At 38.7% G+C, this 113,488-nt stretch overlaps 4 protein-coding genes across 5 annotated transcripts; 1 reads left to right on the forward strand and 3 right to left on the reverse strand.

The window, feature by feature from the left end:
* Positions 1-5,757: 5,757 nt before the first annotated feature.
* LOC136237728 (uncharacterized) lies at positions 5,758-24,782 on the reverse strand. Its single transcript, XM_066027942.1, has 4 exons — positions 24,659-24,782; positions 7,062-7,106; positions 5,838-6,118; positions 5,758-5,787 (listed from the first exon to the last, which is right to left on the reverse strand). The coding sequence occupies exons 1-4, from the start codon at positions 24,720-24,722 to the stop codon at positions 5,758-5,760; spliced, it is 420 nt and encodes a 139-aa protein (XP_065884014.1). The 5' UTR covers positions 24,723-24,782.
* A 198-nt stretch (positions 24,783-24,980) lies between these two features.
* Positions 24,981-30,524, reverse strand: LOC136237730 (uncharacterized). Its single transcript, XM_066027943.1, has one exon. The coding sequence runs from the start codon at positions 30,522-30,524 to the stop codon at positions 24,981-24,983; it is 5,544 nt and encodes a 1,847-aa protein (XP_065884015.1).
* Positions 30,525-32,734: 2,210 nt separating this feature from the next.
* LOC136237731 (uncharacterized) lies at positions 32,735-37,571 on the forward strand. Its single transcript, XM_066027944.1, has 17 exons — positions 32,735-32,762; positions 32,836-32,879; positions 34,050-34,120; positions 34,168-34,320; positions 34,490-34,533; positions 34,585-34,675; positions 34,729-34,802; positions 34,851-34,935; positions 34,989-35,043; positions 35,093-35,178; positions 35,373-35,554; positions 35,606-35,739; positions 35,786-35,901; positions 35,957-36,099; positions 36,151-36,283; positions 37,252-37,371; positions 37,426-37,571. The coding sequence occupies exons 1-17, from the start codon at positions 32,740-32,742 to the stop codon at positions 37,513-37,515; spliced, it is 1,644 nt and encodes a 547-aa protein (XP_065884016.1). The 5' UTR covers positions 32,735-32,739; the 3' UTR covers positions 37,516-37,571.
* Positions 37,572-42,341: 4,770 nt separating this feature from the next.
* Positions 42,342-113,072, reverse strand: LOC136238761 (uncharacterized). Of its 2 annotated transcripts, XM_066029347.1 has the most exons (23): positions 112,100-113,072; positions 111,044-111,277; positions 110,906-110,994; positions 110,731-110,851; positions 110,386-110,466; positions 110,203-110,304; positions 97,209-97,256; positions 97,039-97,137; positions 96,743-96,811; positions 96,610-96,668; positions 96,494-96,553; positions 96,122-96,437; positions 76,517-76,633; positions 76,425-76,458; positions 76,234-76,373; positions 75,984-76,181; positions 75,883-75,937; positions 75,743-75,835; positions 73,394-73,977; positions 60,882-61,031; positions 47,037-47,232; positions 46,184-46,309; positions 42,342-42,605 (listed from the first exon to the last, which is right to left on the reverse strand). In XM_066029347.1, the coding sequence occupies exons 1-23, from the start codon at positions 112,964-112,966 to the stop codon at positions 42,538-42,540; spliced, it is 3,906 nt and encodes a 1,301-aa protein (XP_065885419.1). In that variant the 5' UTR covers positions 112,967-113,072; the 3' UTR covers positions 42,342-42,537. The 2 variants fall into 2 exon arrangements, with proteins under 2 accessions (XP_065885419.1, XP_065885420.1); XM_066029348.1 differs by lacking the exon at positions 75,743-75,835.
* Between the last annotated feature and the right edge of the window lie 416 nt (positions 113,073-113,488).

Here is a 113,488-nt window from a genome sequence, read left to right on the forward strand (position 1 = left end):
GCTACAAAGAAAGCACCATGTAGAGAGTTCAGCTGCAAACAAATCACCCTGTAGATAATTCAGCTACAAACAAATCGCACTGTAGAGGGATTAGCTAGAAGAAGTTACCTTGTAGAGAGTTCAGGTACAAAGAAACCATCATGTAGAGAGTTCAGCTGCAAACAAATCACCTGTAGAGGCTAGAAACAAATCACCTGTAGAGGCTAGAAACAAATCATCCTCTAGAGAGATCAGCTAGAAGAGGTCATCCTGTAGAGAGTTCAGCTACAAAGAAACCATCATGTAGAGAGTTCAGCTGTGAACAAATCACCTGTACAGAGTTCAGCTACAAAAAGATCACCCTGTAGAGAGTTCAGCTAGAAGAAGTCACCTTGTAGAGAGTTCAGCTACAAAGAAACCATCATGTAGAGAGTTCAGCTACAAAGAAACCACCATGTAGAGAGTTTAGCTGCAAACAAATCACCTGTACAGAGTTCAGCTAAAAACAAATCACCCTGTAGAGAGATCAGCTAGAAGAGGTTACCTTGTAGAGAATTCAGCTACAAAGAAACCATCATGTAGAGAGTTTAGCTGCAAACAAATTACTCTGTAGAGAGTTCAGCTAGAAAAAGTCACCTTGTAGAGAGTTCAGCTACAAAGAAACCGCCATGTAGAGAGTTCAGCCTCAAACAAATCATCGTGTAGAGAATTCAACTACAAACAAATCGCCCTGTAGAGTGATCAGCCAGAAGAAGTTACCTTGTAGAGAGTTCAGGTACAAAGAAACCATCATGTAGAGAGTTTAGCTGCAAACAAGTCGCCTGTAGAGAGTTCAGCTACAAACAAATCACCCTGTAGAGAGATCAGCTAGAAGAGGTCACCTTGTAGAAAGTTTAGCTACAAAGAAACCACCACATAAAGAGTTCAGCTGCAAACAAATCACCCTGTAGAGGGATCAGCTAGAAGAAGTCACCTTGTAGAGAGTTCAGCTGGAAAGAAACCATCATGTAGAGAGTTCAGCTACAAAGAAATCACCCTGTAGAGAGCTCAGCTAGAAGAAGTCACCTTGTAGAGAGTTCAGCTACAAAGAAATTACCCCGTAGAGAGTTCAGCTAGAAGAAGTCACCTTGTAAAGAGTTCAGCTACAAAGAAACCATCATGTAGAGAGTTCAGTTACAAAGAAATCACTCTGTAGAGAGTTCAGCTAGAAGAAGTCACCTTGTAGAGAGTTCAGCTACATACAAATCACCCTGTAGAGGGATCAGCTAGAAGAAGTCACCTTGTAGAGAGTTCAGCTACAAAGAAACCGTCATGTAGAGAGTTCAGCTACAAAGAAATTACCCCGTAGAGAGTTCAGCTAGAAGAAGTCACCTTGTAAAGATTCAGCTACAAAGAAACCATCATGTAGAGAGTTCAGCTACAAAGAAACCACCATGTAGAGAATTTAACTGCAACAAATCACCAGTGGAGAGTTCAGCTAGAAACAAATCACCCTGTAAAGAGAGATCAGCTAGAAGAGTACACTTTGTAGAAAATTCAGCTACAAAGACACCACCACATAAAGAGTTTAGCTACAAACAAATCACCCTGTAGAGGAATTGGCTAGAAGAAGTCACCTTGTAGAGAGTTCAGCTACAAAGAAACCGTCTTGTACAGAGTTCAGCTACAAAGAAATTACCCCGTAGAGAGTTCAGCTAGAAGAAGTCACCTTGTAAAGATTCAGCTACAAAGAAACCATCATGTAGAGAGTTTAGCTACAAAGAAACCACCATGTAGAGAGTTTAACTGCAACAAATCACCAGTAGAGAGTTCAGCTAGAAACAGATCACCCTGTAGAGAGATCAGCTAGAAGAGGTCACCTTGTAGAAAGTTCAGCTACAAAGAAACCATCACATAAAGAGTTTAGCTACAAACAAATCACCCTGTAGAGGAATCAGCTAGAAGAAGTCACCTTGTAGAGAGTTCAGCTACAAAGAAACCACCATGTAGAGAGTTCAGCTACAAAGAAATTACTCTGTAGAGAGTTCAGCTAGAAGAAGTCACCTTGTAGAGAGTTCAGCTACAAACAAATCACCCTGTAGAGGGATCAGCTAGAAGAAGTCACCTTGTAGAGAGTTCAGCTACAAAGAAACCATCATGTAAAGAGTTCAGCTACAAAGAAATTACCCCGTAGAGAGTTCAGCCAGAAGAAGTCACCTTGTAAAGGGTTCAGCTACAAAGAAACCATCATGTAAAGAATTCAGCTACAAAGAAACCACCATGTAGAGAGTTTAACTGTAACAAATCACCAGTAGAGAGTTCAGCTAGAAACAAATCACCCTGTAGAGAGATCAGCTAGAAGAGGTCACCTTGTAGAAAGTTCAGCTACAAAGAAACCATCATGTAGAGAGTTCAGCTGCAAACAAATCACCCTGTAGAGAGTTCAGCTAGAAGAAGTAACCTTGTAGAGAGTTCAGCTACAAAGAAACCATCATGTAGACTCTGAGAGTTAAGCTGCAAATAAATCACCTGTAGAGAGTTCAGCTAGAAACAAATCACCCTGTAGAGAGCTTTTCTTCTTCCTGTGGTAAAGAAAAAAACACATGGGTTAAAAAAGCCCCAAAGCCAGCCATAGGCTGGCTTTGCAGTATACAAATACAAAAAGAAGTGATATCTAATCAAAAACAGCCAAGCTGTAAAAAAGGTGCAGCCCCCAAAAAGGCCATGGTGAAAACAGATGTGAAATCCAAGGTGGCGGTCAAGAAATGGCTGTGATGGTAGGTTAATGGTAAAAATTTTTAATAACGACAATTCAGGTGAATTTTGTGCCGCTTGGTCTTGGCACCAAATTCACCTGAATTGTCATTATTAAAATTTTTACCATTAACCTACCATCACAGCCATTTCTTGGCCGCCACCTTGGATTTCACATCTTTTTTCACCATGGCCTTTTTGGGGGCCGCACCGTTTTCTACAGCTTGGCTGTTTTTGATTAGATACAGATATGTGTATGTGTTTAGAAATATATGATCATGTACACCACATGATGTGTCATTACTGCTTCAGTGTACTGTCAGCTGTTATTGTAGCAACATTGCTGCTGTAAACAAGCTAAATTGGTACTTCACAATCGAATTTCTAGTAAAAATTGCTACAAAATAGATGTGATCTGCTATATCGGATTGGCTACATTCATCAGCTTGAAAACATTATTCAATATCGGTTATTGGAATATCGGCAAAATCTCATATCGGTGCAACATTAGTGCTAATACTCTAATAGAGCGCACATTTTTGCTTTCACTGAAATCATCTAATAGAACACACATAGAATGTTCTGAAACAATCTAGATTTTTTATTGGTAGATCAGTTTTACTTATTTTGGTAGATCAGTTTTACTTATTAAGCTAGAAGTTTCATTTATAAGGTATAAATTAAGTGAAATGATCAGCCGAGATAGCAATGGTTCAGTGATTAAGGATGCAGGCATTAGGTATGGAGGTCCTTGGTTCAAACTCTGGTCATGATCAGTTCATTTTTTTTGACATTTTTATGCACCTTTTTTGCCCCCCCCCCCCCCCCCCCCCCCCCCAGTGACTGCTCTATTAGAGTATCTTGATCCCACGATTTTACACCTGCTTGGTTTTTGCTTTATAACTTTGTAGCTGTAAGTCTGTTGCTGTTCTAACCACCAAAAGGCACTCCTACGATGATTAGCCTATGTACAAACAAATTTTCAAGTTATTCCTCTACTCGGTTTACCTTGTAGCCGTGACAAAAGTTTCATTTTTTTAACATGAATAAACGTTCATAACTCCTTGGATATTTATCAGATTCATAGCAAACTTGGTATGCAAATGTACCTTTATACTTGTGCCAAGTATTGATACAATGGAGTTACAAGTTTGTGTTTTATAGCAATTTTTGTGAAGTGTGTGAATAGAAATCGAAGCCGTAGCCCCCTATGACGAAGAAAAAAAAACGAAGAAATTAAAGTAAAACTTTGGCCACTCATATCTCAGAAACAGCTATGGAAATTTGGTATGTGGTGTGGCCTACCTGGTGGACACCTCTGTAGTGAAACTAGTTCCAATCGGATAAGGGATCATGGAGCTACAAAGGTGTGAAAATCGCATTTTCTTTCTTCCAGTAAATATACTCGTGGTGTGGCGCGCTGGCTTCTTGGGCCGCACAACACACTACTGTACATCTTGATAATGAATGCTCCAGAAACTTATAAAAGTTGTTAGAGGTTCTATGAATGTTCTTTTAGAGTGCAAAACTGTTCTATTAGAGAGCCTTATTATAAAAACTACATTTCAATAATAAAGCAGCCATCTTTAATAACACACATCCTATGTAGCAAATAAAATACAGTCACGTAAAAGCATGCAAGCCTGAAACCTGCTTGCAAATTCCTGTACAAAATCAAGTGATGTTCATGCCAAAGCTGACAAGTTTGTGAAAAAGGGGAAAATTGCCTTCAAATTAATTAAAAGTTGTAAAATTAAAGGCGGATACAAAGAAATTGTTACAATGATACTAAAGCCAATCAATATTATGATGACAGTATAGCCATGCCATTCAACTGATTGGAATAAGCATTATTCCAGCCATTTCTAGGCTGCCACCTTAGAATTTATATGGAAAACCCACATATAAGAGTACGTATCTGGGGTTGATAAACTCATAACAGGTAGTCTTCGAGAAGATCAACCAATGAGGGTGGCAGATTTGAACTGAACCAAGTTCTCTTGATAAATTACTGTGTTTAGTAAAAAGAATATGATAGTGCAAAAGGGTGGTGACCGTCACATAGAGATATTCTAAATTTAAAATTAAAGGCTGCACTATTTTACTGAAGTATCTTTTGAAGCCTTTTTTAAAATAGTTTTCCTATCATGCTTTCTTATACAATTTTTGATAGACAAAGCCTCAAGGCTGCTTTTTATTCTTGTAAGAAAGTATGCCCTTTTCAACTTGAAACTATAAAGCTATTCCTGATAGCTTATGATACTTGCTATACGTTGCTTTTTTTTTCACTGTTAATTAAGTCTAATCCAAAACAGCCAAGCTGTAAAAAAAGAGTGCGGCCCTCAAAAAGGCTATGGTGAAAAATGATGTGAAATGCAAGGTGGCGGCCAAGAATTGGCTGTGATTGTAGGTTAATGGTAAAAAATTTAATAACGACAATTCAGGTGAATTTTGTGCCAAGACCAAGTGGCACCAAAATTTACCTGAATTGTCGTTATTAAATTTTTTACCATTAACCTACCATCACAGCCATTTCTTGGCCGCCACCTTGGATTTCACATCATTTTTCACCATAGCCTTTTTGAGGGCTGCACTCTTTTTTTACAGCTTGGCTGTTTTGGATTAGATATATATACACAAATGTTTTTCAGAAAACAATTCAGGTAACCAGACATGCACCCACAGCTGTCCTGCGAATAGTGCTTTAATATGTGGTAAACATTTTCAGTAGTCTAAGCTCCTGGTGTTTACAGACCTGTACAGATATCTGGTGTGGTTATACAGGTCACCAGAAAATTATCTACCAAAAGCAGACCCAACAAATGGAAGGTGATGTGGAAATTATTAGCCTGATAGTGCAACAAGTTCATGTTGGTGTTATCCAGCAATTTCATGCTGGAATTATCTCACAGTTTAGAATTTTGCACCCATATGGTTGACTTTGCTACAGTTACAGGTGAACAGTAGTTAATATATTTGAGAGATACAAGGGCTCATAGTACCATTTTAGCTTGATTTTTACTGATAAAAATTTATTATAGCATTTCAATCAACAAAATAGGCATGTTGAGTGGGCTTGTAAATAACTAAGTTGACTTGACCTATACACAATGCCTATATAATACCTTACCATCATACACATCATCAACTGGATATAGACCAAGTTGTTGTCTTCTTACATTAGTAAGAGCAACCTCCAGCATTCTCCATGTAGCATTAGGAATTAACTTCAACCACTTGTCTAAGACTTTACGAAAACAAATCACACTTTGTTGAGGATGGTCTTTCTCAGTCACATTGAGTACATGGTGCTCTATCCCCAATTCTATTCCAATGTTGTACCAGTCAACAGCATAAATACTGATAACATATCTGTTGAGGTCTTTCATTGTTGGAGTATCATCCTCTACAGGTCACACATGATACTGGTCAGGGGTGTCAGAGTAAAGTGAAAGTGGTAAGGCTTAGTCCTAATGCTGCCAAAGGAAGCTAATTTATGGGGTCTGTGGGCATGTTCCCCCAAGAATTTCACATTTTGAGATACTATTATCTGGAAGCAATTTTGGGCTGTAATACTGTGCACAGATAAGGTGCTTAGGCCTGCACCAATTATGCCAGCATAATTTGGGTAACTAAAGCATTGAGCATAATGCCAGCATAATATCAACAATTTTTGTCAAAGAAGCTCGAACTCCACATATTTTGCATGATGCAGAATGGGATAGTGTGCAAACACAGTAAAAATCACATTTACAAAGTACAGCTACTTGTGAAGGAAAAATCAATAGTTATACTCTAATAGAACGACCACTACATGTTGAAACATCCTAATAGAATATTCACATATGCATTAGGTACTCTAATAGAGCAATCAAGACACAATTTTACATGAGCATAATTGGAGCATAATAGGAAAAGTTTTGGAGCATTGCTCAAAAGCATAATAGACAATTTCATAAGCAAAATAGGCTCAGGCCTAAAGGTGCTACCTAGCTATCTGACTGACAAGTGTTCAGATAAAATTGGACACTGACTAAAAAGCACCTCTATAACACTGTTTAACTCCTTACTATTAGAAAGAGATAAACTGTAAGGAATTTTCCAAAAGAGACCAAAGTTATTTTTAGAGGTACTTAATACAAATGGAGTAGACATAAATTGTTCTGGGTCAAACAAAGGTGTTGTTAATCTATCAGTTATTGCCATTAAACAGTACTGCATGTTTAATTTTCGCTTTATCAAGTTTGAAAGCTTTTCTTTAATTTCAGCTAGTGGTAAGGCTCTGGTTGCACGTGCTCAGACACCCTTGATACTGGCAATGATAATAATACACAATACAGATCACTCACTATTTTTAATTTGATCAATAACCACTGCACTTTCCACTGTTGTTGCTACAGTAGACAAACTATGTCAATACACATATACATTACTATTATACTACGGCATACATACAAACAGAAATATGATCATTTTTGAACTGCCATTAAAGGACACAACAACTTTGGTCAAGAAGGATTTGTACATAGTAGACTATTCCCAAATGTAACCATCTCAGCAGAAAATAATTCAACTGCTGAATTTCTTTTTAGGCAGGTTAAGATGCCTTGGTTATTTTTCTAGCAGATTGGAGGCTACAACACTGCCAACTAATCACTACCTTATGAATGTGAAACTGAAGTTACCTCTATATCATACAGCATGATAGTAGTATATAATAGGGACCACAAAGGTTTTGGCATGGCTCATGAAAAACATCAGCCAAAAACCAGCCTCAGTTTTCCCTGACGATGATGAGGCAGTATTGGTAAGGTAAAACTAAACCCAAACAAGCCTTCAGATCGACCCGAAACACTTTCAACAAGTTGTTACAGAATTTTACAAAAAAAATTTTAAACATAACTTTCTACTGACTGACTGAGTAACTGATGCCGTCAGACAAGCGTAACTCAATAATGGCTACGCCTACAGGCTTGATTTTTTCACTGTTTGACATTGTTTCAGGCGGACATGTGCCTTTTGGCATACTGCAGTATGCACAATGCATTCTTCATGGACCTCTTTTGTGTCCGATTTATCTTGGCTGACAGTGAAAGGTGTCAATTTGGCGGTAGCATGTGATGGCTTCCCTTCATAATGGAAATAGTCCGTATTTTTCATAGTGGCTACTTTGATTGCAGAGGAGCTTTTCGAACAGTTCTTGATCCGTACTGTTGTGTAACAGGTTGAACATAGCTGACAATAAAGCATAATGGATACTTCACTATTCAGATGATAATTAGTAGCTGGGGCATGCAGTGCCATTTTTTTTTTGATGTGGTATGTGTGGATTCACCAGTCGTATTTCATTGTACAAAAAAATTAACAAACAAGTACACAAATTTCAACTGGAGTAGGGACCATAGCACATTGATAAAAAGTAGTGAAACAAACTGGAGTAGTGCACAATATCAAATCACAGTAAAACAATATGAAGTGTTATATCCCTACTGTGCTCAAGATACCATAAGGAAGAACACAGTAGGGATATAACACTTCTTATTGTTTTACTGTGATTTAATACTGTGCACTACTCCAGCTTGTTTAGGTAGTGAGGCAGACTAAATTTCGAGTTTTGGCGATTAAAAAATTTATCCAGTCACCAGCACGTGTTTTCCTGTTTTCAATACTGTATTTCATGTTAGATGGACTAATATTATTCCGCAAATGTGATTTTTGTCGTGTAATATTTCTCTAAGATGATTTTTAAAGGTGGCAATGTTGGCAGCGCACGTCACTTATGGGTGGTCCCTACTTAAACAATACTACCATACTGTTTGACAATGAAAAGTAAACCATTTAAAATAAAACTTAATTTTAAAAATGTGACCAAATTATACAAAACCGATTCAAATTGCACATCAGACAAAATCAAACTAACACCACCAGTGGATAGCTACACTATCGTACTACTAGTTTTGACCCTCAGTACTACTCAAACTACTCGAGGCTGGTTATAACACACGTCTTTTCTGGGTGGTGTGGAGTGCTCAAATGGTGGTTTCAGGCCTTGTGAAGGACCTGGCTTGGCAAGAATCACTGGTTTAGTGGTGGACAGCCTTATAATGTTGGGCAGACATTTTCTCTGTTGATTTTGCTACATATCAGCCACTAAGGAGCCAGCACAGCCCTGTAATCTAATGTCTGGACTCCAAATCATGGTCTGCCTCCATTTTGAGGTCTATCTCTTGCCCTTCCTGCCACTCCCCACCCTCCACCCCTTTGTGAGAACTCGTGATACTACCTTGCATGTCCAACTGCTCAGATTTTCTATCTTATTTGGCAGGAAACTCTACAAGCAACTACAAGTACTGGAATTGGCCTAAAATTGTGTGAATTTCATATGCGTGCTTGCTATCCTTGGCAAGTTATGCTAACTTGAATTCTTTAAAACCGTTTATCTCGAAACTTCTAACATGCGATTTGGATCATTTTTCCAGTTACAAATAGGGGATCCTTTTTGACATGCTAATAAGTAGTAAAGCAAGGGAAGTTGTATTGTACACTATATATAGCTATATGTATAGGAGAACTGTTCTGGCGGTGAGAATGTTACAGCTACAAGAATATTCCTATGTATAGCTATGGTACATAATAATGTCTCCTATTTGCAGGTCTCAGGTCCTTACTTTAGTTTAGAGCTACTATAGGTTAATACATTGCAGCAAGTGCTGTACAGAATCAAACCCTAAACTAAACTAACACTTACTGATGTTTATTGTCAATGAGTTTAAGATGAGCTAGAGCTGGAGGGAACTTGCTTAGCAGGCTTTAGCATCAGGGTTAGGGTGAGGTTCAGCTTTGGTTTCTCTTTACCTTATATAAGTACATAAATTTTTTTGGAATTTTCAACTAGAGTAGAGACCACACTGCCTCAACACATTCGCAAGCCTAGAGGCCAAATGAAGCAGCGCATGGCCACCATTTTATGCCACACTATCAAACTGACCAGTGGGATATGTCTTTTGGGGTTCTGATGAGTTTAGGCCCTCAGCGCCTAGTCTTTTCTTTTATCTTCAATCAGGCTATTTGTCTTCTACATCCAATGAAACCATATTGTGACATTAATTTTCCATATCAACACATTCTAGATATTTGCAACTTCGTGATTGGGATGTCGTTCACGATAGGTTCACAATCACACCAATTGAATAATAAAGATCTAAGTGGACTAGTAGCAATGGAGTACGGAGACCGTACACACCTCTTAACAATTTAGCTATTTGCTTAACAGTAAACAAGAAGACCTCACCCCTTATTGGTCTAGCTAGTTGCATACCCCTTGGCTGACCTGCGATACTCCAAATACAACAGTCATTCAAATACAACAGTCATGTGTAGAACAGTTACACATTACACTGTAGCTAGCTGTGCTACAACAAAAAGCTAAACAAGCTAGTATTTAAAAACATTAATTTAAAAATGAAGCAGGGATCTATGCAATAAAAAGTAGTGAAACAACAGATGAATGATGGTTAGCTCGGTGGGAAAGTCCCTACTTTGGTACATTAGCTATAACAATTATTTTGTTTAATGCCAAAGTAGTGACTTCCCACTGAGCTAACCATCATTCATCTCTTGTTTCACTACTTTTTATTGCATAGATCCCTGCTTCATTTTTAAATTAACAAATTTTTTAAAATACTAGTAGTGAGTATAATGCTTACAAGTATCTTGATCATGTATAGTACAATAACTGGGTCTCTACCCTACACAATAAATAACCAAGGGGTGTAATCACAATATTAGGTAATATTGAAAACTGAGTTAAGATATCTTGTCTTTTATAGAGGTACTTAATCAATCAAGACAAACAATAGTGCGTCATGTGGCCCAAGAAGAGTATATTGACAGGAATATAAGAAAGAAAATGTGATTTTCATGCATTCATAGCTCCATACTGCCTTTACAAAACAAAACAATTTTACTGTGGAAATGCCTGCCACCATCAGTAGTCTGTCTACATACCAAATTTGAACCTTCCAACATTGGTTTAATTCCTTTTTTTTTCCTTTTCTTCATCTTTTCGTGCACTTACAAAAGCTGCCATAAAACATGAATGGGTTACTTATCTGATTGCTTTGAAATTCGGCACACAGACGGGGGGGTATAAGGGCACATCTTAGTATCACATTTATGATAACAGTTGAGAAGCTATTAGGTTAACTATTGAACCTCATGATTAAACCTTCTATGGTTTGAGGTGAGACTGTAAAGATACAGCAGCAATTATGCAATTAAGATTTGCTAATAAAAACTATCACTTGGCACACCTACTGGATAAACTGGTCAGGAGAACAAGTTGAAAATAGTATATAAATGGTTTAATCATCTTGGAAAGGACCTTCAATGGTTTAGATTTGAGCTTTAATATGAAGTCCAACTATGTTTAGCAAGTGCGAGACCAAGATATTCTAATAGTGCAGTAACCCTAATAGAGCATTCAGCTAAGAAATAAAATACTCTATTAAAACGTCCAGCTTTATTGAAAATTACCTCGTTGAGAATTTTAGTCTGTTATGAGCCATCATGTATAGAGTTCAGCTACAACAAGTCACCCTGTAGAGAGTTCAGCTACAATTCAATCACCCTGCACAGAATTCAGCTATAAATAAGTCACCCTATGGAGAGCTCAACTACATTAGAAGTCTCCCTGTAGAGATTAGCTACAACAAGTCACCCTCAACTACAAACAATTCACCGAGTTCAGCTACAGCAAGTCATCCTGTAGAGAGTTCGGCTACAAACAAGTCACCCTGTAGAGAGTTCAGCCACAACAAGTTTCCTGTAGAGAGTTCGGCTATAAACAAGTCACCCTGTAGAGAGTTCGGCTATAAACAAGTCACCCTGTGGAGAGTTCAGTTACAAGTCACCCTGTAGAGAGTTCAGCTACAAACAAGTCATCCTGTAGAGAGTTCAGCTCCAACAAATCACCCTCTATAGAGAATCTAGCTACATTGGAAGTCACTCTGTAGAGAGTTGAGCTACAAGCAAGTTACCTTGTAGGGATGTCTGCTACAAGCCAGCCAACTTGTAGGATAAAATTCATGTTATTAATTTATAAAAAAATTACATCATTATAATACAAAACAATTCTGCTCTTGATCTATTCTTTTTTTCTGCAGTAAAGAAAAGAACACAACTAAAAGAAGTTGGCTGGCTTCAGAGTATATAATGACAAAAAGAAGTGATATCTATACCAAAACATCCAAGCTGTGAAAATAGGGTGTGGTCCCAAAAAAGCCAGGATGAAAAAATGTGATATCCAAGGTGGCAGCCAAGAAATGGCTATGATGGTAGGTTAGCTATATGTAAAAATTTTAATAAAGACAATCCAGGAGAAGTTTGTGTTGCCTTCAAAATTCACCTGAATTGTTGTTATTAAAATTTTTGCCATTAACCTATCACCACAGCCATTTCTTTGCCACCGCCTTGGATTTCACATATCTGACTTTTTTGATGATGCACCCTTTTTCACAGCTTGGATGCTTTGGTACAGATGCATATGTCTGTGGTGCCAATCTTTATATCATGTAGGAAAGTGATAATACAAAAAAATAACATATCAGTATGAATAAGAAGTATTGTAGAAGCTGATGGTATACATAATTTGCAGATAAACATTCACATAATACATTACTGTTACCTTCACTTGCTACAGTATGCTGGTGTAAAGGTCTTGCAGGCTCAGTCACATCCTCCACACACATTTCCTGCTCATCACTATCAAGTGATTCTTCAGCAGTTTCATACTGAAGACTAGTGTCATCATCTGTATATAATGGATGAGGAATGTTACACTAGAGTGTGGAAATGGCTATAATCCTATACACATGTATATATGACAACATATAGGATGAGTTTTATGGGGACTTGGTGCTTCAATAACTGCTTAGATGCCAATATTTCTATATCTGCTTGCATGAACTTTGCTAAACAGGTTCCTTGTGGGTAGGGGATCAAATAATAAAATTGAAAGTAGTGAAACAAGAAGGTCACTTGTACATTTTAAAGTAACGTTCAAAATATATACCTATAAGGACAAAATGAGTTAGCCAATACAAAATTCAGTTAACTATAAGGAAGTCACTAAAGTGCAGATCTGTCAAGTATTCCTCTGTGCTCTACTACTGGAATGGAGATGATGATGCTCATAGATAAGCTATTTAATAACAAACTAAGCTACAAATCTTATAATGAGCTTGCTCTGCAATATCTTGTGTCTGTTGTACTAGTATACTTGGTACCCAGCATAATATGCAGTTTTAAACAGAGACCATTTTATAACTGATATCTGCAGCAACATCATCCTGATACTAATTTTTAGAATCAGTGTAGCTCTATTTGTGTTCTACGTTCAGTTTTGCTGCATCCTTCTTAATTCTGATTGGTTAGTCATTTAGCTACCCTTTCCAGTAGTAGCGGGAAAGGTGTAGTCAGAAAGGCTTTGCAATGGAACCTCTCTTATCCAGACAGTCTGGTACATACTACTGTCTGTATTTCAGAAATGTCCATAACTAAGAAAAGTATGCTAATATTACGCTGAAGTAATTGTTTTAAAGCTATTGTTATTAGTTTATACTCTGTAGTTTAGTGGGTAGAGGGGAATCAATACAGAGCATTCATGGTCACTCCCCTAGGCTGTAAAAATATCACCTACCAATTAAGTAGTAGTTACTAGTAGAATAGTATATTAAAAATTATAAATTTAAAAATGAAGTAGGGTTTCAAGCTATAAAAAGTAGTGAAACAAGATATGAACAATGGTAGCTATTACAGCATAGCTCAGTGTTAAATCCCTACTTTGGCATTGAACACAAAATAATTGTTATATAGGGATTTAACACTGAGCTATGCTGTAATAGCTACCATTGTTCATATCTTGTTTCACTACTTTTTATAGCTTGAAACCCTACTTCATTTTTAAATTTATAATTTTTAATATACTAGTTTGTTTAATTTTTTTTGTTAAAGCATACAGCTAGCTATAAAATGTGACCGTTTTATTAGGGTGACTGCTGTATTAGAGTATCTCTAGTCAGCCTGTGAAGATGTGTGCTTGCCCCAAAAAGGGGTGTGGTCATCGTGGTTTCGATCGATTATTAGACTAGAGTATCTCAAATCAGCCTACCAACTTGAAGGTGTGTGGTCAAAAATACAGCTAGCATAAAAGGGGCGTGGTCATTGTGGTCTCGATCGATAGATCGATAATACGTAGAATAAAGAATGGGTGTGACCTTGTGATCTATCGTGGAGTACTGGTACTTCCTTACAGTAGTGTAGCCTAAGTGCCTTAAATAATTTCGTGGCGTCTATTATGCTGAAAGTGTTGATATGGAAAATTAACGCCTCGGTATGGTTTTGTTGGATGAAGAAGACAAGCAGCCTGATTGAAGATAAAAGAAAAGACAAGGTGCACAGGGCATACACTTGTCGGAACCCCAAAAGGCACATCCGACCGGTGAGTTTGTTGTTGTGGCGTAAAATGGTGACTGTGCGCTGCTTCGTTATTATTATTATTATTACTAGGACCACGTCACATACAACCAAGTACTTGCACCAACGTGACAGCCCCCCGGTGAGGGTATTAGGTGGTAAAGGCACGATCCCCAAATCATCTCAATATGTCACAATAGTGACAGATATTATACAATAGTGGCATCGTAACTAAAGGCCACCAGTAGCTAAGTGCCAGTACATCATTGGTGTGGTAATGGCACAGTGATGTGTACACAGTATATGTATACAAAACATACAGGAGAGAACTATACATTATTGTAGTATTGTATGCAGCAATACATTATAGACAACATCACCAGATAAAAATTATTGGCCAATATACAGCACAGTATATCAACTTCAACTCGGCTACATAGGGTTTATCAGTGGTGTAGCAATGGCACAGTGATGGGTGACACACTATAATTATACATACACAACTTGCAGGAGATAGCTACACAATACTGTAGGAGTATGCAAACCCGCAGATAAACCAGATAGAGGAAGACAGCCAAGCCAGCCAGAGCCTAGTAGGCTACTCCAGGTGAAGGCAAAAAAAGATTAAGCACGTATTGAATTGCCTGACACCAACACAAAGGAAGTTCGCCATGCCAGCTGCACAAGACAAAATTGTTTACTTGTATTTTATATGTAACTGTATTGTAAAGAGCGGTGGCCTATGTTTTAATGTTTTAATGTTTTCTTGTATTGTTTATTTACATGAATGAATCCACTGGCAGCTGGGATGGAGACTTGAGATGTTACAAACATAAAAACTTACTTATGATCTTCTTTACATGTAAAGTGGCCTCTGGCTCTCCTGCACGGGCATCGCTAATCTCCTTCGCACAATCTGTAAATAATTAAACAAGGATGTGGTTCTTGGGCGTTATATAGATCATCAGCGCGAACAGGAGCGACGATTATACGTTTGTGCCTTCATTCACAGGCGAATCTATCCCTGGTTAGTTCATGTCTTTAGACCTTGTAGTTTTCGAGAACATTATTTATTTATTAATTATTTATTTATTTATGACATAATTTTAACCGCATTTCGTATTATCTTTATTACTTGGTTGTATAATTATATTGTTTAATTAGCAGAGCCCGCCTGGGGCATAAGTGCTAATGTACATTAAAATTAAAAGTGATTGTATAATAATTGTTTGAAGCTGTCAATAGTTTGTTGGTTGATGATGTCTTGTGGTAGTCCATTCCATTCTGGTATTGTTCTTGGAAAAAATGAGTACTTATAGTTGTCTATTGATGTATGATAGTGTAGGAACTTTTGTTCATGATTAGATCTTGTAATGGTGACAGGTGATAATGTTGGTAAGTAGCTGTTAGGTATTTCAGTTAGGTTGTGGTTTGAGCTCTAGGCTTGCGACTGTGGTGAGTGAGTGAGTGAGTGAGTGAGTGAGTGAGTGAGTGAGTGAGTGAGTGAGTGAGTGAGTGAGTGAGTGAGTGAGTGAGTGAGTGAGTGAGTGAGTGAGTGAGTGAGTGAGTGAGTGAGTGAGTGAGTGAGACGAAATTTCGAGTTTTGATGATTTGTAAAGAATTCTATATCCAGCCACCAGTGTTTTCTTGTTTTTAACGCTACATTTGATGTTAGATGGACTAATATTATCCTGTAAAAGTGATTTTCGTCATGTAAGAAGTTTCTAAGCTGGTTTTTAAGGGCGGTATTTTTGGCGGCACGCGTCACTTTTGATGCAAACCTTACTTAAACAGTACTACTGTACTGTTTGATAAACAAGCCACCTAACAGGTAAACAGCAACCTTTAGGCTCCCTCCTTGTGCTATCATCTATATGGCCACTGCTTTTTACAATTACTTGAATAGGCAGCTACAATGGAGCATCACTGCTACTTGCAGAAACTCTTGAGTAATATAAAATGAGAACAGGTATAAACCATATAAGTACCCTGCACTCATATCTCAGATGAAGTACATTGCCCATGAGATATACATGTACCAGTGCTCACATTTTTTCTTTTATAGTAATACATTCAGTATCGCCTGTGCACCTTTTAAGCGTTTTGGACACTACGTACGTCACACAACATTAACATTCAATGTGATGACGTTGCAAGCACTTCAAGTCCTTTTAGTTTCACAGAAGAAGCAGGTGCATCTTACATGTTCATATTGGTGAGATTATTTACTGCTTTACAGTGGCCAGCACTGAAGGCCCAACAGCAACTTGTGTGCTGCAGCCTTTGAGTTACCTAACTAACATTTTTTGGAACATGCTGTATCAGCACGTCCTTTACTTCCCTTTTGTTGGATGGGCATAGTACCCACTACAATCATGAGCTTGTTCAAATTGCGCATGAGAAGGGTGTGATAGTACTATACTTCCCCCCTCATGCCACCCATCAAGCCCCCAAGCCCAGCCCTTTAATTGTTGCGTTTTTCTCCTCTGAAGTTGCAATGGATGATTGTTTTATCCAGGATCTGTTGTAACCAAATTTAATTTCAACAGCCTTTTCACAACAGATAAATCTGGTATCAGGGTTCTGGAAATGTGGTGGTTACCCATTTAATGCAGTAATTCTGATTCAGGGTAGTTATAACTTTCAACCTTCCATATAATCAGGACCAATAATTATCACTCATCATAACATGATAACCCAACATCAACCACACAGGTCTCATCCATGTGGGCAGGTCCTGCAGGATAAATGTTAATATTGGCTGTCACATTTGGTTCATCCCATTGTTGGGAACTGGTCTGCACGCACTTAGTCACAATTGAAATGGCTGATGACTGATAATACAGTCACAGCCCCTCCTGATTGAGATGTGCCAACTGAACAGAGGGTGTAAGATAGCTAGCTTTTGAATTCACTTATTCACATTTAAATACTTGTATAGGGTCAAGTGTTAACAGAGGTGACTCTTCACCTTGTACAGTGAAGCTCATAATAATAACCAGCCAGCTCTTGTTACAAGGAATTCAACGTCTCCACTGTTGTACTTGACACACCTAACCATGTACAGAAATCTCTTTCAAAAACCTTAGAAATCTCTTTCTAATCCCTTAGTCAGTTAATTTTGTGAACTGACTAAGGGATTATGAACTATACCTACATCTTTTATCCCTGATATATTTGCCTTTAGAGAGATACACACCCAGGATGTGGTGGAGTCTGAGGGAATAACCATCTAGACAATTTGTGTTTCATAATCTGGTTCTATATAGCAAAATGTGTTCCATGTTTGTAAGTACAGCTAAAAAGCTAACGACTTCAAAAAAAGGATTTTCCAAAGCTTCACGGCAATAAAAATTTAGCATATAGGTTTTAGAAACAGTACTATCAGTCAGACTTTCATCTAAGAAATGACTAAAGATGAACTATTACAGAACCCCCATTGTAGTTAAAACTGTTGATACACAGTAAAAACAGTTATGTCATTATAACAAATTATATGTTATTTGAAATGCAAAATACCGTTTTCGTACTGTGTTTGCTTGGTTTTGCATTTGAAATAACATAAACTTGTTACTATGACAAAATCGTTTTTACAGTGTAGAGCAACAGAATACGTATAATTATGAACTATTGCTTAACTACCTCAAGAGAGGAGGGTACATGCCCCACCCCTGGATATCTCCACTTTTTGGTTGTATATGCAACCTGCAGTGCTCATGATTAGCTAAAAATATATGCAAAAATTGAGTGGCTAACAAGAATGTTGATGAAGAGTGTGATCACGTGGGCGGTTGGATTTATATGAATTTGCTGCTGGTAAAAATTACCATAACTTTGAAATGGAATATGCTATGAGCTTGCAACAAGTATCAACTTGTTTCTGGGATAAAGATCTTCAATTTGGCACCTAGTTTGAAAAAATGTAGTGTTGTATGGATGATATATAGACAAAGATCACTATTTTTGAGCATAAAATGAACTGTAGAGGATACCAAAGGTCAAATCTGTGATGGTCCTACATCTCATGATACACTTCATGGTAGGTAGGTAGGTACTATGTGCAAAGTTTCATACTTTCTGCACAAAGTGCACAATTTGTTCATTTTTGCTAGCTAAGCTGCTCTACTACTGACCCTAAGTTTACTTTTAATCTTGTGACTGCCGCATGATTAGCAACAACCTATATATGTGACCCAGTATGAGAAAACCGGTCTTATCACCCATGTCAGCAGATTTTATTTTTCACTCAGGACACAAAGCTACATGAATAAACTATCTAATTCCACAATCAAAATCAGCTAGACTTGAGTGGTCTGATTTTGCTGGCTGCTTTTCCCAAGCCCAGTGGCGACCTGTACGTGTGGTGTGGGGCCTCAATGGAGCTCTGGTGAGCCTGGGGATGACTGTTTGTGGCTGTACAGCTTTGTGGTATTGAATAAGTACCTCTGCTGTGAATTTCCTTTCATTTTAGCCAGTTTTGAGACCTCAATGCCCCAAAACTTGGCTTAATTCATCCCTTGGCCTTCCTTTTCAATTTTTGAACACCATCTTGCCCACCTTCCAGGACCCCGCCTCCCACCCAATTTGCAGCTCACCTGATAAAGTCAACGTCGGTTTAAAAACAAACTAAAATGGCGGGAAACTTAGTTGTTGGCTACTTGCACGGTGGATGTTCTGGAAGGTAAGGAATTGGTGTAAAACGTGTGAAAGTTTGGTACACATAGCTTCAACCATTGGTGAGCTACAGCACACTAAATACTTAAAACCGGCGTTTCTCAATACTTTTAAATAGGCGATAAGCCCAGTTTTCCCAGACTTGGTCACATATTTTGTTAGACTATTTCAATGGCTATTTTTGACATGATGAAATTAGTACTCAGTGCACATGCACCAGCATTGAAATTGAGTCACTACTGCTGACCCGGATGACCCACTGATCTGGATAGTAATCAGGGTCAGATCTGGATTTGACCTGGATTAATTAAAGCCGAGGCGTGCAATAAGAGCTTGAGTAAGAGCTATGTTTCGGGTAGTCTCGAGCTAGCGAGACTACGTTTTGAGCATTCGAGTCATGTTGAGTAAATGAGCAGTTAAGTGATAACTAAGCCGGAAAGTTTATAATTTAAAATCAGCCAGTGGGTTTTGGCTCTACGTAGCTACTGTGAATTTACAGATAGCAATTGGGTGTGGCTTCGTGCATACTTAGTATTACAATTTCCCGATATATTGAAGTGGGTGTGGCTCACAAAAGTACTTATCCTGCTGCAAGACTAGACTATATACAACTCGTACAATAACTGATTAGTGGGTGTGGCTCCACGTAGGCTTGCAGATAGCAACGGACATAGTTTCGTGCTACAGACTGCACTTACTAATAAATGGACGTGGCTGAGTGTATGTTTGTAATGCGATAAGTGGGCATGGCTCACAAAAGAGCTATGCAGACTAGCCTTTATAAGTTTCCACATCGTCAAACGAACAAATTCGTTTCTCGCATGGTCCAATCCGGGTCAGACCTGGATAACCGGATTACCCGGAGAAACTGTGACCCGGTTCACACAACCCAGTTTCAATGCTGACATGCACCATAAAAATAATGATAACTAGAGTTTGCGTTAACTCGTCAGTTGAGATGAAAGACGTCTTATTTGATTAAGTCAGTATATAACATATGTACAGGGGCCTAGACACAGGGTTACCATGTGCTCATTATTGTGCTGACACAGGGTGGTCAGTACAGGAGCTCTGGCAAGACTTAATACAAATGACAAGGGGGTGGTGACACACTGGCACTCACTGTAGGTAGGTCTGCGACCGCGGTCAAAGTCTAAGTCAAAGGTCAAGGCCACCAAATTTGGGCCAATTCAATGGTCAAAGGTGAAAATCTTCAACCCACAATCGAAAAGTACTGAAATATCATAATTATTATTATTATCAATTTTATCTAAAGAAAGGGTACACAAAAGGCTTATAGCCTGTACAAGGTGGTCCCCAAAACACATACACAGTAAAAAAAAAGCAATACAGAAACATTGACTAGCTACAAGTAAACAAAAATAACAAACGAGCAAACAAAACAACTATACAAAAAGTAATAATAAGTGAGAGACATCAGTTAAACAAGTAAGGTATGTGCAGGTAATTCCGGACACTTACATCATTCTCAACAATGGTAGAATCCCTGGGCCTATAATTTGGTATGCTAATGCTGTGTCCTATGGCCTATCTACAAACCAAAATTGAAGCAAATCCGTTATTCCATTGAAAAGTTTGACACGAATTTGTAGCGTATTCACGGGTACTTTTGTTCAAAAACTTTGAAAACGTTAGGCAGCCCAAGTTCATACTTTCAATGATTTAAAGAAGATCATACCCTCGGGTAATTGCATAGCAAAAATCATAAGAATCCATGCAGCACAGGCCGAGTGGCAGTCGATTTTTCAGCAGCTGTTCTATTGAAATACAAAGAAAATATTCGCGAATTACATAGACTAAAGTTTTAAAAATACGCACTGTTGCTTCCTCCCAAAAGGTACGAACTTTCTACTTGATGTATAAGCTTCAGATGAATGGTACTTTAGTCCCTATACTTTTAAAGAGGATTGGTAACCTGTAGAAAACGCTACTTGTTTGTTATTCGAAGTGTCCGGAATTACTCGCATGTTGTATTTTTACACGATGTTACTGAGTTAAATTTCCACTCATAACTCCTCAGCAGTTGATTGTATTGAAACGAAAATTTGTACTGCAGATGCACCATAAGATAGGCTTTAAAAAGATTCCTAGAGTTTGTGCCAACTCGTTGTGAGTGCTGTAACGAAAATTTTGGTCCGGGGCAAAAATCGGTCCGGCCGGACCATTTTCAGTCGACCAAATTTAGTCCGCCCGGACCATCTTTAGCATCCGAAATTGGTCCGACCTGACCAAAATTGGTCCGGCCCAAACCTAGTTGGCCACATGCACTCCTGACCACTCGGACCAATATTGGTCGACCAAAATGGGTCCGGGTGGACCACTAACGCATGCAGCCAATGATGCATGCATAGCTATAAGTTGTTTGTGACGGAACACTGTAGCCGACTTAGCTATAGCTATTCTCATTTATCAATCTCGAATAATGACCATTGCAGGCATTATCACTGCATGGATTTGTGCTTAAAAGGTTATCCAACAAGGGCACGGATCATTGCATGCACGGGATCAGCTAGCCGCATTGGAGGTGCTTAAGATCGAGATACTCTAATAGAGCAGTCACCTATAACATTCATCACTAGGCACTGATCCAGAAATAAATGAAGGTAGGTGGCTACCCAGCCTAGCCCAGATTTTAAGTTGAGAGTCCTAAATGTCTTAATATTTATATATACATCAGGAAAAGCTGACGCTGTTATTGTTTGGCTTGTACAGTGAAGTGCATACACAGTAGCATGTGTACTGTGCTCTTATGCACATATAATGTCTGACCATGAGTTAACACTAATGGTTAGAACAATACATCTGTAACACCTGAATGTGTACATACTGCACATTCCTCTCTTGTATGTGATATGTAGGAGATGATAGCTTAGGTTTGCTCCATTAAATTATTAAATGTGAACTATCATCTCCTACTGATCACATGTTCCTATATACTGGTATAAACATTTCCTTAAAAGTTATAGCTATATAATATTCCCTGTATACTTTTCACTACTTAACCAACTTTTAAAATTTTACTAATTTTCACCTGTGCACATATACCAGTAGGAGATGCAAGCACTGATCCAGAAATAAACCAAGGTGGGTGGTTGGCCCAGATTTTAAGATGAGAGTCTTGAATGTCTTGATAGTTACATCAGGGAAGAAGGGCTGAAATATTATCATCTAGCTTGTAGCACATAGCTATAGTAGCATGCCCTTGTGAACATAATAAGGCCGGACAAAGTTGATTAATTGATTCGCATCCCTGCCCACATCCCTTTTTACCCCACCGCCTCTAATTTCATTATTGCTGTTATCAATCATGTGCACACGTATTTTGATGTTAGGAAGGCTGGTTATCATTTTACAGCACAGCAAATGTCACTTGCACCTCAGAAACGGTGGTAGCTAATAAGTAAGTAATAGTTCTTAAAAGGTTTTATAGTTAACCTTTATAACAGACTTGCCTGATTTGGAGTATTTTCTTTACTAATGAATAATGAAAAATGACCTCCCGCCTGCATGGAAATCTGAATTTTTGTGGATGAGAAACTAGTAATCAAGTTTCCTGGCCTAATGTATTTTGTAATCCCAGTATACAGGCTGATCATGAGTTAACACCAGTGGTTAAAACAAATTGTAATACACCTGCTATGTAACACCTGTGCACATACTGCACATTCCTCTCTGTCATATGTGATTATATGTAGGAGATGATAGTTTAGGTTTACTCCATTGAATAACTAATAACTAAATGTGAACTATCATCTCCTACTAATGACATGCCCCACAGGAAGAAACATCACCTTATAAAGGTTATAGCTATAATATTCTCAGTATGTTTTTACTACTTAGCCAACTTAAAATTTTGAGGCATGCAGTCACATTATTCCACAGCCTTAGGGTGAGTTGTTGCAGACATAAAAGTAAAATCGACTCAATCCTAAAGCAGACCCCATATCTTCCTTCAAGAAGTTCTCTGCCTGGTAATAGTTAATATACTGCCCATGATCATAGATAAATTCATGTATACTGCTACCATCTACTGTAAGGTTATAGCCAGCTAGCATTGGAATCTGATGCAATGTAGGGATTTAGTTCATATTGATATAACAAAAGAGTGTTCATGATCAGTAATATTCATTATTAAATAATGCATGTCTGAGTGGCTGCAAGGCCATGCATGGTGGGTGGCTAGCCACCTCATCCACCCCTCTGGATCAGTCCCTGAAATAATATGTGTATCTGTTTATGACAATGCGTGCATGCATGGGTATTCCCAGATTAATAAAAAACTGACCAAGGGTCAGAATTAACAAATTAAATTCTGAGCTATATAATTATGCAGAAGTTGAAGATAAGACATGTTTTAGTGGTAGATTTTATATATTGTCTACCATCCTCAAGTATAAGTGATCCAGCATAGGCTGGTGATTTCCATCATGTTGCTATAGTTGTTTGTCATAATCAACACAAACAGGCTGGATGAAAGATTCAACCAAACACTGCAGAGCTGATGATGCTTGTGAAGTTTATTGAATATTTTTTTTTTAAATTTAATTGGTAATTTATATCAATAATACAAGAAAAGGTTTTCACATTCAAACATGGTTGAACATATAAAAACGTACTTGGGAAGAATATTTTGTTACCTGTGTTTTTGTATGCAACATTGACCACCATGCATGAATCCAGCATTGACCATGCATTTGAGTTGATGTATGCCGGAAGAAAACCTCTACTTCCCAGCTAGCTATTGACATGGAGAAGAATAATACAGGACTTTTATCATACCACACTGCTTTAAATTAAAACAGCATTAATTTTGCGACTGTGTTCATCGCTGCATATATACACTGTTAAAATGAACAACTCTCAAGGAGTTCCCAGTGTAGGGAGGATTTAACACCCCTGGAGAGTAACCATTACTCTAAAGGAGTAACTGGGGAGTAACACATGCTCTGAAGGTGGTGTCACTTACTCTTCAGAGTAATGGGTAGCTATTCTCTTCAGAGTGTTGGTTACTCTCCATGGGGTGTTAAATCCTCCCTACACTGGGAACTCTTTAGAGTGGTGGTTACTCTTTATTTTTAACTGTGTAGATCATGGAATTTAGTTTCTAGCTAGCTACTATATGCATTTTCCGTAAATCACAGAACTCGGGAAATTAAACTACGCTACTCATTTATATAGTTTCCAGGCTATAAGTCGGCTGCAGTGATCCATCACAATATACTTAGCACGGACCGACCTGTCCACACAATGCCGGGTACACCCGCGGACCAACCAAAATTGGTCCAAGTGGTCAGGGGGTGCATGTGGCCAACAAAGTTTGGGCCGGACCAATTTTAGTCAGGCCGGACCAATTTTGGATGCCAAAACTGGTCCGGCCGGACTAAACTTGGTCAACCAAATTTGGTCCGGCCGGACCAGTTTTGGTATCCAAAATCGGTCCGGCCGGACCGATTTTACCCGGACCGATATTTCCGTGACAGTGCAGTGTTAGAGTGATTTTATCAAAGAGTGTCCGGAATTACCCAATACCCACATCTACCTTAAAATCGTATATCGTCCGGCGCTAACTCAGTCACCGGTCAAAGATTGAAAAGGCTCTTAGTCACAGGTCAAAGCGAAATTTCGGCGGGTCACTGTGGTCGCAGATCTACCTATAGTGAGTCCCTGAGTGTCACCCCCTTGAATGAGGTTATAGGATAATTTTATTAAAAAGTATCAGGCAAGAAATATACTTGTTTACCCTATAAAGCTAGCTATCTCTTCAGTATAAACTCACCATGGCCGCTTCGTGTTGGGGGGCTGCTTGTACTTTGTGGTATTCTAGTGTTTTTGTTTCCCATATACTTCGTATCATCAACAATGACGGCAATGCGGGTGTAGGGGGCGGAGTGATAGTAGGGAAGGTTCGGGAGTGCTTCTAGGAAGGATTACTTCGTCTTCTGCCGATACAGTCGGATACAGCCCAGACCGCGAGGAACACGCTACGACTCCATCTTATTGTATTGTACGCACGTGACAACAATTACATCACACATTCTAAATAGTGCCTAAGTTACTTATATTACTACTATGCATTACTGTTAGCTGTAACTATACAGTCAGTCCATGACATCTTCCGGGGGGGCACCAAGCTGTTTCACCCAATTCGCAACTCTCTCTCTGCCCCTGTGAGCGGCTGCCCTTCTCGGTCGTTTATCAGCTGTGTTCTTCACTGTGGGCTTGTTGATTGTATCCTTCTGGCAACCATTGGTAGATCCTTCAGTTTCAGTAACTGTTGGAGATGAGACTTCCAACGGTATCAACTTGGCAATGGGGCGGTTTGTTCTTCCTTGTGATGTCTTGATGTAGGCAGCACGCACCAGTCCGTCTTTCCCAATCATCAGTTTTTCAACAATCGCCAATCTCCAAGTGCTCCGTGGAGCTTCATCCCACATCAGGACAACATCTCCCTGCTTAATCTGCTGATTGTTGCTTCCTGTGGTTCTATGATACTCTCTGAGGGAGGTCAAGTATTCAAATTTCCAGCGTGACTGAAACTGGTTGAAGAGAAAGGCTTGCAGTTTTGCTCTCTGGGAAACATCAGTTATACTACCATATGTGGGATCAGTCAAGTCCTGCCCTTCCACTACTTCATGAGGAAGTGGTGTTATGCGATGACCATGTAAAAGATGGGATGGTGTGAGTGGCTCGGCATCACTGAGGTCTGAGGATACGTGTGTCAGAGGTCTGTCATTGAGTGTGGCCTCTACTTCTACTATTAGTGTCTGCAACACAACTAAGCTGATCTTTGATCTCCCCAGTACCTTCTTCAAGCACATCTTTGTTAAGCCGATAAGGCGCTCCCACCACCCACCATACCAGGGGGCACGTTTTGGGATGAACTTCCACTGTACACCTTTCCTCCCAAGTGTTTCTGTGAGACGTTCTGATTGTAGAAGCTGTTGCAGTTCATCTGCAGCTGCCAGATAGGTAGAAGCATTATCTGACACGAGAATTTGTGGGAGTGACCTGCGGCTGGCAAATCTCCTGAATGCTAGAAGGAAAGTCTCCACTGTTAAATCTGTAACAATCTCTAGGTGAATGGCACGACTCGTGGCACATGTGAACAAACAGATGTAGACTTTCTCCTCAGTGTGATTACTGCGTACATAGAGTGCCCCAGTAAAGTCGATGCCTGTGATGGTGAAGGGAACTGAAGCACAAGTGCGAATCTGTGGCAGTGGTGGAGGGTCAGGTATCTGGTATGGCTTTCCGCTATGTTTACGGCAAATAACACATCGGCGTAGTTGTGACTTTATACGTTGTCTGGCAGTTGGTATCCAAAATTTCTGTCTTATGGCTGTTAGGGTAGCATTGGTTCCAGCATGAAATAACTGTACATGTATACTATGGATGATCAGAGATGTTAGCCAATGTTTGGGTGGTAGCAGAAGCGGAAACTTTGCTGTCTCGCTTAGGGGGGCGTTGTGGATTCTTCCACCACAGCGGAGCAGGTGGTCTTTGTCAACAAATAAACGTAATTGGCGAACAAGTGGTAGTCTCTTGGCGGGATTAGTGGTAAGGTTCACGAGTTCTCTGGAGTAAACCTCTTCTTGGCACTGCTTCACCCAAATTATTGAAGCGTGGTGTTGCTCAGATGGTGTCAATGATCCAGTTTCTCGTTCCTGCTGTGGCTTCTTACAATTGGAGATGAATCTATACACGTATGCAGTAACTGCCAGAAGTCTGGACAGTGTGCTATAATTGGAGATGTCAATAATACAGTTAATATGTAAAGTACCTGCATACTGTGGAGTAGTTGAAGGACTAAAACTGGTTGCGGTAACAGCCAGTGCCTGCAATTCGATAGTCGGTGAGAAGCTCCAAGTGGGCCAACTGTTCTCGGATGGGAGCCATTGAGGTCCATGCTTCCACAACGTTGACAACTTCAGTTGAGATGAAGTGATGCCCCTAGTGAGCAAGTCCGCTGGGTTGTCCTGTGTTGGACAGTATCGCCATTGATCTGGTTTTGAGTGGTTGAGGATTTCGACAACACGATGAGTGACAAATGTATTGACATGTTTCTCTCCTTTGATCCAATGAAGAGTGATCTGGCTGTCTGACCAAAAGTGAGTAGACAGACTGAGAGGGTGTAGAGCTTGAACAATGAAGTCACATAGCCTTGCTGCTGTCAGTGCACCCATCAGTTCCAGTTTAGGTAAGGTCAGTGGTTTGAGGGGTGCGACTCTGGACTTTGCCATAACGAATGATGTGCTGTTGCCACTGCAAAGGAAGGCTACAGCTCCATAAGCAGTGAGACTGGCATCAGCAAAGACGTGTAGCCTGTCAGGTTGTTCTGAAACCCTAACTGTTGGGAAGTATCGTCTTGGAATCTGTAAACTTCTAGCCTCCTGGATATTCCCTGCAATTGTAAGCCATTTTTGCTGGTCCTCATCAGATAGTGGTTCGTCCCAGTCTATGTTTCTCTGCCATAATGACTGCATGAAGATCTTTGCTCTAACAGTTACTGGGGATAGTAGACCCAGGGGGTCGAACACCTTGGATGATTCCTTCAAGACATCTCTCTTGGTGATAAGTGAGTTGATACTGGGGATGGAACACTTGGATGTGAGTGCTAATGTATCTGTCTGGGTGTTCCACTGTAGTCCTAAAACATTGACTGGATTGTTGGTGTCCGCAACCTTGTCTCTATTTGCTTGGTCCATAAGTCGGGAGCTGTTAGAGGCCCAACTTCTAAGGTTGAGGTGAGCATCATTCATTATGGATCGAGCTTTGTTGTAAAAACTGATAGCTTCTGATTCTGTTGGGCATCCAGATACAATATTGTCTACATACAAGTCATCAAGCATGTTCTCTGCAGTTGGTGATTTGTACTGAGTTAAATGACAATGTAGGACAGCGTTTAACATGAACGGTGAACACACTGCACCAAACAAGACAACTCTAAATCTATATGTAACAAACTCACTGTCTGGATCTTGTGGATCACTTAGCCAAAGGAATCTAGTCCAGTCCCTATCATCTTTGTGAAGTTGTATGTGTAGAAAAGCTTTCTCAATATCTGTGCAAATTCCTACAGGGTGGAGTCTGAATCTTAAAATGATACAGCAGAGATCATTAAGCTTGGGTTGGCCGGTAAGTAAACAATCATTAAGACTAGGTTGGTTCCTTGTTTGGTGACAACTGCAGTCGTACACTATACGTACTGGAGTAGTGGATGAGTCCTTGCGTACAGCATGGTGTGGTATGTAATGGCATCTTGTGGTACTGGTTGGATCTGTCATTCTCTCAATGAAACCACGGCGTTCCTGATCTGTTAAGATGTCACTGTACTTGGTCAACAATGAAGGGTTCAGTGCCAGTTTGCGAGCCAGTGATCTAGTGCGGTGAGCAGAAGTTGAGAAATTCGTGGGTAAGGGAGGATGACTGTCCTTCCACGGAAAACGGGCGCAGTAAGAACCATCATTCAAGCGTTCGACACTATTGGTGATATAAGAGTCCAGAAAATTGTTTGGTGACTCATCCTTGGGTGAAATTCCTACTGACTCCACATTCCAGAACTGTTCTAAATCAGGGGTTGCAGTGGGTTGAGTTGCCACATGGAATGCATTGGTGACTAACTGTCCTGAAGCGGCTGTGTCTAGTGGACCTGAAAGTAGGTAACCAAGTTTGGATCCTACAGCTGTTGGACCATTGCCTCTGATCACATGATCCTCTACTATCTTCCAGTACTGATCTGCTCCAATTAACAGGGTAATGTAGAATTGTTCCCCTGAAGAAATTGGATGTGCCAGACGTAATCCATTGAGATAAGGAAGGTTAGCAATTGACTTCTGATTCACTGTGTGTATCGGTGCTGCAATGGTTGGCACAATCAAGACAGTTAATGGTATCAAATGTCCGGAGATACTATGCAGATTGATTGTGGCGACATCAAACTTGCCCGTGCGACTGGTACCAGTGCCAAAGGTAGAGAGAGATAGTTCCACTGTGTCATGTGGCTGCACTTGTAAGCAGTCTGCCAGTCCTTTGGCTAGGAAGGAGCGTTGCGATCCCTCATCAAAGAGAATGTTGGATTCCACACAAACACCTCCAGTTGAAATAGTGGCTACTGCAGTCTTCAGTAAACAGGTCTGGTTACTAGCCAGGTGAAGTGAAGTTGTTACTGGTTGAGAGACCACTGTACTAAAGGACCCTTCCTTGGTGACTGAGGTTGTCTTGGCAACTGGAGTTGTCTCAGTGTTTTCCTCTTTCTTGGCAGTGATCACTTCAGTGCAAAGACTGGTGTGGTGCTTACGATGGCACTTGCGGCAGCGATGTTTTGATGAGCAAGTGCTGACCTTGTGTTTCCCTAAACAGTTAAAGCATAGGTTATTCTGCTTGACAATGTCTAGTCTTCTATGATGATCAGTTGTAGTACACTGGTTGGCTGTATGAGGTCCCTTGCAGAACACACAAGCTGGTGGTCCCTTGTCCTGAGGTTTGGTGCTTCGAGGTGGCTTGGAATTCACCATAAACGCAGCTGTAAATGGGGAACTGTGAGGGTTGGCGTTACCAGTTTCTAAGATTTCTATCTCCCTGAGAATGGCTAACATGAGTTGAGAAAATTTCCACTCTGTACTTGTGGAGTTTCTTGCCAAGTTCTGCTTGATATCCTTGGGTAGTTTGCCCAGAATAATTGGCACCAACAAGTCACCATAGCTTTGTTCAGATTTCCCAAGGGACGATAGGCCACGGGAGTGGCTCTCAATTGTGTCATGAAATGTGCGCAAACTACTTAACGTGTTCGTTGGGTTTGGCACCTGTAGCAAGGCTTGCATGTGAGCAGAAACCAACTTGTGAGTTTGCCCAAAACGGTTTTGAAGTAGGGTGACTGCGTGAAGATAGTTCTGATCACAGAGAGGTATTCCGTCAATCGTTCGTGCTGCATCTCCTTGAAGTTGAGCCTTCAGATAATTAAACTTCTGGACCCCACTGAGATTGGGGTTCAAGTGAATGGCAGCCTGAAATGAATCCCAGAAAGTAAGCCAGGCTAGGGGGTTTCCAGAGAATGTCGGTAAGGTCAACTTGGGTAGCCTACTTGCAGCAAATTGTTGAGAGTGGTCACGGTGATCTACTGCAGTGATTGTGGTCCTGACACCCATCAAATCTGGATTTACTCTAGATGTTACTACCGGTACTGTTGCAGCGGTGGATGAGGTACTGCTCCCAAAGTTAAGGGTTGACAAGGGTGGTAACGGTAGTGAGCTATAAGCAGAGGTTGACAATGGTTCATGTTGAGTCATGTTTGCTGGTATCAGTAGAGGCGGTCCTGCATTATGTACATGGCTCACAAGTGGGTGGGAAACTGATGTCACTGAAATTGGATGTGGGATTGATTCAAGTGATGTAACCACGGGTGGTGTACTAGAAATGGTTGACTCAAGTGTTAATGATGTGGTTGCAACGGTATCACTAGCTGCACTAACTGCAGGTGTGTCATTGATAATGGTGTTAATTGACTGAGGTGTGTTATTTGTGTTACTCACATTCTCATGGATGGCTTCTTGGGTTACTTTGCCGCTTGATGACACTGCAGGGACAACGTGAGTCGGTCTTGATTGCATCTCCACCCGTTGATTCAGTTCATTGATTTTCTCCATAATCAGATCTTGTAGTTCCTCTGCATCTAAGATGGCTATTTCCAGTTCATCTGGGTTCTGTATAAGGTCAATGATTCGTTGATCAAGGGCAGTGATTTGCTCTTTCTATTTCTCTAGCTGAGTGATGGCAGTTCTCAAATAAGTCAGAGCTAGTTCGTCGAGGTCATTGGCCAGTGTGTCATCCACTTTGTTCAGGATTCTGGTGACGTGCGCGCGGTATGCTTTCCGCGAGGTTCGTAGACGGGCAGGTTCTTCCATCGTAGTATTCAGTCCGCTAAAAAACACAAACAGCAAACAATTGTCTTAGCTACGCGGATGCTTGCCTCTCTGGGTGCCGTTAGTAGAACATCCAATGCCACGGCACAACAGCGTTTGCGTATGGGGTTACAACTTGGAAGTGTCGTTGAGGCGGACAGTCTCTGGACTAAGTAGCGAATCGTCGTAGCACCAGCAATGGAGGATCGTCTCAGCAATGAAGCACTGTCACAGCACCAGCAATGTAGGGGGCGGAGTGATAGTAGGGAAGGTTCGGGAGTGCTTCTAGGAAGGATTACTTCGTCTTCTGCCGATACAGTCGGATACAGCCCAGACCGCGAGGAACACGCTACGACTCCATCTTATTGTATTGTACGCACGTGACAACAATTACATCACACATTCTAAATAGTGCCTAAGTTACTTATATTACTACTATGCATTACTGTTAGCTGTAACTATACAGTCAGTCCATGACAGCGGGTAGGGGAGTAGTCGTTTATATGTTTCCATAACACGGAAATAGGATATTATTGTATACTACAATACTCTAAATAATGCACTTTCTAATGATGCACATTTTCAGTCAAATTATGTTTGGGTGATTGGAGTGACATGAGTGATTGGAGTGACATGAGTGATTGGAGTGACATGAGTGATTGGAGTGACTCAGAATAATCAATCCAATTGATTAAGTGACAAGTGATCTGGGAGATCTGAGTAGCGATCAGTTCAAGCATACAGATAGTATAGTACAGTGCGTACTATCTATGGTTCAAGGATTTGAAATGATCTGAGTGATTGATGTAGTGATCTAAGTGATTGCCATGATCTGAGTGACTAGAGTGATCCAAGCGGCTTTGCAAGTACCTTGGATCACTTAGATTTCACTTCAATCACTTGGATCACCCATTCACTCAGATCACTTCAATCACTTGGATCAATTAAATTACTCCAGTCACTCAGAGTTTCGGATCACACCAATCACTTGGGATTACTTAGATCACTCAGATAACTCGGATCACTTCAATCACTCAGATATAGCTGCAGTTATGAATGCTACAAGGAATTATCCCTCAGTTTTGATAGGACAATAAAGTTAATGTAGAAGCAGCATGCACCATGTGTGTGTGTACCTGGCTGTGCGGTGTGTGTGTTTGTGCACGTGGCTGTGGTGTGTGTGTGTGTGTGTGTGGGTATGTGTGTGTGTGTGTGGGGGTGGGTGTGCGCACACATGCATGGGCGTGTGTATGTACATATGGATGGATGCATTCATAAATGCTTGTCATGAGGTCATGACCATGATTATTTAATAATTATTGCTTAATGATCACAAAGGTGGTTTGGGTTCTGGATCTATATCTTTGCATGCTACTGTTGTAAGTATAGCACTTTAAGCCTCCTACCTATCTTGTGTATGGAGCTGTATTAGCTTTCTAATGGAAAGCACAGCAGGTGAGACATGGTGCAGTTATTATTGAAATTGATTTGCAGCGCGGTGTATACTGGTGCCCTGGGTTGGTTGTGTGTCTGTGTCATAAAGCATTGCATCTACATGTTTGCAACAGATTCACATGCCACATAATTCCCACAAGTTATTAACTTGGCAGCAACATTTGACATGTAAACATAAGTAAGCTAAACAGCTATACAACAGGCACACATTAAAGGCCACTGATCTATGAAATGGGAAAAATGATTTCTACTGAGGCAAGGGCCATGTATAATCAAGGACAAGCTGGAGTAACCATCTTTGCACCTGAAATGAATTTATACAGGTAGCAATTGTGAATAATTTGATACGAAGTTAAGCGTTCACACATTGAAGGGATCCATGATGGGGTAGAGGACAAGAAACCCTGGAGAAGGTTAGCCTAAACTTACATTTAATAATGATCGTACTATAACTACTGCATCACCACATTAGATCCCTATGTTATTTCTCAACTTTGTCCATGGCATGCAAGAAGATGATGCTAACAAGTTAGTGTAATTTTTAAATTATTCTGCATTAGTAATGTATCATGAATGCATGCACACTGTGTCATCACTACAGGTATATGAAAACAGTAGCTACTTGTAAATGCTTGGCAGCATATGGTATGTTAGATTTTGAATGTACATCTGTAGGCTTGAGTCAAATATCCTCAAAATTTTATCCAAAATGCTATCAGAAATTGTGACCGGATTTGCGAAAAGGTACCTTTTCCACACATTTGACATAGCAGCAAACAAAACGATATAACATGTGACTCCTTATACTGATTAACTTGCTCTTAGCATCACAATGTAGCCAGATACTGTAGCTAGATTCATTGAAAAATTTAAGCAATTATATGCCATGATCAAAAAGTTATGAAGCTTTAAAGTTCAAAAAATGGGTCAAATTTTGTGTGTGAAAAAGGTACCTTTTCGCAAATCCGGTCACAATTTCTCACCTATTATACTCTTCAGTGTTCCCATTATGCTTGCATTAGCTCCTAAGTTTTAATAACATTTCTTACAATTATCTTGAAACATTTTAATCAGTAAATGTTCTATTAGAGTATTTCCCTTCAAAGTGACTGTTCTATTAGATACTAGTGAGGAGCTATGTACAATGCTGACTGCTCTATTAAGGAGTATCGTCTATTTTCATAGAATATAAGCTCCATAGTTTGAAATATCCACCTAATATGCTAGCATTATTCTGGCATAGCACTCCAGCCTATCATATTTGATACAGGCCTATATGCATCTGTTGACATTTTACAACATTGTCTGCAGCAGTGCAGCTATATAATAACAATGTTGTTTCTATTCAGATTGCATAACAAATTAAACTAATTCAGCATTTAAACCTGTCTAATATTATAGCCTCTATATGTTTGGCTCAAATACATTTGAACTTATTGACTGCTGCATTACAGAGGTACTTAATGACAATCTTGCAAACTTTCTACATAGAGGTTTGCTTTTATCAGTAAATTAAAGTTGATCACATGCATTAGTCTACAGTAAGCAACTACAGATCTGACTTTCTCAATACAGCTATATAGAAGACCTAGGACTCTCCAACACACTTAATGCATAGTGGTGTTAATGTGCAGACTTCATTGTAGCAATAATACTTGCAATGAGCATATTATAACATCGTATAGCAAATAGCACATTTTTGATATATGTGGAAAAGCTGTAAGCTTTGTGTCAGTATAATAGCCTGTTTTAAGGTTCTCAACCTCAACTGACATGGAGGGTTAAGATATTATGCTATTATTTTACTATTAACAGATTTGGAAAACTGGAATAAAAGTGACAGACACAGTTTTAATGCCATTTTCTCACCACAAGATTTAGTAGAGGTTTGTAAATTTCTTATCCTATAGAGAAATACTCTGATTACTTACAGACATACCTACCAGGTCTTGAGGCATGCGTCAGAGATGGTAATGTAGCTAGTATCATGTGTAGCTACAATGCTGTTAATGGGATACCCAGCTGTGGTAACAGTTTCCTAAGGAACACTATAGCCAGGGAGCAGTGGGGATTTGAAGGTTATATTGTAAGTCAGTCAGAATACTATTAGGTAGATCAACTGTGTAAAGATATCAACATTGGTGTTTTAACTATGCATGCTCTGTACCCATGCAATTTGTAATGTTGATTAAAATAACTGGTTTAAACTGTTTCCATTGTAACTTCTTTATTATTAATATTGTTTGTTGGTATAGGTCAGTGATTGTGGAGAAATCAATAGCATTGAAAAATCTCATCAGTGAGTGGTCAATTTATCCACTATTCACAACAGTAATGCTACTAATTCTAGCTACACATCAAATCCTGCTGATACTGTAGCTGCTGGCCTACTAGGAGGATGTGACCTTAATTGTGGTTCATACTACCAAGCATATGGAATGGTACAATTGAGTCATAAGTACACTATATAGTTATAATTGCATAACAATTTTAGGACGAAGCAGTTAACAATAAGACCATCACTGAGGAAGATGTTGATGTAACACTAACTAGATTGTTTACATACAGGTTAGTACAGTAGTACAGTAATACTATATTATATTTATGTGCATACAGGATGAGACTTGGTTTGTTTGATCCTGCAAATTACACTTCTTATCACACCTTGTGTCCTGCTGATGTTAATGCTAATAAGAGTCAGGTAAAAGTGAACCTTAATTAGAATGTGTCATTTATGTAGCTGCTACCATTCAGGAATTAACATTGAAGTTGGCACAAGAAAGTATTGTACTTCTTCAGAACAATAAGAGTGCGTCCACAAGATTACAATTCTATGCACCGTTACATTTTGTGTATAGGTGTTCTTCCACTTTATCCTAAATTATCTGTTGCTGTGATGGGGCCCAAATCTGATGCAACCACAACCATGCAAGGAAACTATTATGTAATGATAATTCTGGTTGGAAAATCAGTCATAGGATAAAAATTAGAATGTTACATACAATCCACAGTATTAGAATTTATAGTTTAAAATGCTGTTTTGGTTGTAAAATTCATGTTCAATATGACTGATTTTCCAAAATCTGGTATATACACTGACTTTTGATCTACTTCATTACAACTGTGTACAGGGTACAGGGTACAACTCCCTTCTTGATTTCTCCACTTGATGGAATAAAGTCAATGGCTAGTAATGTCACAACAGCAAAAGGATGTGATGTGAAATGTAATGATGATAGTGGATTTAAAGAGGCTGTGACAGCAGCTCAGAATACTCAGGCTGTTATAGTAGTTGTTGGTCTGGATCGTTCTCAGGAAAGGTACATGCAATACACATGCTGTTTAGTTAGTTTTTATACTTGATGATGTAGTGAAGGTCATGATTGTGATGAACTGACTTTACCTGGCAAACAAGAAGACTTCCTTATGGCCATCAGGAGCGCTACCAAGAATCCTATGATTGTGGTAGTTATGTCTGGAGGACCAGTGGACATTAGCTGGGCTAATAGTTAAGTTAGTTCAATTTCTGATCAATTATAACTTACCTTCACAGATCAATGCTGATGCAGTTCTTTGGTGTGGTTATCCTGGACAATCAGGTGGTAAGGCAATAGAACAAGTAATTTATGGAGACGTGAATCCTTCTGGAAGACTGCCCTACACTATTGTGAGTATTGTATGATTTATTTTATGTTGTCTTACCATTGTGTCTCACTGGGTAGTACCCAAAAGATTATGTCAACCAAATATCATTCTTTGACATGGGTATGCGTAGCAAGCCTGGTGGTACATACAAGTTCTACACTGGTGATGCTGTCTACCCATTTGGTTATGGACTGAGTTACACAACATTTAGCTTCTCATGGTAAGGCATTTGCTGAACACATGAATTACACATGCATATAAGCAATGTTAGGTCAGAATTAGAGAAGTTGCCACCACAGCTTCAAGTGTTAGATGAACTATCAACAGTACAATATCAGGTTACTGTCACCAACACTGGTAGCAGATCAGGGACAGTTGCAGTTTTAGCTTACATGACTTACAGTGTATGTCTTGTCTTTAACTTTTACATCATCATGTTAATATCATTGATCAGGATGTTAATGCTCCAATGAAACAATTGTTTGGATTTAAACGAGTTGAACTGAACCCTAAGGAAAATGCAACTCTTTTTTTCTTTGATGCTGGGGTGGAATCATTCAAGACAGTTGATACAGGGGTACAGATATGTATATCAATCATTCAGTATTGTGATAAGTGGTGTATGTGTATTTTATAGGGTAACAAGGTATTGAAGCCAGGAAGTTACACAGTGAAGATTGAAGATCTCACTCATACCATCACATTGGTGTAACTATTAATTTGGACATAAGAAGCTCTTTTTAAGTTCATGCACAATGTAGGCTGTACGTTGTCATTGTTGTGTATATTGGCTGAATGGCTGTATAATACTGATAAAAAAATGCTGGAGGGTGTGCGACTGTCACAACAGGCAAGGACATTGTAGCTATAAATGGTATGGTGACCCCTTCAACTATATTGTACCTTAAAATATACAAGTGAATTAACTCTATGCTATACCTTATTAATAATAATGCTGCCTAATTATGCTTGAGGCATGTTGGAGTAGCTACCATTAGAGGTTAAAGGTATATTATTCATATCAAGAATAACAGGTATATACAGACTTATAATGCTGGATTTTTTTACCCTATGCATCATCATGCTCATGCAGGCATAATTTACTGCACAAGGGCAGATCCAGGATTTTCCAAGGGGGGGTGGGGGGCTAGGCTAGGCTAGGGGCATTTATGGTGGAGGCTAAAATGTGGCAACTGGTTGATACAACTAGTAGTGCAGCATGAGAAACACACACAGCATGACAAGCATGTTTTATCTATGTATGGGATCTGGGGGCTTTCCCTCACAGAAAAATTTTGTAACTGAGATTGAGTTTGGAAAGTGTATGTCTTGTCTTCAACTTTTACATCATCATGTTAATGTCATTGATCAGGATGTTAATGCTCCAATGAAACAATTGTTTGGATTTCAACGAGTTGAGCTGAACCCTAAAGAAAATACGACTCTCATTTTTGATGCTGGGGTGGAAACTTTCATGACAGTTGATAAAGGGGTATATATTACGCTTGGCTTTGTATTAAAGTTAGTCATGTTCATTTATTTACAGGGTAACAAGATATTGAAGCCAGGAAGTTACACAGTGAACATTGAAGATCTTTCTCTTAAAGTGTATAAATGCTCTATAGAGAACGTATAATTGTTAAAGTTTTGTATATAATTTGTCATGTAATTTACCAAGTACCATGGTAAAGTTGTCAGACAGGTAATGGGTAACAACATCTTGCTAAACTATATTTCTGGATATATGTATTGTTGCTATGTACAGTTGTATGGTTATGGATATTTTCAAATCTCCCTATTGCAAACAGTGTAGCATATTTATAGTCCAACAATAATTATCCATCATGCTACCTGCTCACCTCTAATTACGCATGTCGATGGTATGGTGACCAGATACTTCAAGTGTAGTTGGGGCAGATATACTGACATAGTCAAGGACATTCATAATTAGTAAAGTTACATTGTAAGAAGTGTTAATGTTTACAGAATTAACTCTAGCTGTCATCATGATAATTTGCTCTGTCCAGTGATACCAGTTTTAAATACAAACCAGTTTGGTTAGTCCTAAATTTCAGCTACTTGAATTCTGTAGAAAACTTGAGAGTAGTAATAATGTAGTCAGCAGACTGAACATGATATATTCTAATAGAGTAGTCAGCAATGCAGAAAGGTCACTGTGCTATTCAGGCTCTTTTACATTAAAAAGAGTTGCAAGCAACTTTTGTTTCTATTTGCATTCTAACCACAACAAATGTTCCTTCAAATTTAAAGCAGTAATTATAGTTGAACTACTACAGCTATAGCCACATTGATTGTTCTACCTTTCAAAAGTTTGATTTCTGCATGATATTCATACCTAGCAATAGTAATAGTCAATTTATTGAGTCTCAAAGTGCTATAAAAGTTCCTGTAGGGGAGTGAATAGGTTGTGAAGTTGTATATGGAATGGAACTCTATCACATAAAATTCTCAAAATTAATGCTTGATTTCAATATTTAGCAGAAAGAGACTTTTCATGCTTAACAACCATTAATACAATCCCATTTTCCAAAAATTATTGGGGGAATGCTCTTAACTCCCTTCACTGTAAAAAATTAGCAGTGAATTGCTCTTCCATAATACTCACTACTTTTAAGTAGTGACGTTCACTACTTTTTGTAGTGAACGTCACTACTTGGTGGTCAATGTAGTGACGTTCACTACAAACTTAGTAGTGAATGTCACTACACAAAAATAGTGAGTATTGTGGCAGCCATTAGTAGTGACGTTCACTAGTTTGTTTTTACTGTGTTTAATTTAGAATATATGAAGTTTGGAGATGCAGCACATGCAGCAGTGTGTGTTACAAGTAAACAGAATTTCTGTAATCTAACATCAGAATAATTAAATGTCAGATCCATACACACTTAGGTGGAAGGCTTGACTTAAAAGCTGTGGTCATTTTTAAGGAGTATATAAAGAGCATACAAATTATTGGTTGGTTCTATCTACACTTTACCAGTTAAGCATTGGAGGGTGAATAGAGAACAGGGGCGGATACGGGGGGTCATGATCAAGGGGTCCTCTTGGCCTCTCCAAATTTTTTTAGTATACCAAGATCGAGATACTCTAATAGAGCAGTCACTCTAATAAAGCAGTCACAGTACTAGAGCAGTGTGTAGCGAGTTATGTATTTTTTATGTACTTTATCAGCGACAAATGCGTAGTTGGTGAGGTGGACACCTATCGTCAGCTGGCTGTGGTGACCTTTTTTGTCTCACCTTACCAAACCAGACAATGTAGTGCCTCAGTTCATTTTGACCCCCCCTTTTCATAAGCCTGGATCCGCCCCTGGAGAAGGCAGAGCTTGTGTAAGGTGTTAACCGTTAGGCCTGGGAACCTAAGGCTAAGCAAATATCTTTCAATAATGTATAGCATAATAGAGTACTACATAATGTAGTAAGCTAGGGACTGACTTTGCTTTATGCACATTCAGTGATTTCAAGAAGCTAAAACGTATTGTTTTCTTACAGGGCCCACCCTGGAAATAAGTGCTAATGTACAGAAAAAGCAATGTCTTAATTTGGGTAGATGCAATCTATTAGGAATAATGAGTATTTATAGCTATCTATAAAAGCTTGAAAATGTAGGAACTTTTGATTATAAAACTTGTGAAATAATGGGTGACACTACTGGAAGGTGTCATGGCTATGTTAGTTAGCATCATGATTAAGTCAGTTGATTGGTTGTATCATTTTCACTGTATTGATGTTATTAAGATGGTATGGGTTCCAGGCTGCCTAATCCAACTAGATAAATCAAATAGTTTGAAGCTTAACTCCTTGAGCATAATTATGTGAGCAATTTTGTTAGTTGTATACTGCAGAAATTAGACTAGTTACTTTGTTGCATATATGTGATTAAGTTAACTGAGGATCTGCCAAAATATGTAGAATACTGCCCAATAACTTTGAAGGGCATGTGATAGAGAAGATTGCTTTGTGGTGGTGCATGGATAACTGATTTTACACTTGTACTCTTGTTCTCCATGTTGTTGCCACAGTTTATTGGTACATTGTAGCTATACATAATATATATATATATATATACCTCTATTTCAAATTATTCAATTAGAGATACTGTTTACATCATACCACCTAGCACCCTTATTTAGCAGGGGCGGATCCAGACTTTTATAAAGGGGGTTCCGCTTTGGAATTGCAACTTCAGCCTAGCTGTAAGTTGAAGACCAAAAAAAAAAAAGGTCATCACCTGCTGACAATAGCTGCCCCTCACCATAGATGTCCTCACCAACTATATTTCCTTATTTATAACTAGATACAAAGCTTCCTACACTGCTCCTCAAAAGACTACTGTGACTGCTCTATTAGAATATCTCGATTTGAATGCTCTATTAGAGTATCTCGATTTGACTGCTCTATTAGAGTATCTCGAGTAAGAGAGGCTCTTTCAAAAGGAGGGTTCCATGGAACCCTTTGAACCCCCCCTGTTTAGGAATCTTGTTTGATTCTAAAATGTGATTTTCACCTCATATCACTAATATTACTTCTAGGACACTAAACTTTGTTAAACGTAACCTTTATAAATGCTCTCCAGAAACTAAATGTGTAGCTTATACAAGTCTAGTGAGACTACTTTTAGAGTATGGATCAGCAGTGTGGGACCCCTACTTACAGAAAGACATACAAAATATTGAAATGGTACAATGATGTCCGGTCAAATCAGATTACAGATACAACAGCAGCATTTCAACTATGTTAGCAGATTTACAGTGGCATTCTCTCCAACATTGGCGATATATAACAAGATTAAACTTATTCTACAACATTGTCCACTCATCATCATTTCTTAAATTTCTGGCTATTTTTCAAATGCCACTTATCCCACCCACTGTCACCACCCTGTCCATTTTGAGATCCCTTTTACTAGAACAAATCACTATAAATTCAGTTACTACCCCAGACCTATCTGTGACTGGAATAACCTAGCCATTGGCACTATAGAATCTCAATCTCTTGAAGTGTTTTAGATAAACTATAATTTGATATTATTTTAATTTTGTTGTAACTTCAATGAATATTATCAGGGTTACTCCTGTGAGGCCCAATTAGCATCAGTAATAGAAAACATTTCACATAACTTAGACCAACAGAAACAGATCGACCTTATATTCCTTGACCTTTGTAAAGCATTTGATATGGTTCCCCATTGCTGTTTACTACTCAAACTGTCATCTTAAACACAGAGAATACAAAGAGCTGTAAATGGATCATGTCTCTAATATATGACTGTCTTAAATGTATTCAATAAGCTTGTTATAGTAAAGTTCTAATCTAATAATATATGCTGTACTATTCTATTCTAATACTAACATAATAAGACTGTTATAGACCTGAGCTTTTTTTCACAGTGGTGACTGCTCTATTAGAGTATCTCGAGTAAGAGAGGCTCTTTCAAAAGGGGGTTCCATGGAACCCTTTGAACCCCCTGCTCCAAGAGAGAGCAGATTCTCTTTTTAGTTGCTATATTTTTAAGCAGCAATGATTACTCCTTAGTAGGTTGTTTTTTTTTGTCATTATGGCCTTTGCAGATGGTGGTGAAGTCTTAAAAGCTATTCCAGCAATACGATTATTTTTAGAGGCGCTTAGTACGAAGATTCCGGGTGATATAGTTGGCTGCTTTTTAACTTCTTTCAACTTTGGATTCAGGTGAGTTAGCAATAAATGCAGTTTTCATGAGTTATATAAATCGAGTATGTCTCTTCCACAGAGGAGGGCACCAAATGCCTCATCCTGGATTCATATTGCTGATGTTCAGAAAGTATATATAGTTAATAATATTACATCAATGATCGGCTGGCTGAGTAAAAACTGCAAGTTGTATGCATTTTGAAAATACAGTACAATATTATAAAGGTAAAAGTGTACCAGGTATGCAGTTTTAAAAACATATAATTATACAAGCTTTAAGTAGGAAAGTAAGGCTCAATGTTATTTAATCTAAAATAATTACACCATTATATTTGCCTGTTTATAACCCATTTTTGTTCTTCACAAAGGGCATGTGACTTAAGCACATTTGTTCACATCACAGTATGAAACTTTACCTTGTCAATCATTTTAAAGAGTTTAGATCCAGTATGACTACTGTGTGCAGATAAATTTATTTTTGCTGTTCCCTCCCATCTTCTAGCACTACAGCTTCAAGACTACTCAACAGGTAAAGATGAAACAATGATACTCCATTGGCAATTTACTGGCTGAACTTCACCACAAAGATGGTAGGTTATTTTCAGCATCAAAGCAACCAAATACCAAAAAAATCATAGGCAAAGATATCAGTTATTACAATGTATAACTGTCATCCTAAATTATCCATTCCTATGCATCTAATAAAGAATGCATGACTTCTATTAATTTTGGGCTCCTCTGCACTACACATGCAAGTTGGCTTCCATGATTGTTTATCTTCTCACACATGACATAGAATCGCACATATATAAGTACAAGAAACCACACACTTGAACATTCATGTCATATATAGCCAAAATTTTACATAGAATAACATTATGCAGTGTGCATGACTACATGCATGTGATCAATTAATCTAACACTAAAAAAATGAATCCCCTATTAAAATGTTAACAAGCATAACTGTATCAAGTTTCTTCCTCCTCAGGCACTCGAGAGTTATGATTTTCTTGTAGTCCAATGTAGCGTCGATGATCTATAAATAAAAACAGGAGTTTATGAGCTGTTGAAAGTGGCGAAGGAGCATGAAACTGAGTTCCATGACAATCCAAATTACGTCACTGCATTTGCTTTATGTCAAGCACAAATGGCACTCCAGCTGCACTAATTGAAGTCAAAGTAGAGACGAGTACGCAAAAGAAAGCCCTCGAGGAAGATATCTCTGCCAACTTCACCATCGCTATGTGTCACTGGTCACACAAAATGCTTCAAATAACAACTGTACTTTCCTTATATGGAAACTAATTGGCGATTGATTTGGATTGTGATAGCACCTGGCAGGCAGTGTAAGTTTCATGCTCCTTCGGCGGCTCATAAGCTCCTGACAAAAAATAGTAGTAGCTATAATGCAGAAAATTTACACACGAAATTACACTGGGGTGAAACGTTAAAGAGAAGCTGTAAACATTTATGCATAGGAAGGAATGACTTTAGTATAGCAGTACTTCAAGTCTTGAAACAATATAGTGTGTGTGTGTGTGTCACACAATAATAGCCTGTAGCTTATACTGAAAGCCCTTTTGTAAGGAATAATGAAGGACATTTGGAGAACAATTTGTTGTGTTTGGATGATATAGTGCATATCCTTGCAATCGACACCTGGTGTGTTGGTGTTGAACTTTCCTTTGAAATTATAAGGTGTTTCATGCTGCATAACCAACCTCATTATTTTGGTGTAGGAAAGTATGTTGTATCTAGGGCTCAAACGAATAGTGATTTTTACTATTCGAATATTCTTTGTTCACAACTACCGAATATTTGAATACTCTTTTTCAGTATTGGTATGGATGAGATATCAATAATCTTGTGGTTGTACAAGATGTCTCTTTAATACAATTCAGAATCAACATGATTTGATCACTTATGCTTATATGTAGGATCAAGAATTTCCATGTACTCTATCACTGATGTTATATATTTCCTTTGAAACGAATATTCTCCGAATATTCGAATAATAGAATATTCGTTTGAGCCCTAGTTGTATCAACTCAACATACAGTACCACATTCAATTTCAATCACATGTTTCAACACATCATTTGTGTGTGTTTGTGTGTGTGCGTGCATGTGAGTGTACGTGTGTGTGTATGCGTGTGTGCGTGCATGTGTGTGTGTGTGTGTGTGTGTGTGTGTGTGTGTGTGTGTGTGTGTGTGTGTGTGTGTGTGTGTGTGTGTGTGTGTGCGCGCGCGTGCATTGTGTATGTGACTTTGTCTGGGAAAACTGGTCATATTACCCATGATAGCAAGTTTGATTTTTCACCACAAACACAAAGCTACATGTTATACACAATCAAATTTCACTGCCAGTCTTGAGTAGTCTGTATTTGCTGGATGCTTTTCCCAAGCCCAGTGGTGAACCATACAAGTCCTTGATGGAGACAACCTGGGGATGGCTGTATGTGGCTGTACAGCTCTACACTAATGAATCAAGTCCTGTACTTAAACTTCTTTTCATTTTAGCCAGTTTTGAGGCCTGAATTTGGCCCAATTCACCCCTACACATTCCTTTCATTCTCTTGTCCTCCCCTCCACCCATCACCCCTACTGGAGCTTGCCTGATACAGTCAACCTTGAATTAAAATTATTTAATATGATGGGAAACTTAACTGTTGGCTACTTGTACAGTAGATGCTCTGGAAGGCAAGGAATTGGTATAAAACATGTGAAAATTTTGTATACATTGCTTCAACCACTGATGAGCTATAATTATCACTCTAAATACTTACAACCAGCATTTCTCAATATATATACTTTTAAATAGGCAATAACACTGGTTTTACCATACCCAGTCACATATATAGGGTTCTGTAACACAGATAAAGCTGTGAAAAAAGATGCAGCTCCTAATAAATTCAATGATGGCAGACAAGAAATTAATTCTATGAAGCTAATATACTATAACAAGTATTTTGAGTTTTGATTTTATTAGAAATAAAAAGTAGTGAAACAAAGGAGATCGCCTACACCTGAAGGTATTGTGGGGCTGGTTTCTGGTCAATATATTTTGTGAGAATGTGTAAACCCAGGGGCGTATCCAGGATTTTGTTAAGGGGGAGGGGGGCGGACAATGGCAGAAGTAACTCCCCAGTGTGTAAAGGAGTGTGAAGCATGAGCTTTCTAGGGGGGTCTAGGGGCATGCCCCCCTAGGAAATTTCGAAAAATTAACATTGAATTTGGTGGCAATTTTGACTAAAATTTGTAGTAGTTTATGAAAATTCAATGCCGAAAGCATGAATGTTACTGAGTTGGTAGTAACTATAAAGTCTTTAAGGAAATTTTACCTCTTGAGAATGATTTTGGTGGCAATTTAAGTTGAAAAGTTTTATTGAATGTTCAAATATTACCAAGCTACAAAACAGTATTAGCATAAGGTCCCATGCACAAGCATCTCAAAATATTTAACCCTTAAACCCGCATAATCCAGAAAACTAGATTTAAACTTAATAAATACACATGTCTTGCACAAAGCGCTGTAACTTTTGAAGTGTCCATCCTATGGCTACACAATTTACGTCATTCTACCTGTGATGTAACAAGGATTAAAATGATACTTAGGGTTCTATCTTAACGCTAAATGGTGAGGGCAAACCTAGCCATGAAAATAACTTTTCAGTAAGGAAACACGCAAACTCTTTACATAGCTTTATAAAATGGTCGATAACTCGATGGTGGTTGCACCTGTCACCTTGCAACAACTTCCATTCAATTCGCTGTTAAATTGTCTATCAGGCCATATATGATGCACATGAGTAAACCTACAATTGAAATTAAACACGTGGCAAGAATTTTGAAACATGGAACGTCACTCATTGCTGTTCATTGCTTCATAACAAGTAAGCCACTGTAGTTACAGTGTTCATTTAACCTTTAGCCAAGTGAACAGACTTTTAATCGATGTATATTTGTAGGCTGTAAGAATTATGTTACCCCACCTAGTGTCACCATGCATGCCCATATTGTGTAAACACACATTCTCCAAAAGTTCTCTGCGGGTTTAAGGGTTAGGCATAGATATTCCTGGCATGTGGTGTGCAAGTAGATGATTTTTCATCTCCAGAAAATTTCAATTTACTAGGGTGTGGACAGAGTCAGTAACTCAATTTAGAACAGGTGTTTTAGTTGTTCTATAATTATACTACTCTTGACTGTTTTATTAGAGTAAATGACTGTTCTATTAGAGTATCTTGATCTCTAAATGTAGAGGGAGCTCTAGCCCTCCCCTTGTATTATGCCTGTATGGGTAGCAATTTGCTAGAGACAGATTTATTTAGTCATAAACTGCATCAAAAATGTCTGCATTATGTCTACGTTGCCTAGCTATGTTAACGCTATAAAAAATGTCTAAGGGGGGGGGGGGGGGGGCACTGACCCCTCCTCCCCCTAAATCCACCCCTGAAACCTCCACGATCTCTAATACAGTACTACTGTATCTGCATGATAATGACATGCCATTGTATTTTATGGGTTCAGAATTTCACTTCAACCATGGCTGCCAGCTTGATAGCACACACATTCTAACATTTAACACTGGAAATTTTGGGTTACATATCCTGACCTGTCCTTGGAGTCAATTCTAATATCTCACCACTTGACTGCTCAGATGACACATGCGGTACTGGTGGGTGACAAGCAGTGGATGATTGCTCTGATTGTGGTTGTTCATGATCATGACTATTGGCAGCTATAAAATATGATTTTCTAGTTAATATTTCTTAAATAACAGCAAAAGATACAGTACAATAAATAACAGTTAATACCACATTAGCTGTAATGTAGGTTTTTGCATTTAATCAAAATGCTATATGCACATAACAACTGGGAGAAAAGATTAAAAATTTTATTTGTCAGGTCAGCAATGATGTTATACCCCAATAAAAGGTGCTGAAACAAGCTAGTACAGAGATTATCATCTTACATTATACATAATGTGCAACAAACTGCTGCAGCATGACTAAATTAGGAAGCAAGTAGGAAGTAAGCCTTTCGGTTAACACTACTCAATTAGACAGGTAGTGTCAAGGTGAGTGTGACCTGTTCCAGATCCTTTGTTTTCCCTACCAATGACAAAAAGCGGTCAGACCATGCAAAACTATATACGACTGAAGTAGAGGCATGTACTGACTGACTATTTTCTTGTTCCAATGTATTGTTCATCTAATATATTTACATTGCTCTTAAAAGTTTTTACAAGCATGGAGATACAGCAAGTTGGTTATCGATCCAGTTTAATTTTGAATGTAAAACCATGGTAAAGATGATTCAACACCAAAACTTGTGAGAGTCATTTTGTGTAGCTTCGTGGCACATTTGTATGTCAGCTATATACCCAATTGCAGCACAACCATATGAGTTGTGGTACCTGTATATGCAATCAATACTCAATTTGGTCACCACAAAATTCACATTACCTGGTACAAGGAGATTCAGTGTAGAAAGTACCTCTTCACTTTGAACACATATTTCAAAATTTGTATCCAGCTTAGCTTGAGGATTTCGACGGTTAACCTTAACCTTGAAACATGGAGGATAGTGGTGCTTGTCAGCTTCTCTAGTAATACTATGATTGTCTTGAAATCTTAGGCACACAATTTCACTTGCGTGGATCTGAAATCAAGTGTAAACACTGTAATCAAAACAGAATTGTTAATGAGGCTATGCACTTCCCAGGGGAGCTTTTTTGTAAAATTGACCTAAGCATCCTGCCAATTTGATTTATCCCTATCCCATATTACACAAATTCCATGCACTGCTAATGACTATGCACAGCTTGAGTGCTAAGGACATAATGCTTAAGCATACTAGTAGGTGCTTGAGTATATAGGCACATGGTAATGTGCTTTGTAGTCAAGACAGCCAATGTGCTACATCAGTGTGTTATTAACAACAAAAAGGACTTTTTTCACACATAGGCATATATAGTTTCATTATCCACTCTCTCAAATTGGAGAAATTTTCAGTAGTAAGAGCTGCACGACTTAAACCAGATTACATCTACAGCCAACCTTCAGCCAGGTGTGGGCGCAATTGAAAATTGAATTTGCCATTCTGATTTAATAAATGGGTATTACATTTATATCGTAGATATAAATCTAAAATTCAATCAATAAATTAATTGAATTTTAGAGCCATTTATTAGCAAAATTAAGTCAATTCAAGAAATTAACTTAATTTTGTTAATAACAATTAACAAAATCAATTACTACTGAAATTATTTTCTGAAAAGTGTGTGTGTACCTATCCATCTACCTACCCACTATGTTTATTCGTATGCACCCATGTGAGCAAAGCCATTAAATGGTAAAAGCAGCTTGTACATAAGAAGTAAAAGCAAAATGAAGTCTATATTAAACTTCTGATGAGGTGGTTTGCTTCAACAGTCACGTACCTGGATGAACTTCTGCTTACATGAATGAAAGTCTAACAATGGAAATGCCAGAACATTCTATGCAGGTTACATTAGAAGTCCAAAATTAACTGAATGTTGCAAAACTTTTCAACTTACCCCTACAATACAGCTACAACTGTAACATTCTTTATTCAATAGTGTGCCTGCAGAGCAGAAAAAAGATGGATAGAAGCAAGCCCAAAAACCTAACACTAAAAAAGGTCACATGTTTTCTCATACATAGCTCAGCTGTTGTGGCATTATCATACAGTACGATAGTACAGGGCTGGCAGAAGTGGTCCACTTTGTCCGGTTTTGGCAGCACCGATTTTGATGAGTTCAGATTAAAAAAATTTTTATAATTAATGCTAACAAAAAAAAACTTTCTTGTAATTGAGACATTCATTTCCCAATGGCACTGTCGAAGTTACCAAGTCAGTTTCCCTTACCTGAAGTTCCTGTTGAGCCAGTACATCCTCCTTCAACCTTTAATTTCCCTAAGTGAGAGTTTGGAAGAAGAATGTAGTATGGAGGTCTTGCAGGGTGGAATGGTTTTCAACATGGCCATGGTTGCACTACCGTTCAGGTGACGATGTGGTACTGTGTCATGTTTGTATCAGTGCAATGAAAACTAAAGGGATGAAGAAGGGTAAAAGCGATTCCTCTTTTCTGTTTACTGGGTTCAAGATAGTGATGTGCAATAATATCGATAATGTGATAATCGTATCGCAGTGGTTCATTATCGTAACATGATAATAACTTGTGATTAGCGTGAGTACCGATATTAGACATTCTTATCTTGCCAGAATTACTCGAACAATTAAAGCATTCATTTGTTTATTCAATTATTTATTCTAATTGTTTTCTCAGATTGAACTTTGCTGTATTTTGGCATGACATATATGCATTCGGGTATACAGGGTGTGCCTTTACTTGTATTCATAGAAAATAAGTAAAATTGGTGCTACATTATGCATCTTATCATTTGGATTTACTATTGTGATAACTATCGTATCGTGATGCAATTATCATGATTAATTGATATAGTTGCAAACTTATTATTGCACATCACTAGTTCAAGAATTGAAAAAAACGCTACAGTTGCATTTAAAGAGCACTGATCTTCAGCAACACACAAGACAGCATTGCAGTTGGTTGTTGATATACCACCTACACGGCTGACAAAACTCAATTTGCTTCCATTAATGTACATCTTTGAAATATCAGACATAATCTTTTTTGTCAACTCTCTGAAACATCCCACTCCAAGCTTCAATATCAACCTCTACATTTCATTCTCCCATAGTACTACAAGATCCAATTCAGTCAAGCTACACCACAACATATCCTTTACTAATAAAGAACGTCATTTTTATTTCAACCGAATTTGTCGCCTTTGGAATTCCCTACCAATCATTGATATAAGTTTGCCTATAGAAACCATCAAAAGACGCATCAAATCTTTTCTCTGGAATCATTTTATCACAAACTTTAATTCTACTGACCCACACAAATATCACTATCTCTGTCCGTGTGGTAACTGTGTCAGCAATCATCTTGTCATGAACTTTGATCTCTTGTAGTTACATACTAATTGATTTATAATTAAATAAATAAGTAACTTACTGTAGTTAAGTAATTAATTTTTGTAACATACTCAGGCCACTAGCACAGGTTGCTAGTGGACCCTCAGCATGGACTAATATTGTTTTCATGAATGTATAACCACTGTATCTGTATGTAGTTGTACCCATGCTGAAAAGCCTTATAAATAAATATGGAGATGTTGGTGAAATAATGATGTTACACTTCACATGATATTCAAGATGAACTACTTAAGGCAATGGTTTTGACTTTGTGGTGAAAAATTGTGATGAGTGCACCGATGCAGCCAACAGGGAGCAGTTGGTGGTGTGCATTAGGTGGGTACCTGGAAGCTCATGAAGAATTGATTGGGTTTTACAAGCTTGACAATATAGAAGCCAACACCATTGTGTCCGCTATTAAAGATGTGCTACAACGGCTAGTGTTGCCTATGAGTAAATGCAGAGGTCAATGTTATGATGGGGCTAGCACTATGAAAGGCCCGAGAAATAAACAGTTACTTGATGATGAGCCAAGAGCTGTTTATATCCACTCTCTTAACTTAGCAATCGGTGACACTGTGTAAAATTATGAAGGATTGTTTAGATCCTATCTTCAAAGTATCAAAATTAGTGTAGTTCTCCCCAAAGACAGATGTATATTTTGAAAATCTTAAGGATGAACTAGTTCCTATATTACCACTATTACCTATTACCCATATTACCTATATTACTACTATTACCTATTACCTATTACCCATATTACCTATATTACCACTATTACCTATATTACCACTACTTTACCAGGAAATACTAGTGATTGTATTATGATATCACAATGATGTAATATAAGGAAAAGGTACACATAGAACCACCCAGTAAAACACTGCAAACAGATATGTTATATGCAATTGCTGGTCAAAAAATAGCAGCTATGACAGTTGCCACATTGAAAAAGTCAGAAATGATGAGTCTTTTGATATTTTTTGGCAGAAAATTGAAAACGCTCATCAATTTCCGGAGGTAGGAGCACCAGTACTACCAAGGAAATAAAAAGCACCTAAAAGATTATGAGACTGGAACTGCTCAGCCTGAATTTTCCTATAGGCAGCAGTACTACGATGCCTTGGACTTGGTGATCACTGGCATTATGGAAGGGTTTGACCAGTCTGGATATAAAATGTACAAGAATCTGGAAAATTTGTTGATTAAAGCTGTGAAGCAGGAAAGTTATGAAGAATGCCTGACTGCTGTTACAGAGTTTTATACTACTGATTTTGATGCTACCCAGTTACCTGATGTCCTTGTCAGCACCTTCCCAGTTGGCTTGCATAATACTGCCACTGTCATGGATGTTAGAAAATTCATCCAGGCCATGTCATCTCCAGAAAAGCTCTTGATCTCACAAGTTCTCACATTGCTTTAATCTTAGTAATGCCTGCAATGAATGCCACCAGTGAAAGGTCTTTTAGTGCAATGAGAAGAATCAAGACATATCTGCGTAGCACCATGTCCCAGGAAAGATTAAATAATGTTACTTTACTTCACTGCCACAAGGATATCACAGACTCTTTGGACTTACTGGCTGTGGCAAATGAGTTTGTTAAATTGTCAAGTCACAGGCTAAGTATTTTTGGAAGGTTCACAAATGAAGATTATTTACCAGTTGGATTTTGTGGAAGATGTAAGGGAGTTCTGAAATTCCCATCATGTACTTACTCATTTATGCTTTGTGCTAATGCATGATGTTTATACCTTAAAGTAAGATACATTATTTGTATATACCCTTAATACAATATATACTTCATTTAAAAAAAATCACTGTATTACTACAATGTACATAAATTAATCAATATTTTATAGTGCAAATACACTAAAATTGCACATCTAGGCATCTAATGTTCAAAAATTTCCTGGGGGGGGGTGGCATTCTCCCAGACCCCCTAGAAGGCTCAATGCATTGCACAGTGTGCTTTGCACACTGATTCGTGACTCAGTGTTTCACAATCCTAAAGTTAGTTACTTCCAAGTGCTCCTAAGTAACTATGAGATTCTTGGCTGGACCATTCCCAGATAGCTTTCTCTGGCCTTGTAGTACTGTATAGCAAGGATAACGAATGTGTGGGCATGGCCCATGATAAAATATCACCCAAAAACCTGCCTCGATTTCCCTCATGACGGCATGACAGCATTGGTTGGGTAAAATCTAGCCCAATAATGCCTTCAGATTGACTCGAAATGTTTTTGTAAAGCTGCTACAGAATTTATATGAATTTCTAATGCCTACCTGATGCAGCATAGCGGAAAAGTGGCTACAGCTATGGCCCTACTTCTTACAGAAATAATTCACATTTACTTACGAAGAAACCTTTGACACATTGATAGCCATACAATACGTGCGCTATGGTCTTACTTTTATCCTTCCATATACTACAGCAGCCATAGCACAGTATGGCTTTGATATCCAGGTGTGTACATTTCAGCACCAACATATTGGAATACATGCATCTTGGTTACAGGCAGGTGGTTCAGTGAGCTGTGCTACATTGCAGATATTAGTCACTTGCCACCAGGAGATGGACTGATTGTAGAATGGTATACACAGCGCTTATGTATGAAAGTGGACTACTGCTGAAAGTGAATTAGGCTGGCTTATCAGGTGTGAGTGAATTAGTCTGGCAGCTATGCCAGACATTGGAGCTTGGTGTGTATATATTGGGGGATTATTAGATTCATGATCGCTGCAGATCATGACCTCACTCATGAGTATGATTAAAACTAGAATTATATTGGTAGCTAACTATTTAATAGTGGTCATGAATTGACAAAAAGTTCAGAAACAAGTATAAGCAAAAAATAGGAATTTTAAACTAGAGTAGGGACAATGCTAGTCTAGCTCATCGAACAAGGGTCTGGTCTGTATCAACACTAGCATTTGTGCAGCTGGAATGTAGTTAAGGGTTTTGAAGCCGTGCAAGTGCTCAAGTGATTAGTAAATTCGGCTATTACATCATTAGTTGTAATCTTACGCATATCAGAATATCCAGACCATTTTTGGGCATAAAAGAGCATGGGGAAGAGAAAGAAGACTCTGAGGAGTAGCAAATACTATTCTGATTTTGCTAAGAAGAAATACATGCAAAGTACTTCGGAAGGTCCTACGTGTCTGAGTGTTTTTAAATGCTGATGATTGCGTGCATTTCTCACAAGGTAAGCATTGTTGTTATGTATTGTGCAGTGGCCATTCATTTTTGTTTGTCTTAAAGCAGTCAATTTTTTCTCATCAAGTGCGAGTACTGTTTTGGCAGATGTGACAAACATCGTACAACACAACCTTATACCCACATGAACCACCCAGTGGTAGTGTAGATACACAACAATGATTTACCAAATGATTCAGATGAATGACTGAATGACCCAACGGCCTCTGGTGCTTCTCCCACTGAGGAAGATGCTACTTTACTGGTGAAAGCTAATGGAGTAGCTAGGATTGTTGAAAGGAAGCCATCGGATGAGAAGAGGCATATTACTAACCCACCTGTATCCTTTCACAGTAATTTTAGGATACATGGCAGTAAACGAAAGGCCAAATCTTGGAGTTTGAATTACCCAGCCATATTTTTTTTGTGGAATGGCGGGTATTATGCAGATTACATTGGAATAATGGGGATCATGGGACTCCCCACCATGCGTCACAGTGCATGGGACAACCTTGTGTCTTGGTTAGGTACCCACATGGAATGATTAGCAGAGTGGTCTTGCGAGCAAGTGAGAGCAGACGATGATAAGCGAGGTGATTGTGATCAGTGGACTGCAAGTTTTGATGACTTTTACTTAACTAGGGGGCACCATTAATGCTTCAGCCACTATGGAATCAGACCGTATTGCATGGTTTAAACACCGTATGAAGCGTGGGAAAGGATCTAACTGGCTTGGAATGTCATCTGGACCTGAAGGTGAATGTTGAGTGAAGGAAGCAAGGTTTTGTATGAGCCAGATTGTGATGGATCACGACACCTAAGCTAATGCCATTGTTTGCTCTCACTTTCCAGACATAGATATCTCGTATTGTGGTAACCACAGTACCAAGTCATTCCATTATGACCTAGGTAAAATTAAGGCCCTAAATGTAAGTGCAAGGCAGAAGGTATACCATACAAACATATGACAGATGCATTGTAGATAGAGCAAAATGTTCCCTAAAGAATTTAATGGCTTGTGAGGAAGTGTTGCAGCATAATGATCCTTATAAGGCATTTTCTGAAGCACTACTTAACTTTCATAGCCATTATTGTAAGAACTTGCATGATTCTGTGTGGTACAAATTTCATCCTGCCACTGCCAATGATGGTAGTCCCTATTCTATTAAGTTTCCCCTACTTTGTGCTACACAGGCCGATGTGTTCTTGGAACTCCTCCAGTCAATGGTTGCTAAGCCTCAGGATTACACCACACCCTCTGGCAAGGTCACGACAAATGTTGTAGAAGGCTTTCATGGGTTGGCATTGAAGTACCGTGGCAAGAGAATAGATCTTTGGCATATGCATTACTGTTGCAAAACAAATATGGCTATGTGCTACAAGAATTTGGGTCCCATATGGAAGCTGGTTAGCTTGTGCAAGATGGGTGTTGATGTACCTGAGCAGGCTGTATCAGCCATTTTAGCTGAGCAGGACTTGTGGTCCTACTACAGGCAGAGGAGACACAAGAATGCATACTACCATTACAGAAGTTTGCTGAAGTCTAAGACTACAAAGAGGCATAGTGCCGAGAAGGATCACATGATTCACTTGCGTGCTGTTGGTACAACCACTGCAGAATACACAAGACCATGCAGTACAGCTGAAACAGTTGATTCTATAGATTAGGATACACTGACTAATGACAATGACTTGCCTTCTTATATTGACAATGATGAAGAGCCAGATGGGCAAGAAGACATTAGTGCTGCTGCAGATGATGAGGATGACGATGACTATGAGGAGAACATTGATGATAAACTTCCTTTGATGTTTTTATTTTTGATTGTGAAACAACTGGTGGAAGCATGTACGCTGATCACATGATAAAGGTTGCTGCAGTTCCTGACTCTGCCAAAATCACGCAAACAGAACTATTCCTCTTTGATTAATACCCCTTGCGACATCTGTAAGCCGGTAGAGCACAGAGTAGGTTTAACAAATGCAATGTTGAAAGGGCACCTGCATTTTCAATATGTATTTGAGGAACTGCTGTCATGGATAAGTGATACAGTGGAGGAGGTGAACACTGGTGGCAGGGTGAACAACTCTCCTAGTAGCTCACTATGGCTTTGTATTTGATTTCTTTATGCTTTTGCTGATATTCAGAGGAGAAATATTTCTTGCAACAGACTAAGGGTATTAAATGTGCATTATGCCGATACTTATTATGACTGCAAACAAATAGTCCAGAGATCAGGAAAAAATATATTCTCTGACTGGACTAAAGCAGAAAAAAGTAAGTTAGGGATAGAAAATTTATTCAAAAAGTACTTTTCAGGTGAGTCATATAATGCTCATAGGGCTCTTGGGAATGGAGAAGCTGTTCACCACCACTTTTCATGTATCAGTGCTTTCATCCCTGACAATAAGGGACACAAAGTGCATGACACGTACATGGCATAAGATACAGCAGAAATATATTGTTGGTAGCATATTGGCAGATTTGAAAGCTGAAGGAACACAGAGCCTGGCTGAGCAGTTATATGAAGCAGGATTAACATATAATGAAATTAAAGACAGGTATATAGAATGTGCATCAAACAAGCAGTTTATAGAGTGGTTAAAGTTTGCAGGCATTAGACATAAAGTTTGGCATGAGGAATTAAATACACATTTTAAAAAGGAATGCAAAAATAAGTGACTTAGCGTGTGTTTTGTGTTTCATCTGTACAAGTCTTTCCCCAGTCTGTATGTGACACTGTACCTCCATGTGGATAAGATGCTGTTTTGCATTTCTTTTGTGCCATGATTGGGCGTGGCAGAAAAGTTTGTAGAGGCTTTTATTTCTGGCATAATTGGTAAAATCACTGGGATCAGCTGACTGATGTACATGTCAGCAGAGGGCTTGCGAGTCAGTAGCACTGTATTTTTCTTCTGTGCCATGATTGGTTGTGGGTGGGTAGGTATGTGAAATATGTTTTAGAATTGACAGAGCAACTTTAATGACTGATTTAAAGTGGACTAAAAATTGTACAACGTGTACTCCTTTTATAGTACAATAATCCAGAAGTCTAGAGATATGTAGTTCCATGATAAGTACAATAACCAATTACACAATAAATTAGTATTTAATAATTACACAGAGTAATTAAATGTCAAAGTCAATTTATTCCTCCAACCTTCCTACTTAAATTGACTATTGGTTTACTCTACAAGTTCTCATGCATTGTTCTCTGTCAGTGACTGGAACTCTGAGTCAGCTGCTTCTTGCCATTTCTTAGAAAGCCTACTCTGCAGAGCCTCCTCAATACTCTGGGGATCTTCTGTTTGACTTTCACCTAAAAATGCCACATCTGTGTATCCATCAATGCCATACCTGACTGGTGGACATCTCTGTCTTCTAGGATACCAGTATTGGCCATCCTCTTGGCCTTAGTCATCAGGTTGTCGAACAACTGAGTCTTCTTCTTCAGGAATTACATCATTTTCAAAATAATCGATTTCGCCGTTTTAGCATCTTTGCTTCTGTTGAAATCAAACTCATTGGATATAACATCTCGACGTATGATGACTCTTGATGTGTTTTTGTCAATCAAGTGGCATCCTTAGTTTGAAGACTATATCCAATAAACTGTAGCTTTTCAGCTTTCTTACTCAGCTTTCCCTTTCTGTTACTGTTGGGTACATAGGCATAAGCCATGCAACCAAACACTCTAAGATGTACAAGATTGGGTTTTCAGTCATACCATTTCTCATTTTATCCTTCAAGGATCTATTAACTGTTCTGTTTCTCAAATAAGCTGCAGTAGCCACAGCTTCTGCCCAGTACTTCTCAGAAAGTCCTGCTTGAGCTAGCATAGTACATGCAGACTCCATCAATGTGTGTGATTAAGTCGCTCAGTAACTCCATTGGGGTATGGGGCTGCAAGCTTGTGGTATATACCCTTGGATTCCAGGTAAATCTCTAATTCTTTTGAGAGATATTCTCCACCACTATCCATCCTCAAAGTTCCAATCGAGTTACCACAATCATTAGTTGTACTCAGCTCAAACTCCTTAAATTTCTCAAATATTTCTGACTTACTCCTAATAAAGCACACCCTGCAACATCTAGTGTAATCATCAATAAAAGTAATAAAGTACCTTTTCCTCCAATAGACTCAGTAGGCATAGGCCCACATACATCATTATGCACATATTGTAGCTTTCTTATCAAATGAATTTCTCCCACTGACTTAAAAGACTTTTTAGCCATCTTTCCTTCAACACATTCTTCACAGAAAGATAGATCTTTATCTTTAGGAATCTTCATTCCCTTCACCATGTCATGAGTAGCTATCTCTTTTAGTTGACCTCCATTTAGGTGACCCAAATACTGGTGCCACAAGTCGGCAGTGTTGTCAGACTGAAATCTTGATGCTACAGTGGCATGGTACTGTACAGCAGTGTGGCAGTCCAGACAGTACAATTTATCAACAATTTTTCCCATTCCAAACAGTATGCCATTCTTTCCAGTAATCAAAAACTCGGTTTCTCCAAACTTCACTACATTACCCTTTGTAGCAGCTACTTTGACTAAGAACAAATTACACTTCAAGTTAGGAACATACAGAGCATCATACATAGTAACCTTCTTAGGGCTACTAAAAGTAAAAAAAAACATAGTGAGGTGGCCTCTACTGTGCGACCATCCCCCAGGCAAACCATTGGGGATTCTCAAATTCTACATAATCTACCAATAACTCTCTTACTGGTGTCATATGGCTTATGCTCCAGAGTCAACAATCTGTCACATGACTGAGAAGATGCTCCAAATGCTCCTTCATCAGCATCACATTCAGGGTCAAATTGAGATCACAGACTCAGTGGAGGCAGGCTTTACCTTGTGTTTCGGTTTACACTTCTGCTGTAGCAGATTCCTTGGACAGTCCCTACAAAAATGACCAGTTTCTCCACAAAAGAAACATACCTTCTTCTGGCGATATTTTCTACCCTTATCTGACCGTTTCCCAATTAATGCTTGGCCTGTACTATCAGCACTCCCACCTGTCTTACTTTCACCCTTCAGTCTCTGCTCCTCACGAATACGTGCCTGCTGAGTATAACTTAGAGAAACAGCATCTCTAGCCTCCAGGGGTGGAGTAAGTAGATGGTAGGCTTCCTAGGGGTGTCACAATTTGGTCTTCTTCTGCTATTGGAGCATTAATGGCTGCTAGTCTGTCCGTCAACTCCTTCATACTCTTGATATGTGCCTCAACAGAGGTACCCTCCTTCATCTCCATGCAAAAGTACTTCTTAAGCATTAGCTGTGTCTCAACAGAGGTACCCTCCTTCATCTCCATGCAAAAGTACTACTTCTTAAGCAGTAGCTTGTTCACAAATGCATCATGCTCAAAATGATTTCTTAAAGCTGTCCATGCTGCTGTTGGACTTTCAGACAAAGTTACCAGGTAGAGTTGTGACAAAATTATCGCCATTACTATCATAGAGAAAGCCTTCTGGGATCTCTTGGTGAATTCTGCTTGTTGCTGGGCGTTTGCTTCTTGTATGACCTCCGATCTGTCGACCAGGCCCCACAGCCCTCTCGCCAACAGAAGATGCTTGATCTGGAATTTCCATGTTGTCCAGTTCGACGACTCCAGCTTTTCTATTGATCACCTGTCCACTTCAGCCATCGTTCTGTCGCAAGCCCAAGCCAAGGTCACTTCAAAGGTCACGGAGTTGCCTTTCACCCCTGTCAAAGCTTCGCCTTCCCTTGTCACTCAGACACAAGCCAACTCAAAGCAACAGTGGCAGCAGAATGTCCTGGGCCCATAACTTGTTGTAGAATTGACAGAGCAACATTAATGACCGATTTAAAGCAGATTAAAAAATTGTACAACATGTGTTCCTTAGTACAACAATGCAGAAGTCTGGAGATAGTTCCAGAATAAGTACAATAAACAATTACACAATAAATTAATTACACATAGTAATTGATTAAAGTCAATTTACTCCTCCAACAAATGTGTGGGTAGGTAGAGGGATTGTGCGTCAGAACCCGATGTTTTGCACTGTATGTCATGACTGGGTGTGGGTGAGTAGGTACAACCTCTGTATATGGTATGGGTGGTGTTTTAATTTTGTATATATGTTTGTGTGAGATTATCAGGGAACATTCCACTGACATGTGTCAGTAGAGGGCTTGTGAGTAATTACACAATGTTTTTATTTGTGTGTGCATATGTGTGTTGTTTAGTGTATAGCGTGTGCATATGTGTGAGATCATCAGGGAACAGTCCACTGACATGTGTCAGTAGAGGGCTTGTGAGTTATTACCTAATAATGTATTATTTTGGTTCATCGAAAAGTGGTACATTGTCATATTTTTGCTAAACATGCTGTAGGGTTTTTTGTAGGCTGTGTTATAGGTTTTCTATAAAAGATGTGCGGGTAGAAGGGAGTGCCATTAGGGCCGGTTGACAAGTACCACTTTCAAGTACTGTTGTGTTATATATTGCTATGTTAGTAGGTAATCCAAGTCCATAATGTGCAAAAGTTTAAGAAGACATCAACCTGTATGTTGAAATAAAATACAAGTACGTAATTACTGTGTCACTTGATGTGCTGTATGACATGCCTAACAATTTTGCTACTGGCTGTATAGAGGTCAGTAATGGAAGGTTAACAAGTCTTGGAAAGGGCCAGAAAGGTTGGAAATTGTAGATGAAGAAACAAGTCTTTAGAACAGCTTTAGTATTGTTTATATACTTGTGGTTGAAAAGAATTTATTTTGTGTACCACAAGATAATTTGCCAGCGCACGCAAATCTTATAAATCTGCCAGGGCGATAAACGCACCGCTCTGAAAAACTTGGTGGGTAATCATCAATAAATTTGTAAGATTCTGGTGTAGGATTTTTTGAATACATTGATTAGAGAGAACGTTATGTGGCCCTCAAGTTGACATTTGTGGTGAAGACAAACATTTTGTCTTGTTCAAGAAAGGAACAATGCAAGGATAAATCCCTGCACTAGAGTTTTCATATCCACTAAAGAAGTGTCACAGCAAAGACGGCGTTGGTGCAAGCAATCACTCTACTGGAAAATAGATATATATATATATATATATATATTTAAAAAAAACATGGATTCGCTTTGATGGACTGTGGCACTCGAAGGAACCGTGGCAAGACTTTGAGTTTTGGGCTTATTGTAGTACAAGGCTGGGTGAATCTTTGAAATGGTAGTTTCAGTCCATATAAAGATAACATTCGCCTCATTATAAAAGTTTGAATAGTAGTGTTTGTATGGTTTCAAAACCACTAGCACCCTTAATAGCTGTGCACAGCCCTTGTGCTTCTATGAATGTAATAGATGTAAAATAAAAGGTGGCAGCCAAGAAATTACTTGATGGTAGGTTAATGGCAAAAATTTTAACAACAATAATTCAGGTGAATTTGTGCTGCCTTCTCCAAGGATTCCACACCAAGAGTGTACTACATACAGATGTTAGTACTGTATATTACAGATCACGGGCTTTTCTGGCCAAACTTATCACCCTAAAACCAGCCTCACAATACCTTCATGGCACCTTGGCAGTATTGGTTAGGTAAAATCAAACCCAAAAGCGTCTTCAGTATGACCCTAAATGCTTCCAATAGGTTAATACAAAATTTATTTTTCAGACGTTTCTGCTGATGACTGACTGACTGACTGATGCCTTCTGACAAGCATAACTCAAAAATGGCTAAGGATATGGGCTTGATTTTTTCACTGTTCAATGTCGCTTCAGTCAGGCAGGTGCAATGGTATTGTCCACGTTTTCTGTTGTGACTGGATTGATTGAAGGAGTGCTTCTTGTATTGTTCTTCAATTGTAATGTGGTATAATGGGCTGAACAAAGGTGAAAACGGAGTGCAATGGCTACTTTACTTTTTCAATAATTGATAGGTGGGGTTTACACTGAGACAAAAACAATTAGTTAGTAAATTAGTCGCAATTATTCTAAATATAGAGTGGCATATACACTAACCAAACATTACATACACATCAGTAAACAGATAATAGTATAACTTCTTGATTCATTGTGCACATACAAATAGGTAAGTAAGTACATGTGTACCTTATTACGCCCTAAATAACTGACATTCCAATCATCAACTTCCTTCAAATGTAGACGTAACTGAAGCTCCTGATCATGAACTATTCTCACAATACTGCTGCTGTGATCATCTCTGACCATATCCTGCTTTTTGTACATATCATCAATTAGCTACAACGTTAAATAATAATAATGCAGCAAACAATAGCAGTACAAGTGTAGTGCTCCGTTTTCTAAGGTACAGTGCATAGAGTGGATATTTGGCAGCACCCAAAAAAGGCACATGTTATAATTTATCTAATCCAAAACAGCCAAGCTGTAAAAAAGGTGTGCGGCCCTCAGAAAGGCTATGGTGAAAAAAGATGAGGTGGCGGCCAAGAAATGGCTGTGATGGTAGGTTAATGGTAAAAATTGTAATATCGACAATTCAGGTGAATTTTTGTGCCGCTTAGTCTTGGCAAAAAATTCACCTAAATTGCCGTTATTAAAATTTTTACCATTAACCTACCATCACAGCCATTTCTTGGCCGCCACCTTGGATTTCACATCTTTTTTCACCATAGCCTTTTTGAGGGCCGCACACTTTTTTTACAGCTTGGTTGTTTTGGATTAGATTTCACTTCTTTTTGTATTTGTATACCCCAAAGCTGGCCATAGGCCGGCTTTGGGACTTTTTTAACCTGTCTTTTTTTCTTTACTACAGGAAGAAGAAAAGATGAAGCAGATGTACTTTAAATATTTCTGATTTTATCAGTAAAATGTACAAATTATATATATAATACATATGTGAGTGGTTCAAGTAAAATCAAAGTATTATTGCTGTATTTTAAAAACTTATTTTTTAAAATACAATTATATAATTTAGTCCGTGAGGAATGTCGTATCAACATAATAACTAATTTTGATAAATCTTGTGCATGGTGAAGTCATAATGATGATGTCATATTGATGACATCATAATGCTAAATTTTAATCTGCATTTTTTTCAGATTTGTTCAAAAGAAATAAAATTTGGATTTTACTTGAACCTCTCACATCAAGACACACGGTAGTGTGTCGTGCGGCCCAAGAAGCCGGCGCGTAACACCCGTGAGTATATTGACAGGAAGAAAGAAAACGCAATTTTCGCACCTCCGTAGCTCTGTGCTTCCTTGATGAAACAAGACGATTTTTGCTGTGGATATGCCCCCCAACTGCAGCACTCTACATTCCAAATTTGAGCGAAATCGCTTCGCGCGTTCCCGAGATATGCGACTTCAAAAATTGGCTAAGTTTCTTCGTTTTTTTTTTCTTCTTCTTCTTCTTCTTATTTTTCTTTTTCTTGTCGCACACTTACAAAAACTGCTATAAAACTCGAACGCGTTATCCGATTGCCTTGAAATTTGGCACACAGAAGGGGGGTATAAAGGCGCATCTCGGTACCAACTTTGGCTGGAATACCATAAACAGACAAAGAGTTATGAGCGATTATGCACGAAAAATAACACCAATATGTTGTCACGCCTACAGGGTAAACCGCGTATGGGAAGAAGCTGAAAATCGGTGGGTGAATAGGTTAACTATTGAACCTCAAACCTTTTGTGGTTTGAAAGAAATCGAGCTAAAAACCAGGAAGATACAGCGAAAAAATCAACAGTGTGTAACAATTACGCAATCGAGATTAGCTAATTTTTAATATTTTTATTTTATTATTATTATTATTATTATTATGCTTGCCACGCCTACCAGGTAAACCGCTCGGGGTAATGCTTTCAAAATCGCTGTACAGATGGAGTTATCATCTTAGAAAGGCTCTTCAATGGTGTAGAAGAATCAGACTTAAAGCCACGGAGTTATAACACGAAATCCAACTTGGTGTAGCAAGTGCGAGATCGAGATACTCTAATAGAGCAGTCATCCTAATAGAGCAGTCATCCTGAACAGAATTCAAGAGATCAGTTAGAAATAAGTAACCTGTATAGAGATCAGCTACAAACAAATCACCCTATAGAGAGTTCAGCTACAAACAATTCACCCTGTTAAAACATCAGTTAGAAGAAGATTTCTTGTAGAGAGTTCAGATACAAACAAATCACCCTATTGAAAGATCAGCTGGAAGATGTCACCTTGTAGATACTTCAGTTACAAAGAAACCACCATGTAGAGAATTCAGCTACAAACTAGTGACCCTGTAGATACATCAGCTAGAAGAAGTTACCTTGTAGAGAGTTCAGCTACAAAGAAACCATTCTGTAAAGAGCTCAGCTGCAAACAAATCACCTATACAGAATTCAGCTACAAACAAATCACCCTGTAGAGAGATCAGCTAGAAGAAGTTACCTTGTAGATAGTTCAGCTACAAACAAATCATCCTGTAGAGAGATCAGCTAGAAGAAGTTACCTTGTAGATAGTTCAGCTACAAACAATTCACCCTGTACAGAGGTCAGTTAAAAGAGGTTTCCTTGTAAAAAGTTCAGCTACAAACAAATTACCCTGTAGAGAGATAAGTAAGAAGAAGTTACCTTGTAGATCGTTCTGCTACAAACAATTCACCCTGTAAAGAGATCAGCTAGAAGAAGTTACCTTGTAGAGAGTTCAGCTACAAAGAAACCATCATGTAGAGAATTCAGCCGCAAACAAATCATGTATAGAGAGTTCAGCTACAAACAAATCTCCCTGTAGAGAGATCAGCTAGAAGAAGTTTCCTTGTAGAGAGTTCTGCTACAAACTAATCACCCTGTAGAAAGATCAGCTAGAAGAAATCACCTCGTAGAGAGTTCAGCTTCAAAGAAACAATCATGTGAGAGTTCAGGTACAAACAAATTGTCCTGTAGAGAGATCAGCTAGAAGAAGTTACCTTGTAGAGAGTTCAGCTACAAAGAAACCATCATGTAGATAGTTCAGGTACAAACAAATCACCCTGTAGAAAGATCAGCTATAGAAGAAATCACCTTGTAGAGAGTTCAGCTACAAAGAATCTATCGTGTAGAGAGTTTAACTACAAACAAATCACCCTGTAGAAATATCAGCTATAGAAGAAATCACCTTGTAGAGAGTTCAGCTACAAAGAAACCATCATGTAGAGAGTTCAGCTACAAACAAATTGGCCTGTAGAGAGATCAGCTAGAAGAAATTACCTTGTAGAGAGTTCAGCTACAAAGAAACAATCATGTAGAGAGTTCAGCTGCAAACAAATCACCTGTAGAGAGTTCAGCTAGAAACAAGTCACCCTGTAGAGAGATCAGCTAGAAACAAGTCACCTTGTAGAGAGTTCAGCTAGAAGAAGTAACATTGTAGAGCTACAAAGAAGCTACCATGTAGAATTCAGCTGCAAACAAATCACCCTGTAGAGAACTCAGCTACAAACAAATCGCCCTGTAGAAAGATTAGCTAGAAGAAGTTACCTTATAGGGAGTTCAGCTATGAACAGATCACCCTGTAGAGAGTTCAGCTACAAACAAATCACCCTGTAGAGAGTTAAGTTACAAAGAAACCACCATGTAGAGAGTTCAGCTGCAAAAAAAATCAATCACTCTGTAGAGAGTTCAGCTAGAAGAAGTCACCTTGTAGAGAGTTAAGCTGCAAATAAATCACCCTGTAGAGAATTCAGCTACAAACAAATCACCCTGTAGAAAGATCAGCTAGAAGAAGTTACCTTGTAGAGAGTTCAGCTACAAAGAAACCACCATGTAGAGAGTTCAGCTGCAAACAAATCACCTGTAGAGAGTTCAGCTAGAAACAAGTCACCCTGTAGAGAGATCAGCTAAAAACAAGTCACCCTGTAGAGAGTTCAGCTAGAAGAAGTCACATTGTAGAGAGTTCAGCTACAAAGAAACTACCACGTAGAGAATCCAGCTGCAAACAAATCATCCTGTAGAGAGTTCAGCTAGAAGAAGTCACCTTTTAGAGAGTTCAGCTACAAAGCAACCACCATGTAAAGAGTTCAGCTGCAAAAAACTCAATCACCTTGTAGAAAGATCGGCTAGAAGAAGTTACCTTGTAGAGAGTTCAGCTACAAAGAAACCACCATGTAGAGAGTTCAGCTGCAAACAAATCACCTGTAGAGAGTTCAGCTAGAAACAAGTCACCCTGTAGAGAGTTCAGCTAGAAGAAGTCACATTGTAGAGAGTTCAGCTACAATGAAACTCCCATGTAGAGAGTTCAGCTGCAAACAAATCACCCTGTAGAGAACTCAGCTACAAACAAATATGCAGTGAAAAAGATCAGCTAGAAGAAGTTACCTTGTAGAGAGTTCAGCTACAACGAAACCACCATGTAGAGAGTTCAGCTACAAACAAATCACCTGTAGAGAGTTCAGCTAGAAACAAGTCACCCTGTAGAGAGATCAGCTAGAAACAAGTCACCTTGTAGAGAGTTCAGCTAGAAGAAGTCACATTGTAGAGAGTTCAGCTACAAAGAAACCACCATTTAGAGAGATCAGCTGCAAACAAATCACCCAGTAGAAAGTTCAGCTATGAACAGATCACCCTGTTGAGAGTTCAGTTAGAAACAAGGAATCCTGTAGAGAGATCACCTAGAAGTATCGCCTTGTAGAGTTCAGCTACAAACAAATCACCTGTAGAGAGTTCAGCTACAAACAAATCACCCTGTAGAGAGATCAGCTAGAAGAAGTTACCTTGTAGGGATTTCAGCTACAAACAAATCACTCTGTAGAGAGTTCAGCTACAAAGAAACTATTCTGTAAAGAGCTCAGCTGCAAACAAATCACTTGTACAGAATTCAGCTACAAACAAATCGCCCTGTAGAGAGATCAGCTAGAAGAAATTACCTTGTAGATAGTTCAGCTACAAACAAATCACCCTGTAGAAAGATCAGTTAGAAGAAGTTACCTTGGAGAAAGTTCAGCTACAAAGAAACCATTTTGTAAAGAGCTCAGCTGCAAACAAATCACCTGTACAGAATTCAACTACGAACAAATCACCCTGTAGAGAGATCAGCTATAAGAAGTTACCTTGTAGATAGTTCAGCTACAAACAAATCTCCCTGTAGAGAGATCAGCTAGAAGAAATTACCTTGTAGAGAGTTCAGCTACAAAGAAACCACCATGTAGAGAGTTCAGCTGCAAAGAAATCACCCTGTAGAAAATTCTGCCAGAAACAAATTGCCCTGTAGAAAGATCAGTTAGAAGAAGTTACCTTTTAGAGAGTTCAGCTACAAAGAAACCATTCTGTAAAGAGCTCAGCTGCAAACAAATCACCTATACAAAATTCAGCTACAAACACATCACCCTGTAGAGAGATCAGCTAGAAGACGTTACCTTGTAGATCGTTCAGCTACAAACAATTCACCCTGTAGAGAGAGCAATTAGAAGAAGTCACCTTGTAGAGTGTTCAGTTACAAAGAAACCACCATGGAGATTTCTGTAATCAATATATGTGACCGGATTTGCGAAAAGGGGTCTTCCACACACATCCAATTCCGTAAATGTTGGAGACCATAACTCAGTGTTCAAGTAACATATTAACCTGAACATTTCACCATGTATTCAGCTATAGTGGTGCTCGCCACTGCCCAAATATCAAGGCAATAGCTCTTTCCAATCTGAAGTTATCAATTGTCAAAGTTGGCAAATTGGACCCCTTTTCACAAATCCGGTCACATATGTATTATACAGTATATATAATTTGTACATTTACTGATAAAATATTTAAAGTACATCTACTTCATCTTTTCTTCTTCCTGTAGTAAAGAAAAAAACATAGGTTAAAAAAGTCCCAAAGCTGGCCATAGGCCGGCTTTGGGGTATACAAATACAAAAAGAAATGAAATCTAATCCAAAACAGCCAAGCTGTAAAAAAAGTGTGCGGCCCTCAGAAAGACTATGGTGAAAAAAGATGTGAAATCCAAGGTGGCGGCCAAGAAATGGCTGTGATGGTAGGTTAGTGGTAAAAATTTTAATAACGACAATTCAGGTGAATTTTTGTGAAGCGGCACAATAATTCACCTGAATTGTCATTATTAAAATTTTTACCACTAACCTACCATCACAGCCATTTCTTGGCCGCCACCTTGGATTTCACATCTTTTTTCACCATAGTCTTTCTGAGGGCCGCACACTTTTTTTACAGCTTGGCTGTTTTGGATTAGATATATTTATTACAGAACTCTTCATGGTGGTTTCTTTGTAACTGAACACTCTACAAAGTGACTTCTTCTTGCTGCTCTTTCTACAGGGTGAATTGTTTGTAGCTGAACAATCTACAAGGTAACTTCTTCTAGCTGATCTCTCTATAGGGTGATTTGTTGGTAGCTGAATTCTGTGCAGGTGATTTGTTTGCAGATGAGCTCTTTGGTTTCTTTGTAGCTGAACTCTCTACAAGGTAACTTCTTCTAACTGATCTTTCTAGAGGGCAATTTGTTTGTGGCTGAATTTTCTACAGGGTGATTTCTTTGCAGCTGAACTCTCTACATGGTGGTTTCTTTGTAACTGAACTCTCTACAAGGTAATTTCTTCTAGCTGATCTCTCTACAGGGAGATTTGTTTGTAGCTGAACTCTCTACAGGTGATTTGTTTGCAGCTGAACTCTCTACATGATGGTTTCTTTGTAGCTGAACTCTCTACAAGGTGACTTCTTCTAGCTGATCTCTCTACAGAGAGATTTGTTTGTAGCTGAACTCTCTACAGGTGATTTGTTTACAGCTGAACTCTCTACATGATGGTTTCTTTGTAGCTGAACTCTCTACAAGGTGACTTCTTCTAGCTGATCTCTCTACAGAGAGATTTGTTTGTAGCTGAACTCTCTACAGGTGATTTGTTTGCAGCTGAATTCTCTACATGATGGTTCTTTGTAGCTGAACTCTCTACAAGGTGACTTCTTCTAGCTGACCTTTCTACAGGGAGATTTGTTTGTAGCTGCACTCTCTACAGGTGATTTGTTTGCAGCTGAACTCTCTACATGATGGTTTCTTTGTAACTCTACAAGATAATTTCTTCTAGCTGATCTCTCTACAGAGAGATTTGTTTGTAGCTGAACTCTCTACAGGTGATTTGTTTACAGCTGAACTCTCTACATGATGGTTTCTTTGTAGCTGAACTCTCCACAAGGTAACTTCTTCTAGCTGATCTTTCTACAGGGTGATTTGTTTGTAGCTGAACTCTCTACAAGGAACTTCTTCTAGTTGATCTCTCTACAGGGAGATTTGATTGTAGCTGAACTCTCTACAGGTGATTTGTTTGCAGCTGAACTCTCTACATGATGGTTTCTTTGTAGCTGAACTCTCTACAAGGTAACTGATGTCTCTACAAGGTCACTAGTTTGTAGCTGAACTCTCTACATGGTGGTTTCTTTGTAACTGAACTCTCTACAAGGTGACTTCTTCTAGCTGATCTTTCGAAAGGGTGATTTGTTTGTAGCTGAACTCTCTACAGGTGATTTGTTTGCAGCTGAACTCTCTACATGATGGTTTCTTTTGTAGCTGAACTCTCTACAAGGTAACTTCTTCTAGCTGATCTCTCTACAGGGAGATTTGTTTGTAGCTTACCTCTCTACAGGGTGATTTTTTTTGTAGCTGAACTTTCTACATACAAAGTGACTTGTTCTAGCTGGTCTCTCTACAGGATGACTTGTTTCTAGCCGATCTCTCTGCAGGGTGACTTGTTTCTAGCTGAACTCTACCGGGTGATCTGTTCGTAGCTGAACTCTCTACAGGATGATTTGTTTACAGCTGAACTATCTACATGGTGGTTTCTTTGCAGCTGAATTCTCTACAAGGTGACATCTTCTAGCTGAACTCTCTATAGGGCGATCTTCTCGATCTCTTTACAGGATAACTTGTTTCTAGCTGAACTCTTTACAGGGTGATTTGTTGGTAGCTAAACTCTCTACAATTCGATTTGTTTGCAGCTGAACTCTCTACATGGTGGTTTCTTTGTAGCTGAACTCTCTACAAGGTAGCTTCTTCTAGCTGATCTCTCTACAGGATGACTTGTTTCTAGCTGAACTCTCTACAGGGTGATCCTTTCGTAGCTGAACTCACTACAGGGTGATTTGTTTGCAGCTGAACTCTTTACATGATGGTTTGTTTGTAGCTGAACTCTCTACAAGGTAACTTCTTCTAGTTGATTTCTCTACAGGGTGACTTGTTTCTAGCTGATCTCTCTACAGGGTGATTTGTTTGTAGCTGAACTCTGTACAGTTTGATTTGTTTGCAGCTGAACTTTCTACATGGTTGTTTCTTTGTAGCTGAACTCTCTACAAAGTAACTTCTTCTAGTTGATCTCTCTACAGGATGACTTGTTCCTAGCTGAACTCTCGACAGGATGATCTGTTTATAGCTGAATTCTCTATATGGTAGTTTCTTTGTAGCTAAACTCTTTACAAGGTGACTTCTTCTAGCTGATCTCTCTATAGGGTGATTTGTTTGTAGCTGAACTATCTGCAGGGTGATTTGAACTCTCTACAAGGTGATGTTTTCTAGTTGATCTCTCTACTCAGTCAGGATGACTTGTTTCTAGCTGAACTCTCTACAGTGTGATCTGTTAAGTTTCTACCTGATCTCTCTATAGAGTTATATCTTGTTTGTATAGCTGAACTCTTTTACATGGTGGTTTTTTGATTGGTTGCTGAACTCTCTCTCCACGGTGACTTGTTTGTACTACAGAGTGACTTGTTTGTAGCTGAACTCTCTACAGAGTGACTTACTTGTTGCTGAACATTGCATAAAGTAACTTGTTTGTAGCTGATCTAGATGAACTCTCTACTAGGTAGCTTTTTTGTAGCTGAACCCTTTACGCAGTGACTTGTTTGTAGCTGAATTCTCTACAGAGTGACTTGTTGTAGCTGAACTCTCTACAAGGTGACTTGTTTATAGTAGAATTGTCTTCAGTGTGACTTATAATGTTCTGAATCTCTACAGCAACATATTTGTAGCTGAACTCTCTACAGGATGACTTGCTTGTAGCTGAATTGTCTATAAGATTAACTGTTTGTAGCTGAACTCCCTACAGAATAACTTGCAATGCCAAATAATTCTATAATGGAGTAAGTTATAAACGTAGCTGAATGCTTTATTAGGGTGACTGTTCTATTAGAGTATCTCGATCTCGCATATGCTACACGTAGTTGGCTTTGGAGTCATAACTCAGTGGTTTGTACTCCGATTCTTCTGTACTACTGCAAGGATTTTCTATGATAATTATTCCAGCTACACACCGATTTTCAGCTCACTGTTCTAAGCGGTTTGCCTGGTAGGCGTGAAAACTAATAGTTTTTTTTATTCATAAAAGTCGATCGCGTAATTGTGACATAGGTTGGGTTTTGTGTCATATCTCGATGGCCTTTAACTGGATTCCTTTCAAACCACAAAAAGGCACTCCTACAATAGTTACTCCATCTACATAGCAATTTTCAGCTCATTCCTTCAAGCGGTTTACCCTGTGGGCGTGACAGACCTTCGACCTCATTTTACGCAAATAATCGGTCATAACTCGGTGAATGTTCATCGGATTCCTACCAAACGTGGTACTGAGATTCGCCTTAATGAGCCCTTTAAGTGTGCCAAATTTCAGCCCGATCCAAGCACGCATTCGTGTTTTATTGCGGATTTTGCAAAGTGTGCGAAAAGAAGTAGAAAAAAACGAAGAAAAAAATCCAAACTTTGGCCGCTCGTATCTCGGAAATGGCTGGAGCGATTTTCTTCACATTTGGTATGTGGACTCCCCTACCTATTCGGCACTTCTGTAGCAACTTTGGTTTCAATAAGATAAGGAATCACGGAGCTACAAAGGTGTGAAAATTGCGTTTACTTTCTTCCTGTAAATATACTCATGGTGTGGCGCGCCGGCTTCTTGGGCCGCACGACACACTACCGTGTGTCTTGATCCATATAAAACTGCCAAACTGTATAAAAAGGGTGAGGCCTTCAAAAATCCTGGGTGAAAAACGATGTGAAATCCAAGGCGGCTGCCATGAAATGGCTGCAATGATGTGGATGATAATAAATTTTAATAATACATTAATAAAATTTATTATCATCAACATCATTGCAGAAATGGTTGCCACCTTTGATTTCATAACTTCATTCACCCAGGCTTTTTGAAGACCGCACCCTTTTTATACAGCATGTAGTTTAAATATATACCCAAAGCCAACCATAAACTGGCTTTGACGTTTGTTTTTACACAAATCATTGTTCTTCTTATCATCTACAGATGCAATATATGAAGATGATATGATCAAACTAGTGTTCTACCAATACAGAAAAATACCTACTAATCTGATACTAAGGACAATTTATAGTGATATTTATTTATTTATTATTTATACTGAGCAGTCAGCCCTGTTGGTATGCTCAGGAAAAAAAAGAGAGCTGCAATACACAAACTAATTATCCAATTACAAGTGCAATAATGTAACTGCAAAAGTGATGCAGAATCAGAGGTTTCGATATAGTTTTGTGCTTGCTTGTTCCTGGCTATATAAAGTTGTAATACATATGTAGCTAGTGCCTGTATTTAATTGCAATAGTGTTTTATAACAAAGTAAATTCTTTCCAAGTTGGGTGTACTATAAGATTTTGCAGTGACTGTTCTATTAGAGTATCTCAATTTTTTCATGCAAAATGTGATAAGTTGCATTGCTCAATTTTTACAAGGCAAAACCTGCACCTTTCATACTAAAATACAATTTACAGCCTGTTGTCACAAGTTTTATTAGCATAGCACTTTTATTATTAGTATAGCACTTATTATGATGACGATTGGCGTGAGTAGGTATTACTAGTAGTGTACTAGTTACCCCACCGCGATCTATACCAAAATGATCATTGGCTTTGGTTCGATGGACTACTAGAGAAGTTGTAATAGTACAGTATTATAGAGTTTATTTGATTACTTTTGTAATGCTCTAATAGAATGTACATTTTTTGAGGATTTCTAATAGAACACAAATAAAATGTTCTAGAACAATCTAGATTTTCCATTAGTAGATCTATGAAATTATGAATGTTTTACTGATTGAGTAGATTTTAGCTAGAATTTTCATTTATAAAGTAGAAATTAAGTGAGGTGATCAGCCGTGATAGCAACGGCTCAGTGGTTAAGGATTTGGGTGTCAGTGTGGAGGTCCCTGGTTCGAATGCTACTCAGCAACTTTTATGACATTTTTCATGGACCTTTTTACGCCGCAGTGACTGTTCTATTAGAGTATTTCGACCCTGCCATTTACAGTTGTTTGATTTTTGCCTTGTGACTCTATAGCTGTCACTGCGATTTCTTTTAAACCACAAAAGGTTTGAGCTATGATGGTTAACCTATATGCATACCAATATTACGTTATTCCCATAAGTGGTTTACTCTGTAGGCGTGAACACAATTTGGCCTTTTTAAATGCAAATGATTGTCCATATATTTATGACTATTGATCAGATTTGCACTAAACTTGGCACGTGATTGTGCCGCAATATGTTCTTAAAGTGAACCGAAGCTCAAGACAATTGAGCAGTGCATTTGTATTTTATAATGGTTTTTGTAAAGTATGTGAAAAGAAGAATTTAAGCTCCTCTGAGCCCCCTAAATGAAGAAAAAAACGAAGAAATTAAGCCACATTTGAAGTAGTGCTGAAACGATTATTCGGTTATTTGACTATTCGGTCAGGCATGACACTATTCGATTCGTTAACACACTATTCAAATAACTGTTAGCACTTTGTACACTGTATTCAGATGGAAAAGCCAGCCTTGAAACTTAAGATTGTGAATGAAGTGATGTATCTATGCTGTAAAATTCTATTTAGAAAAGATAGAAATAGCTCTTAGGCTTTACCTTGCTCCCTAACAAAAGGTTTCAGTACTTATTCGGTAGAAGTATAAGCTTAAAGAATAATCAAATATTCAGTCGTTTTGTTCACAACTATTCAAATAGTAAAAATTGCTATTTGTTTCAGCACTAATTTGAAGGCTTATATTTCATGATTGTGTTAGCAAATTTTGCTCAAATTTGGTATGTGGGGTACGGTGGAGGGTGTTTACAGTATAAAAATTATTCCAATGTGAGAAGGGAGCATGGAGCTATGTACGTGTGAAAATTGCATTTAGTTTCTTCCTGTAAATAGCCGGCTTTCTTGGACTATTGTGTGTCTTGATACAAGGGTGTTTGTCATTGTGTAAAATTAACATTGTGTGACACCCTCTTTAACCTCTAGCCTTTCAACTGTGGTCAGGCAGGTAGACAGGCAGACAACATCTAGTCATGGATTTTTTTTCACCCTTGTCCACCTTTTCAATCACATTTTATGTAACTTTAAACAGACTGTAGGACCAGGTGTCCTACAGACCTTCAGTACTTGTGCTGTAAAGTCTTAATAAAAAATAAATAAAAACATTGGATACACAAAAACTCTACATGAAAGCATTTTACCACATGTGAAAATTATGATAAAACATTTTTTTTTGGGGGGGGGGGGGGGGGGGGAGATACATACTGTATGATATATTGTGAAATGTATTGAGTAACTCTTTAAAAGTTAGCTTTCCACATACAGTATACATACATCCATACTCCTGCATAAAAAATTACAACAATTTACATACATACCTTCCTAAGAAATTTCAAATTGCAGCAAAAGCAAATCTCAACAGTGAAATTTTCTAATTCTGCATAATTCTTTGGTAGAAACTGATACACTGCTACCTCATCAGCAATATTTACACTTTTCTTTGCAAGGCATGTTAATTTAGAATGGGTATGGTAGGTATAAAATGAGCTGCCTGTTTCACAATCGCTTGAATAAACTTCAGTGGCTTCGCACATCTTATCTTCATCTGTGTGGGGATCAGTTCCATTTTCTTTGCGAGCTTCCATAACACACAACAGTGAAATATCAGCATTTTTCACAACAACAGCATGATGTTCAATTTCTATCTTTAGAGGCTTCTTAAAGCTATAACTTGCTCCTATCCACACATAAGAACTAATACGAATGTAGTCTTTTGGAAGCTTATGTGGCCCAAACAAACTAACAGCAACTTCAACTTCCACCGAGTAACCTTTCTCAATTGCTCCTTGAGGAACTGTTACTGTAACATTGTGTTGCTCAATCTCAATTACTTTTCCATAATTTGTACATCTTTCTGATACTGAAACTGCTTCCTTCAAGGCACACACCTCATGGTTCCTCACTATACATATTAAAAACACATTGTACACACATTACATACTGTATAGTACAAAATCATGACTTGTAAACTAAGAATTCTCATTTCAACCATGAATGCTTGCCTTGCTATAGTCATACCAATGCATGCCTATTTTAAAACAACAGATGAGCTGTGTATAGCAACGAAGATGGATATCAAGATAGAAGAACCATAGTTATTATTATACTTCAATGTAACAGCATAGAAAGTACATTCTCGTTGGAGACTGAGATCAGGACACTGTCGTGTGGCCAAGTACAGCTAGTGCAGATGCGCGACAGACAAGTATGTATTTCACATGAACCAAGAAAATGCTGTTTTCACGCATTCGTAGCTCAATAGTTCCTGAACGGAAATTTACCAGTTTTGCTGCAGAAACTCCTTTGGGGTAGGGCATTTTCTATTCCAAGTTTGAGATGAATCCACTGAGCCATCACTGAGATATGCGCCTTCAAAGATTGTCTTTATTTTTTTCATATTTTTCTTCATCTGTTTTTTCCTTCTTTTCACTCCACTTGCTATAACTCGTGCATGCTTTAGTCGATTGAATGAGGGCAGTAAGAACACAATGCAGCACGTTTACAGCTCAGTTTTCGTACAGATCGAGCCAAGAACAATGGAATTATGTGCAATTTTGAAAATAGCAAAACAATTTGTTGTCACGCCTACAGGATAATCCGCTTGATGGAATAACTTGAAAATTAGTCTGTACATGAAGTTACTGTCATAGTGCAAATCATTAAAGTAATTTGAAAGTACTGAAAGTATTAGCTAAGGAGATATAAAGCAAAACCAAACATGTAAAAAAAGCACGATCAAGATACTTTAATAGAACAGTCACTGAGAAGTAAAAAATGTACACAAAAATGGCAGAATTTTATTTCCTGGTTTCAACCCAGGGACCTCCACATCTACAAACCCAAGCCCTTTACCACAATACCACTGCTGTCACTTGCTCACCTTGCTTAATTTCTACCTTATAAATGAAAGTTCCGGTTTAGTACACTACAATGATAACTCAAAGATCTACCAGTGGAAACTCTATATGTGTTGTATTGAAGTGCTCAGAACAATGCGTGCTCTATTAAAGCACTACAAAAATAATGAAAATGGCCTATATCAAGTGTGCCGTGCGGCCAAGTACAGCCAGTACAGGCGGGCAGCACACTTGTCTTACGGAACCAAGAAAATGCCATTTTCACGTATCTCTTCTGCTGTGGAAACTTCCTCAGGGCAGGGCATCTCCCATTCCTAGTCTGCCCAGCTATCTTTGTGCCTTCAAAATTTATCTTATTTCAATCCTTTGTAAATAGATATAGCCATGCAATCTACAACGATTCCTGTAGTAAAGGGGAAAAAGTTAAAAGGAAGTATTAAGACCAACCATAATCTGGCTTTGGAGCTTGTAATTACAAAAAGAAGTAATATCCGCACAAAAACAGCCAAGCTGTGAAAAAAGGTGCGGCCTTAAAAGACTTGGGTGAAAAAAGTTGTGAAATCAAAGGTGGCGGCCAAGAAATGACTGCAATGATGTTTATGATAATAAATTTTTATTATCATTAACATCATTGCATGAAATGGCTGCCATCTTTGATTTCACAACTGTTTTCACCCAAGCTTTTTAAGGCCGCACCTTTTTTCACAGCTTGGTTATTTTTTTTTTTTTGTGCAGATTAATTTTTTTGTCAGCCATCTTACATAATCCCCATTAATGATTCAATACTAATGTACTTGTATTCTTACGTACATATGTGACCCAGTCCAGCACTGTCATATAATGCTTCAATTATCTCAGCAAAATTTTGCATAACTATTGATCTCTTCAACTTAAACACAGGACCTTCAGCAAAAATATTGAAATTACTACTATCTAAATGCACACTCAACCTAGTTCTCCTCCAGACACTGTGAAATCAGTTGGTAGTAACCTCCATCTGTGTATCTGTTATACATGTATTTGGTTTAATACGATGTACATGCTTTAATACCTTTTGAATATCAGAACAAGTGTAATTTTTGTTGTATCGGTCAATACCATTTTGGATAGTCATCAACACTTTTTGGTCCTTTGTGTTTACCACTTGTGACACTGTTGTGCAATCAGTACCCAACTCCTCCTTGAAAATCTTTATCACTTGTGGTTGGAGGTCATCTGTGGCTTCTCCAGTAACAGGATCCACAACACACTATGTACAGGAACAACACTACTAGCCTCATACTGGTCAAACATGTCTTCACCTTCAGTGTCAGTAGACATGTCAGTTGTTTCCTGTTATCTCCTATCAATACCACATTACTCAGAAACTCAACTTCACTTTTTATGTGCTCTTCGATTTCAATTGGGACAACCCTTTGTCCTCCAGCCATTGTAATTAAATCTACAGAAACATGTAGTGAGTTACAAGCACAAAAGACACATTACTACTTACCATCAATCCGGCAAATAATGTGTAAAAAGTTATCCTGTAAAAATGACAGAAAGCAAGCAACACTAAACCTTTAGAGATATATGAATACTCACATTATCTAGCCAACCAATATCTCCAGAATGTAACCATCCTTCATTGTTGATAGTTTCCCTTGTCTTCTCTTCCATACCAAGGTAGCCCATGAACACATTTCTGCCTCGGCAAACCACCTGGCATAATTTTAAGCACAATATTATTAAGAAGCATATTTAAAAGTACCAGTTTAAAATGGAATAGGGATCCATGCACTACAAAATAGCGAAACAAGAGATACACTACTGTGAAATCATAACCATATTCCAAAGTACAGATTTTCCAGCATACCTATGTATATACTATCATGCTTTTATTTCACTCTGGATTGGTGAATAGATTCCTACTTCATTTTTGCACAAGTCTGCTATAGCAACGATAAGTACATGTGACCAGAATAAGCTACAGCTTGTATATAAGGCTTTTTAAAGGTAACTCGACCTTGCTGCTGGCAAATAGTCTCTGGTGAAGTTCTAAACATGATAAGTATGGCTATTTTCCATGTTTTCTGTAGCAAAATCGATTGTTAAGCGTAGCAATCCACCCCCTTTAATAACAGAGTAAATAATTTAATTAAACATGGCACTTGAAATTGGCATTGTTATCATGAAGTCTTTTGTCACATTCATTAGAAGTATGCATAATATCTTACAGGAACGTACGTAGGAAGCATGGGTACCATCATAGATAATACAAGTAATAAAGGATTGGCAATGTGCATATTAATCTGTAATTATGTCACATACAATCTTTGTTATGGCCTACCCACAAATTGACCCACCCAATTTTCGTTGCTAGACACATTTCGATTCTTTTGCCAACATACGGTCGGACAGTATGTTAGCAAGCAACGTACTAAAGAAGACGGACTGCAACCAAGGTGAGCAGTCTATAACAGGAAATAGCTAAATACACTGATACGTATATTCTTGACCCAGCGCGATAGAAAGTTCTTGAACTAGTTAGTATTCTCAGTTTTAGAGTTTTCACAACAAAACAAAAGTTGTTTGCTGAAATTATGTGGCTACTTGTAACCACCTATTAGGTGTAATGTGTAGACAAACTATTTTATATAGCTCAGTTTCAGCCTGTTTCATTGTGCTGGGTTTGGAGATTTAGCGTGGCACTACATATAGTGACATATGTAATAAAGTTCTTATGGATACATATACAGGGTACATGAAATTGACAAGGAGAAAATATCCTGACCACCTTACAGACTCCTGTAAGCGTTCAAGTGTTAATTGGATGGCTGCAGGTCCGAGGCCGCCCAGGTCCAGTCATGGACTTTTTTCTCCTTCCTCTACCTTTTCAAACATACTTTCTGTAACAACTTTAAACAAGCTGTAGGACCAGGTGTCCTACAGACCTTCAGCACTTGTGTTGTAAAGCCTTAATAAATAATGGTGGCATCCAGTAAAAGAGAGTTCATTGTTACCATAATGTAATGTATATGCACAAATTCTGCTAATTACTACAGGCACGTAATAATGGGATACAGGAAGGTATGCATTGGAAGGAGGTACAAGAACAGTGAAAAGAAAAGGCTAGAAGAAAAGCACGGAGCACCAGGGCGTCCAAGAAAAAAGAAAGATGTATGTGTATTAATAATTTAATATAGTTGTATATACAGCCATAGCTAGTATATAGTCTATACATTGGATAGCTATATTTACATGTGTCTGCATTATATCAGTACATGCATGCATATAGTTTTTTACAAAATGGTATGCCAGCTATTTTGTAATATATATCTAATCCAAAACAGCCAAGCTGTAAAAAAAGTGTGCGGCCCTCAAAAAGGCTATGGTGAAAAAAGATGTGAAATCCAAGGTGGCAGCCAAGAAATGGCTGTGATGGTAGGTTAATGGTAAAAATTTTAATAACAACAATTCAGGTGAATTTGGTGCTGCTTGGTCTTGGCACAAAATTCACCTGAGTTGTCGTTATTAAAATTTTTACCATTAACTTACCATCACAGCCATTTTTTGGCCACCACCTTGGATTTCACATCTTTTTTCACCATAGCCTTTTTGAGGGCTGCACACTTTTTTTATAGCTTGGCTGTTTTGGATTAGATTTCACTTCTTTTTGTATTTGTATACTCCAATAGGCCGCCTTTGGGGCTTTTTTAACCTATCTTTTTTCTTTACCACAGGAAGAAAAAAAGATGAAGCAGATGTACTTTAAATATTTATCAGTAAACGTACAAATTATATATATAATACATATATTTATTACAGAACTCTCTGCATGGTGGTTTCTTTGTAACTTAACACTCTACAAGGTGACTTCTTCTAGCTGATCTCTCTACAGGGTGAATTGTTTGCAGCAGAACTATCTACAAAGTAACTCTTCTTCTAGCTGATCTCTCAACAGGGTGATTTGTTTGTAGCTGAACTATCTACAAGGTAACTTCTTCTAGCTGATCTCTCTACAGGGTGATTTGTTTGTAGCTGAATTCTGTACAGGTGATTTGTTTGCAGCTGAGCTCTTTACAGAATGATTTCTTTGTAGCTGAACTCTCTACAAGGTAACTTCTTCTAGCTGATCTTTCTACATGGCGATTTGTTTGTAGCTGAATTTTCCACAGGGTGACTTGTTTGCAGCTGAACTCTCTACATGGTGGTTTCTTTGTAGCTGAAATCTCTACAAGGTGAATTCTTCTAGCTAATCTTTCTACAGGGTGATTTGTTTGTAGCTGAATTTTCTACAGGGTGACTTGTTTGCAGCTGAACTGTCTACATGGTGGTTTCTTTGTAGCTGAAATCTCTACAAGGTGAATTATTCTAGCTGATCTTTCTACAGGGTGATTTGTTTGTAGCTGAACTCTCTACAAGGAACTTCTTCTAACTGATCTCTGTACAGGGTGAATTGTTTGTAGCTGAACTGTCTACAAGGTAACTTCTTCTAGCTGATTTCTCTACAGGGTGATTTGTTTGTAGCTGAATTCTGTACAGGTGATTTGTTTGCAGCTGAACTCTTTACAGAATGGTTTCTTTGTAGCTGAACTCTCTACAAGGTAACTTCTTCTAGCTCATCTTTCTACTGGGCGATTTGTTTGTAACTGAATTTTTTACAGGCTGATTTGTTTGCAGCTGAACTCTCTACATGGTGGTTTCTTTGTTGCTGAACTCTCTACAAGGTGAATTCTTCTAGCTGATTTCTCTACAGGGTGATTTGTTTGTAACTGAAGTCTGTACAAGGTGCTTTTTTGTAGGTGATCTCACTGCAGGTTGATTTGTTTGTAGCTGAATTCACTAAAGGGTGATTTGCTTGTAGCTGAACCCCTTACATTGTGTCTAGTTCCTAGCTACTAGCTGGTCTCTCTACAGGGTGATTTGTTTGTAGCCGATCTCTGTACAAGGTGATTTGTTTGTAGCTGATCTCTCTGCAGGTTGATTTGCTAGCTGATCTCTCTACAGGTTGATTTGTTTGTAGTCGATCTCTCTACAGGGTAATTTGTTTGTAGCTGAACTCTCTATAAGGTGATTTGTTTGTAGCTGATCTCTCTGCAGGTTGATTTGTTTTAGCTGAACTCCCTACAGGGTGATTTGCTTGTAGCTGAACTCCTTACATTGTGTCTAGTTTCTAGCTGATGTCTCTACAGGGCGATTTTTTTTGTAGCTGGACTCTCTACAGGGTGATTTGTTTCTAGCTTATCTCTCTACAAGTTGATTTGTTTGTAGCTGACCTCTCTTCAGGGTGATTTGTTTCTAGCTGATCACTCTACAGGGTGATTTGCTTGTAGTTGAACTCTTTACATTGTGTCTAGTTTCTATTTGATCTCTCTACAAGGTGATTTGTTTGTAGCTGATCTCTCTACAAGTTGATTTGTGTGTAGCTAATCTCTCTGCAGGTTGATGTGTTTGTAGCCGATCTCTCTACAGGGTAATTTGTTTGTAGCTGAACTCTCTATAAGGTGATTTGTTTGTAGCTGATCTCTCTGCAGGTTGATTTGTTTTAGCTGAACTCTCTACAGGGTGATTTACTTGTAGCTGAACTCCTTACATTGTGTCTAGTTTCTAGCTGATGTCTCCACAGGGTGATTTTTTGTAGTTGAACTCTCTACAGGGTGATTTGTTTCTAGCTTATCTCTCTATAGGTTGATTTGTGTGTAACTGATCTCTCTACAAGCTGATTTGTTTGTAGCTGATCTCTCTGCAGGTTGATTTGTTTGTAGCTAATCTCTCTACAAGTTGATTTGTTTGTTGTTGATCGCTCTAAAGGTTGATTTGTTTGTAGCTGAACTCTTTGCAAAGTGTTTTGCTTGTAGCTGATCTCTCTACAGGGTAATTTGTTTGTAGCTGAACTCTCTCCACAGTGACTTGTGTGTAACTGAATTCTCTAGAGAGTGACTTAATTGTAGGTGAACTCTCTACAGGGTGCATGACTTGTTTATAGCTGAACTCTCTTCATTGTGACTTGTAATGTTCTGAATCTCTACAGTGATATATTTGTAGCTTAACTCTCCACAGGATGACTTGCTTCTTGCTGAGCTGTCTATAAGATTAACTGTTTGCAGCTGAACTCCCTACAGAATAACTTGTAATGTAATAGAATTCTATAATGGAGTAAATAAATTAGCTGAATGCTCTATTAGGGTGACTGTTCTATTAGAGTAGGCATTCCAGTATCCGAGATTTTTTAATAAAAAGATTCTCCGTATATTCCCCCAATAGAACCTTGGCACAAAATAACAACTCGTGTTTAACTTGGGATTGCTCCGTCATCCGAGCTCCAATGAGGATGAAAATCGCTGTGGGGTTTGTCCACACGCTGATCATCATGAAAATCTTCGTTTTATCGTGCGTGTTACATGTAAGTAAGTTTTGTGCTGTTTTGTAATCTTTTCAAGCCTTGTAATGTATGTAGAATACTTTAAAAAACGTACTGTCGAGTGGAAGGTAGTCACTGGTGCTTACTTTAAAGTGCGTAGTTACTTCGCTCTGGTTAGCGATTTTCAGCTCCAGAGCAATTTTCTGATGGCTGTGTCATCAGCTCAAAAGTATAAACCACTTCAAAATAGGCATAACAATGCCATAATTGAAACCACAACTCCACCTTAGGTATTGTTGCATTATTGTGGCACCTCCACTTTAGTTGTTTACCTTTAAAAGTTGTTAACTTGATGTTTTTGCTTACTTGACATAGCCTCTTGCCTATAGGCATACACCATTGTATTGAGAAGTGTGCAGTAGGTGAAACATATTTGCTCACCACAAAGCATACAAAGATCGCTGAGATCTGATACAATCTGAAGTTACTCTTATTACATGTACAAACTTGCAGCTAGAAGCAAATGCAGTTTCAAGATAGTCCAGATTGCTAGATGGCTTCCTGATTCAATTGTGCCATTTTTCCCTTTAAAATGTATGGGGAGCCCTGGAGAAAAAATGTACCTTTTTTCAGTTTTTAAGCACTGTGCATGCCAAAGTAGCTAATTCCAGCCCAACAAACTATATATTTCTGAGATCAGCAATCAATACTCTATCTATTGAGCATATAAAAAGCCCATTTTTCCAAAATTTAAAAATCAGGCTGGAATGCCTAATTAGAGTATCTTGATCTCACATTTGCTACACGGAGTTGGCTTTCAAATCATAACTCAGTGGTTTGTAATCCAATTCTTCTATACTACTGCAAGGACTTTCTATGAAGATTATTCCAGCTATAAACTGATTTTCAGCTCATTGCTCTAAGCGGTTTGCCTAGTAGGCGTAAAAACTAATACTTTTTTATTCCTAAAAATTGATCACATAATTGTGACACAGGTTGGATTTTGTGTCATATCTCCATGGTCTTTACCTCGATTCCTTTAAAACCACCAAAAGGCATTCCTACGATGGTTACCCCATCTACATAGCAATTTTCAACTCATTCCATGAAGCGGTTTACCGTGTAGGCATGACAACAAATCGATCTTGTTTTACACGAATAATCGGTCATAACTCCTGAACCATCCATCGGATTTGACCAAGTTTGATGCCAGGATTCGCCTTTGGACTCCCTTTCTGTGTGCCAAATTTCAAGGCAATCGGAGTATGCATTTGCGTTTTATAGCAATTTTTGCAAGTGTGCGAAAACACAAAGAAGGAAAAAAAAACAAATAAAAAAATCAAAACTTTGGCAGCTCGTATCTCGGAAATGGCTGGAGCGATTTCCTTCAAATTTGGAATGTAGGCTCCCCTGGCTGGCGGACAACTCTGTAGCAAATTTGGTTCCAATCGGATAAGGGATCACCGAGATACAAAGGTGTGAAAATGACATTTTTTTTCTTCCTGTCAATATACTCATGGTGTGGCGATCCGGCTTCTTGGGCCGCACGACACACTACTGTGTGTCTTGATATATATATATAGGCATAGCAATGGTGAGGCTAAGTGTGCTAGAGTTCCTCCATCCATGTACAGGGGGCTTAGCCCTTCCACTTTGTAAGATCGAGACACTCTAATAGAGCAGTCATGTGCTCAAACAAAACATTCCAATGCATTTTCAAAAAATTTTCTTTGGAGGTAGCTATATATTCTCCAGTATACAAAGTCTTTGCACATGCACGCACTGTGCAAATTCTATCAACTAGTTACCACTCTTCTTAGCTGTCTCATTAAAATTTTTGTTATATGCCCCTACATGCAAATGTTCCATTGAGGCAATTACGTTTGCTTATTATATGCTTTAAATGATGAATCTGCATGTATGCATGGCTGTTCAAGAGTATTAGCTAATGTGTATGGCCCACATGCATCAGTTACTTGTAGCATAATATAGTGTATACAATGATACAACATTTCAGTATAATAATTAAGCAAGAATGTGAATGCATATAAATAATCAATATAATAGTACGTAGCTGCATGCATAATGTAGTGTTGATGTATATATCAACTATAATCCTGATGTTTGGTAAACAATTTCATTATTAATAAATTCCATGATTCTGCAGGCACCAACAGCTCTTCCCAGATATCTATACCAACATTTAATTCGACACCCCCTCTCACTCCTACTTCACCACTAATCTCCTATTTCACCACCAACGTTTGAGGCAACAACATTAATTCAACCACCATTCTCATCACCAGGATGAATATCTGCAACATCTATTTCATCGTTGTCATCTCCTCTTCCTCCAATTCCATCACCAGTAACTGTGCCAACATCACTAATTCAATCATCTTCCCCACAATTATTATCAATACTATCACCTAACTCAATGGAATCACCACCATTACCTGATATGTTGAATACAAAGTTGCCATCAAGTACCTGGAGTATGAAACAGTCTGAATGCAATTCACAATTGTTTATCTATGAAATTCAAGAGAAACCCATCATCTAGTAGCCAGCCCTTAAAACTTTCACACACTGTAACAATAAGGTCTGATTTATCTGTGAGAATAGTTATACATTGCCATGAACTGAACAGTATTACATATAATAGTTAGTCAATTCCGGAGCAAATCAATGCACAAATCTTAACAACACTTAATTCTGTTAGAGACTGAGAAGTTGAATGTCTGTCCAGGGCACCCTGACAAGTAGTTTGTGCATTATGGCAAATGAAAAAAAGGGAAGATCACTAAATTTATCTGGTGAAATTGCTGCATATATAGACAGGGAGCATGCTGTGGATTGTAGTGGTGAGGGCTATTCAGAAACAGTGAGGACAACTAATTGCCAGCTACTTACAGACAAACACCATTGTAGCAATTGTGTTCTTTACTGTGATACAATAAGATGTATGTATCACTGATGGTCTAAGCAGCAGGATGAGCCCAAGTGTGTCAGTACCCACAGCCATGTTAATGAGAGGTGGCTAAACTCCACTGAAATGAAATGGAAAACAAACAACTAAAGTCTTGATTGAGAACAACAAAAGAAGAAATGTGTACTTAGAGCAAAAAATCAAAGAAGCCATCAACATGAAGAACATTGAAGTAGATAAAGAACTCAGCAATGGATTAGTTGACATCATGAACGAGCACTCTAACCAGACCAGCCAACAATATTAGGTAAACAGTTTTTATCATCTTTTTTTGGAACAAACAGGTTAAGAACATGACAATTTCCCAAACTACACCGTTGGCACCCAATGATTGTCCGATGGTGTCTTCACACCTGAAGATGTTATCTTCTGGAGCATATGATGTATTAAGAGAAGAGTGCTTGTATTACCTTGTGGCTGTACACTGAGGGATTATACACATTTTATACAAGCAGGGGCAGGCATACAAGCAGAGGTTACAGAACAACTTATTAGGCATCAGTTAACATGGATAATGTGAATGGTATTTGATGAAATGAAGATCAAAGAAGGGCTAGTTTACAACAAGAATGAAGGTAGAATTGTTGGATTTGTAGATTTAGGAGCAGTAAATAATACTTTAGCATTATTTGAGCAGTCACTGATGCAATCAACAACTCACGCATGATTACCCATTGTTAAACATATGCTTGTGTTTATGGTCAGAGGGTTGTTTATGTCTCTGAAATTTCCATATGTGCAATATCCCACATTTGATCTTACAGCAGATGGCTTATTTCCATTAGCGTGGGATGTGATCCGCCATTTAGAAGCTGCAGGCTTCAAAATAGTCTCTCTTACTACTGATAAAGGATCACGCAATCCTAAATTCTTCTATCTCCACTGCCAAGCCAGTTCTGTAATTTCTGATGTATATAGTATACAAAGTTCCAAACCCTTATAGTAATGGAAGATATATTTATTTTAATTCTGATGTTCCTCACTTGATAAAGACAGTAAGGAATGCTTGGTCCAATTCATTTGGACAGTCATGATAGAGCATTGTGGGTGTAGAAGTAGAAATACATTAGTTGGCAGCACTTGAGGAGACTGTACAATAAATGCACTGCTTCAGGGTTAACATTTTTGAGAAAACTAACTCTAGGCTACATCTATCTTAATTCATACTCTGGAATGAGAGTTGATTTAGCAACACAGGTATGGCTTGCGTACTTAGCATTTGTTTATGGTGCATAAACATACAGTACAATTCACAGGTAAATCACGAGTATACAATGCTCGCATCTTCTCGCGGGATCATTCTTTGTACAATACCTGTGGAATATCGCATGGATATGCACTAGCCGCGCGAGAAGCTCGCCACACATGAGAACACTCGCTACTGAGTTTAGTAACTTCATACAACACTTAAATCACATAAACATTTGTGATCGGTCCCATAATTATGTTCGTACAGGCCTAGCTAGCTAATTATACAGTAGAATGCAATAAATGCACGCTGGGCCCGCAGAACACAATGGGTGGAATATTTACGAAAACGAAAAAAAATCCGTAAATTCTAAAGCGCTTGTTTCACAATGAAGGAAAGTGATAACACTAAAACTCTTGGTAGCATCGTGATCCTAAAAGCAAGAGAAGTTCCAAAATCATTGTTTCGGGTCAGTACTCTCAAGGAGACAGAAGATATCAGCGTTAGTCTTCCTTGCGTTGGACGAGCGGTTCACTATCGCTTTTTCTCACATTCGTTCGCCTTCGCCGGTCCCCCGTAGACATAGGAAAGGCCTGGAAGACAAAACTTACCCAGCAATGGATTTGCTTGTTCATGGAGAATTCGATGGTGCAAGTTTCATCTTGGTAGATGACTGCATCCGTATGTTATGATCGTTTTATTAAACGCCTGTAGTTTATTGTCACTGTACAAATCGATTTTTTGTTGTTAGTACTTCGTAGCACTGTAACTTCGAAATTTCTTGGCTTCTAGAGTTGAAACTTTGGTTGACCATTCCTTTAACTATCTAGATAAAGAAAATACGAATTAGAAAAATGCACTAACTGGGGTTCTGTGGCATTACTTGGCGACCAATCCATCTAGGTTTACGGTAGCTACTGCTAGCTACAGTACTGACTGTAGTCCGTGACAGAGTCGAGTAGGTTACCAAGTATTCGGTAGTTACAACACAGGCATTGCAATAGGAGATTTCACAGCTGGCGGAACTGAGCCAGTTCCGCCTCCCAAGACCATAGGTGAGACCTGTTATCTGGCCTTGCGTGACGCTCTCGTGTAAAGTTAGCTATCATGGAGCATTACTGTAGCCTTGCTGCATCCACATGGGTTACTCGAGCGCACATCACGCGCATCATGCAACGTTACCTGTGAGCTGCACTGTAGTCAAATCAACAGGTTCTAAGCAAATCAGTTGAAGAGGCATTTGCCTACTATGGGGATGATGACATAGCTGAAACTAAAAGATATGTAAGGATATTCAACAAATTTTTGACCTTATGAATACAAAATACCTGGAGGAAGAAATCTTGGACTTGGGACCATTCAGGAAAGTAACTGACCCACATTTAAAGGTAACCAGCTATAGTCTAACATACTGTTGTAGCAGCACACATGCAAGCATGCACAACAGTGGAACTATACACCAGTTTCAGTTATAATATAGCTCCTATAGTGATATTATAACTAAGTCACAGAATCGGTTCATTGGTATTATTTTAGAAACTTTTAATGACATATTTATTACAATGCTGCAGTGGCTTGAAAATGACTTTCTGAATTACCAAAATGAATGGGAGCAGAGTGTCAAGCAAAGAAAAGGATTTATACCGGCACAAAGAACAAATGTTCCTAAGCCCAGAAACACTTAAAGGGCTCAGGATGACAGGTAACTGTAATTTTATATACCAGTATACCTGCATTGCTGCATGTACATTTTTTTCTTTTATTATGTAGTCAAAGCAGTTTAGAATTAGTAAGATCTTTGTTGAGTCTACCTGGTGTGAAATACATACTAGAGGTGCACTGATAATTGGATCGGCTATCGGAAAGGCTTGTTTTTAACCAACTGGTATCGGATCGCTACCTACAGCATTAACCGATTACTGCAATATATGCATGCATACTCATTTAATCAAATAATATGGCTTCGAACAGAAAGAGGTTGCCCATTTGGGAATTGTTTAAAGGTTGCAGAAGACTTGAAAGTTGCCATCTGTTCAAAATATTTGAAGTGCTACGAGGAGGAGATAATATGAAGGTTTATACTATTAGTAACCTTATCAATCATTTACAAAGGCATTCAGAGGAATACAAGAAGTATGAAATAATGAAGGTGGCGGTGAAGGAGAAAGAAACAACAAACAGGTAAGATGGTAAACAGACCACCAGTGAGTCGAAGCTAAAGCAAGTTACTTTGGCCCACGCTGAAGACATGCGCAAGGTTTGAGATATTAACAACCTTCAAGCGAAAGCAATTCACATTAATATTACTGAAATGATTGCGCTAGACTGTCAGCCATACTCTGTTATTGATGATATTGGCTTTGGAGCCTTGATACATGTGCTGAAACCAAGGTACAGCATACCTAGTTGAAGATATTTTTCTGAGACTGTGATTCCAAGCATAGTTGAGAGGATGGTTCGTGTCATTAGAGGTAAACTTGAAGTAGTAAAATATCTCAGCTTTACCACTGATGTATGGAGCTTGAATGTGAGCAGTCATTCATTGCTTAGTTTGACAGCTCATTGGGTGAGTGATGATTTTCAGTTAATTTCAGCAGTTTTACAAGCCAAGTCTTTTGAAGAATGGCACACTGGAGAGTATATGGCAATGAAAATAGCAAAGATAATGGAAGACTGGGGGATCAGCACCAACCAGGTACATTGTGTGGTGAGGGATAATAGCAGTAAGATTGTTAAAGCAATGAATGAAGCTGGCCTGGTGTTTTGCACACTCATTACAACTAGTCGTACATGATGTAGTCTTAACACAGCATTATATTGATTTGCTAGCCGTGTGTAGATCTGTTGTCGGACATTTTAAACATTCATCAGTTGCAAGCCACAAGTTGACAACAATTCAAGATAATTTAGGTCTACCTCAGCATACACTAAAACAGGATGTAGCCACCCGAAGGAACTCTACTCTGTACATGTTCCATTCTGTTCTTAAACAGAAGATGGCTCTAGCTGCATACACAGCTGAGAACGATATTCCTCAATTGACAGCAAACCAATTAGAAATAGCTCGTAAAATGGTACTGATAATAGCTCTACATAAGCCTGCAGACAATAATGGACGTGGATTCTTGCATACCTACAGACTGATAAATGGGTGTGGCTACCATATGCCTACAGAAAGTAATATACATAAGTGGGCATGAAAAGAAGCAGGGCTATGCTATGATGTTAATACACGTCCACATCGTTACACTAATTAATTTAGCATGTGATCCAATCCGGGTCAGACCTGGATAATCTGTAAAGTGGGACCTGGATGACTAGACTTGGTTGTAATGCTGTTCTAAACTATATTTATTGACTTATATGTGGCTAGTTCGCCATGAGTTGCTCTCACTGATCAATATCGACTACCAACTTCGAAAATTACTGAGCCATGTGTGTTCAAATAGTTTGGTGCAACGCTAAATTAACCACGTGTATTCGAATAGTTTGATGCAATATACACCAGTAGATGGAAGCCCCACTGTAGTCTATTAACACTGAACCTTGACTGATGGCCAAGGATTAAAGGTAAGACAACAGTGTAAGCATTCAGGGCTCAACCCAGAATATAAACCTAGAGGGGGCGAAGTAAGTCGCTTCGGATTCTTGGGGGGTCTGGGGGCATGCTCCCTCAGGAAAATTTTGGTGTAAATATACTCAATTCTGGTGAAATTTTACTGTGATGCCATTGAATATTGACCATTGGATTATACAACTTTGGGATCAATTAAACCTTTCCATTTCTCAAGGCTTTAGGTATAAACCTAGGGGGGGCAATAGCTAACCCAGAGGGGGCCTGTGCCCCCCCCGGCCCCCCCTAGATTAACCCCTGGCATTGTTAACATGTTGATTGCTGGGGCCCACCCCTGGGAATAGTGGCAACCGCCACCATTTATAGAGGATTAAATTGCACACATGTGCTCATATACGTATACATATATTTACCTAGCTATCCATCCTTCCACCACACCAAGCTCTACATTGCCTACTCTTTTTCCTAATACTAATCACATAACATTTTCCCACAAAGCCAGTAGTGTACATGACAATACACAAGTTCAACAATCATGCAACAAGAACACAATGACACCATAATAGTAAATGAGATTATATGTACATGAGATCATACATGGCATGACAATATATAGATCATATAATATATGATATAGAGAGGATGAGTTTGGATGAATAACGGACAACTAAGGAAAAATCATAGGGCGGCCAGTAAGTTCTTCATAAATAGGGTAGATGAATGAACATAGCATTTGCAAGTGATGATAGCAAACTGCTAAGACACATCAAATTGTAGCAATTGATCACTAGCAACCAAAATGACAGACAAAGCTATGTCACAAGCATTAATATTGGCATCAACGCATTACAGCTACCTAACTAGCATCTAATTCACACAAATTCCTCCAAATTTCCCCAGTTTTCCGAGCTTGCGGTACTTCACATATAAAAATTATTGATAGTACACAGACAGTAATATTATTGTGGCTAGTTACAATAACCACACATAGCACAGGTATGCGTGAAGTATATGACACATCCTGATGGTATATGGAAAATTACGACAATGCCAAATGAGCATACAACTAAGTGAGCCTGTATGCGTACTGATAGTGGTAAGCATGAGTAAACTTGCAATTAGAGCTAAAGGTTACATATGTAGTATATAAGCCTGCAATGATTTTTGACATGTAGCAGTTTATATTGTATGCAGATGCTTTCAAGTTTAAAGTACAAGAGAACTCTTGTGCACACAAAATTATGCACTGACGAAGGCAAGTGCAACTGAGGACTGGAGATATGTACCCTCAAAACAAGCTGGTAAACATTTAAAGATAGGTTGCAGAGGGCACGAAAGGCTTGCAAAGAGCCCTAGACAATGACACCTATCCTACCGTTAAACCAGGGAAACACTATAGCAAGGTATTATTATATGTATATGGAGAGGGGATGTACAACCTTGGTATGGATAAACGCACCCAGCCTCCTACCTGCATGCAGCCACCAATGAACATGCATATGCCTGAGTATGGAGCATGCCTGCGGAAGCAACAGCCATTGAGCTATATAGGTATGCAACTGTTGGTGTATACTGGAGATATTACAGTTACATTTTCAACTGAATGAAATATTTACTTGCATAAGTATGTAGATATAGGTTGGAAAGCTTGTAAAGGGACCCTAGACAATGAAACCTATCCTACTGTTAAACCAGGAAAACACTACAGTAAGGTATTATTATATACATGGAGAAGGGATGTGCAACCTTGAAATAGATATGCGCACCTCCTAACTGCATGTGGCCACCAATGGACATGCATATGCACGGGCATGGAGCAAGCCTGCAGAGAGTAACAAGCCTGCAGAGAGTAACAGCCATTGAGCTATAGGTATGCAACAGTTAGTGTATACTGGAGATATTACAAGTTACATAAGCAACCGAAGGAATGCAAGTTAATGAGGGAGTATACAAACACAGTGTAATTAAAATGTGTAAGTTTTTTTTTTTTTTGCCATGCACTACATTCATGCAGCAGCATGCAGTCTCAGCCAAACATGTAACAGCAGCACATCATGCAGCGCAGCACTCTCAATTATGCCACGACAGCATATCATGCAGCAGCATTCTCAGTACGATAGCGTTAAGCCATTACAAGTTTTTGATTTTGCTTTTACCAGCAGTATGTGTGCCTGATAACACCATCTGTGACCTTTGATGTCACCTAGCCAGTGCTTGTATGTATTAAGCATAAGTAGTGCCTAGTGTGAGCGACCTAACAGAAGCCGAATACTAAGAGCACTTACAGCTGGCAAGTCATTGACGTAACACATTGCTATTAGAGCACAATAACATTCATGCTGCATTGTCATGCGGCATTGCCTTATGCAATAGCAGCATGCAGCACTAACACTTAACCAAGGCGTGAGCAACAGTAGTGGCATACATAGCATATAGAATAAACACAGCAAGACCTCATGCAAGATTAAGGCACATGTTAGCTGTGCATATAAACATGCTAATGGCAAAAGCTTATTCACTCTGATAACAATTAAACAACTTGAACAAACAAGCATAACAACTGACAACACTTGAATAGACAAGCCCCGAGGTTTATGACAAACTTGAACAGACAAGCCCAGAAGCTAGCGATAGAACGTGAATGGACACGCCTGAAAGGTAATGACAAGACTAAGCCAATAGAGCAATTCATTGCAGCGTCACTTTAATTATGCTAAACTTCTTATAGAACATGCGTGAGAACTCGGCCAGTACCCCACAATAGCCGTCCGTCTTATTGTAATGGTGCGATCAATTTCATTCAATTTAGTGCACCGCATGCAACACATGTCACACAAGGGACGAGCTCACCGGTTATAATGAACTTTCAGCGATGACGACCTTGTTTCTTTTTACCACCTCAACCGATTCCGTAGACTAGAAGGACTGCTACAAAGAATCTCTGGCCATGGTAGCTCGGCTCATGCACAACTCGTCTGAGTGGCATATTTTTGTTCACCACTGAACCACTGTTCCTGGTTCGCAACGCAACACTAGCAGTCTTGTTTCACCTACTAGAACTTTTCTTAACTAGGTCATTCACCTTTCGAGAAGAATAGTCTATTAACATTATCAGTGGAGAACCTTGACTCATGGCCATGATAAAGAAGGATTAAAGGTAAGACAATAGTGCAAGTATTGTATGTATATCAATATACCAAAGATTTTTTCTTCATTGAATTAGAAATGTTTCTGTGAAAGAATTAGGGCTGTAGCTGTAGCCAGGTTTTCCGCTACGTTTGACTGAAGGTGTCAGGCAGGCAGGCAGTAGAAAATTCCGTTGAATAAATTAAAAAAAAAAAGTTTCTGTAGCAACTTGACAAACATTTCGGGTTGATCTGAAAACACTTTTGGGCTTGACTTTGACCAACCAATTCTGTCACGTTGTTGTGAGGAAAAATCGAGGCAGGCTTTTGGGTTATATTATATCACGGGCCACATCCACACTTTTGATGTCCCTACTATACAGTACTATCGTACTGTATGATATATTGGTTATCTGTTAATCAGTAAAAGCTACATTGGTGCACCTCTACTACATACTGATGGAGAAATTTTGTCAAGACCCTCTGAAATCCTTTTTATTTTGGTCAGCAATGGGTCCAAGGAAGGAGAAATCACAATCAATCCAACCGCAGCAGAATTTACAACCAATACTAATTCAATAAGAGTGTAATCATCAATTGTGATAGATCCCCTTTGTGGAAACTACAGGAAAAGACCAAAAGATAAGATTGAAATTGATGAGACTCCTTTGTCAAAGCGGCAACGCCATACCAAAAAGCAATACCATATTAATGCAATTGTTTCAGCTGTATAAATATACTTCTTATATCATGAAATATAAATTCACATTTCATCTTCCTTTTCTTAAGTTCCTTTCTCGTACTTTTCTTTTTCTTAGTTTCAGTGCTCAGAATGGTTTTGTAATCTTTTATCCATTATTTAGCATAACTAAAACCTCTAATGTCTAACCAAAAAAACTCTAATGTCAAAAAAACTCAAAAAAACTCTAACTAAAACCTCTAATGTCACAATCATTTTAAGTAATTCCCATCATTTGTTATAGCATGCCTTAATATGCTGTGTTAGCTTGTACTGCATGGAAATTTCTATCTCACGAAACAAGTGAAAAACATATAATCCTCCTATTTTAACTTGTTTGATCCATTGGGTAGTGTGATTTAAAATGATAGCGGTTCTGGAATCTGGTATTCTGCCCAAACATTCCACTGCTTTCTTTCCCTCAGTCTTACTTACAGTGTAGCTTCATGCCTATGTACCCACATGTATGCCAGATAATATTTCCTTTATCTTCAGTGAGGGTAACATCAGACTCTTGGATGCTTGGCTCTCCTCTATCTTTGAAAAGATGCTGAAATATGCATTCATTAACCAGTTCTATAAACAGTGGCTCGTTGTTGAAAAGTTCCCAATGTATCTTCATTAAAATGTCATTCCATAATGGTGGCAAACGTTTAGCCCTGGCACCAATATAATTCGTCCAAATTCGCTCCTTAATTTTAGTAACAGTTGCTGGTATTGGAATGCACAGTACGGTTTGCAAGTTTGCAATGTTGTCAACAAGTTGGAAGAAAACTGTGGTACAAATGATGTAAATTCAACTTTTTCTGCAGGTAACAAGTAGCTCACTGCGGTACTGCTTTACCAGGGGTGAACTGGGGGGGAAGGGAGGCCAGTGTCCCCCCCCCCCTTCAGAATGTTTACATTTTTGATGACCCATATAGGCACAGCACAAGGGGAACTAGGTTAGAGCAGAAATCGAGGTGCTCTAATACAACTGTCATTTACTCTAATAAAACAGTCAAGAGGAGACTCACTCATTCCATAAGTATAAAACATTGTTTGTCATTTTAAACAACTAAAACACCTGTTCTAAATTGAGTTATTGACTATAGAAATTCTCTGGAGATGAAAAAGCATGCAGCTGCATACTACATTCCAGGATTACCTATATGTTTAAAGGATCCACCCCTATTTACTGTAGCAATTTTAGCACTCTTAATCTGTTATTCCGCTCTATTTTCCAAAGAAACAATGGCACCTAGAACAACAGACCGTGCCATTTGCTTAGTTATACGGGGTATCTATGACGATAGGCACATGCAGTTTTCGTAATCAACTACGTGACGATAATGAGGATTGCATAACAGTTGCTATGCACGTTGCCAATCCTTTATTATGCGTATTATCTATAGTGCCATGGGTGCTTGGGTATCCATAAATATTTCTAACCTGATTTCACTGAGCCAAAACGACTAAGGTGGTATTCTTCCTAACCTCCCAATGATTCGATCTGACTTAGGTTTTAACAACATGAATCAAATGCCTGAAAATAATAAAATACAAGTCCATTTCACGGATTGGTTGTGCATGCGATCTCTTTCTGCCAAAACAACATACAGTTTTTCAGCAGTGAAAAACCTTCCTCAAGAGTCATGGCTGGAATCATTTGAGTGATAAAGGCTATAGCAGTGCTAGTTAGAGTCTGTCACAATGGACCCATGAAGATAGTGATAGTGGTAAGTGAGGCGATGAGATTGTAGCTAGCAATGATTTCTGTTTGAGTGCTAGTGTTGCTGGTTGAGCTGCATGCTGATTATGATGCTTATTTTGTTAAAAATAGTCCCTTATAGGCTGTCTAAAGTACATTTAAAAAAATTCCTGGAGGGGCATACCCCCAGACCCCTCTAGATTGAAAGTTGAGTTGCCTTTGGCAACTTCAAGACTACTTTCTTGACATACTTATGCTTGATCTTATTAGTAATAGGGCACCCGTAAGTTAAATATCATCCTATGTCCCTGTCTTAGCTAGGAAAGCCAAGTGTTGGGTGGTTGAAAATAGGGCTCTGGAAGCTGTAGTTTATCGACATTAATTCGCACATTAGAATACTGTATATCAGCACTGAGGTGCCAGGGTTGATTGGATTGAACTTTTCTTTGAGACCATGAGATGTCCAACCTCCTCTAACCCCGATGTATTTGCCAGTTCATTATGAATACAATGAGACTAGTCCCAACTCCATAATAGTGACTTAAGATCAGCAACTGTACAAGGTCATAGCCAGGGAGGGGATTCGGATTGTTTGAACAAACTCCCTTGTAAAAGCAATCTTTAAAAAAATTAAAATTCACATCATCTGAAACTCTCCAGTAGCTACTTTCACATTGGCACAGCCTACACTACTTTTGAGGGTTGTATCACACTACAGAGTGTAATATGCTGAATAATCATTGAATCACGTGATCAATCGAACATGTGATACATGGTACAAATGGTGAAAGACGGATGTGAAATTAGTTAAGACTAGTTACAAGATAGCCGCTGCAATAAACTTGAGTGGTCGTGTTATCCATGTATCAGGTTAGTACAAACTGTTGAATAATTGATGTATATTTACATTTTGTGTTTTGAGCATGTGGTGGGCACAAATATATTGGAGTACAAGAGTCAAGACGTCTGAAGTTGCTTCATCGATTATTGACCATCAGCAGGAGAATCAAGAATAATGTTTATACTTGGAAGAAGATTCAGCCAACTAAGGGAATCAAGTGTGGAGGGCATCACTGTGCTATAAGATTAAAGTGAAGTGAAGATTAGCATTAGGTTTACAGTGTTTATAAGCTGCATAAACAGCAGATGTAGGTTTTATAGCTTGTTGGATGCACAAACAGCACCTTTTAGTTTTAATGCCTAAGGGTACAATTTTGTATATTTTTGCTTAAAATGTTCTAGGGAGTTCCCCTAAGATATTCCACTTCAAATCCAAACCCCCTTCCAGAAAATCCTGCCTGTCTGTAGCTTATTTTCAGAATAGCAGCTGTGCAAATCAATTGTTTTTCTGTTCCTATTTTTATCACTATAACTCCAAAAGTATATTTGCATGGCTGAAACTTTAACAACTTCCTTCTAGACAACAAAGAAGTCATAAAAGAAGTTCAAAAAATCAAACTTGTTGGATTTTTGCTTAGTAGTTTACAAATGACAGTGCTTACTATAAAACACAAAGAAACTAAAATTTCAAATCACTAACCTCTCCTATGTCATTTTTTTGTTTATTGAAGTGCAAAAGTTGTAATTCTTCGTATTCATCTTTGTTATATACTTCAACCTGAACACCTTTTGCACTGCAGCCACATGATCCAAACTTCTTAGCACCTTCCAAGTTGGTAGTTTGGGGTAAGGTAGACTCACTCATTCCATAATACCCCAACACAGTAAGCTTCATGTCATGGAAATACTTAAGAGTTTCTTTATGCATCTGTTCACCTCCCACTGATATGTATTTACATTTTTCAAGGCCTAGGAGCTTGATTGCATCTGAACTTGACATCCCTTTGGCTCCTTGACTGTATCAAACCGAAAACATACTTTAATACATTTTCAATTCACACAATTCTCTAACCTGGTATTCTGATGTTCTATCAATATAGATTCTACTTTCTGTTTGATCATCTCCCACACCCTGTTCAGTGTAGAACAGTTACTATATTATACAGTATTTAATTGTGGTCAATGTACCGTGGTGTTGAAAACAAGAATGTGGGGTGAACTTCTTCCATAGCAGAAATCAGAGAACTCTAGACATGTGTGCATGCTTACATTAAACGCTTGTATACTTACATACTAAGCCTTATATCTATTATGTACTAACCTCAATGGCATTTGAAGTAGCAAAACATACTGTACCACCCACAGGAATTGGTAGAAACATGTCTGCAAACTGAAAAACAAATAAGAGCTAGCACTGAGTGTGAGCTGTAATTATTATGACTGTGTTAAACTTGAGACACATGCAATATACGCATAAGAACAAGTTGACATTTTTCTAAACCTAACTGTAATGTGCATTATTTAAAATGTTAAATGTTTACATTACATCATCCCTCTTTTAATGAATGGTATAATGACATCATTGGGTAAATAAACTATGATACAAAGTAATCATACCGTTCCAATGATGTGAGCTGATGACAGATAGCTAATAGCTGTTTTGGTAGCTCCTTCAAGACCAATTGTGTCCAAAAAAGCACTTGTGCTCCAAGTAAGCTATGTAGGTGGTAAACTTGGATTATTGAGTATCTAAATATGTATACGTGTATGAATAACTGTCAACTTACATTATCATGACTTAACATGACTCCCTTAGGATGGCCTGTTGTTCCTGACTGCAGTGAGATTTACACAATGCATACAATTTAGTAGAAAGATCAGTATAATAATAAATTTACTATCAGCATGTACATTAGTACACAAATAACAAAACCATTTAACATAGTTGTGGGTGCGGTCTCAGACCACTGGTACTACAGCAAAGGACATTTTGAAGAAAGGTCAGACATGCACATGGGCAGTAATGGTGATGGTAAGCTAGAGCTAAGGGGACTGCTGTTCTTCCCACATACATTTCCCCTTAGTTTTGACTGTACTCTCCAGCTATAGCTGAGCCTGGATAGATCCTGAGAAGATGCAATCGCTGAGTCTCTGCATGTTGCAGAGACTCAGGGGACATCTCGAGTTTATAATGAGCTGTAGTTCATCTACGTATTCTCTGATGTAGTTTTATGGCATGGCACGTCTTCAGAGCACTATGGGCCAGCTAGAGTTGGTTCACCAACCTTTGTACCATCCAAAGCTTCTACCCAAATACTCTAGCCTGAATTGAACCTTCCTTGCCTTTTCTCACAGGGATAGCCTCTGGTTAGGGTAGCTCTGGTTAGGATAGTACCCTATCAGTATACGTGCTTCCCTGAGCACAGAGCTGTACCCAAGCAGCCAGTGACCCTGTGTACAAAATACGTATCTAATCATATGAGCATGACGGCATAAGGCATTCACAAAAGTGTAGCTACTACATGAGCCCATAAATATGCTCCACATGTACACAATGTATATACAATGAAATTGTATAGCAGTACAGTGTTCCTAGTTCAGGTAGATGAGTCATTTGTTCCTGATTGCCTGATGCAGAAGCACCTGAAGACATAGAGCTTGCTAGGAGTCTTGATTACACCTGGCTCTTCCGGCGACTCAGTTGCTTAATGCGAGCTTCTAAAATTCCCTTCTGAGCTGTAGTGGTTGCTGCTTCCAAGTGAAAACTGTGACCTGAGAAGCCTGTAGGTGGGATTACAGACTCAGAGAGGGCCTGGCGGAGTTTTGACACAAACTTCAATGGTATCGCTGATGAAAAGTGGAAGAGTGGGCCTGGTCCCTGTCCATGCCTTACCAACCATGAAAGTAGTGCACCAACTGGGCAGAGTTCATCCTAATAAGATGTCTGTACCAGAAAAAAGTGGTCAGTCTTTGATGTCTTCAGGTGGATGTGAATGAGGGATGGTTTCTGGTAGTTGTCCACTGCTACATCGCCAAACCCCAGGTCAGCTGTTACCTTGGCAGAATCCTCATTGTGACAGTCTGAGTATAGTTCTCCAGACCACATGAACCCAAAGAAGCATGTAGTGAAAGCAGCCCACAGCATAATTCTATCCATTGTGCCATTGTGAGGGGTCCTGTAGCTCCCAATGAGTTTTATTGGCACAAAGAATGGTTGGGGTAATCAGTAGACACTTTGGCCAATTGTTGAATACCTGAGATGGTGCACTGGTAATTTTAACCCCCCCCCCTTGCAGAGCTTGCTGAAGTCTAGACATTTGACTAATTTCAGGTGGTGTGTGACCCTGCTGAACGTGTAACTGGCAAACCACTGATAAATATACTTTAATAGTGTTATGACAAATGCCACTTAAGGCTAAATACAGTACAAACTTGCAGAGTAAAAGGTCCAGGGGCAGGTAAAGGGGGAATAGTTAACTGATTACATAGTTGAGTAAACCTCTTAATTCCTGTGTCATACACTTTTCTGGTGGCTGATGCTAGTCCTTGTGAAAAGCATCATTCCACAGCATTGTTTAGCAAAATGACATCCAGTCTGGTGGCTCCAGGAGTAGCAGGTGCAGTAGTTCCAATGGGTGGCTGTTGGAGTCTAATCTGCCTGAGGGCGTAGAGAGTGTAATAAAAATAACTCATTGGGAGATAACACGTCAGCAACTGTGTTGTGGGCCCCAGAAATGTGTCGTGCAGAGAGTTGGCATTAGAAGTGAGCCAGTATTAAATGTTAATGAGTGAAGGAGATGATCCATGCCTGGGTCTTTGGATGAATGGTTGTTAATTGCGGTTATAGCTGCCACGTTGTCAGAGAGCACTCGTATCGATTTACCTGACCAGAGATGACCCCATAGCGCCACAGCCAGCACAAATGGAATGAGTTTTTTGATAGATATGTGAGCTTCAGTATGTATACCTGCCCACTCCAATTGCAACCAGTGAGATCCCCAGAAGGCTCCACAACCCAAGAACCTGACACGTTGACTTAGGGACCAGGGACTCCAGAATCCAGGGCTCAGCAAATTGAAACCACCATTCTATGTCAGACCATGCATCCACATTGAGACAGATCTTGTGACTGGCTGATTAAAACTGGACGCAAGTCGCAAGTCTCTGTAGTATATCCGGTACTCCTTCACAACTTTACCAGGAGCCCATTTAAAGACAGTAATTCTTTTTTCCAAAATGATGTTGAACCACACCAATGCCTTAAGGTGTCTTTGAGTGTTGTAAGTTTGTCAGCTGGGAGTCTCAACATGCCTTGGATTGTGTCATTCTCAATCCCTAGAGAGGCAGGGCTGGCGGACTTGGTAGGTTCGATTGGGAGCCTTGTCTGCTCACAAACTGCCTGCATGATGGCCACATTACGAAAGCATTCTGACAAGTTTTTGGGCCCCATCATGAGGAAATCAATCTGGATATAACGAATTTCCCATGTAGCACATTCTGCCTCATGATCCACAAAAGAGCATCAGTAATCTCCATAAATAAGAGTGGAGCTGATCTGAGGTGACAATTTCAATATATGTACATCCATTCCACTGAAAACCAAGTAGGTGGTGATCTTCGGTACTACGGGAATGTCACGATATGCATACTTAATGTCCATCTTGGCGAGCAGTGCTCCCTTGTCCACCAGTACTTGCCTGACTGCATCTACTACAATGGAATATTGGTAGGAGCAGACCTCCTGTGAGATGCCATCCTTGACACTAGCAGTGGAAAACACTGAGACACATAATGAGGCACCACTGGTTCAGTCTGCCTTTTTGGGGGATGACTCCCAATGGGCTGAAGTGAACTCCCAACTCTCATGCTTGGCAAGGCAAGCCTATCTTGACAATACGATGAGAAGTATACTTTGATGGGCGATAAAACTGCACAGAGGTGCATTGGAAGTCTGGGAGAGCCATCAGGTAGTAAGTTGCAGCATTGGTACAGCTCTCTGAGTCTGCTGGTAATGACCAAAACGGGTTGGTCCAATTCTAGACAAATAGAGATAGAAAAGGTAAGGACTATACCTACAGCCCAGCAGAAAAGGAGGATAAGCTGTCGTAACTATACTTAGTTGTCTTCGTGTCTGTAAGGCTGTAACACTGTACCCGCTGATACATAGCAGGTGCATGTATGTAGTGCTGAAGTACCCTCAAAAATTGACGTATATATAGCTAAGTAGATTGACCGACATAGCTATCATGGATACTTCACTCTGAGTATAGAAATGGCCAAGCCAAACACCCCCAGATGTGTGCATTCTGCCTGCCTTGGGTGACGAGCTGTAACTGAAATACTGAATCAAGATATACAAGGAATGCATGGTTACAAAACTGAATAGAGACCTAGCTACACGTAGCAGTTATTATGGGCATGCACCCACACATGGTGTATACATAAAATTAATAGAGCACCTGTATATAGCTATGGCCTATCATAATACAGTAATATCAGTCTAAACAACAAACTAGGATATATACATCATTGGGAGAGAGACCTGTACATGACTAATTTAATTACTTCTGGCAGCGCTTGCCCCTCCTGTATTTTGGTTGAGGTGTTGTGACAACGTAGCCTTGAGCACCCTGGAGTTCCACAGTTAAGTCATCTGTGGGAGTATTTGCAGTAAGGGAATTTGCAGCCCTTTGGCGAGTTGAACTTTCTGCAGATTTCATGTTGGGCCTGATCACCATGAGGGGCATCAACTCAGCTGCCCACTGTGATGAACATTTCCTGGGGGCCACTGGGTGATACATGATCAATGCCATAGCAATACTGGCACCAAGCCTTGGAAGGCTTTGTTTATATGTGCCTGACACAAACCAATTTGACACTGGCCACGCCCAGTCAGTTTGTGAAGACTGAGCAATTTGAGAGAAGCTTGGCCTTTCGGAAAATGCAAAGTAAGCTTGCAGGTTGTGCTGGGACAAATGTCAATTTTCTACACTCCAATGTTCTATAAATAAAGTAAATGAACGTTCAAATTATTTGTTTCTTACATTTCATATAACAAAACACTTTTATAAACATCAACACTGTTACAAAGCTGTGAGTCATGGGTACTACATATACAAAACTTCATAATCAAAGCTTATAAGAACTTGAAGAATACAGCTAACTATATAGTAAGTACCTACTGGTTAAGAAACTTTCAGTTTTTGTTCAAGAAAACAATAGCTTCAACATTCTTGGCTTTCAAACAATGTCGGTGCTTAGCTGTTATTATTCCTGCTTTAGAAAACAATCTCTCTGAAAAGGCAGATGTAGGCTTGAATCTATTATGCTCCAAACTTGCCTATTACACTTTTTGGCATTTCCCCAATTTTCTGCTATTATGCTTGTTTTTATGCTTTTCAGAAATGCATTATGCTTTTATTTTGTGTAGTGCAGAGAAATTCTTTGTTTGATAAAATTAATGTGAATGGAGAAGTGTAACTTCAACTGCAACATACTAATGATAGCAAGTCTTGATAATAGCAATAGCTTGAAAAGTGACTGTGCTCCAGAGTTAGCAGGCATGCATATTAGAGCAAGGAGTGTGTAGGCATATCTATAGTCCCTCAGAAGCTATTGTCTAATCTTTTTATAGTTTTGTATGCAAATAATTATGTATAAAAATAAGATTATGCATGGTTTCTGAATAATCCTGATTGATCTTCTGATTTGTAGTGATTGGTATTCTAAGGACAGCAACTGCTCAGTATAATACATAACTTGCACTTGCAGCACCATGCCAAGAACATATTAGCCTCCTGGGAATAAACACTTAAATGGTTATCATTCTCTCTGTCATAAGCAATGACTGTTCTATTAGAGAATCTCGATTTTTTGAAATATTTTCTTGGTTTGATATTAACCTCACTCTCACTGTAGACCTGCAGAGATTCAACTATTTTGAATGTCCAGACATTTACTAGCTATACTGACTCAACACTAACTTTATTTATCATCAGAACTTCCATTGTAGATATTGTCTTTCAATAATCATAATCATCATATCACATTTTATTCACAGACAGTGTGACATGTTAGATAATACCAAATTCAATGATTGAAGCTCAACTAAACTGCTTTTCCATGTTGGCACATGTCTGCATGTGTCCCATACAACTCAAACCCACAATGAAAAGCATTCGTTCTGTTGGGTGTAAACTGGTAGCAAGACTGTTAGTGTAGTGCGCATGCATTGTTTCTACTTGTTGTGAAGAATCATTTCACCATCCAAAACAGGTTAGCCTTTGACTTTGTGACTGTTATAGCAGAAGTTATACTTATTGTGGCTGAAATGTACCCCCATTATGCTGCAATTATGTTCCATTACTGCCAGTATTATGCTTTTTATGCTCTATTTTGCCAAAAAATTATTCCAGCATAATTGACACAAGCCTAGGCAGATGTAGTAGGTACGCCAGGTAAACCTTAGCAAGTTTAGCTAGGTTTGGAAATCATATTCCACCAAACCAAAATATCAGAATTATGAGGTAGTGACTTCTTAAGCAAAACTTCTTTAAGTTCTGTATCATTTTCAGAGCCTTCTGTGTCATTGTCTCAATATATCCAACACTGCTTTTTTTTTCTTTTTCGCAGGTGGAGTTTCAGATGATTCCTTCTCTTTGACAGCAACACACTGAAAAGTGGGGTTTTCACAATCAACATCCTTCCACTTCTCCGACTGATTGTTTCAAAACATCTGTAAGAAATTTTAGGCTCTTGAAGCGAGGATCTAATGTAGCAGCTAACACAAGTGGTGAATACAGTTCAATTCCATCCAAGCTCCACCTTCTCATGATGGATTCTCTAACAGCAGTCTTGAATGCAACAATACTTCACCTTCCTCGTGTCTGGTAAATACATTATGCATTATTAGAAAAATGCAAGATATGGACATCCTTCTGTACAAAAGAAAACGGTTGCTACTTCCAGTGGTTCAAACAATTTAGCCAACTCTTCCAGTAAAACACACTGGTGAGCTGTAAAATTAAGGGTACGGTCTTGCCTTTTCATAGGTGTCTCCAGAATTTTTGGTGACTGGTTTCTGATCAAGAGCATAGCTAAATTTTGGTGAAAAAAGAAGGTAACTGCCTGCTGAGAATAACTGCCCTCCACTAACTATATATTAATACCGCACATAAAAATCCTTATTTATAGCTACATAGCTTGCTACACTGCTGCTCTGAATACTGTGACTGCTTTACTAGAGTGATTGACTGCTCTATTAGAGTATCTTGATCTGAATGTGACTGGCTTCCGGAAAACTCAGAAACCCCTCTGGAGCTGCCCCTGCTTTTTGTATCTGAAAGTAAAGCAGAGACTAACCATCTGTTAGCTACTACATGCAGAATCATATAATTATAGGGTACTATTCCATCTTGTTGTACACTCTATTTTTTGAGTTTTTGTTGATCCATATTCATTTGAGACTGTTGATTGTATAATTCAGCTGTTGCCAATGTGCTGCGATGGAAATGGCCACTAATTTATGAACAACACATAGAGCTCTATCATTAGATGCATTATTTTTAAAACCATCACTAGTGCAAAAAGTTACAGGATGTGAGCTGAACAGTTCACTCCAGCCCATCCTTTTCAATTCGCAACAGATCAGTGGCTGGCTTTATGTTTAATCCTTGATCATGTACAATACTACTGACTGTAGAGTCAGCAATTTCATAAGATGCTAGTACCTCCTTTATAGTAGAAGAAATGTTCTCTCTTGAGTGGTCAGGAAATGATCTTGTAGCAAGTACACAATCACCAAATTCCCACTGTGAAGTCAGGAAATGACAGGTAAGTGAAATATAAGCTTTTGTAGAACTGCTTATCCATATATCGGTGGTGAGGGAGAGTGAGAATGCATCTGATTGAAGTTTGTCAACAAGTAATGCCTTTCCACTTATATATTGATTGAACACAAGCTTACTGATATGTTTCTGTGATGGTACAGTATACCCAGGCTCACAGTACTCCATTAGCTCTTGAAATCCTCGTCCTTCAACCATTCGCATTGGTAGTAAATTGTGATCGGTCAGTACAACTATCAAATTATCTAGAATCTTCGCACGTGCTGGGTTACACTTCTGTGCTTTCATTATCAATCCGAGCCTGAACCAGACACCATGGCATTTTACTCCGTTATAAAGAATGCATATGTGACTCATAATGCATTCAAATCACATGTATCTCTATTTGAATCACACAACATTCAAATGAACCTTCAAATCTTTCACATTCATCCCGGCACTATTCACAAGTGCCTGCCTGAACATCTGCAAGCCATGCCCACATGTAGAGATGCATGTCTAATTGGCATGCCAACAATAACATCCCCTGTGGTTTCACACGTCCACTGGGTATAGGCATGCTTGCCTGCAAGCTGACAGGCCGGTTGATAAGAATAGTTCTGCCGGCTGAATCAGTTGACGACAAAGATGGATCCATGTAACTTGAAGGGACATGACTAGTTCATTAGCCTACAAAACAGGTGTAAATAGGGAGTACCAAAGGAGGAGAGGGTGGCATATAAATAGCCAAGGCTACGACTAGCTAGTAAAATAGACCCAGAAGACGCTTAGCTAAAGAGACATATATAACTGCTTTTACATAAGAGAGTGTGTATGGCTTCTAATATAGCAGCACAGAACTTGATATAAAGTAATGGTCATCACAAAGAGGCTATTCTGTTCTTTTAATTCTTTGTCATGTCAAAAAAGAGCATAGAAAAAGATAATTTATTTGTATCTCTTGTCTTAACATCATGTTAGGAATGTTTCTATAGTATTCATCACAAGAAAATCATATCGTGACTGGATCTGCAAAAGCCTGACACAATCGTGCAAGCCTAAATTTACAGTATAAGCTATAGGATAATCTTAGTATTATACTATAGGCCAGGTAGGGGAGTCCACATTCTAATTTGAAGAAAATCGTTCCAGCCATTTCTGAGATACGAGTCGCCAAATTTTGTGGTTTTTTCTTCATTTCTTCTTCTACTTCTTTTTGCACACTTTACAAAATCTACCATAAAATGCAAATGCATATTCCGATCAAGCTGAAATTTGGTATACTTAAAGGGCTCGTTAAGGCAAATCTCAGTACCAAGTTTGGTATAAATGCAATGAACATTCATGGAGTTATGACTGATTATATGCATAAAATAAGGTCGAAGGTCTGTCACGCCTAAAGGGTAAACCCCTTGAAGGAATCAGCTGAAAATTGCTATGTAGATGGAGTACCTATTGTAGGAGTACCTTTTGTGGTTTGAAAGGAATCCAGATAAGGCCATTGAGATATGACACAAAACCCAACTTGTGTCACAATTATGCGATCGATTTTTATGAATAAAATATGTATTAGTTTTTATGCCTACCAGACAAACCGCTTAAAGCATTGAGCTGAAAATTGGTGTGTAGCTGGAATAATTATCATAGAAAGTCCTTGCAGTAGTACAGAAGAATTGGATTACAAACCACTGAGTTATGATTTGAAAGGTAACTACGTGTAGCAAATGCGAGATTGAGATACTCTAATAGAACAGTCATCCTAATAGAGCATTCAGCTACGTTTATAATTTATAGAATTATATTACATTGCAAGTTATTCCGTAGGGAGTTCTGCTACAACCAGTTAATCTTATAGACAATTCAGCTGCAAGCAAGTCATCCTGTAGAGGGTTCAGCTACAATATATCGCTGTAGAGATTCAGAACATTAAAAGTCACACTGAAGAGAGTTCAGCTACAACAATACAAGTCACTCTGTAGAGAATTCAGCTATAAACAAGTCATTGTGTAGAGAGTTCAGCTACAAAAAAACTACCCAGTAGAGATTTCATCTATATAAACAAGTAGTTACCCTACAGAGATCAGCTACAAACCAGTTACTTGATACAATGTTCAGCTACAAGTATAAGCCACTCTGTAGGGAGTTCAGCTACAAACAATTCACTCTGTAGTGCAAACGACTCATCACATAGAGAGTTCAGCAACCAATCAAAAATCCACCCTGTAAAGAGTTCAGCTATACAAACAAGTTATAACTCCATAGAGAGATGAACTAAAAAAAGAGAGAGCTCAGCTACAAACTTAACAGATCACACTGTAGAGAGTTTAGCTAGAAACAAGTCATCCTGTAGAGAGATCAGCTAGAAGAAGTTACCTTGTAGAGAGTTCAGCTACAAAGAAACCATCATGTAGATAATTCAGCTGTAAACATATCACCCTGTAGAGAGTTCTGCTACAAACAGATCACCCTGTAGAGAGTTCACCTAGAAACAAATCACCCTGTAGAGAGATCAGCTAGAAAAACGAAGTTACCTTGTAGAGAGTTCAACTACAAAAAAACCACCTTGTGAGAGAGTTCAGCTCAAACAAATCACCCTGTACAAAGACCAGCTGGAAGAAGTCACTTTGTATGTAGAGAGTTCAGTTACAAAGAAACCATCATGTAGAGAGTTTAGCTGCAAACAAATCAACCTGTAGAGAGTCCAGCCACCCTGTAGAGAGTTCAGCTAGAAGAACAAGTCACCTTGCAGAGTTCAGCTACAAAGAAACCACCATGTAGAGATTACAGCTGCAAACAAATCACCCTGTAGAGAGTTCAGCTAGAAACAAATCACCCTGTAGAGAGTTTAGCTAAAAACAAGTCATCATATAGAGCGATCAGCTAGAAGGATCACCTTGTAGAGAGTTCAGTTACAAACAAATCACCCTGCAGATAGTTCAGCTAGAAACAAGTCACCCTGTTGAGAGATCAGCTAAAAGAAGTAACCTTACAGAGAGTTCAGCTACAAAGAAACCACCATGTAGAGAGTTCTGCGGCAAACAAATCACCCTGTAGAGAGTTCAGCTAGAACAAGTCACCTTGTAGAGAGTTCAGCTACAAAGAAACCACCATGTAGAGAGTTCAGCTGCAAACAAACCACCCTGTAAAGAGTTCAGCTAGAAACAAATCATCCTGTAGAGAGTTCAGCTAGAAACAAATCACCCTGAAAAGAGTTCAGCTACAAACAATGAGAGTTTCAGCTACAGTTCAGTTATGTAAGAAGTCACCTTATTAACTACAGTATGTGATAATTATTCAGTGTTAAATATACAAATATTTAATAAGACAAAAGCTATACACAATTACTACCTTTGTTCCACAATTCCTGCAGCAAAGAAAAGAAGTTAAAAGGAAGCACCAAAGCCAGTTTGTGGCCGGCTTTGTGGCTTGCAATACAAAAAGAAGTGATATCTAAACCAAAACAGCCAAGCTGTAAAAAAAGTGTGCGGCCCCCCAAAAGGCCAGGGTGAAAAAAGATGTGAAATCCAAGGTGGCGGCCAAGAAATGGCTGTGATGGTAGGTTAAAGGTAAAAATTTAATTACGACAATTCAGGTGAATTTGGTGCCGAATCCTAGTGGAGGAGGTAATGTAAATTCACCTGAATTGTTGTAATTAAATTTTTGCCATTAACCTACCATCACAGCCATTTCTTGGCCGCCATCATGGATTTCACATCTTTTTTTACCCTGGCCATTTTGGGGGCCGCACACGTTTTTTACAGCTTGGCTGTTTTGGTTTAGATAGCATTAGGCAGCCACTAATTGGTGAAGATGTACTAATGCCATGGTGAATCACCATATGCACAAGACTTCCTATGGATTTTTGGCTTACTCCAGGTATTTCTACTTTGTTATAAACACTTTCTATCACAATATTGCTGCTTTCAGGGCACTTTCAGGGCACCACACGCTATGTTTTTCTTCTTAGTAATATATTCATGGAAGCCACAAACCTGTTTGTGGTCATTTATAGGCTTCTTGATGGTGGCCACCTTAATTACTGGATTGCATTCATAGCAATGAATTGTGACAGCTAAGCAAATATTCGAATACAGGAAACTACTATTCGTTTGAGCCTTAATTACTAGTGAATAACATCATTATTATTTGGGGCAAATACAACCAAGTACAATCACCAATGGGACAACCTACTAATGGGGCATGTACAAACAGTGCATGGCCAACACAGTGTTTGCAGGTAGAAAAGATGCACAGAAATACAATTCTAGAGGAATTGACTGGCACATAAACATAAGGGATGTATTAATATGCAATTACAATCGGTGATTATCCAACCATGGAGATGTGAGATTGCACTTTAAATTTTGAGAATCATGGTATTGAATCTGATGCCTACAAGCAGTAAAGCTTAAACATCCAACGAAGACTAATTACATTACTTTTATGCAATTGTACACAATTTGTTTCATGATGTTTAAATGAGGATGAATTAGAGCGCTGGATTAAGACATGGCTGGAGTTGCCAAGAGCAGACCACGGTAAGATTGGGATAAAAGCAGAGTATTTCAACTGTCTGTCACCTACAACTGATATCTGAGTTATGTATATATTTAACACGAGCTAGGTCATTTGTACTAAAATGATCACATGATGCCGTGGATATGCTGCAAGACCAAAAAAAAAAAATTTGGAGAACAAACATGGCTGAAATGTAAAACCAGAATTTCATGGATATGTCAGTGTGCACAAGTACCTGTACATGGAACATTGCTGATGGTGGCAGACTTACCTACATATAATAATAGCAGTTAATAGCAAGCACAACCATGCACACAGCAATTATCAGCCTAAGGGCACATTTTGTGTATGTTGTGTTTGTTCTCTCCATCAGCGTTCAGTACGTGGGATGCAATTTAGCAGTGAATATTTATGTAGTTTTCTCAGGGTCCATATCAGTGATCAGTCTGGGCACTCCTGGTACTAAAAGGCTTCAGGTGGAGAGTATGCATCATCACACAAACTTACCAGCTGGAAACTGCACCTTCTTCGCACAATGGCCTACCAGGTGAGGCTTTCTCCCATCCCATACATGAGTGAAGGTACCCTAGTTATGTGAGATTAAAGAAACAAGTGTTTTAACCAGCGCAAACTAACCTCCAGCGATTAGTAGCAACTTCCAATCATGCTGTTTATTAAGCAGGCGTAGCAACCACTCGTCTTCCAATCGAAATAGTCGCTGTCGCCCATTTTCAAACACAAATGAACAGTAGTTTGTTTGTCTAGTGGGCGCGATGTGCTAACTGTTTTGATTGCCTTTAAACAGAATCATCTTATGTTTCTATCACCTCCACGAAAACACCTGCCCATTATACAATTATCTCTTCATACAACATGGATTCTATTCCCAGTGAGTGTGAAGCCTTAGGCCTTGTAGTTTTCTCAAACATTATTTATTTATTTACTATTTATCAATTCATTATTAATGATGTAATTTTAACCATATTTCTTTAGTACTTGGTCGTATAATTGTTAACACTTTACAGTGACCAGCACTGAAGGTCTGACAGTAACATGTGCTGCAGCCTTAGGATTACAAGGACTTAGACTTAATGACTTGACTTAGTGACTGATAAGGTATATCAGAAAAGGGGCCAAAGTAAGAAAAAAAATGCCTCCAACCCCAGGATTATTATTATTAAGTGGTTTATCTCAAAAGTTTGTTTAGAATATGGCTTCCTCACCACAAAAACATCAACATGTAACATCACAAGACAATTTTGGTCAACACACCTTTAATAATAATTTAGTCAGTGTATCTACTTTATAAATACTGTCATGCTATACTATTTTATTTCATTCTGCCATTTTTAATATGGCTTCACATCAGTATCCTTGCAAAACAAAGAATTTTAGTCAAATTTTAGTGCCACATATCTCAGACATACATATCACTTACAGTGTATAACACAATGGCACATTGGTTTGGTCGCTGATTATTGATGATTTCATCAATCACAGAATCTTCCATGTCCTTGCCCAACTCCAGAAACTTTGTCCACTATAAAGAGACACACAACTACTCAATCACACACTATTACTAATCTATAGGCTACCATTGACATACAACAATACAACATACAGTGTAAGTATCAGGATAGTTCTTGTTGAGTTCTCCCTTGTACTGAACTATGGCCTTCAAGTGAGGGAGCTTGTCACGAATCTGTAACAAGTGATAATTACGCATAAATGTACTGCATTAAGCATTATACAATTATATTGTGTCAGACATTGAGCAGCATAGGAAATTATTATTATGAAGGGGGGAAGCTAACCAGAGTATTGAATCTCTGGCAGCTCGGGACAACAGAAGTTGGAGACATATGCATACTTACGTACAGTATGTATGTACGTCCGTACATATTACATATGCACATACAGTGTGATGTTAAACACTTACTACATATACAGTATGGCATATACATACCTCCATAATAGTGTCCAACAGTTTACCATTTTCCAGAACTACAATATTTGCTTTGCAATCCTTTAAGATATAGTGACATATCTCTGGACTACTGGTGGCATGTATACCAGTTGATAGTCCCCTAATGATAGTGAACACATTAGTAGCTAACTCTGTTACTAATACTACTTCATACCCAGCAAACACTGCTCCTATACTAGATGCAAACCATTCCACAGAGTTGAAGCCCAGAATACCAACAGCATGGTAAGGTTCCAGTCCAAGCTATACACAATGAACATATACATTAAGTCATAATAAATTGATACGTTACTTTGCGGAAAGACTTGGCAACATTGTAAATGAGTCTTTCATAATCGCCATAAGTTATGCTCTGCCACTGACCATCACTGCCCTTCCAACATAGTGCTTTTTCATTGGGTACTTTGCTAAAGGTATTCTTATACAATTCAGGAATGGTTATTGGTTGCTTAGCTTCAATATCAGACTCTCCTAATGCAATGTCCACAATATCAGCAGGATCATGACATCGCAACCTTCTGTTTTCCTACAATATCATAAAAAGCTGTGACTAGGTTTAGAAAGCAATGCAATACTCAAATGCCTTTAAGAACAGACTAGATAATTACTAGTATGATAATATGTATGATTGTTTGTAAATTTACATAATGCACACATTCATGCAGGATATACAGGTATTGCCTTTACATCCTTAACTTAACAAATGATAATAATAATATTACATCTTCCCTGGAAAAGCTTAGTATAATATGATTACATTGACATATAGAAGAAAAAACTGGATTAAAGATTCTAGCACAACTAGCTAGTCCACAAAAAGTTGCATCCAATACAAATAACTAAGTATTAAAAATGGTTCTGTTACTTTTCTGCTGACTTGTGCACAACATTAATTCCTACAACGGTAAAATGGTTGTATGAATGCTTTACAGTTTTATGTCTGTATAAATACATCTAGTTTTATGTAATTGCAGTGGCGGATTTAGGGGGGTTTCAAGGTTTCCACAGAAACCCCCTTTGAAAAATGATTGCTTAACAATTAAACGCTTTAATTATTGCGGCGTGCGCCTCGAACGAGATACGCACAGTCACAGTAGCTATTAAAGCAGTGTGTAGCACGTTATTTAAGGTATTTTATGTACTATCAATAGGCTGTGACCTTTTTTTTTTGGGTCTCACCTTACCAAACCAGACAATGTAGTGCAAACTTTTGTGTATCTCATGTCAGTGTATATCTCCACCTTCTAAACTGGAAACCCCCTTTATAAATTCCTAGATCCGCCACTGAATTATACAAGTATTTGTAATAATTCAGAGTCAACAAATACTATGCTAGCTACATTCTAACCTGTGCAGTGTGTTTACTGCGGATCAGATCCTTGATGGCCTCAGAAAATTTAACAATTGAAGTGCGGTTGTCTGGGGTCTTATCCCAACAAGTCTTTAGTAACACTTTCAAATTTGCACTGTCTCCAGCCTTTAACATATTTAAATTCTTCTGGAGCTCTTGGAACTCTGCATTCAATTTTTTGGGGTTACAATCCTTAGGCAATGTTGAGTTAACAGCAACGTACCAGAACACCATTCCAAAGCCAAATATGTCAAAAGGTGGCTCGTACTGAGGATCATTACTCGCTGCTTCAGGTGGTAAAAATCCTGAATCAAAAGTGTTGTCAGGTATTTTTATCACTTTAGCAACGCCCACATTGGTTATTTTTGCTATCATGCAGCTTTGACTACACCCCAGTAGAATATTACTTGGTGTGAGTCCATAATGCACAATTGCTGGGTTTTGTGAATGAAGATACCACAGCCCGTTGGATACATCGCGTAAAATTAGCATTTTTTGATGAAAATCGATTTTTACGGCGTCGTCACGACTCTGAATCAGTGATCGTAGATTATACCTCATTTTCTCTGTCACTATTACTGGAAATGATGAGTTGTCGCAATCACGATACCACATCCCCATTAGCCGAACGATGTTTGGGTGACGGTCAGCTTTGCTCCAAATATGGCAGGCTTGGAAAAAGTCTTCATTTCGCTTGATAACTTCTAGTACGTCCGGTTGGAAATGTTGTGCGGCAAAATTCGCTCCTGTATATTCTACTTCAAACACCTTTCCGTAAATTCCTTCTCCCAACTGGGTATTACTTCCCTTCACATCTCGTAAAATTAAATCGGTAAGAAAATCAATCCTTGGTGGAGAATCCATGATAACACCCCGCGACTAGTACTGAGTAGTAATTGAAACACAGTCTACACTCAATAAGAATTGTTACTGGGGAGCTGTCAAGTAAACCGCCACCCCCAAATAAACGCGGTCACGTCACGTGCGATAATTATAGTTTGAACTTCAAAAATGAATTGATTTGATTGGACGAAATCTTGTGCACGTGATTTTCACTTGTTTTGTTGTCGCGCAAGGTCTCTTAGAACCGCAGTATGATTTTTAAAGATTCGTGCAATCAGCAGTACAGCGGCAGGCCCGTACCCGGGGGGGGGGGGGGTTCGGTCGTACCCCCTATAGCTAAACTGACTGGAAATTTTATTTTTACTGTAAAACGATCTTTTTAACACCTAGTGCTGGCATATGGTGCTGGGGGTGGTGGCAAGAGCAGTCCATCTAGCCCGGGAAAAAAATCTTTTCAACTATAATCTGTGTTCTAGCATTCATTACACGCCGTCCGGGCTTCTACCAGCTGAACTGCATGTGGCTTCCAGGTATTAACCATAG

Source organism: Dysidea avara, chromosome 11 (genome assembly GCF_963678975.1).
Source record: "Dysidea avara chromosome 11, odDysAvar1.4, whole genome shotgun sequence".
Classification (NCBI taxonomy): domain Eukaryota; kingdom Metazoa; phylum Porifera; class Demospongiae; order Dictyoceratida; family Dysideidae; genus Dysidea; species Dysidea avara.

Coding starts and splice junctions, on each gene's coding strand:
- LOC136237728 (XM_066027942.1), bottom strand. CDS start 24,722: ATGGGAAACAAAAACACTAGAATACCACAAAGTACAAGCAGCCCCCCA. Junction 7,107..24,658: donor CCCAACACGAAGCGGCCATG/GTGAGTTTATAC, acceptor TGTCTACTGTAG/CAACAACAGTGGAAAGTGCA. Junction 6,119..7,061: donor TATTGATCAAATTAAAAATA/GTGAGTGATCTG, acceptor TGTGACCTGTAG/AGGATGATACTCCAACAATG.
- LOC136237730 (XM_066027943.1), bottom strand. CDS start 30,524: ATGGAGAAAATCAATGAACTGAATCAACGGGTGGAGATGCAATCAAGA.
- LOC136237731 (XM_066027944.1), top strand. CDS start 32,740: ATGCAAGAAGATGATGCTAACAA. Junction 34,121..34,167: donor CACCACAAGATTTAGTAGAG/GTTTGTAAATTT, acceptor GATTACTTACAG/ACATACCTACCAGGTCTTGA. Junction 34,936..34,988: donor TTAATGCTAATAAGAGTCAG/GTAAAAGTGAAC, acceptor GCTACCATTCAG/GAATTAACATTGAAGTTGGC.
- LOC136238761 (XM_066029347.1), bottom strand. CDS start 112,966: ATGGATTCTCCACCAAGGATTGATTTTCTTACCGATTTAATTTTACGA. Junction 96,554..96,609: donor TTCTTGTTTTCAACACCACG/GTACATTGACCA, acceptor TACACTGAACAG/GGTGTGGGAGATGATCAAAC. Junction 76,374..76,424: donor CATTATTTGCCGGATTGATG/GTAAGTAGTAAT, acceptor ATGTTTCTGTAG/ATTTAATTACAATGGCTGGA.